At 32.5% G+C, this 121,896-nt stretch overlaps 11 protein-coding genes across 11 annotated transcripts; 3 read left to right on the forward strand and 8 right to left on the reverse strand.

The window, feature by feature from the left end:
• The first annotated feature begins 7,029 nt into the window (after positions 1-7,029).
• LOC133312384 (homeobox-leucine zipper protein ANTHOCYANINLESS 2) lies at positions 7,030-11,819 on the forward strand. The gene is made up of 9 exons (XM_061513560.1): positions 7,030-7,071; positions 7,215-7,432; positions 7,558-7,675; positions 7,769-8,458; positions 8,803-8,904; positions 8,979-9,191; positions 10,361-10,535; positions 10,626-10,993; positions 11,110-11,819. The coding sequence occupies exons 1-9, from the start codon at positions 7,039-7,041 to the stop codon at positions 11,488-11,490; spliced, it is 2,298 nt and encodes a 765-aa protein (XP_061369544.1). The 5' UTR covers positions 7,030-7,038; the 3' UTR covers positions 11,491-11,819.
• Positions 11,820-33,195: 21,376 nt separating this feature from the next.
• LOC133312373 (E3 ubiquitin-protein ligase XBAT33-like) lies at positions 33,196-38,892 on the forward strand. Its single transcript, XM_061513546.1, has 10 exons — positions 33,196-33,548; positions 33,692-33,751; positions 34,187-34,258; positions 34,474-34,658; positions 35,083-35,243; positions 35,327-35,385; positions 35,470-35,516; positions 35,602-35,745; positions 37,405-37,496; positions 37,845-38,892. The coding sequence occupies exons 1-10, from the start codon at positions 33,372-33,374 to the stop codon at positions 38,384-38,386; spliced, it is 1,539 nt and encodes a 512-aa protein (XP_061369530.1). The 5' UTR covers positions 33,196-33,371; the 3' UTR covers positions 38,387-38,892.
• Positions 38,893-50,311: 11,419 nt separating this feature from the next.
• On the reverse strand, positions 50,312-50,545 carry LOC133312401 (uncharacterized). Its single transcript, XM_061513578.1, has one exon. The coding sequence runs from the start codon at positions 50,543-50,545 to the stop codon at positions 50,312-50,314; it is 234 nt and encodes a 77-aa protein (XP_061369562.1).
• Positions 50,546-59,709: 9,164 nt separating this feature from the next.
• On the forward strand, positions 59,710-63,540 carry LOC133312394 (leucine-rich repeat receptor protein kinase EMS1). Its single transcript, XM_061513571.1, has one exon. It carries the CDS (start codon positions 59,710-59,712, stop codon positions 63,520-63,522), a length of 3,813 nt encoding a protein of 1,270 aa, XP_061369555.1. The 3' UTR covers positions 63,523-63,540.
• Positions 63,541-72,284: 8,744 nt separating this feature from the next.
• Positions 72,285-73,853, reverse strand: LOC133312399 (heat stress transcription factor B-2b-like). The gene is made up of 2 exons (XM_061513577.1): positions 73,608-73,853; positions 72,285-72,839 (listed from the first exon to the last, which is right to left on the reverse strand). Exons 1-2 carry the CDS (start codon positions 73,851-73,853, stop codon positions 72,285-72,287), a joined length of 801 nt encoding a protein of 266 aa, XP_061369561.1.
• Positions 73,854-81,040: 7,187 nt separating this feature from the next.
• Positions 81,041-82,579, reverse strand: LOC133312398 (uncharacterized). The gene has a single exon (XM_061513576.1). The coding sequence runs from the start codon at positions 82,516-82,518 to the stop codon at positions 81,157-81,159; it is 1,362 nt and encodes a 453-aa protein (XP_061369560.1). The 5' UTR covers positions 82,519-82,579; the 3' UTR covers positions 81,041-81,156.
• Positions 82,580-88,873: 6,294 nt separating this feature from the next.
• On the reverse strand, positions 88,874-90,342 carry LOC133312395 (uncharacterized). The gene is made up of 3 exons (XM_061513572.1): positions 90,030-90,342; positions 89,611-89,696; positions 88,874-88,957 (listed from the first exon to the last, which is right to left on the reverse strand). Exons 1-3 carry the CDS (start codon positions 90,259-90,261, stop codon positions 88,874-88,876), a joined length of 402 nt encoding a protein of 133 aa, XP_061369556.1. The 5' UTR covers positions 90,262-90,342.
• Positions 90,343-92,655: 2,313 nt separating this feature from the next.
• Positions 92,656-93,609, reverse strand: LOC133312388 (uncharacterized). The gene has a single exon (XM_061513566.1). It carries the CDS (start codon positions 93,488-93,490, stop codon positions 92,876-92,878), a length of 615 nt encoding a protein of 204 aa, XP_061369550.1. The 5' UTR covers positions 93,491-93,609; the 3' UTR covers positions 92,656-92,875.
• A 650-nt stretch (positions 93,610-94,259) lies between these two features.
• Positions 94,260-97,989, reverse strand: LOC133312393 (protein phosphatase inhibitor 2). Its single transcript, XM_061513570.1, is given in 6 exon segments — positions 94,260-94,523; positions 94,526-94,693; positions 95,707-95,886; positions 96,243-96,355; positions 96,523-96,594; positions 97,962-97,989. Coding segments are annotated over 5 exon segments (531 nt in total). The 5' UTR covers positions 96,528-96,594; positions 97,962-97,989; the 3' UTR covers positions 94,260-94,458.
• Positions 97,990-100,885: 2,896 nt separating this feature from the next.
• LOC133312374 (membrane steroid-binding protein 1) lies at positions 100,886-103,618 on the reverse strand. Its single transcript, XM_061513547.1, has 2 exons — positions 103,258-103,618; positions 100,886-101,581 (listed from the first exon to the last, which is right to left on the reverse strand). The coding sequence occupies exons 1-2, from the start codon at positions 103,569-103,571 to the stop codon at positions 101,230-101,232; spliced, it is 666 nt and encodes a 221-aa protein (XP_061369531.1). The 5' UTR covers positions 103,572-103,618; the 3' UTR covers positions 100,886-101,229.
• Positions 103,619-111,398: 7,780 nt separating this feature from the next.
• Positions 111,399-118,565, reverse strand: LOC133312383 (F-box/LRR-repeat protein At3g48880). The gene is made up of 3 exons (XM_061513559.1): positions 118,432-118,565; positions 112,644-113,050; positions 111,399-112,239 (listed from the first exon to the last, which is right to left on the reverse strand). The coding sequence occupies exons 2-3, from the start codon at positions 113,000-113,002 to the stop codon at positions 111,681-111,683; spliced, it is 918 nt and encodes a 305-aa protein (XP_061369543.1). The 5' UTR covers positions 113,003-113,050; positions 118,432-118,565; the 3' UTR covers positions 111,399-111,680.
• Between the last annotated feature and the right edge of the window lie 3,331 nt (positions 118,566-121,896).

Consider the following 121,896-nt stretch of genomic DNA (forward strand, 5'->3'; position numbering starts at 1 on the left):
CGATATACATTATTTAGGAATATTTGTTATACTAACCCTTTCTCAATTTTAAGTTTGTCATCATCAAAAAGAGGGAGATTGTAGATACAAGGTATGTTTTGATGATAACAAAGTGGCAACAACAAAAAGAGAAGAGCTTTGATCAAGAGCAAAAAGCATCAACCAATGTGGATATTGAAGATGTATGATATAGCCACACAAGAAGAGTGATGTCATATCAAAGTGGCAAGATCATTGGATAAAAAGCAACAAGGAATAATTAGAAAAACTTTGAATATTGAAGAATCAAAATGATGATGTGGCTGCCACGATGATACTATTGATGATTCCACGTCAGCATAGTTTTGATGATAACAAACAAGTCAAAGAAGATTGCTTGAAGGTGAAGCAACATCCAAAAGAAATCAAATCAAGAAACATGCAAGCCAAGCATCAAGTCAAGTCCAAGATCTCAAAGGTATATTTATCTCGGACTTAAGAAAATGTGTAAAGGTGTATAGTATCATAGCATTGCATAAGCTCAAGTCATACACATCATCAAATGCATAAATGAATCTTGAACTAACAAGTCAAACATGCATCTAAAGTTTTTCAAATGACTTAAGCAAAAAAAGAGAATCATGGCATTATAACAGTTACATATTCATGACCTTATACATCCGTCAAGAAAAGTCAAATCAAGTGGTTTAAAATCGTTCAAAATTGGTTTGGAAAGAGTACTTACATAAAATATACTTTTCTAGTTAATTTCCATAACCAATCATATGCTTTACAAGTCATAGAAACCATATTGAAAGAAAGGAATTTTCGAAAATGTGTAAAAAGGTCACTGCCATGAAATATCCGGATATCTGACCAAGAATATCCGGATATCAATATCCGGATATCTGATACTGAAAATCCGGATATCACATATCCGGATACGTGCGCGATGAATATCCGGATATCTACTGTTTAAACGGTTATAAACGGCTAGTTTCCCAACGGCTAGTTTTCCAACGGCTAGTTTTCCAACGATTATACAATTCGGTCATTGATCATTTACCAAGTCTTTATCACTCATTCTAGCTTGTTTTTGCTCACATATTACTCATTTTGATCATTGCATAGACTTGAGCTTATATTTGTTGTTAGGCTATACACCTACTAGTTCTTCAATTTGTAATATCTGTACTTTGAGAGTACATATCCACTCTTTATCACCTTCATCTTACTTGAATCAAAAGGGGAGTGAACCCTTGTGTTGGTCTGCGAAGAGACAGAAGTCTTGGAAAGGGGAGTGAACCCTTGTTAGTCTGCCAAGAGACAGAAGTCTTAGAAAGGGGGGTGAACCCTTGTTAGTCTGCCAAGAGACAGAAGTCTTGGGAATTTGTAAAGGTTTGTCAAGCACCCGTGAAGCTTGACTGTTAGTGAAAGATTTGATCGAGCGACTTCAGTCTGGATGTAGGTCACAATGGTAGTGACCGAACCAGGATATATCAAGTTTGCAAATCTCTCTATCCCTTATCTCTTGCATAAGCATTGATTAATCATTTGAGCATATTTAAATTCATATCTCATCAAATATTTACCTGATCTATTTTTCTGTTATTTAGTCACTACACGCTGTAAATTATTTAAATTAAATAAATTAGCTTTTCATATGTCAAAGTGTACTTGAAATGATTATTTAGAAACTAGAAGGGGGTTTTTGCGAAAATTTTGTAATACTCAATTCACCCCCCTCTTGAGTATGGAAGCCACATTCCTAACAGTTGCCTCATCATCCAAAATATCATTTTCAAAGTCACTTCCATCATCATCCATGGCTTCAAAGAGCTTAGTATCAACCATATATGGAAGTTAGATTCTAAATATCAAATGCTAAAAATTCAATAGGGAAAAGGAATAAAAAAGGCAGTTGAGCACCTCTGATAGTTCCATTGGACCACTTTGAATTGTAAAGTCAAATGCTTCATCCAAAGGAGGTGATAAAAGACCTTCTTCTTCAGCATATATTTCTTTCCAGTCATTATAATCTAAAATGCAATTAATTAAAGAAAGAAAAAGAGAGTCCATTTTGGGTCTCTACCTCTGGGTTTGATGGTTTTAGGAAATTGAATGATTGGGCTCCAAATAATATAGCAATAAGTGAGTTAGGAACATACAGAAAGTAGAAATCGTATACATTTTTGCAGATACCTAAATAATGTCTTTTTCATGATTGTAATTAAGAATAAGCATCAACAACAAGGGAGAACGAACAAAAACGCAGAAACCCACAAAGAAATTGAACGAAATGAAAATATTTACCCAGCAAGAGCACTCATTTTTCGTTCAAGATGGTCATCTTCTCTGGCATCCAGAGCTCTTTTGTTAGCTCGTCTCTGTATTTGCATGTCACAAAGGTAAAAACAAAAATCGAGTGTCAATGATGAAATCCAATGAAATCCTAAACCTTATCAAAGCTTCGAAATCAAACAAAAGATAGCATCAACAAACCTTAAACTAGAGCCAAAGCAATAGAAATCGAACAAAATATTTAAAAAAAAACCCAAACAGAATACAACACTCCTTGAAATCAAACGAAACAGCAGAAGACGAAAATATGGAAAACCCTCATATAATCAATAAGAGTAAGATTTTTACCATAATTTTAACCTTTAACCCAGTCGAATCTTTAATTTGAGGAAATCCTAGAAGAACAGGCACAGGAGGAACGTGAACAGAATGCAAAGGTAGCACAAGTTATTTTTTATTTATTTTTTTGCTGCAAACGGGCATAAACGGAATGGAAAAATAAACTTTTAATGGTCGTTTGGAAATGGTGGTTTTCCCTTTTGCAAACTACAGGAGCATATGCGATAAAAAAAATCACAGAAATATAGGTGATTTTTACATGGACATTTGTGAACTTTTCCCTTAAATAAATTATAATTCACTAGCTGAAATTGGATCAAACTTATGATAAAAAGCTGGAAGTAGAAGCTATAACCTCTTCTAGGAGTTTTTAAAAATAAACTCATTTTCTTGATTTTCTTGGTTAAAAAAAATAAATTAAGCCTGTCTTGAATGTAAATACACATTCAATCATTATGTACAGTACTGTATGAGTAATATTCCCCAATTGGTAAAATATAATTAAGTAATTCACGTACCTAATTCATGTAATTAATAGAGTAAATAACGTTTCCTAACCATTAAATGGGGATTAGCATCTTCCTCTAACAAATTAGATTATTTGAAGTTGCTGTCACGTATGCTTCAAAGTGATTAACTGCAAAAGAATATTCGTAATAAAAATGACGATTTCCCATGCCATTAAATCTCAAGGCATTTATATTTTACACACTATAAATTAAGTAAGTTATAAAGACTTTTAATTGGCATAAATGTTATAACATAAAATTAATAAGAATATTGTTTCATAAACAAAATCAACCCTAGGGTGCATTGCATATTATATTTTATGATGCCATCGGGCTATATCGTGTCTTTCAATTCAATTCATTTCATTTCATAACTCCCCCATCTTACTATGATCGGCTTACAACAATTAAATGGATGATGGGCCAGACATTTCCCATTGCCGATGGTTACAAGCTAAATATGGAATCAACTTCCACGGTGTTTTAATTAGGAAACTTCTTATGTCAAATTCTTTTTTTTTAAGCTATCTCTATAAATATTTAATAAGGCCAACATAGAAACTTGCATATAATCAACTATATATATGCTCACCAGCCTCACTGTTTAATTGGAAGGGAATAAATCTTAAATATCCGTAATACATTAAATTCTACTTTATCCAAGAGTTATTAGTCTAGTGGCGTTGTAGTTAAATCCTATAATTTTAACCAAAGGGTAATGAGTTTGATTCATCGAAGTCACAATTTCTATAACAGTAGAGAGACTCAAATCCGAAATGAGATTAATAAGACTCATTAGAGCTTTGAACATTGATAGATAATTATAAAAAATAAAAATAAAAATCCTACTCCCTATATTTGAGAAGAAAAAAATATAAGATATCCAAAGTTGCCTAACCATCACAGCAAAAGTTAAATAATAATTAATTAAAATAAATTCGGAATACAGCATGTACTTAAGTTGAAAGAAGTACATATTATCTTTAAGAAGAATAATCCGTTTACAAACTTTCATTTACAATTTTTTACAAATTACATTATGTACTTCCGAGAAGAACATAATGTAACATAGTATTCTCCCGAGAGAACATAGTGTAGTTTGTAAGCAAAAAATTTGTAAATATAACCCTCCCGTATCTTTAAATCTATTAATTAGTGTCTTGTCCACCGAGAGATTTTATTCTATTTTTATTTTATTTTGTTTTGTTATATCTTTATTAAGATAAATAAAAATGAATCGTTGTGTCTTTTCATAAATTATATAATACTATATTTAGCCATATCCACTGTAAAATTGTAGCTACTGTGGTTCTTCATGAATTATCGCTTAGTTTTTTTTTTGGATTTGAAAATACCTTCCTTCACTCAATTTCATAATATCAAATACCATTAATCATATCATTGAAAGTTTTATTATTATTTTTAAATGGAATAAAAATCCCCATGATAAGTGTCACAAGTAAAATTGGTAGATATTGACGTCATAGCTTAGTTACAATGAGTTTTTGTATAATTTTTTTATTACTGTGGATAGAGTTTAATTTATATTATTATTTAATCATGTACTAATATATTATTAAGAGACTTCGACTTTTTAGAATTATTTCCATCGTCAATTTTTTAAATGATATTGCAATATATAATCAAACAATAACATAATAAATAATTTAAAAAATTCTAAATTTAATATAAGTTAATGGTCTGCTTGTTTTAAATTGTTATTGACACAAGCACAAGAGGTGTTTTGAAAATTTGTGATAACATTAACAAGCTACACTAATTAGGAAAACAAGATGATACATCATCCATTTTGTTTCCATTTGATCCTCAAGGTTAAATGTTGTAGAAGGATTGAAACTCACATGTGTGAATTTGCATGTTTTTTCTTTCCTTTCCTTTTTGTTTTCCCTCTTATGTCCCACTCCCCTTCTTACAATGGAAATGGAAAAGTAAAAATAAAATAAAATGAGGCTAATCCAAGAATGGATAAAAAGTTGGATCTGTGTCACACACAAAATCCAATCGGTTAAATCACACAGTCACGCCGATTCATAATTTTCGGACACTCTCTGTCCCCTTCATCACCAGCCACGTTTCCCACTTTCAATCCAAACGCAACCTTAATTTTCCCAAAATGACCGTATAGTCCTCAACCATTTGACACTCTCATTGGCCGTTTTCATACAACCTCGTGTTGTTACCGTCGTATGGCACATACCTTATCACAGTCTTTTTTAAGATACAAAAGCGTGTTGTTGTAGTTGACAATAGGAATAACAGGGCCCCCGCGTGTACGACACGCGCACCATGTCGATTTAGGATTGGAGGCGGAAATCACGAACCCCTCGCTCGTAGCAGTGGATCCCACACTCTCTCTCTCTCTCTTGCTATATATTTCCTCACAATGAGAAAGATTAGAGAATGATGTGCATGAAGAAGAAGAAGCTGGCACTGGATTCGTAGCGAAAAGCGGAAAAGGATTTGTTTGTGTTAGAAAGAAAAAAAAAAAAAATATCAAGAGAGAAGAAAGTCATTGACTTTCTGATTACCTCAGTCTCAGAGTCTTAGTAAGTCAGCTCTAACATTTTTTATATTATTGTTATGGAATCAAGATATCATTTAATTTTAATTTTTTCATGATCTACTTTTGTTATATATAATATTTTATCTGTCCTTTTCTCATCAACTGATCAGAAAGAAAGGAGAGAAAGTGGGAGGAATCTGAAAAAAATAATATTAAAAGTTAATATAATGAACAGTTATAATTCTTGGGAATTAAAATGAGTTTTTTTTTTTTACCATCTTTTATATTTAATGTATCTGGTGTCTAATATATCAACCAACAGTTGGAGATTTACTTTTAATAAAGAAAAAAGTAAAAAGAAATCATAAGTTTCTTGGGTGTGGAACCCAGCAGTCCTATTTTGCTCACTGTCAAATTAAAAGGTATAGTTTTCTCCGTACCTTGGTTGGTTTGAATGCCATCTAACTTTTTCCATTTCTCTGTTTCTCACTTATATCTGTGTGGGGTGTGGAGAGAGAGAGAGAGAGAGAGAATGGCAGGGGGTGGTGTCAACCGGTTCCTTTTTGCTTAGATTTGGTACGATGCATTTGAAAAGTCAGTGTGGTGTGTGAATATGACTATGAGATACATGTGAGATAAGGTTTTGTTTTTGTTGCTTTCTTTCTTTTTATTATTTTTTATATCTTTAAGATTCTTAAGATTTGTTTTTTATTCATTTTTCCTCTTCAATGTTTTTGGAATAGACCTCTTTGGATTTTCTCCTTCCTTGGGTCTCTTTCAAAATTCTCAAAACTGACAAAAGAATCGGTCAAGTGTGAAATACAGAAAAACTCAACATTCTCCCTCTTATTTGTCACTGTTTTGTGATTTTTTTTCTGCTGCTGGGGTTCAGACATGAGAAACAGGTGTGAACCTTGGATCAAAAAGGAAGGGACTTTCTTGTCCTGTTTCTCTTTCCATATGTTTCTGGAATAGGTTTTTTTTGCTATAGAGAGAGGAAGAGGGTGTAGAGTCTTTGTGTGGGGGTGTTGACAAGGAAACAGCTTTTTGGTTATGTCTACTTTTTTTATAATAAAAAAATTAAATCTTGTCAGTTTTTAGTTCCATCTGGTTCAAAGGTCAAAAAGTTAAGAGCAAGGAATCAAAAACTCTAAAGTTCCTTGGCAAAAGTGATAGTGACGCAATTTCGGGGGAAAAAAAAAACCGAAGAATGTAAGAGTCAGAATGGAAGGAATAAAGAGTATTTGCTGCAGAAAAATTTCTGGGAGATAGGAGAGAAAGGGTCCACCCTTTTTTTCAAAACTTTTATGGGATTTTGAGGGTTTGATTAACAGCAACAGTGTGAACAGTAGTAGTGGGGGTATTACTCAACCCATTTCCAGTTCAATGCAAAGTTCATCTTCCTTTTCCTTCTCAACTGTATGTTCCATCTCCTCTTTGGTTTTTGGTCTCCATCTTTGAGCGTCTTATTTTATTGTTTGCTTCTGTATTGATATTGAATTTGATTTGTACATTTATTATTCATACTTGTCGTTGTTGTTGCTGATGAGACTATTCTACAGCAAAGAAAAATGGAGGGCCATAGTGAGATGGGTCTCATTGGGGAAAATCTCGATACTAGTTTGACGGGGAGGATGAGGGACGATGAGAATGAAAGCCGTTCTGGAAGTGACAACTTTGAAGGCTTATCTGGTGATGATCAGGATGCTGGTGATGATCAGCGGCAGAGGAAGAAAAGATACCATAGACACACTCCTTACCAAATTCAAGAGCTTGAATCGTATGGCTTTATGAAATTTTGCAACTTTTTTTTTTTTTTTTTGGCTAATTTGATTATCTGTGATTGAATGTTGTGGTGACGGTGGTTTTTCTCTTGCTTTTGCTTTTGCTCTTATTGGTTTTTAGTTTCTTTAAGGAGTGTCCTCATCCGGATGAGAAGCAAAGGTTAGATCTTAGCAACAAACTTGGCTTGGAGAATAAGCAAGTCAAGTTCTGGTTTCAGAATCGACGGACTCAAATGAAGGTGAATTTGAATGCAGTAGTATAATTGCACTTGTATGTAGTTTGTTGATGCAATTTAGATATTGTACTAATTGAATCGCTTTTCTTGAATCAGACCCAGCTGGAACGCCATGAGAATTTAATGCTTAGGCAGGAGAATGAGAAGCTCAGAGCTGAGAACACTTTGATGAAGGAAGCCATGTCAAATCCAATATGTAACAGCTGTGGCGGCCCGGCTATTCCTGGCCAAATTTCATTTGAGGAGCACCAGATTAGAATTGAAAATGCTCGACTAAAGGATGAATTGAACCGCATATGTTCCTTAACAAACAAGTTCCTTGGCAAGCCAATTTCATCATTGACCAGTCCCATGTCTCTCCCAACCTCAAATTCTGGTCTGGAACTTGGTATTGGAAGGAGTGGGGTTAGTGGTTCGAGCACTCTCGGCACTTCCTTGCCAATGGGACTTGATTTGGGAGATGGAGTCTTGGGAACCCAATCTGCAATGCCTGGGATTAGATCCCAAATGGGATTGATGGGAAGTGGAGTTCAGTTCGAGAGATCCATGCTTATAGATCTTGCATTGGCTGCTATGGAGGAACTAATAAAGAAGGCTCAGACAGATAGCCCTCTTTGGATTAAGAGTTTGGATGGCGAGAGGGAAATTATGAACCATGAGGAGTATGCAAGGTGTTTTTCTCCTTGTATTGGTCCAAAACCCACTGGTTATGTAACTGAAGCTACAAGAGAAACTGGGATAGTAATCATTAACAGTTTAGCCCTTGTGGAAACTTTGATGGATGCGGTATGATTATGATGCTCAACTTCTTTGGTTCAATGAAGTTTAACTGATTTTATTAGAAATTTTATACAGTCATTCACAACTGAAGAATCATTCTAGATACTTTTAACGTTAGATTTAGGTAGTTTAAATTGGCCAACATTTTGAGTGTTGAAACTACTAGCTTTAGTTTTTGAATTACCATTGATGTTGTTCTGGACTGCTTTCTATTCAATATTTATCATGTTGATTTTGATAGATTCTTAGATTTTGTTCTTTTGTTCCTGATGGACTGTGACAATCACTTAGTCTAGAATTCATGAGGTTTGTTTTAGTATCTTGTTTTAATTGATTATTTCTTTGAATAGAATCGATGGGCGGAGATGTTTCCATCTATGATTGCTAGAGCTATCAATCTTGATGTTATATCTAGTGGCATGGGCGGAACCAGAAATGGTGCTTTACAAGTGGTATGTTTCTTTGCTGCATGTTTGTTTCACTTTGCCTTAGTTGACTTCGAACTGATTTGGATAATGCTTTTCAGATGCATTCTGAGGTTCAATTGCTTTCACCACTGGTCCCTGTTCGTCAAGTGAGATTCCTCCGGTTTTGTAAGCAGCATGCAGAAGGCTTATGGGCTGTGGTTGATGTTTCTGTTGAGGTTGGTCATGATGCTGCTAATGCACAATCATTCATTAGCTGTAGGAGGCTTCCTTCTGGCTGTATTGTGCAGGATATGCCCAATGGTTACTCCAAGGTAAGTGCTGATCTAAGTTCTTTTAAGACTTCATTTGTTATTTTTTTATGTTATCGTTTCTTGCTTTCTTTAGAGTTCAAATGTTTTTTAAATAGTGAATCTTTTCTAGTTGAATTGTATTATAATATTCTAACTTCAAAGTGTGTGTTGCTTATTGTCTGTACTTAAATTGTCCGCTGCTACTCCTAGAGATTAGTGAATCAAGGCTTATATGGTATAGCGATAGTTTGAAACTTCATTTCTGTTTAGCATCTTTTAGTATTTAAAATTGCATAAATATTTTAAATCTTGGATTCCTCAATCTTTGTTGAATAAACAAGACAATCGGTGCTTCTATTCCTATCTCTTTTTTTATTAAATATACCATTTTTTATACAGTGTACGAGACCATAATGACCTGGATCCAGTCATCTGCTGCTATAATATAATGGAGACACGTGATGTGTTAATCCGTGCCCTTTAATATAATCAGGAAGTTTTTTTTATAAATTCTATAATCTGCTGCTAACTATTTTGAGATTCATCTCTATCATGTTGACATCTGCTTCAATTTTGACATTTCACGTAATCCTCTACAGACAGAATTCGTTGTTGGGTTATTAATTTATAATTAGCCTAGGGTTTTATGTCAACATTTTCTATGTCGTTAAGTGTGGGCTGTGTTACGTTATTCAATAACCACCCTTTCTAATTCTATCAATAGCCAACTCGAAGTTGGGTCAAGAGTTATGAAATTCCATGAGACACAGTTGTCTGGCAGGTGAGCCTGCACTGAGAAAACAGGTTATGATTATTCACTTGATTAAATGTGTCATGCCTTGTTATGTGTTTTATATTGTTAGAGAATAATATAAACCATTAAAAAGGCCTTCACCCAACACCTTAAGATTTTAGGTTGACTTGGTTCTTAAAATGGTATTAGCTTTAATTCTCACCGCCTCTCACTTTTTAGTGGAATTAAAAAAAAAAACCATTAAAAAAAGGATCCTCGCCTGTCCATGTTTCAAGCCCAAAGGACTCCTGAAAGAAGGGGTGTGTTAGAGAATAATATAAATCATTAAAAAGGCCTTCACTCAACACCAAAAAGATTTTGGATTGAATTGGTTCTTTACACATATTTCAAATAGTTAAATTCCTTTATTGACAGAGGGTAAGTTGCACTATTGTAGGTTACTTGGCTTGAGCATTGGGAGTATGATGAGAGTGTTATCCACCAACTTTATCGCCCATTGCTTAGTTCTGGTGTTGGATTTGGTGCTCATAGATGGATCGCCACCCTCCAAAGGCAGTGTGAAGGCTTGGCCATCCTAATGTCTTCTTCCATCTCAAGTGATGATCACACAGGTATATATACTTAACATTAATTGTTACTCTCTCATCACTTGTTCACTATGAATCATGTTTGTAAACTTGCCATGCATTTTGATGTTTCAGCCTTGAGCCAAGCTGGTCGGAGAAGCATGTTGAAGCTGGCACAACGCATGACCAGTAACTTTTGTTCCGGGGTCTGTGCTTCTTCAGCTCGCAAGTGGGATAGCCTTCATCTGGGGACTCTTGGTGATGACATGAGAGTGATGACTAGGAAAAATGTGGATGACCCAGGTGAGCCTCCAGGGATCTTGCTCAGTGCTGCAACTTCTGTTTGGATGCCGGTGTCACGGCAAAGGCTGTTTGATTTTCTTCGCGATGAACGGTTCAGAAGCCAGTGGGACATTTTGTCCAATGGTGAACCAATGCAAGAGATGGTCCATATTGCCAAAGGACAAGGTCATGGAAATTGTGTTTCTCTCCTTCGTGCTGGTGTAAGTGGTATTCTTAACTTTTTTTTTCTTCGTATATGTTGTTCTTTGCATATTGATTTTATTTAAGCACAACCAAAAACCAAAATTCTTTGTTTTGTGTTGTGTCATATTTGCAGGCTGTTAATGCCAATGATAGTAGCATGCTGATTCTGCAAGAAACATGGACGGATGCTTCGTGCTCGGTGGTAGTATATGCACCGGTTGATGTGCAATCCTTGAATGTGGTGATGAGTGGGGGAGATTCTGCTTATGTTGCACTCTTGCCTTCAGGTTTTGCCATTCTTCCTGATGGTCATTGCTTCGGCAGTGTTGCACCAAACAACAGTTGCAATGGTGGTGTTGGTGATGGTGACGGTGGAAGCTTGCTTACGGTTGGGTTCCAAATTCTGGTGAATAGCCTCCCAACAGCTAAGCTCACGGTGGAGTCAGTTGATACCGTGGATAACCTCATCTCATGCACCATTCAGAAGATCAAAGCTTCACTCAGAGTTGCATAACAACCATTTTGTCAAAGCAATGCAAGTTAAACTTATTTTGTGTCCTTTTCTCTTTATCCTATAATGAAAAAACAGAAAGGGTTTATATATTTGGATGTAAAGGATTTATATAGAGTAGTGGAAGAGGCTGAGACAGAAAGGGTCGCATAAGGAAAGGTTACGAGTCAAGAACGAACCGCGAAAGAGGAACTTGAGCTGCATGTACTCTTGAGTGCACATTTTTTTGCTCACGGTGGTTCGGGTATTGACTCGTTGACCAGCGAGTTAGTCTCAGGACTCTTATTTGCCTAAAAAATGTCTGTTATTTAAGCCAATTCTATACAGTTGCAAATTGAAACTATGCTTTTGGAATGCACATTTATATTATAATTTTTATAAGTATACTATAAATTGTGCCTTTTGTTTGTTTGTTTTTTTTTTTTTTTGGGTTGGGGGCAAGGGAGGATGTTTAATGTTAATTTATTTGAGATGATATTTGGTATACTTACAGAAATTAAATTTATGAGGTGGTGTTATCTCTTTTTTAGATGAATTGATTAATAAATTACAATCATGTTTCGCTTAATATTGAAGTAGTAATGGGGTTAAGGCTTCAAGCATAATGAAATAATAAATTACAAAGAATTTTGACTGGGTATACTACCAGTATTGTTAGTGAGTAATTTTACTAACATTGTCCCGAGTAGTTATTGGGCGAGGTGTTCCTCAAATCGTGACAAGTGACGACCGAATTAAAAAATTGATAATCGAAAAATCAAAAATTGAAAAAAATTGCATATTTTAATTTGGTTGGATCGATTTTCGGTTTGGTTGGTGAAAATCGATCCAATGTATTATGTATTTATTATTTTTGAAAGATTGTGACTTGCTGACTTAGAATCTTTTTATTTTGTAGACTTGAATCTTGGATGTTATTAATTGTAAACTATCTTGTTTTAGTTTTTATTAATTTATATTAACTCTACATGAGTTTTAAAACTTATTTTAATTTGAAGACTTGAATTTTTCAGTAGTTTGTAACTTTAAATGTCTTTATTATGATATAGCTAATGATTTATATGAATGAAATTTTTGAATTTTTGAAAAAAATAAAAAATTGATCCAATCTAAACCGAATAAAATTGGATTTGATTGATCGGATTTAAAAAAAATTCAAACAGAATGGATGATTAAATAATCAAATCGAAAAAATTGGATCGGATTATTTTTGCTTCAAAATCAATCCAATTTAGACCGTGAAAACCTCTTGCACAAACTCGGAAAATAGATCTATTGGGTATTCTGGTGATTGATTACTAAATAAGAAGCTTTGTTAATAATTGTACTTTTGAATATTTAAACTTCAGTAATCTCTATCAAAGATGACTTATTTAGTATTTTGCATCCAACCCTAGTTGGCTTTTATCTTTTCCCTTTCTTGTTTTTAGCACTAAAAAAAGACAAAAAAAACTGAACAACATTTTATGAATATTTGTTTGTTGTTAATGAAAAAAGTTAAGGATGAGGAGAATTTTATGTTTTAAAAAATTTGAAGTTCAAGACAAACTACTTATTTAAGGGTATATTTAAAATGGATATGGATAAAACTAAAAAAATATCACATGATCATATAGAGAATCATAATCATACAAAGGTGAATCAATAGATAATAAATGAAAAGAGAAAAAAAATATTATAACAAGTAATTATAAAATTATAATCGTTAATTTACCTTTATATGATTTATGATCTTTTCACATGATCATATCATATATTTTTTTCACTTTTCATTTAAAATTGGATTATATATTCCTTTGAAAATAAAATTATCCAGGTGAACCAAACTTGTCGGTTGAGTAAGAGAACATTACTTTCCATGATGTATTTGCATTGTCGGTTGTATTTTAATGTATGTCTGTTGGGTCAACCAGAGAGTGTACTAGTATTTATTTAAAATCAAAATCAATGAAATAAACTTTTAAAAGAAAATTATTTAATGATATGATAATTATGTCACGAATCAATACATATACATGCTAAACTCATAATGTAACGTCTTCCTTAAAATGTTAATGTAAAGCGAAACCGTGAGGACGGGATTAACGGGGTGTTTGGTTCAAGTTTTTGGAGAGGATTACCGGTAATCCTTCTTTGGTAAATGTAATTACCATGTTTGGTAGAAGGAATAAATTACGATTCCCGGATATCCAAGGATTACCGGTAATTTGATTTATAAAGAAAAGTCACTATTCAGATTACCAAAAATAATATGGTAATTCAGTATACCAATCAGAATACCAAGTAAAGGGAAAACACAACAATAAATTTTGAGACAAAAATACCTCAATACACATAAAAATCTAGACCCAATCTATCAATTACAAAAGTAAAAATAGTTTGGGGTTATTTTTGTAAAATAACCTCATATTCCAAGTCATATTTCGTTCTAAACCAAATATGGAATCAGTAATTTTTACCCAGTATTCCCGGTAATATTTTGGCGAACCAAACACATCTTTCGTAAGATTCCAAGTAAACTCAATTTCTACTGAATTCTCATTAATCATGATTTCCGATCACCAAAAAAATTTTCCTCTACCAAACACACCCTGAAGGCAATTGATTATGAGGGTGGGCGGGGGAGGGGGGGAATCGAGAATTCTTTTTAAACTAAGATATGGTGGGCCTTATTATCCATTAAAAAAAATTTGTGGCATATAATTTGATGTCTGAAAAAGAATTCTTCTATTATTTATGTAATATTTAAATGACTATAGAATAAGATAAAATGCAGCAATGTATTTTTATGTTTTGCATTAATTTTTAACAGATAAATAAATCTTTTTTTTCTGTGTAAGGCACAAGTAATACATTAATATAAATAAAGAAAGGGTAAAGTGTGTGTCATTTTAAAGTATGTAACGTTGTGTCATTTTAAGAGAGAGAAAGAGATAGATAAAAAAGGAGAGAGAATTGACAAAAAAAATTAAAGGTGTGGGTCCCACCTCTTTGTGATAGTGAAAGGATATAAGTTGTGTCATTTAAAAGGATAAACAATTTTTCCAGAAAAAGGAACTCATTAATTATTGACCGAAATGCCGAGCTCCCCGAAGAAGTAACGATCTGCGGTTATGACTCATGTGATGGGCGTCAGAGGCTTTTAAAAATGAGAGTCCGAGCAACTCCTCATTCGATAAATCATGGACAATGAGTCGAATCTAATATGGGGTTTGAATCCTATTCAAAGTCCGCTCTCTTTATAAATTAAACACTCCTTTGGTGTACAAGATAGAATAAGAGTATGATATATGATATGAGGTTGATAAACTTATATTATGTCGTGTGTTTAATGAGCACCTAATTAGCAATCTGATAAAATTATGTAGAAGAAGAAAGGAGAAAGAAGAAACAAAATATAATGCAATAAGTACAAATATATTGAATAGCCTGATAATATATTGGGTATCCAATATTGATATCCTATCCTGTTGAATCCTAACCCATCTCCCGATAAGAAATCATGTATTTTGGATAGGATAAAATGAGACAATAGGATAAACTATATAATTCCTATTGACTCACCAAATAAGAGATGAAAGTAGGATATAATAAATTATCTTATCTTATCTTTTCTATAGGTGCTCCAAATATACCCTGGGGCGTTTGGTACGCGGGATTTTGAGAGATTCCCGGGAAACTGAATTTTTTTAAATTTTAAATTTTCAGATATTATCGTAAATTGAATGCAAAAATCATACTTTTTGTTCCGGGTTAACACATCGAGTTGTACTTGCTCGTACGAGTAAAGTACTCGGAACCCGTAATAGGCGAGTAGGCATGTCAGTAACGGCTACGCGTAGTGGAGTTAGCAGTCAGTTGAGTCAGCCAGCATTTTCAGTAAGGGAGTCATAAGTGGGCCTACCACGATGTCATGATGGTATCCACCACTCCCATGACACAGGTAACCGTTCCAAAGCTACATCTATATATACATCAAGGATTAAGATAACAGGCAGACAAAGACTAGAGAGATCCATATTAATGTTCGTCCAGAACACTTTTGAAAATCAAGATTTCTGGACAAATAAAAATTTCTCCTATACCAAACGCGGTTAAATTCTATAGGTATACACTTTCTTGAACCTAACTTCTTTTATTGTTTATATACACGCACCATCCTCGTTAACTTCAAGCATTTTCTTTTGTGCACGCTATTCAACAATAATCAGGATCTCTTTCTCCTATCGAACATAAATTATATCAATTCCAATGAATGTCAATTTTATTTTAGGACCCGTTTTTTATTTTTGCTACGCAGTTACTAGTAAATAGTCTATAGAATTATTCTAGTCGGGGGGGGGGGGGGGGGGGGGGGGGGGGGGGGACAAAGATTGAATGCAATTGGATAGAAACTAAAAAGGGAAAGTTATTATAATGATAATCCAATATTTCATTTTCAGGACCGCATAACACTATCTTCGTTTTTTTTTTTTTTAATCTCTTTATTTGTTTTGTAAATATTCACATAATACACTGCCCCAGTAACATTTATATGATAGAAAGAAGCATTAATACTTCTAATTACCTCTTCACGTTTGTTTGTAACTTTTTATTGTGATTGAGGGTTTCAGAATTATAGGTCTTCTGCAACTGTGGTGATATGGGCCAAGTATTTGCTAACTGCTCCTACTTGTTGATTTGGGCCTCCAAGGCTCCAAATATACACAACATACATTCATACAAGCTGATGATATGCATATTTACAAAATGTACCATCAAAATTTAATAAATTAATTATTTCCCATCTGGTTATTTGTAAGCAGGGGTGTCAATATGGGTTGACACGACACGAATTTGACACGATACGAATACATCAACACGAACACGATACGAATTTTTATTCGTGTCAAAATCTTCAACACTGACACGACACGAATTTTTTACGGGTTGACACGACACGAATAACACGCAAAATAGGGGTCAAAACGGTAATTGACAAAAAAATTAAAAAATAGATCGAAAATAAAATAAAAATTAAAAAAATAATAATAATAATAATTAAAAAAAAATACGGGTCGACACGAACACGAATTGATAAACACGAACACGACACGAATTTTTTGCGTGTCATTTTTTCCAACACGAACACGACACGAATTTTTTTACGGGTCAACCCGAACACGAATTTTCATGTCGTGTCGCGGGTCGACCCGCGTGTCAAAACCTATATTGACACCCCTATTTATAAGGAATGAGATTGTAAGGAATCTCACGTGGAAAGTAAAGGGAGGAGGAGAATGTTTTACAAGTCCTAACCTCACTTACCTTGATTGCATTTTGGGATATCCCACTTTTGTAAAAAGGAAAAATGTAAATAATATGTGGTTGGTAACGAGACTGGTGATGGTGACCAGGGAACTGATTTAGACTTTCGTGACCTTGAAGTTCCCAAAATGGAAAAAAAAAAAAAAAAAAGTATTAGATAACATCGAGTCTACTTTTAGTGAATCTGGTTCACCTAATTTTGAAGAAAAGCATTTAGACTGACAATAAAAATGAGGGTGATGATGATTGAGATGCTGATAGTTTTATAATTTATTTATTTATTTCACTATTGTTGTAAGTTTATGTACTCATGACTCTTGTAAATTGTAATCGTTAAGTAGTATTTGGTTCGGGAGAAATTTTTTTTTATTAAGGAAATGTAATTGATAGGAAAATGGTTGGAAAGTGAGTTTGGTAGGAAAATGTAAAAAAAGTTGTTTGGTTGACCCAAATATTACCAGGGAAATTTATTTAAATATGCAAAATCTATGTTCGGGAGAAACTTTACACCAGTTTTTTCACTTCTCCAGTTATCTCAAAATACCACATCTCAAGTGGTATTCTGTAACAGTGAATTTCATCTAAACATCAACACAAAAGTCATTTTCCCATCTATCATATTTGTCTGGTATTTCTTAAAAAAATCTGAACCAAACGTGGTATTTTCCAATATCCACTTACACTTTTTCATCAATCTCAAAATAAACCTTCAACCAAACACTACCTTGTGCTTATGTTTTTGTTAAGGTGGAATTGTATCGGATCGTTCTCACCTTCATTAAAAGTTGTCATAAAAGAGAGAAGGCACCGTCACATGAGTAAATTAAACTATAAATTATAGCGCAATTAGCTAAAACAAAATTTTTAGTTGATTGACAAGCTTTAGGTAAATCCATAAGTTGGACAAACATTGTAAGTTGCTTTTGGTGGATATGTTTAATGAGTAACTGTTTTGGAGTCATACCAATTACCAATCACGCATTTTACACATTGCAATTCGATAGATTTCATTTTGAGTAGATGGCTTCACAGGTCTAAAAAATAAAAATCTGCTACACAAGACAAAGTTGAATGGTGTGAATTATTTTTCCAAGTTTAGATAATAGGATTAATGCTTTTCCAACATTATCATGTTGCTCAAACGAGCAAGCAAGTGAGCACACAATAATACTGATTAATCTTGATTTTTATCTCTTTTAATTGCCTTTACCCATCAATATTTGTAATTTATCATTTTAATCCGGAAACAATGTAAAAAGAGATCAAAATCACATCCGATCATTAAAGTTCTATAATCCTTTGTATTTATTAATTATTATTATTATATTCTTGATCATATTCATCATTATTTAATATATTTTTTATCTTAAAAATATAGTGATTTTGATATTTATCACATTGCTTTACTTGTTGAGCGACGAGACATCATGATCCTTAAATGCACTAATTAACTCTCATCTAAAACCCAGCTACCCCACGTGGTTTGCGTTATGTGAATTGATTGCTAAGATTTTATTGGTTGATCATCCTTCCTTAGAGCAATGGGGGCTACGCTGAATTTGAAGTAACATTTCTTTGTGCCTAGAGAGACTATTTGTACGTTCTGCAATCAATTGTATGACATTACAGTTGCAGTCACAAAAATTACAATTTTGCATTTACTTTTTTAAGGGTTTTATAAGAGTTATGTTGTAGAAAAAATGATTGTGTAATATTATAGAGATTCGTTTTGCGTGTCGTAGTTTTTTTTTTCTTCAAAAAGTGTGGGCCCCACAAAATATTGTGTGTGTAGAAAACTTTGTTGTGTCATGTTAAATGACAAATGAAAATCTCTACTTTTAAATGTAAGATATTACTTGCCACTTTTTAGTCATTGAATCTCACTTTTTAACAGATAATTTTTTTAAAAATTCTGAAGAATGAGAGAAAAAAAATCAGCTTTTGATATATTATCGGTAATACATAATTATATTAAATTGATAGTAAAAATGTTTGGTAGTAAGAATATTTGGTTTTTTCACCCTTTTACCTCTCATTAATTATTTAATAATTATTTTACCCCTCATTCAGAACTATCTATCAATCTGTCCCTCTTTAATCGATTAAGCCAAAAATTTAATCGATTAAATGGTCAAAATAAGCAAAAATCGTTGACTTGAAGATTTAGTCGATTAAATCTCCCTATTTAGTCGATTAAATCTCCCATACATAAAGTTGTTCTTCTGATAAAGAGGAAGATTTAATCGATTAAGTTGATGATTTAATCGATTAAAACTTCATTTGACCATTTAATCGATTAAATATTCAATTTAATCGATTAAAGAGGGACAGATTAGTAGATAATTTGCAATAAGGGACAAAATTATTATTAAATAATTAATTAAGGACAAAAAGGTAAAAAAGCTAAGAATATCCTATCCTTTATTTTTATCCTTAAAAAATGAAAATGTTTTTATTTGGCCTCTGAACAATATAATCTTTTTGTCTGCCCCCTAGTCCAATTGGGCTCCTGCTCAAACTAATTACCTGATTGAATATATTAACAAATTCCAAACGGGTGAATATGCTTTATCGTTGCGTTACGCAAGGCATGAAAATAGAATGGTCCCATTACCATTTTATCAGTTAAATAATTAGTGATTACATATCTGATTAACAAAACTGTGGACTGACGTGCTTTTTTTAATCATGGGTGAAGCACCATGAAGCTGAAAGAGAAAGATGGGAACAATATTTCAATGTTTAAGGTATAAGAACATAAGATATTTTCTTTTGTAAGAATATTTTTGGACAATTAGTGAGGGCATGAATCCAACAAGAAAACCAGAATCAACAACTTGGTATAATATCTTCAACTTCTGTCGTAATTAATTGATTATATATTAATTAAAATGATTAAGCAAAGCCCTACTCGAAAGTCAACGTTTGGTTCAATGGCAGGACCGAGATATTCAATTAGGCCATGTTGTGATTATTTTTTAGTCATGACTCAACGATATCTATCCAGTGCTTATCATCCCTGACTTGGCATTTAAATTTTATTTTTTTGAAAGTTATTGGTTGCAAGGGAAAAAATATTATAGAAAGGAAGATCAATTGTGATAAGTGCAAAGCCGTTTGAGAGAGTCCCAATTCAATTTGCTTATGGAGGTGGCTCTCTTATCTAACGAGAAGGAACCATTTTATTTTATTTTTTAAGATAAAGAATTTGTTTTTCCTTTATCCATAACCTACTTTAAATGTAATAAGCGAGTCTAATATTATGTTTCAACCCAATTCAAACTTTTAAAATATTAGGGGTCCTCCAATTTATATAGATCTTATTTAGTCTATTATTAATCAATGTAAAATTTTATCACACTTGAATATTCCAATATCAATTATTAGGTAGGCCAAGGAAGTATATAGTGGAAAATCACCATTAATGAATTAAGCTATCTGATATTATGTTTTAACTCTAAATCTTAAGACACTAAATTTATACATTCTTTTATGGGTTTTAATTTTTTCATACAGTAGAAAAAAAAATTCTTTGATAAAATAACATAATTCTTTTATACCATAAGAAAATATTTTTATTTATGTAAACTTCACTTGACCATTAATGTGACACTTTATTACACTTAAATAATGCAACGTTATCCCTTGTCTGAAATGTAACTGAGGTTTTGTCGAGTTGCTATTTAAACTATGTGTAATAATGCATCATGTAATCATGTTAGGGGTCAAATATTGAACTAAACAATAAATAAATAAAAAATTAAGGGGTGGTTACGGCCCGCCACAGTTGTCCTTATCTTCGTTTCTCTCGAAATCACCGTGAGGAAACTTTTTTGTCAGTAAAAGAAGACTTTTGGAAATATAATAAAAAAAATTGGATGAGTTATAAAAAATATTTTATAGGTCAAAATATATGCCAGAAAGTTGAGTTAATTTACTAATATTATATTTGGTTGAGTGTAAAATATTAAAGGAAATCTAAACTGAAATAATATAATTATCCACTTTTACACATCTGCTGATATATTACATAAGGACATTTTGGTCTTATTGAAAAAGGTTTTCAGTATATTGATCTGAATAATTACATGAGGAATGAGGAGTATTTATACAAGAAAAAATAGCTAAGCATGACTCAGCTATGACTCACCAAACCTAATCACAATTATAAGAATGACTCAGCTATGACTCACTAAACCTAATCACAATTAATTCTAATCAATTACAATTAATCCTAATTAATAGGAAATAAAAAACAGTCAATCCTAATTAATCTTAACTATTCCTAATTCATAGGAAATAAAAACGGAAAAATATTTGAATTTGAATTCTGATTTTCTACACTCCCCCTCAAGTTGGGAGGTAAATGTTGATCATTCTCAACTTGTCAATCAAGTCTTCAAAGGCTGACCGGTGTAGGCCCTTAGTGAGAATATCTGCAATCTGCTCTTTGGTAGGAATACACACCATACATACACTTCCATCATCTATTTTTTCTTTGATAAAGTGGCGATCAACCTCTACATGTTTTGTTCTGTCATGGTAAACTGGATTTTGAGCAATACTGTCAGCAGCCTTATTATCACAATACACTCTGACAGGTAGGGAAAAAGAGATCTTCAATTCCTCAAGGAGTCTTCTTAACCAAATTCCTTCACAAATACCATTGGCTAGAGCCCGAAATTCTGCTTCTGCACTGCTCCGGGCAACAACTGTTTGTTTCTTACTTCTCCAGGTCACAAGATTTCCGCAAATATAGGTACAATATCCTGAAGTGGATCTTCGGTCCAATGCAGAGTCAGCCCAATCTGCATCTGTATATATTTCAATCATCCTCTTGTGTCCCTTTTTAAAGAACAATCCTCGTCCAGGGGTGTTTTTGAGGTACTTCAGAATTCTATAAACTGCACTCAGGTGTTTTTCCTTAGGAGAATGCATGAATTGACTAACCATGCTAACTGCAAATGCAATATCAGGCCGAGTGTGAGATAAGTAGATCAACTTTCCCACCAATCTCTGATACTGCTCTTTGTCAACTTCTTTCCCATCTTCGATTCCCAATTTAATATTGGGTTCAACTGGAGTCTCTGCTGGCTTGCACCCAAGCATTCCTGTTTCTTGTAACAGGTCTAGAATATATTTCTTCTGAGTTAAAGAAATTCCTGCCTTACTTTGAGCAACTTCCATGCCTAGGAAATATTTGAGAGATCCAAGATCCTTCAGTTCAAACTGATTAGCTAAACATTTCTTCAAAGAGCTTATCTCCTCACAATCATTACCTGTGACAATTATGTCATCAACATAAACAATGAGAATATCAATTTTACCACCATTAGAGTGTTTTAAAAATAAAGTGTAATCAATTTGAGCTTGGAGGAATCCTCTTCCCTTAACAGCTTGAGTAAACTTCTCAAACCACTCTCTAGGAGATTGTTTAAGACCACAGAGAGACTTTTTCAACTTGCATACTGAATCATCTCCTTTTTCAAATCCAGGTGGTGGATCCATATAAACTTCTTCATGTAGATCACCATTCAAGAAAGCATTCTTTACATCTAATTGTTGCAAGGGCCAACCAAGATTTGCAGCAAGTGATAAAAGAACTCGGATAGTGTTAAGCTTGGCAACAGGGGCAAATGTCTCTTGATAGTCTATCCCATGAGTTTGAGTGAATCCCTTAGCAACCAGTCTGGCCTTATACTTGTTGATGTTATCTGCATTAAACTTTATTGTGAACACCCACTTGCAACCTATTGTTTTCTTTCCTCTGGGTAATGCTACAGACTCTCAAGTTCCATTTTTGTTGAGAGTATCCATTTCTTCAAAGACTGCATTCTTCCATTTTGGATCATCAAGTGCTTCTTGGATATTTTTTGGTATTTTTGTACTGTCTAACATAGTGTTGAAAGCACGAAAACCTGGGGACAACTTTTCATATGTGATATGATGAGAAATAGGATGAGCAGTACAAGATCTAGTACCTTTTCGAAGAGCAATAGGCACATCTAGGTTGGCTGTATCAGTGTTGCTGGAACTAAGACTCGAGTCAGAATCCTGGCAGTCTAGAGGCTCCTGAGGTGATTCTCGCCTGCTGTAAAACTTTCCCAATTTCCCGAGAGGATCTCCATTATCTGACACATTAACTCCCCCTGTCTTTTTCATAATGACTCCCCCTGTCTCCAACGGCAAAGGCAAAACAACATAATCATTTGGTTTCCAAGACTTATCTTCATCAACCCCAATAGACTCCCCCTGAAGAGAAGTCGAAGCAAAAAAAGATTGTCTCTCATCAAATGTGACATCCATAGAAACAAAGACCTTACGAAGTGAAGATGAGTAACACTTGTAGCCCTTTTGGTTAGGAGGATATCCTATGAAGACACATTTAATGGACTTAGGATCGAGCTTGGACCTTTGATGGGAAGGAACATGTACAAAAGCCAAACAACTTGGGAGGAAGGGAAGAATGAGCCGAAAAGAAGGAAAGTTGTGGGTAAGACAAGATAAAGGAGATTGAAAATTTAGGACACGAGAAGGCATCCGATTGATGAGGTATGCTGCAGTCAAGACAGCTTCCCCCCACAAATATTTAGGGACATGCATGGTAAACATAAGAGCTCGAGCAACTTCAAGGAGATGTCTATTTTTTCTTTCAGCCACCCCATTTTGTTGAGGGGTGTTAGGACAAGAACTTTGATGAAGAATACCATGCTGGCTGAGATAGTTTCCAAGAACAGAATTAAAATATTCAGTACCATTGTCAGTTTGAAGAATTTAGATAGAGGTCTGGAATTGAGTTTGAACCATAGCATGAAAGTTTTTAAAAATGGATGCAGCGTCAGACTTATCCTTTAGAAGGTATACCCAACATACCCTAGAGTGATCATCTATGAAAGTTATAAACCAACGAGCACCAGAGATATTTTTTTCACGGGCTGGACCCCATATATCACTATGAATCAAGGTAAATGGAGAAGAATCATGATGGACTCTAGGAGAATAAGAAACACGAGAATGTTTTGCAAGCTGACAAATATCACAAGAAAAAAGAACTGGGATTTTTATTGATAAATAAGCTTGGGAACAACTTCTGAAGATAAATGAAATTTGGGTGTCCTAACCGACGATGCCACAACAAAACATCATTACAATCATCAGACAAACATATCGAGTGGTTCACAAATTTTTTTCCTTCACAAGAATCTTTTTCTAAATAATAAAGTCCTTCTTCCTCTCTAGCACTGCCAATCATCAGCCCCGAGTCCTGTTCCTGGAAAACACAAGCATTGACAGAAAACTTGGCAACACAATGTAACTCAGACGTAAGTTTGCTGATAGAGATAAGGTTACAAGTAAGAGAGGGAACATGAAGGACTGAGTTCAAAGTAATGTGTTCAGAAAGTTTAATGGATCCTTTTCCAGCAATAGTAGAGAAGCTGCCATATGCTGTTCTTATTCGTGATTGTTGATAGTAAGGGGTATAAGAACAAAATAAGGTTGCATTACCTGTCATATGATCTGAAGCCCCTGAATCAAGAATCCATCGACTACTATTATCAACATGGAACGCTATACCTTGTTGAGCAACATTGCTGGATGGAAATTTACTTTCAATCAACATGGCTGCGTGTGGTAACGCGTAGGGCGGACCCTCCGTCCTTTCTCTAGCGCGTGGCTCAGCAGAATCCGATGGTCATTCTTGAAACTTGTAGATCGGCTCCTTCTGTTTCGAATGGTGCGGATTTTGGTCAGAAATGTTGCCGGAAAATTTTTCCGACGGCTGCTGAGGTGGCTGACGGCGATGGAAAGCTGGGATTTTGCCTTCTACAGTGATTGGTAGCCTTACTTTGCTCTTGGGACTTTGTAGGAAGGGAAAATAACCTTAATAATGGTTGGAGGTTGAGTTTTCCGGCGTTGTGCCGCCGGTTGACGGTGGTTGTGGTAGCTGAGTTTTCTCAGGACCAACCTGCTCTGATACTATATTTAAAAAGGTTTTCAGTATATTGATCTGAATAATTACATGAGGAATTAGGAGTATTTATACAAGAAAAAATAGCTAAGCATGACTCAGCTATGACTCACCAAACCTAATCACAATCATAAGAATGACTCAGCTATGACTCACTAAACCTAATCACAATTAATTCTAATCAATTACAATTAATCCTAATTAATAGGAAATAAAAAACAATCAATCCTAATTAATCTTAATTATTCTTAATTAATAGGAAATAAAAACGGAAAAATATTTGAATTTGAATTCTGATTTTCTACAGGTCTCAAAATATAAAAATGCGTTTTTCATTTGGTGAGAAAAAAATAATACCCTGCGTGGGATGAGTTTATTTTTTTCCCAAGTGTAGTTAAAAATGAAAATGATGGGAAAAAATATCCTAAATTTTTTACTTTTACTCGTATCAAATATGATAAAAAAAAATTTCTCACCCCATTTTTCTAGCATTTCATCCAAAAAATTTATCCCAAACACTCCCTAAAGAAAATTTAAATATTTTCATCCATAATCTATTTTGTATTTTGAATTAATTCCATAATTAATTTAAAGAGTCAAAATTTATAGAAATATTGTTTTAAATTCCATAAGCAAAAGTATAATATAATGTTTTAAATTCTCATTTACGTATTTCATTTTTTATTTCTTGTATGCTTGATTGGGGTATAATTTAATTAAATGTGATGTAATAATAATAAAGGTGAAGAAATTGAATACTTACATGCAAAAATTAAATTGATTTTTATTTTTAAATAAACTAAAATTAAATTAATAAATGTTTTTTAATTTTTTAATAAGAAACCCTTGGGACGAACACCGACGTTCGGTTCGGTCACACTACTGCCAAGCATTCCAGGAGTGACTATTTTGTCACGTTTGGACAAAAAAATTACCAGACTGTCACGTCAACAGTAAATTTTGCTAAAATATCACGCGGTATAATTCGTTACACAGTGTAGCGAATTATGCCATGTCTGAACCAAAAATTCCACATGTTAAATTTTGAGAAATTCGCTATCCTATGTAGCGAATTTCTCAAAATTTGACATGAGGTATTTTTGGTTCTGTGAATTCTGCCGTGGCATATTTCGTTACATTGTGTAGCGAATTACTTGCATGCATAATTCGCTACACTGTGTAGGGAATTATGCCGCGTGATATTTTAACAAAATTTACTATTGGCATGACAGTCTGATAATTTTTTCTCCAAACGTGACACTTTAGTCAGTGTGCAAACATTCCAAGTTCTTGAATTTTCTTTTTTCTTTTTTTTGAAACACTAGTTCTTGAATTTTTAGTCCTTAGCTTCTTCCTTTTAGACCTTTCAACTCTCCTCTTTATCCTAGTCCTTTTCCTGACTTTATTTTCTAGTACTTTCCTGAGTTGTCGTGTAATGTATTCAATGCAGTTTTTTTTTATTATTATTATATGATACTAGTTATTCTTTTTGGGCGATTTACGTCTCTAGAATATCTTTACAATTCGGGTTGAAAAAGAAATCCGCATAAATATAGAATAATATCGAATGAAATAACGTGACAATCACTCAGCCTTAATTCTAAAATTTTGATGCACCATTTTAAAGTTTCGATGCATGGATGCACCAAGGTGTTTTAACAGTTGATTAGTCACGAAATAGCTCAATGATAGGAAACAATTACATGTTATAATGTTTTAAATAACAGATATAGTTCCTAAAATTAAGGACATTGTGTTGAAATGTTTTTTTGTTTTTTGTTTTAAAAAAATAGCATTCTATGATGTTCCACCTCCGCCCAAAGAGGACCTTCGGGACTGGCATTGCCACCGTTGTAAGAGGGACAGTGGTGACTTATGAGGTGCTCTGTCTTGGGTGAATTGATGATGTGATGGAAATGGAAGAAAAGCACATGTTTTATACGAGAGCATCTTGGGCTTTTTGATCTTTTAATACTTTATTAATTAATTAATAATTATTTTGTCTCTTATTTAAAATTATCTATTAATTTATCTTTTTTTAATTGATTAATTTGAAGATTTAATCGATTAAATGGTTAAAATTGATAAAAATAATTAATTTAAAAATTTAATCGATTAAATTAAAAAAAAATCATTTGAATATAAAAGAAGAGAAGAAAAAGAGAATTGAAAGAGACCCCTGTTGTGAGTACGGACATGGAATTGCAATAATGAAAAAGTGAAAGGAAAGGGCTTTAGGAGGTGGACAAAAAATTGCAATAATGGCATTGGCGATTTACGTCTCTCAAATCTTAAAACACTTAATCGATTAAATTTTCAAATCAATTACTTTTATTAGTTTTAATTATTTAATCGATTAAATCTTCAACTTAATCGATTAAGTAGGAGTAGATTAGTAGATAATTTTGAACGAGGAATAAAATAATTATTAATTAATTAATTAATAAAAGATAAAATGATCAAAAAACCAAGGATCTTGAATATTACGATAGTATCAAGTAGTACTTCTGAGTTCTGATAATACATAGTATAAATATAAAAATGAATTTTTTCACTCTTCAGTACAAAAGCAAGTAACATGGCGTGCTCTTATTGATTTGCTGTACATATGTCGGTAGTATGTTAGATTTTTTCATTTTATACGATGGCTTTTTGTTTGGAGTAAGGGTTTAAAAATACAAGGGGCTTAAAAATAATTAATATAATTGGAGAGGTGCCTTTTAAGAATAAATGTTAAAAGAAATTGAAATAAAATTCTTCTTAGAACATTATATGACTAATAATCTCCATAAATTTCAGGTTATTTTATTTTATTTTTGAATTCAAAATCAATTAAACAGGTTTATTATGTAATTTCTGAATTGACAGAATGATTAAATGCTAATATTTTAAATTATAAAGACCTATTTAATTGATTGAACTTTAAATAATAAAGTCAGCAAGTTTTTTAAAATAAAATCACTTAAATTATTTTTATAAAACTCCGCGAAATGTGATAAACATCAAGTGTGATTATTAAATAAATTATAATGATAAACACCATTGATCCATCGTAAATATAATATAATGTCAATGGATTTGACCATCTATTTTTTTTTTCCAGAATTTTATATAAACACGATAGTTAAAAGGCCACGCGGGAGCGGCAATATTTATTATGAGTACCGACATAAAATATTATTATATAATACACGTTATTTAATTAGATTTAAAATATTATATAATGAAATATGAATTTAGATTGAAATATGAAAGTAGTAAAATAAAATTTTGCATTGCGTGCGTGCGTGCCAGGCACTCCACTCCCACCAAACTGGACCGAATTCTGTTAGCGTAGAAGAGAAGACAATATCAAACGTAGCTAAGTTGATAATAAGGAATCAGTGAATATATAGAAAAAGAGTTCGATTCCACTTTTATAAACTTTTTTTTAACATTTTTATCCTGTATTAATTAATTAATAATTTTTTATCCTTTATTCGAAATTATCTATCAATCTATCCATCTTTAATCAATTAACTTGAAGATTTAATCGATTAAATGGTTAAAACTGACAAAAAATGGTTGAATTGAAGATTTAATCGATTAAATCTTCAAGTTAATCGATTAAATCTCCAAGTAGGCAACAAAGGTCAAATCTCCCTCGTAAACAAAAGCAGATTCCATGCATATGAAGCAACTCAGCAAGTTAATAAGAGTTGATTGCTATTTGTATTTAATAAGAGCTGATTGCGTTTTGTATTTAATAGGAGCTGGTTTCATTTTGTATTTAATAGAAGTTTTTATGTAAGCCTTATATTTAATAAGAGCTGATTGCGTTTTATTAGGAGTTGCCATTTTACGAGTTGGTTACAGATTGTCACCAACTCTAATGTTGGTATGTACACTCTTACTCATTTCATTGAAATGTTGTCTATAAGCAGGATCAGAATTACAAATTACAAATAAATTTGAATTGGTGACAATCTGTACCCAACTCGTAAAATGACAACTCTTAATAAAACGCAATCAGCTCCTATTAAATACAAAACACATTCAACTCCTATTAAATACAAAACGCAATCAATCAATGCTTTCACGCTCAATTGGTATATTTACTTTTTTCATTGAAATGTTGCCCTTAAATAAGCTCAGAATTACAAATTACAAATAAATTTGAATTGTTGACAATCTATAACCAACTCGTAAAATGGCAACTCCTAATAAAATGCAACCAACTCTTATTAAATACAAAACACATTCAACTCTTATTAAATACAAAACGCAATCAGCTACTATTAAATACAAAACGCAATCAATCAATGATTTCACGTTCACTTGGTATATTTAATCGAATAAATATAAGTTTTAATCGATTAAGAGTGAGATTTAATCGATTAAGAGAGAGATTTAATCGATTAAATCTTCAAGTCAACCATTTTTGTCAATTTTGACTATTTAATCGATTAAATCTTAAAGTTAACCGATTAAAGAGAGACAGATTGGTAGATGGTTTCGGATAAGAGGCAAAATAATTATTAATTAATGAAGAGCAAAAGGGTCAAAAAGTCCACTTTTATATATCATCTTTAAATTTTTTTAAATATTTTCATCAATAATCCGTGGTGTATTTTAAATTAATTCCATAATTAATTTAAAGAATTAAGAAATTAATTTAAAAAATTAAAATTTATAAAAATATTAGGAGAAGTCAATTCGATTCAAAAAGATAATTATAATTTATTAACTTAAAAAAAAAAAAAGGCAAAGAATCTTGTCTCTGATGAATGCAGAGTGCTTTCACAGATCAAAACTTGTCAACCGTCTCAGTCAACATGGTCCCACGCATCAACGGCTTCGATCGTACCACGAGTACTTTGGCAACGCCATGTCTCGCATGAACTTTTGGTGGGCCAAGAGATCATATGTCTTTTGTGATCCGCGGAGTACCTGATCTCTTTTTTTTTTTACCAGAGACTCTGATACAAAGGTAGCATGTATGCACTCCGTCTTTAATGGAATTTTTTAATATGCTCTGAGATCATCACGATCTTTCTATTAAGAAATTGACATATGAATTTTTTTTCATCTTTTGTCTCTTCAATTTTTTCTCTCTTCAACTTTTTTTCTCTTTCTCTCACCTCTGTCTCACCAATTATTCGATGAGCCTGGAGCAGACAAAATCAGCTCGTGATTAATTCGTATTATATTATTGTTAGAAAATGATATAAATCATTAAAAAGGTCTCACTCAATAAAGTTTTATTTTAGGTTGAAATAATTTTTTACATAGTATTAGAATTTCAGTTATTACAAGATCATGAGTTTGATTTTCATCGTCTCCCACTTTCTAGTGGAATTAAAATAAAAAGTATAAAAGATAAACCAAATATTAGGCTTGTGCAATATCTACGCTTCAAGCTCAAAAAGCTCTTACGTGAGGCGATAGAAAATAATATAAATTATCAAAAAAGCACTCATCAAATACTTTAAGATTTTAGGTTAAAGTGATCTTTTACAAATATATTTTTGGATTTGACCTATATGGTGACCATCCCCCTAGAAAGCACATACACATGATTTTTAAAACAATTTGCCTATCGGACATCGATACGTTCCGACAGGGTTCGACACACGATTAATATTTTGGGACATGCAGTCAACGGTCAACGTTCAGACCCGTGTTTTCGACACGCGGTCAACACGCTATTAAAGCTCCCACACGTATCTACATTTTTTTTTTGGATCTAAATTTTATTTTATTAACTAAATAAAAAATTAATTTATAAGTCAATTTCTTCTTGTTATGAAATTTGATATAAAAAATTAACAAGATATGAAAAATTATTTTTGCTTTATATTTATGTTATGGAATTTGAATTTTTGATTCGTTATATGACTTATTATAGACTATTATATGTATTAAGTATAAATTATATTATATATATTAAAAATATTATTTAATATTAAAAATGTCCTAACAAGTCAAAATATGATACTTTTTAGGATTAACGTGTCATTTTTCGTGTCTTGTGTCGATATCAATGCAAAATAGTTATCCCCTTGAACAAATAGCTCTTTCAAGGTTATGGAATGCAATTCTAGAATCAATGCCAGTTAATGATAGATAAATAGAACAAATGCTAGTGGACAGAGATATCAACTTCATTCTAGACTCACTTAAAGAAGAAGACAAGCAGCTAATATATTGATATAATTGAATATAAATAAATATTCGGGTTAGGTTGGATCGTGACATATAGACAATTATTTTATACTACAAATTTTTTAAGATAATATATACATAGAAGTTAATTTGTGGATCAATCAATGAAAGGGTATAGTAATATCCAATAGGTACCAAAACCACATAACCAAGTAAGTAACTGACAAAGTGAATAAATTATATTACAAATATCTAGAAACACCACCAATTACTGGATGAAGGTTGTTCCAATTTAATAAGTAACTTTGAGTTCGAATTTTCAATATACAATCCTACCAAATTCAAATTAAATCAGTGAGATAATCGATGGAAGGGTGGATAAATAAAAAAAGAAAATAGAAACTACTGTCATTGCTCCAACGTCGTGACCAATAAATGAGTACCTCGTTCTTACTAAGCCAAGTCCACCCTATTATCAAAAACATAAATGAATTCCAGAGCAAAAGGAGAAAAAAGCTAAATTAATTTGCAAATTTAGATTCAAAGAAAAATAAAATGTTGCAGATGTTCCTCAACTGCATTGCATAGTTGATAACTGGAAGGAATTTGGGGGACGTTCCTCCTTGCTGAATTATCTCTTCCGGCTAAAAGAAATGTAAGAGCCTGTTTTATAACTTTTTTTATTTTTTTTAAGTTAAAATTACTTTTAAGATAAAATTTAAAAAAAGAGCTTTATAAATAAAGTTATAAACTGTTTGACGGTAAAACAAAATATTTTATTTTAAAAGTTGTTCATTAACTTAAAAATACACCATTCAAAAAAAAGCTAATATAACTTAAAAAAAATTACTTTTAGGAACTTTTGGCTTTTAACTTTTTCTATTATTCTTAAATCTTTTTATTTATTATAAGAGTTTTTTTAAAATTTTGTTTGACCTAACTTCTATTTATAAATATAAGAGAAGCTAAAACAAAAAATCTCCCAAATACGCTATAAAAATAAGAGTTTACTAATCTCATGTTACATGAGATAGTACTCTTATGTGGGTGATACAAACATGCGGGATCCACAATTTAAAAAAAAAAAAGAAAAAAGAAATAAATTGGCACAAAATTCTATAAATATATGACATGAGATAGGTATCTTATGCAGCATAATATTATCATTTTCCATAAAAATAATACGCAAAGCAAGAACTTCATAGTCATATGTAATTTTATTTTATTTTTTTGGTATAAGCATATGCAATTTTTAAATTGCTTGCCAACTGTTTTTCCAATCAACATAATATTTAAGCTTGGAGGTAAACGAGATATATGTTAATTTTTAGCTAAACAAAAATAAAAAGAATATAGATGTGCCTCTCAATGCATGCATAGTATTTACAACTTTCTACAGTTACCTGCAGATAAGTTATTTAAGTAAAGTTAATACGACATTGTTTTGTGACAGAAATTATGATATTTTTATAATTTTAATTTATTTCAAGGTTATTATAGTCTATATAATTATAATTTTTTAATCTTTCAATTCCAAAATAATGTCATTTTGAAAGTAAATATAGATAACTTAAGCAGAAATATTTTTCTGATTTATAAATCGTCCTACGAATGAAAAATTTGTTGACAACATAAATTAATTTTAAATTTATAAAAGAAGTGTTTATCCTTTTAAATGACACAACTTATATTATTTCACTCTTACAAAGAGGTGAGACTCACACCTTTACTTTTTTGTCAACTCTCTCTCCACCTTTATTTATTTATTTCTCTCTCTTAAAATGATACAATTTTACATCCTTTAAAATTATACACACTTTTTCCTTAGGGGGCGTTTGGTAGATGAATTTTTTTTTATTTGAAAATCTTGATTTTCAGAAATATGACGAAAACATTCAGTTTACGATAATATCTGAAAATTAAAATTTTTGAAAAATTCAATTTCTCAGAAATCCTACAAAATGCCTTGTACCAAATGCCGCTTCGAGAAATATTTATTTATTGATTGATTGAAGAAAAGAAGGAAAAAAAAATGAAATTAGTGGGTGTTTGGTAGAGAAAAAAAAAATTATAGGAAAATCTCGATTTTCAAAAATATGATAAAAACATTCAATTTAAATAATATTCAAAAATTAAAAATTAAAAAAAAAATCAATTTTCAAATAATCTTACGAAACGACGCGTGCCAGGTTGTGCCGGGGGAGGATACAACAATTGAAGGACAATAGTACGACTTAAGACACACACACAAACACAAACACACACTTGGAAGAAAAGAACATAAAGAGAAGGTAAAGTTAACTGTTTAGGCTTCATATATATGCGTCTACCTTTTCCCATTTCCCATCGTTGTTGAGGCAAAAACACACAATCCAGAGACAGACAAGCTTCAACCAAGAACCAACCATACCCATCGAATCGACACCTTCCACGTCACCATCTTCATATCATTGTTTGGAGAGATATGGGGAATTCGTTTGGGTGCTCTGCCTCCGGCGAGAGGCTGGTGTCGGCGGCGAGGGACGGCGACTTGGTGGAGGCGAAGATGCTTTTGAACTGCAACCCATGTCTTGCCAAGTACTCCACTTTTGGTGGCCTCAATTCCCCTCTCCATTTTGCAGCTGCCAAGGGCCATAACGAGGTTTCACAATCCACATCTACCCCTTTTTTCTTATTGTTTTCAATTTTTTTTTTATTATTTTTTTTGTATTATTGGCTATTTTTCTTCAACCTTCTTATCATCAGAGTTTATTTATTTATTTTTATCTGTTGGGTTTCCATTAGATTGTGGCATTGTTGCTTGAGAATGGAGCTGATGTTAATTCAAGAAATTATTGTGGGCAGGTACGAGTTTCATTCTCTCTCTCTCTCTCTCTCTCTTTTTCTTTTAGGTTTAAGTTTTATTATGAATATTGGTTTTGATTTGAAGAAAAACTGCATAATATGATTAAAAATAGGTGAGATGGCTATATTTAGTGGTGAAATTTTTAATATTGGAGGATTCCGTTTTGTATTTGAAATTGGAATATAGATTTTCGTTTTGGGTATGGTTTTATTCCATGATGCAAATTACTGCCTGTAAGAAAGCATGGCTAGAGTGTGCATTTTAATAAGCAATCAGATAAATGGATCTGGTATCAAATAGATGACAGCATGGTAGCATTAAGCTTTACTCAGATTTTCTTTGGATATATCCATACCCCTTTTTTTTTTTTTTTTGAAACATGTTTGTGCTGTACTAATTTGAGAATATGGTTTACTTTGATCCTTGATTTGAAGACGGCCTTGATGCAAGCTTGTAGATATGGGCATTGGAAAGTTGTACAGACACTTCTACTCTTCAGATGCAATGTGAGGCCTGTTACACTTTCTCTTTTTTCCCCTCTTTCTAGCTGTCATTTACATCTGAACTGTTTTTCAGTTTCACCATAAGTTTGTATTTAATATAGCTTGGATACCATAGGTCATCAATGGAAAATGATTACTTGGTTTCTGCACATATTTTCATTTTTACATGTTAAAATTTGAATTCAAGAATCACTAGACCATAATCTATTCAATAACAGGTTATGAGAGCAGATTATCTCAGTGGGAGGACAGCTCTTCACTTTGCAGCTGTGAATGGGCATGTAAGATGTATTAGACTTGTCGTAGCTGACTTTGTTCCAAGTGCTCCTTTTGAAGCTATACATGCTCCCACAGATGCTGGCAGGAGTGGTGGATCAAATGTGAAAGGCAAACATGAACAAAGGTACCCATTTCCTTTTCATTATGTATTTCCCAAAACAAGATATCATTGCAGTGAATTTCATATATTATGTTTTATGTTTGGCTAATAGGGTTGAATGACTGGTATACCTTTGCTGTCTGTTGTGTGCTTGAATTCAAATGTTCTTTGTATTGACTTCATCGGCTATATAGTATTTTATTTGTTACTCGCTTTAATTGTTATTAATTGTCGTACATATGCAATTATATAGTTACTTCCTACATGAATAAGTGTTAGATAAAATTATTAGTCGCAAAAGCGATGCATAATTTTATTGTGGAAATAATGACTTTAAGATTTCATTTGGTGTTCTTTGTTGTTAAGAATGTTTTAATTCCTGACTTTACTAGAGTTGTTATTCATTTATGTTATATTCTTGCAATTTATTTACTTTATTCCAGTGCAGTGCCCTTTCCAAGTTTGTAAATAAGACAGCTGATGGTGGTATCACTGCCCTTCATATGGCTGCATTAAATGGGTACTTTGATTGTATACAACTGCTACTTGATCTTCATGCAAATGTGTCTGCTGTGACGTTTCATTATGGAACGTCAATGGATTTAATAGGTATGTCTTTGTTTAATATGCTGAATATCTCTAAGGTCTTTTTCTCCCCCTTCTACATAACTAACTAATGTGATTTGATGTAGGGGCTGGAAGCACTCCGTTGCATTATGCTGCTTGTGGGGGCAATTTAAAATGCTGTCAGGCAAGAATTGCTTTGGTTTTGATGTGTGATATATACCTTTTGGTCCTTTCCGTTGAATCTGTCAATAATGTTATTCTTTTTCAGATCCTCCTTGCAAGAGGTGCGAGTCGGATGGCTTTGAATTGCAATGGGTAAGATTTTGTAAATGGTATATCAATGCAGACTTTTACTTGCTTTATAACATAATAATACAAATTTGAAAAAATTTCCCCCCAGGTGGCTTCCTCTTGATATTGCTAGGATGTGGGGGCGTCATTGGCTTGAACCATTGCTGACACCCAGTTCTGATGCCATAATACCTAGATTCCCTCATTCAAGTTACTTGTCCTTGCCTCTCATGAGTGTGCTCAACATAGCCAGGTATTTTGCAATCCACTATGTCTTTGCAAGTTGTTAGGACCATTTGCAAGGTATGGGACTTGGAGTCCCACATTGGTTGTATGAGCAACTAATCTGGGGTTTATAGGGCCTTGAGTTGGGGTGTTTAAAAAAATCAAATGATTCAAACCAATCCATGAACTGAACCAAACCAGTTCCAAAAACCGGTTTTTATAAAATGGTTTAAAAAACCAAACCAGTTTTTTAATTTTGGTTTAGGTTCGGTTATCCATTTTCACAACAGTTTCAAAATAAAAGAATGCCCTTTTTTTAAATTTAAAATACAAAATTTTTGAAAAAATGTCAATTCAAATCCTGGATTTTCGAATTGAGAGAGAACTAGGTTAATCGATAATTGAGCATGCCATGATTTTGTTAGGATCTCATATAGACCTTCCTCGCGTATGTATAAGACCGAATCCATTCGATTTTGAATTTTCAAAAGGATTACGAATCCTTTACGATAGACAATAACTCCCCCCCGAACACAGCTTACAACTTCAATGGAGAGATAAACCGGTGGCTCTTTCAATTGTGCAAGCAAGATTGGTTGGGATATCCAAAATTCATTTTTTTGGATACGAATCCTTAACCATATTCATTTTTTTAATCGTTTTTTATTTTTACTTTTTAACCCTATCTTCAATATTTTTTTAATTGTACGCACGATGCACTTAAACTCCTTGTTGTTTATATCATGTCTTGGGATCGGAGTAGCACTAGACCATTTTGTTCACCATGGGTTGAGAGTATTTTGAGTGTACTGTTAGTGCCCGCACCTAGACATTGTTGGCTACTATCGATACCATGGTGAAATACCATCCATAAAACATCCAACTTGTTTGATTGTGAGCATCATTGCCATATGGATGAATCCATGATTGATGGCATCAATAATGGGCCTTCTCATGTTTAATCAAAATAGTCTAGATATTTTTGGCAAAAAATAAATAGATAAATAATAAAGGTATTTTTTATTTTATTTCAAAAAAAAAAAGCACAACTCATCAAAAATCGGTTTTGAAGTTGTTATAAAATCGGTTTTGAACTTGATAACCGGTGTTGATTTAAAACCGGTTTTGAACCATAAACCGGTTTGAATAAATAAAAACCGGTTTGAAAAAAAAAACCGGTTCGGTTCTAAACTAAACTGTTTAAAATCGGTTCGGTTCGGTTTTTGTCAAAACCGGTTATGAACCGCTCCATGCACACCCCTAGCCTTGAACACCCCCACCATTTGAGCTAGCTTTTGGGGTGGTGCATCTCAAGCTTTAGACTCTAGATTTATTATTGAAAATGTTAAACAAGTGAAGACAGGTATAATTGATGTTACTGTGAAAGGATTTAGATTTTATAAATTGTATGACAAAAAACTCGTTGAATTTTATCTGTAGCTATCAGAAGGGAATTCTGAGGAAACTGAAATTTAAGAGTTGATGGAAGTATTTGGAAAAAAGAATTTTTGAGGGATTTTATAGTAAATGATAAAGATTGAGTCAAATAAGCTAGTTGATTCAGTTGAAATATGAACGTTCTCTCCCTTCTATTTATAAAAATATTTTGAAGCCAAATGTTGAGAAAAGGGGAAGAACACATTCATATGTTTAAAATGAGACTAAGATTGATTTAAAATAATTGCAGAGAGTATGGATTGCAATCATCTACAACCTCCTCTGACGAGATTGACTTTTGTGCTGTATGCCTGGAGAGGCCATGTTCAGTGGCTGCAGAAGGTAGTGGATTCTTTATCTTCTGAATATCTGTTTGTTTGCCTGCCTTCTGCATGTGAATATTTAATGATCTGCAGCAATTAAAAATAGGGTCCCATATCCTAAAGTAGTGATTATGTTAGGACTACTTTCCAGAACCCAAAATGTGGAGTCAGAAATATCATTCTGTAAGAGTTAAATAAGCTATCATCCCTTTTCTTTTGTGTGGCTGTGGGTTGGGTGTTCTTATCCACTTCCACACGTACTACCATTTTTCCGTAACAAATTTTCAAGATTCTGATATTAGAATTTGGAAAACTTATTGAGCTTTGCATAACAATATTAGTGATATCAATAGATTTTTACATGCAGGATGTGGGCATGAGCTTTGTGTTAGATGTGCACTCTATCTTTGCTCAACAAACAACGTTTCTTCTGAAATGATTGGCCCTCCTGGTTCTATCCCTTGCCCCCTTTGTAGACACGGAATTGTCTCTTTTGTTAAGTTACCAGGTTACCAAGCAAAAGAAAATAAATTACACGTGTCTCTTGGCCTGTGTACTCCATGCATGCTACATCCACGTGAGCTAGATCAGTCATCTCTTTCTCATACACCAGAGATTCGAAGAAACCATGTAGCTTCTGTTCCTTCAGAGATGCTCTGCCCTGTCACTTGTAGTCCATTTCCTTCTATGGCAATTCCTCTATGTACCTGCAATGATGGTCCATGTCCTTCATTTGAACCCCGAGAAGTAGAAAGACAAGATGAATCACCTCATCACTCACAGGCATCAACAATGGATCACGATAAAGTTGAAGGGCCAAGACTAGATAAAACAACCTGCTCAAGCATGTTTTGGGGTAGAAGAAGTTGCAGCAGGGAGAACCAATGCAATTCAGAAATAAATGCTTGACTCTTCTGGTGCTTCTAAGACCCTTTTTATGTTGTGGATGCTGGATACATTTTAGATCAACAGAGCAGACCACAGTTGTCATAAAAACCAGCCTCAAATATTGGAACTCAATGGATATATCAATAAGAGAAAAAGCTGCTCCGTATATCTGTTTTGCTGCACAGGCTGTATACTAGTTGATAAATATACTCAGGCGTTTCAGCAACACAACCACCACCTGGATGCCCTCCTGTGATATTTATAGAGCGTGTGTGAAATTAGTTTCGGTTCCATGAGATTGTTATTGTGATTTATAGTTATTGGATTTCATTTTATCAAAGAAAAGAATACCTTATGCTTTTTATAGCATACGCATCAGATTAGGAGCATCTGTATATTATACTTGTCATTATCTCTCATCTACGTTAACATTGTGCTGCAGAAATACTGTTTTACAAAATCGTGCTTGTTTAGCCTTGCATGTAAAGTGTTTGTTCTTGACAGATTTGTTTCTGTAAAGGGCATATTTATGGTAATTATTGTTAACACCAAGGTAATTCAACTAGTTTTAGTTTAAATTCTTGCTTTTAGCTTACGTTGTAAACAAGTTCTAACAACAAAAAAATAGATTTTGCTACCAATGAGTTAATAGCTTATGTGACATGACATCCATCATATGGTCTTAAGTCTAAAATTATAGAGTTTTTTTATGCAATATTTTTTTTTTTGGAAATATTTGTTGCAATGTCTTTCAAAACCGGTTTGTCCCAAGTGTAAAAATTTATGGCAGGAAGACATCGAGACTTTACTGCAAAAAGCATTCAATGGATTAGACAATGTACTTTGCTTCTTTTTTTTCCCCTTATTTTTTGAAATTCGAAATGATGATTATAAAATTAATAGAGTACAGACAAAATCACAATAAAAATGCTTAGTCATAATTTGTAAATCTAATCAATCATGAATAGGAACAATTTATTTTGTCGAACCATATGCCGATTTGTCAGTTATGTTAAACTTTGAGGGATATACAACTTAGGTAGAAGCCAGAAAAGTGGACATTATAATATGAGAATGCTTACAGTGAGTGAAGGAGTTCTCTGCAGAAGAAAAATAAAAATAAAAATACTAATGTTATATTCTGTAAGCATCACTGTTGGGGAAAACCAAGAAAGGCAAGAATTAACAAACTTTTTTGTAAGAGTTTATCTCCTTGAGACTGGACTATGATCAATTTACATCTGTAATTATTTCCAAATATATATGTCACAACTCACAAGACAACCTTTATATATCTACTTGAATAAATAAATAGGCGTGACATTCATTTCATTTTCTTTGGATCCTTTTTATTTTGAAAACTAAATCGCTATATGTATCATGAAGGTTTATATAAAATGTTTTGTTGAATAGACAAGTTTAATGAATGGGAAATATCATATCATAATATTAACACATCATGAACTTACTTAAATCCATACCACTAAATAGCGTTGATTAATCATTTTCATTGGTTATATTTGGTCACTGTTTTCTTTTCAATACATGTAGTCTTTTTTTATAGGACGAATTAACCTAGCTTAGGTAGTTCAAAAGAGAGAAGGAAGGGGGGAAAGAAAGAGAAAGAACGAGAAGAGAGATAATGTAACTGTAATAGTTTTTTTTTTTTTTTTTATTGTGTTTAGAAGAGAGAGAAGAAGATAAGTGATGTGGATGAACTAACAAAGATGGGGACGTGGGAGTTTGTTTTGGTTTAATTTTGTATTGTTTAGAACTGTATATTCAAATCTAATCTAACGGTTAAAGATAATAATAAGGATAGAAAGATTAGAGTGACAGGGAATATAACAGGCTCCAAAATAAAATAAAATAAAATACACATGTGCCTCTCAATCAGTAGTATTTATAAATAGCATAAAAAGGAAAATTTGTTGACAATAGAAATTAAGTTTCAATTTTATAAAAGAAATGCTTCAAGAAATATTTGTTTATATACTATTTTTTTATTACTTGCTGTTATGTGTTGGGACTTGGGAAGAAGGATCTATCAAAGGAGGAGTAAACTTTCGGTACGTCCTGAATAAATGAGGAAAGTTTTTGGAATGTAAAAAGAAAAGTAAGGGTTAAAATAATTTTTTTTTATTCATTTTAATAAACAGATGTACCGAGTTTGATACATCCGTAGTGTTAAAAAATTTATCTATCGAATAAATCTTTAATGCTTCAGATGCACCGAATATTCAGTGCATTTACCTATTCATTTTGTGACATGTGGATAAAAATATCACATCATCTACTATTTTAAAATGATGTGAGATTTTGTGTCCACATGTCACAAAATAAATGGACAGATGCATCAAATTCAATACATTTGATACACTAAAAATTTATTCCTAGCTTAGATACACACAACACAAGGGTGTGTTGGGCCTATGAACACCTTATTTTAAAAAAAAAATATTATTTTTCTTTTTAATAAAAAAAGAAGAGAAAGGTACTCACTATTTCAATACTGTTTTTAAAAACCAGTTTTAATTTTCAGAATAAAAAAATAATCTTTTAATTATGTCTGTTTTGTAAAAATAGTTTGAGTAAAGTAATTTTTGGATTCTCAACAAATATTACCGGACCAATTTAATCTCTTAAAAAAGATTAAATCAACTAATGGTACCTCTGAAATTCAGAGAGATCGCAATTTCGACTAACTGGGTCTATTTTGAATTTCAGAGAAACCCTAAGTCGACTTTTTCAAAGGGATTAAAATGAGCCCCGTGAATTTTGTTGAGGACCCAAAATGTATTTTCTCAAATTTTTTTAAAAAATTATAACTATTTTTTTGTTTTTAGAATCAAATTTAAAAAGAGATGTATGAGTTGTTTTTGTTTTGTGTTTTGATTTTTAAATTTCAAAAAAAAAAAACATAAACACATATTTTCATAACTATTCTAATAAACAGTTTTATGAAAAAAAAAGGTTCAGAATACAGTCAAATAGACACATTAAAAGTCGAAACACAACAAAAATAATTCATTCATGTTTTTTAAATTTGATTCTAAATATAAAAATAATAATTACAATTTTAATTTTAATTTTTTTTTTTTACAAAATAAACCTTATCAAACGAGTTTTATTTATTTTAAAACCAAAAAATTATTTTTAAAAATAGTATTCAAACAGGAACAAATGTTGAAGCCCAAAAAATTGATTCAGCCTACATTTACCAAGCCCGACCTGTAACCCGTGAATTTACCCCATGGATTGACCCGCTAAGCAACATAATCTCAAACCCTAATTTTATCTCTTTAGCCGCACTACCAACAAAGTAAAGCTGCCTCTTCACGCAAACACCACACCATCACAGACGCAAATGTGTACAACTGCTATAAGATTTTGATGCAAATGTGTCTGCCGTGACGTTTCATTATGGAACATCAATGGATTTAATAGGCATGTCTTTTGTTTAACGTGAAATACTTTTCTTATGGTGTAACTTCATGTTATAGAAATAAAATTATAAAGAAGAGAGAGAAAAAAAGAGTGATGGAACTCAATTCTTTTTTGTGTGTAGAAAAGTTATTTATCCTATGTAAAATGAGATAAAAATAACTCTTGTTTAATACGCTATATCTCTAAGGTAGTTGTCCCACCTTCAACATAACTAACTAATGTGATTTGATGTAGGGGTTGGAGGAACTCTGTCGCATTATGCTATTTGTGGGGAGGAAAATTTGGTGTTCCTTCTTTGGAAATGTCGAAAACATATTTTTACTTTGCTTATTTCTTTCATTTATATTTTTATTTATATCCCATATTTTTTAAAGGGGGAACCACTCATTTTTCGTGGTATTGGATCACTGAATTTTTTTATTTTTTTTTCTGAGGAGGCAATTTAAAATGCTGCGAGACAAGAATTGTTTTAATTTTGATATTTGATATACCTTCTTGTCCTTCTTTGAATCTGACTAACGTTGTTTTTGTTAGATTCTCAAGAGGTGCGAGTTGGATGATTTTTTTTAATTTATTCTGATTCTAGTATTTTCGGATTTATATTGGTTGAGACTCTTCTTATATATTTTTTAATTTTCTAGACTTGAATTCGATTGCGATAGCTTTACTGCTTTAGTTGCAACGGTTAAGGTGTTGTAAATGGTAATTTGTGAACTTTTACTTACTTTATAGTATAAGAGATATTATATTATATCTAAGATTTCACATAATAATCATTTGAAATTTTTGTATCTATTTTGTAATTAATTTAACTAAAAAATTTAAGTTGTTAGATAAGGTTATAATAATGATTTTTATATATTTTTAATACACCTTCTCACTAGAAAGTTTATTGGACTTGAAAAGTGGATGGTGCATTAGATTTAGTCTAACTGTGTTACGAAATTTCACAAAGAAAATGAAGAACAGCGAGATCGAACTTGTGACCTCGTGATCACTGAAGCTCTGCAATCATCTAAAGAACAAATTTAACTCAAAAGTTTAAATTGTTAGATGAAGTTATATTAATTATTTTTATATATCTCTAACATATCTCTTTTTTTATTAATAATAATTGGATCTCACTTATTTAATACAAGTAAAAAGAGGTATAGTTACAAAAATTTCACATCATATCATGTGAATTTTTAATATGAATTGATCCATTTCCATTATACTTATCTTTTTTCATGACTATTTAATTTATTTATTTTTCTTTAATATTATTAGATACCTTCATTCTTTCTCTCTTCTCTGTAACATCATAATCTCAAGATCCAAGAACAAAATGATGAGGTATCTAACAGTTAAAAAAAAAAAAAAAGTAAAGTAAGCATAAAAAATATCTTATTACATTTAACATAATAATACAAATTTAAAATCACGTTATCCATATGGGGATGGCCACTTAATTTATTTTTTTAATGAAGTGCTCTTTGTCCTAACACCAACGCCTGACTTGGCGTTAGTTTTAAACACGCTTCTTAAGGAATTAATCCTATTAACTAGTAAGCAATCATTATTCATTAGCATCTCGCTTTCACTTTTTCTCCTAGGTTATGCTTTCTTGGCAAGATAACGTTTTTTTTCCCATTCCTTTCCATTTTTTTTTTGTCTTGCCTTGGTTTTAGCACAACGCAATTAGGGTTCATTTCTAAATTATGAAAAATGCTAAATATTTTCGTCGACCAAAAAAATTTATCACATTGTTTATTTCTATTTTTATAGTTTAATCAATTATGATTATATTTTAAATTATTTTTCAAATATTCTCATAATACAAGTTACAGTTAATTTTTTTTCTTATTGTCTAATTTAAAATTAAATAACTTAAAATGTTACAATATTATATTGAAAACTACAATTGTAGAAGAATAGCTTCTCAAGAAAAATAAAATAAAAAATATTTCCTGTGTGTATAGTTGATCCAATTCAAATTCGGCAGTTATCTAAATATTATTAATACAATTTATTAAAAAAATATTATTAATACAAACAAACTTTTATAGTATTTGATGAAAGAAAATGTAGAAGTAATATATTGTTTATATAATTTAAAGGACACACACTCTTCCCGATTTAAAACACTATATTAACAATGTTTGGCAGCAAGTAAAGAAAGCTTTTATAACGCGGCAGTTAATAATAATAAAGTTGATGTATTGATGAACAAATGATGAAATGATGATTGCATTGTAGGTTGATGATTATTGATGCTTATGTGGGAGATGGCGAAAATAATGATAGTGGTAGGCGGCAGTAAAATTATAACCAAACAATTTGATAATGGAAAAGTATAGGTATCATAACTCATAACAAATGCGAGGTGCGGTGGCATTCAATTTTCCACAATGGTGCTGCATAGCTTCTAGTTGGGGTGGCTGTAGAAGTGGACAAAAACAGGACCACCCAACTTGGTGTTTTTTTTTTTTATTATTATTAAAAAGAGAAAAAAAAATTATCCACATTTTTTTTTATATTTTTCTTCAAATTCTAACAAAAAAATTCTTTTTAATAATAGTGATCGAGCTCCAATTTCAATGGTTTCGATGCATTGAAGTTTTTCTCGTAGAAATGCCATAGTCAAAACGACTATTACTAGGGATACTGCTTAAACCTTGATTTTACTAATTATTTCAAGAAATGCTATTACATAATTAATAATTATGATTAAAAAAGTTCACAAGTTATGTTGCTACAGAAAAGCCTCGGCTAATTATTATGTACTTTTTAACTGAATTCGGGTCTAACAAAAATATTCACATATATGAGAATATGTTGATTAAACTTTGACCAATGATGTTTTCGCATTAAAATTTAAGAAAAATATCTATCCTTTTAAATGATATAAGCTTATATCATTTTAGATTCTAACCGTTGATTTCCGTCCATCAACGATTATAATCTATTGGACCAAATTTAATGGGCCACATTTATTATTAATTAATTAATAATTTTAATCTAATAAATTATAATCGTTGATGGACGAAAATAAACGGTTAGGATCTAAAAGGATATAAGCTTATATCTTTTAAAATGACAGATATTATTCCCTTAAAAATTTTATATTTTATTTTTTTAAGTAAAGAAAATGTGTATTGAAATATAAAAATATTCACCTCTTACCTCGCATTATTAAATCTTATCACTCTGCCAAACATTGCTAGTTTTTATAATGATTTTTGTGTGTGTATATGGTTACTCTTTAAACTTTAAATTTATGGTCTGTTTTACTTAAACATTACAATAATTGGAAAAAAGAAAATATTGCACTAGCCTAGCAAAATACTAATATTCCTTCCACCATAGAATCAGCAGATTTGATTATTTTTGAACAGTAAGCAAAATTGAAGGATGCCCTACTGACCATATTTTAATAAGCACATGTCTACTTGGCCGTAGCTGTGACCAGCAGCACCAGCACCAAGTGGTGGTACAGATGTAACATATCTGAATGTACCTGTTAGGTGTCAGAAAATCACACTGGCAATTGATTTCGAATTCCAGAAAATGGTAGCAATTGATTTCGGATTACAGAAAATGGTTTTGGTAGAAAAGCAGAAACAAACACGATAAAGATTCCAATTCAACTGCCAGAACTTATTAAAGGGCCCCAACACATTACTGCATAATACTAGTGCATATGATCTTATTTACAATTCGTACTCCAATACCAACGTTTTTAGTACACTGCTTCCACCAATTCTCATCAGTATCACTCGAGTACTCTGCATCTAAGTCTAACTATCTTATCCATTATTATGAAGGACGATGAAGACTCTGCACTTCAAACAAACGGAACCTACTAAACAAAAAACAAACTTAAAACATCTTAAAGCCATTGTAAATAAGAAAATGTGACATTGCTGCCAACTTAATTACAAGGGAAATTGTTTTATCTGATAATTATCTTATGTCATAGAAAAATAAAAAAATATGCTTGTAATTTTATTTTTTTTGATTTGTAGACTTCACATATCTTGTTAATCTAGGGGGGAAATTTGTTTTATGTCAAATGAGAAAAGCATTACCAAGATTACCGGTAATCCTTCTTTGGTAAATGTAATTACCACGTTTGGTAGAAGGAATAAATTACGATTCCCGGATATCCAAGGATTACCGATAATTTGATTTATAAAGAAAAGTCACTATTCAGATTACCAAAAATAATATGGTAATTCGGAATACCAATCAGAATACCAAGTAAAGAGAAAGCACAACAATAAATTTTGAGACAAAAATACCCCAATACACATAAAAATCTAGACCCAATCTATCAATTACAAAAGTAAAAATAGTTTGGGGTTATTTTTGTAAAATAACCTCATATTCCAAGTCATATTTCGTTTTAAACCAAATATGGAATCAGTAATTTTTACCCAATATTCCTGGTAATATTTTGACGAACCAAACACCTCTTTCGTAAGATTCCAAGTAAACTCAATTTCTACTGTATTCCCATTAGTCATGATTCCCAGTCACCAAAAAATTTATCTTGTACCAAACACACCCTAATTATAATTCACAAATTAGAATCCGTGCAAGTAGGAATTCATATTTTGAGTACATCAAATACCCATCAAATCAACTGAACAAAAGAAAAAATAGAATAAGAATCTCTCCTTTTTTTTTTCTTTCCTTGCAAATAAAGCAGATAAAGTAGCAGTCAGAATCAGGGACTTAATTTGGCTTCACCTTGTTTTGGTCACGCAAGGTCATATCACAATCTTTGTCAATAGTTCATTTTTGGAATAATTTTTTTGCTGTTAAAAAATCATCAGTGATCAAACTAGGGAAATAATTTTTCCCAGTTTTGAGGCCCTATTTAAGCGTACACGCTTCCATGAATACCATGACTCACTCTCAATCCCCATAAAATCCTAATAATAACCCATCACCAAACAGACTCTACCCCATTATTGACAGTGCCTTTATTTTGTTTATTTGCTACTTTAACTTTAGCAACACAATCTGACGAATGCAAATACCACTCACTACATGTGCGCAGCACAGAGTAGTGACGCTATGAGTTATAAGTGGTTGGTTGGTGCTCATGGTTATATTGGGGGGGCCTGGCTGACCCCTGCATGCTTCTTCTTCTTCTTTTTTCTTGCCTTGGCAGTGATAGAACTCTGCTTCTTTCTTTTTCCCTAGAAAATTACCCACTAATGGGAATTCTCTTTTGGCCAATAGCTAGGTAATTAAGAACAGGTATTCTAAACGGCATCCACATAAATTGCTCATGCAAAGTTCATAACCTTGTTGGCTAGTTTTGAGTGCAGGTCCTTGCGTTATCAATATGACTCAATTACGAGTTTGTGTGGGTAGGTCACGGGCAAGTTGAATTTAAGTACTTTAACTCCTAAAACCAAGTCCTGCAAGAATTAGTGAACAAATAGTTTGTTAGTGGCTACTTTTTTGTGGGTGAGTGAGTGTTATATGTGTTTTGAAACCCAACGTGTTAGTTACATGGGTTTAATATTTTGCCATAAGATATTGTGACTACTTTTTTTTTATGTTTATTTTACTTACTCATTTTTAATATCGTTAGATCAAAATCTCAATTAATCTTCATATTTGCTCTACCTCTCTTTAAGATTATGATTTAATGGTGTTGAAAAGGATTAATAGAGTAGACATAAAAAAGATAGATATAATATCTTATCCCTAATATTTTTATTTTTGGTTTACAATTTTCTTTTTTTGCAACACTTACTAAAATGAGTGGATTCCACAAACTTTTATATAAATGTGATAGAAAAAATTTGCACTACAAAAGCATAAATATTTTTTCATATATATATATATATAGAAGGTTATATTTACAAACTCTTACAAACTACACTATGTCTGACGGGTCATATACTAATCAAGAGTGTATGACCAGTCAGACTTATTGTAATTTTAATTTGTAAAAAAAAATTATAAACGGATCCTAATGGGAAATGATCCGTTTATAAATTTTTGCAAATTACACTATATATTTCCGGAAGTACATAGTGTAACCTAGTGTACTGCCAGAAGTACACAGTGTAGTTTGTAAGCAAAAAGTTTATAAATATAACTCTACATATATACTATTTATGTAAGCATATTTCAAAGAGTTCATTCAAATGACAAAATATAAAATGAGTTTAATATTTATACTTTTGTTGGAAAAAAAATTCTCTGCTACACTCACATAAAAATGATTGGTTCCACAAATCTTTTCTCCCTCTTCTCTATACAATTGGATCCACTCACTTTTATACGAGTCTGACAGAAAAAAAAAAATTCTGCAACAAAAAAAAAAAAAAAAAATTCCGATATAAAAGATAAAACTAAATAACAACTACAAGAGTTTCAATTTTGTATTCACTCTCAGTTATCTGCTACACTTTTTTGCACAAGATAGCATACCGAATATGCACTGAAATTAATTTGTAGAAAATAATTGCACACATTTATCACAGAAGACGTTATTTTGAATACTGAGAAAAAAATGTTAATAATACATTATTTGACATATTTTTTTATTATAAAGTGACTTTACGTGAATCTCATTAAATAATTTGGGTTCATTTTCTATTTAATAGAAGCTATATGAAATTCACCTCTAATAATAGAGTGTGACAAAAAGAATGTGTTGTTAACGCTCTTCTACAGAGACCATCGGTGTGATTGAGGATTTTTCTGAGTCAATGATCAACACTACCATTATGATGAGCATGAAGATCTTAACTTAAAAATATGAATTGGATAAAGATTTTGATTAATATTGAGATTGTAATATAACCCACTGTTATCAATTAATTAAACAACACGAACGGAAGTTGGAAATATCTTATCGGTGAAATTCTTTTAGGAAAGACATTACACATAGAGAGTATTTTTCAAATCTTTTCTCGAACAGGAAAAACCCAGGTAAAATTAACGAGTGAGATTATTAATGAACAAAATATATATATATACATTTGTTCGATAGAGACATAACGTAACAACATATCATTTTCAGTGGATCCATCTATAGGGATATAAGTAAGTTAGGTGGTCAGGCGCCTACGGCCTAATTTATCTTGGCCTAATTTGGTCTGTTTGTTTTAAAAGTATTATATATTTGGGCTCATTAAAAATAGGTCACGTACCTAATTTAAAGGTCTACCCTCTAAGCTTTCAGGATTTGCCATGTATTTTTTGATGAGTTTTTGACCACTATATCCTTTTTTTAATAATTAATTATCAAATTGACTCTATTTATAAACTATTTCAAAAATTTAACCTCTCCAGAAAACATAACATCAATCTGCCCCTGTTTGACCGTTGACCATGAAGCCTACCCGGGTACACCCCTACCTACCCGGGTAAATTTTAAAATTTTTTACCTACCCGGGTACACCCCTCCCTACCCGGATATATTTCTTGAATCTGGAAAATGTTTGAATTATTTACCCTCCCTACCCTGTTTAATATATTATTTTTAAACTTTTCTAACTCTCATTATTCTAGTCTAATTTTTTTTACCCATTCCAACCGTCTTTCCTCTTCACTGGCTTCTAGATGAACCAAAAAAGTTAATGAAAATTTGAATTTTTTTTATTAAAGCTTCAATTGCGTTGCTGAATAATTGATGGAAAAAGTAATTGTCTTTTTAAATGACATAACTTATATTATTTCACTCTCACAAAGAAATAGGATCCACACTTTTATTTTTTTTGTCCACTCTCTCTTCTCCTTTATCTATCTCTTTCTCTCACTTAAAATAATATAATTTTACATCTTTTAAAATGACACACACTTTCTTCATAATTTATTGTCTTTACCTTTTGACTTTTGTTAACACCATGATTTTCCTTTTTGTTGTGCGAGGTTATGTTACGTGAATATGTTTCTTTGTTTTGAAATTTAATTAGGGTGTGTTTGGAACAGTGACTATTTTGTCACTGTTGGTCCTTAATTTTACAAAAATAGGGCCACGTTTGTCCTTCCGTTAGTTGGCATCTTACGGCCCAACTAACGGAGCACACGTGGAACGTTAGTTTGCTGAGTCACCGTTAAGTATGTCACGTGGAAGTAATACGACGCCGTTTTGCACATGTCTTATGTCTTCTTGGAGTTTTGGACAACTGACTCTAGCATCGAAGGCCCTATTTGGTCCCTGAAATTTATTGAGGTCCTATTTGATCCTTAACACTAAAAAAATGGACATGAACACATAAGTTGCAAGGCATATTGCAGCAAACCACCAACAACAAACCTTTCAAACCACTGTTGGAGCAATCCACTAGCCCCTATTTTAAATGTATGATAACATCTTAGTGGAACCTCAATGCTTCTAGAACTTTGTAATCTATCAATCAACTTCATTCATTGATAAGTCAATTAATAGAGAAGATTCGCAACGAGGTTGAAGTTCATTCATTAACTCAATTTACATATTATACACACAAAAGAGTTTACTAGTTCCATGTCATTCCATTCAAGTTATCCACTGAACAGTTTCACTATAATAGTGATCATATTGAGAAGTATAAGGGGAAGTCTCAAGAATTGACAGGCATATATGACTCTTATCACTTGCCCATTAAGCGAATTCCTCTTAGGTCCTGTCATTTCTGCTATTGTCCATCCTCTTGGAGCAAGGAAGCGCTCTTCATTCAATATTGCCAATGCATTTGCAAAGAGCAAAAAAGCTTTTAGCAAAGTCCAGAAACTCATCTTCTGCCGGAAATAAAAAAGGGTGTAATCTTAGTACCCAGAGAAAAGCTTCACAATCAGTTAAAGAAATTTAAACATCAATAGGCATTGAAAATCGTCATGCACATCCTAAATATAAACATCTCACAAGCAAATCCAAAGGACAATGCTTTAGTTCCTTGGGATATAGATCAATAAAGCCAAAATCAAACTTATCAAAGTAGTGCAATGCATCTCATATTTGCCTATGCTGACTAGAATCAGCTAGATGGATATGCAAATGCAAATTAGTATAACATTCTACACAGAATTGACAATTGCATGTAAAATTTTGGAGAAAATACAAAGAGATGATGTCAAGATGTTCCTTCCCTTTACAATCCTATATGAACCTCAAATATGAGATGCAATGCATCTCATATTTCGCCTATCCTGACTAGGTTCAACTAGATGGGAATGCAAACACAAACAAGTGATAACAGACTACAGTTCTTTACAAACAATTGATTGTAAAATATTATAGAAAATACAAGGACATCCATAAATACTCCTATCTCAAAACCAACCTTCAAAGACTATTCTCTTTAGTAAATAACTTGCTAACCTATACTCATTGTACAAAGAACCCAGAAAAGTTTGATCAAATGCAAGCTGTTATTCTTGGGTTTCACAACTATCCCATCTGTTTGGAGCAACAAATTATAGTGGCTTTAACAATATCCATTCTTTACAAACAAACCACACTATGAGATGGCCAAAAGAAGAAGGAAAAAGGGGACGGGGGTAGGGGTTTACACTTTCAGATTATTACCTCAAATCACAAACAGAACAACAAAATTTCATATGCACAAACACATGCAAATTAACCTAAAACACCAAATCATGGAGAACAGTATGAACCCCAGACAACAGAACTCCAAGCTAGATGGGAAGTTGCAAGGCATTGAAGGTGATTGATAGATTACACTACTTCAACAGTACTTATCAATGAAGTCAATTAACAGAGAAGATTCGCAATGAATGAAGTTGTTTGATAGCTTACAAAGTTCTAGAAGCATTGAGGTTCCACTAAGTTGCTATCATACATTTAAAATAGGGCCATTGGATTGCTGCAACGGTGGTTTGAAAGGTTGGTGGTTTGCTGCAATATGCCTTAACACTTCTGTGTTCATATCCATTTTTTTAGTGTTAAGGACCAAATAGAGCCTCGATAAATTTGTCAGTGACCAAATAGGGCCTTCGATGCTAGGGTTAGCTGTCCAAAACTCCAAGAAGACAAAAGGCATGTGCAAAACGGTGTCGTATTACTACCACACGCTGGCATACTTAACGGTGACTTGACAAACTAACGTTCCACGTGTGTTCCGTTAGTTGAGCCATTAGATGCCAACTAATGGAAGGATAAACGTGACCCTATTTTTGTAAAATTAAGGACCAGAATGAGCCTTTCTTATTGTTGGGGACTAAAAAGGACTTCGTGAAAATTGTCAGGACGAAAAAGGGTATTTACTCTATTTATTATAAGAAGCACATTATAATTTATTTATTTGCATTGAAGACTTCAATTAAAAATTTAAAATGGCATGATCTGGATATCTAAAACAAGAATGCAGAAAGCGCACTCCTATGCATAGATAGTAAATTGAAAGTGAAAATAAGACAACTCCAAAATTGAAGTCTAGAAAACAGAAAAGCTGATCCAGATTTCTGCATTTGATGAGAATTGTACGTCATATGTCGTTTGTAAGTGTTTATGATTAAGAGAAAGATTCAACACTACCGTTAATATCATTTTAATTAAACTGGGAAATTAATCAAAACATTTGTTTGAGAGTAACTTGTAGGAGATTAAAGACACAAGTTCGATCAATTGAGTAATGGGTGGACTATGGCAGCTTCCTACCAAAATCAAATCAACGCAGCAATAGTGACAAGCACAAAGTTCACATAACCTGAATTTGGTCCCGGACTTTTATACTATATAAAAAACCTTTTCAACCAATAACTTAAGCTAAAATGTCATATTAATAATTTTATATTATATTTTGTTGCATTAAACTTGTGTGGAAAGTGGGGGCAGTATAGTTAAATTGAAGGCAGAGTTGAGATGGGAAGACAAGGAAAATGGATACAAAGAAAAGTGAATAGGGATAGTGATGGATCAAGGAGGCCAGGTTGGGAGGAGTATGCATTGGTGATGGGAATGTTGTAAGCTTGACAATACAAGAAACTATTTAGGTTCTGAATATATTGGATTGATAGCGATAGTTATTTCAAATGTTTCTATCACTTCCTCTGTTGGCTGAGTTGCCACAATCAGCATTCAGGACCACCTCTTACTGAGTTGTTATTATTGTAAGTTTGTTACTACTAAGGTTTGGAGTTTGGCCCATGGGCGTGGTGCTCCAAGCGTTGGAACTGTAATTTTTTGAAGATTGGGAACACTAGCCATGGGGTGAAGAGTACATAACTATTTTGCATTACTGAGTAAATTGCATACCTAAAGTTACAACACAAGCTACGGCAGAATATTTGAAAGACACGAGACTTCAGTTGGAAAATATACAAACCTTAATTAACAGTATTCTTTATGCAAAATAAATAAATCGTACTAACCCTTATTTGTATCCAAAAAGAAAAAACAAAAAGTGGTTGAATTGTGTACTATGTTGGCTCACAAGTAAATGGTGAGTTACGGAAAAAGGTTGAAGCAATATTGCTTTATGCTGCGGCAGATGCAGCAGCTGATACTTTTGGTGGTTAAGGGACCACACAGGCATGGGCTGGTACAGCACATGATCTTCTTGATGTGGTACGGTTCAGCAATGAGTGTAGTGTAGATTAAACTTTTTCGATATTTTTTTTTGTGTCTGTCTGAAATCAATTCATCATGACAAATTAAGGATATATACCCAAAAGGACGTTATTAGTCACCCTACTCATTACGACTCTAGTCTAACCGATTATCCGCTGTCCTTCAAAAATCAAACCCAGTTATGATGGGTCAACTAACATAATAAGTTGAATTGTCACAAGTTTTTAAAGTAAATACAAAGATTTAAAATGAAATAAAATCGCCTATTCATATTCAACTAGTCTATAGTTCAATTGGTACCCATTGATGTTAATATTGTTGACAATTAAAAAAATCATCAAATAAAAGTATACTTCGAGTTATCATTTTTTACTCAAATATAGATGAAATTATTTCATACCATGAATTCTTAATTGATTTTTTTTTTCATATACATTGTTAGCTTGAAAAACAATAGATAAAATATTGAAATATTATATAGCCTTGATTTTTCAAAAGTAAATAAATAAATAAAACACTAAACGTGATAAAAATAAATCACAAATTTTAAATGAAAAGGGTATGGAAAATAATTGATCCCATCAGTAAATTTCGAATCATATATTGTTGTCCATATATAAAAAAAAGTCATAGAAAATAATTTCTTATTTGTTTATTACCAGTCACAAATATTCACCTTCTTTTAGCAATCGACCAAAACATATCGTCTACATTAATCAACCATGTATTAATTAATAGGTTAAGTACATATCGTTTAACTTCAAATCAAAGTAATGAACAATGTACCAATTAGAGTAAGACGTTTTGTATTTTTTTTAAGGAAAATATTACTCTTCTTTTACAGAAGGTAATTTATCTCATTTTCTCTCACTTCGATTTTCGCACCCCACTTTTTTCTTGTAATGGTGGGACCCACCTATTTTCTCTCTACAATATAAGATAACTATCTTATGTAAAAAGAGATTAATAAAACCCTTTTTTTTAAATGCATGGAGATGGAGCCTTTGATACACGGCCCTTTATAATACTTTGTTTTCTTTGAAAAACTCAATGATTTAATCACACACACGTATATGTATATATATATATATATAGGTGCAGATTATATTTACAAACTTTTTTGTTTACAAACTCTTATAAACTACACTAAGTACGACTGGTCATACTTTAATCATGCAATGTACGACCGGTCGTACTTAGTGTAATTTGCAAAAAAAAACTGTAAATGGATCCTATCCTATATATATATTAAGGGGTTTACATTTCTGCAGCCGTTGTACGTGCAGCAATCAAATACTTGCAATATATATACTCGAAAGCATTAAATGCGGAGAATTATAACCATGGTAGTTAAAATCGGGATTTTACTTAAAATCGAAAGGAGGATAAAAAATCGTAAATCATAAAATCCTAACGTAACAAAAATCGTAAAAAATCGTAAAAGCGTTTGGAATTTTGATGAAATGGTTTTGATTGAAAAAAAATCGTAAAATCGCAAATTTAAATCGAGATTTTAACTACCATGATCATAACCATACAAAGAATAAAAACATTAAATGTGAGGAATCATAATCATACCTATGTCGTTGCTTTGTACGTAAAGCGGCTGCAGAAATGATTTTATCATATATTAACAATGGAAAAGTATTTGTCATTTTAAATGACATAAAGATATATCATTTTAAGAGAGATAGACACAAGAAAATATTTTTTATTTAAAATTTAAATTAAAAAAAATCACTCATTTTTTTCCCATTATTTCTATTCTTTATATCTCTCTCTTAAGATAACATATCTTATGTCATTTTAAAATGACAAACATCAAAATCCTATTAACAATCACCAAAATGTGTATAAAGAGAGAGAAACAAACACTCTACCAAAATGTAGTGTGAAATACTGATACTAAATTAACTGCATAAGCATAAAATAATTATGAACAAATCGGATCTACTGTAAAGTTTGAAAACTTTCCAAACCACATCTTCCAATGGTCTCGGGTAGAGGTGTTAATGGACCGAGCCGAGCTTTGTTCTTAAAAGACTAAGCATGTGTTTAAATGTGTCAACCTGACCAAGTCTGTTACCTGTTATAAATATAATTATTGGCCTGGGGCCTGGTTATTTACAAAAAAGTAAAGCCTGACTATCCTGTTTTAAAAGAATAAGACAATAAAAATTAATCCAAACATAATATATAATCAACAATACTAGTAATTCCATAAATAATAAATTCAAAGTATATTCAAACAACATAATATAGAACAAAATCATTCAAAAATTCTGTTTAACCAATAAAATAAGATGAAATGGATTGAGGAGAAAGAGATGACTATTACAAGTAGTATAAAAAATATAAAAATAAAATAAAAAAATACACTAGGCCGGTCTGAGAGGCTCTAAGACCGAGCTTTTGAATTGGAGCCTGAGACTTTTTTATTAAACGAGCTTTTATACAAGTTCAAGCCTGATGCCAACAACCAATTTTAGACATGTAAGCTCAGGCCTTCACGAGCCGAGCCAAAGGTCCCTGACTCGTTTAGCACCCAGTGTCGTGTATCTTTTTCCAAGATTTCTACTGACATCACTCCCGAGTGATCAATCGTAAAAAATTAATCTAAAAAATTAATATAAAAAATTTATTTACAACATTAAAAATTCAAAAATAAGTTGAAAGTATGCATTGCCAATGCCAATAATAGAGCAAGGATTGCTTAATATACTGTCTAATTGTAAGAGTCGTGGTCAACCGATAGCTAGGGCCTAGGGGTCAATAGTGGATAATGGTGAGTGAGGAAAGGACGGGAAAAAAGGGTGTTCTGTAAGTCGTAATTTATATTTATTTTAATTCAAAATAATTTATAAATCAAAATTAACTAAAAAATCAAATCATATTATATTTATTTAAAAAAAATGGAAAAAATATAAAATATAAAAGCTTTAGGAACAAATTTTTTTTACAGTACTCTCATCCCATCTATTTTTTCATACATTTCCTGGTTAAAAATAAATGAGTAAATAATTTTTTTAGTCCCTAATAAAAATACGGTCTCCACTTTAGTCCTTTATAAAAATAAATTAGTCATTTAGTCCCTAACAAATTCAAAGTGAACTCATTTAGTTGAAATCGTGGTCCCTCACAAATTCAAAAACGACCTATATTAGTTCCTCAAAAGAACTAAAATGAGTTCACCTTGAATTTATTAGGGACTAACTAATTTATTTTTGTAAAAGACTAAAGTGGAGACCATATTTTTTGTTAGGGATCAAAAATGGTCTTTACTCAAAAAAAAAAAAAAACACCAATATTGATACAATAATATATAAGAGAAAAAAAATACTATTTAAACACAAGTGTTTGAGTTTGATTGACAGTAATACATACCAGCGTAGCATGGAAAATGCGCTTGAAGGAAGGAGCCTTAAATAAAGGGCAAGAATGGAAGAAAAAAATGGTAGCAATTGAAATTTGCAGGGTTCAAAATATTCCCAATCTTGACATGCTTGCGGGGAAGAGACAGCTCAGCCTGACACAACACTATTTGGTTTGATGCCCCAATCACTCTCATGTCATAGGTCACTCATCCAGGTCCCTTCAAATCACTTGCCCTACACAAAAAGTCAATTGATTTCATAATGACGAAAACAACCCCCACCCTACCCCAAACCCAAACGCTTGCAATTGCAACGCAGCCTTAAATGCAGCCCAAACCATGGAATTATGTTATATTGATACAATATAACATAAGAAAAAATTATCCCTTAAAATATACTTATTGATTTTTTTAATTCAACACCTAACACGCTAACGTTATGCATTTTACATCTTCACATGTCATAATTTATGTGATCTATAACAACACTTAGTAGGTAGAACAAATTAAAAACTTTCCAATTGTAGTTGAACTGTTGCTCACATTTCCTTTATTAGATAAGATGGTGTAGATGATAGTAAACTGATACTATATACTCAAACAAAATAATGATACAATTGGGATAAAATTTGTTAACATTTAGAAACACTAATTGGATATGTCGAAATATTAATAATAAAAATACTGACTCATTTTAATACAAATTATAAGAAAATTTCAACTATTAAGTATATTCTATAACGTTATTCAATAATAAAATATGGATTCATAATGTTAAAGTATTTCCATTCGAATAATTAAAAAACATATTTCTAAACATAAATGAATCCTTTACAATAGAAGAATGAGACTAATTTGCTGATATTATACATATCACACACAAAAAGAAAGTAATAAATAATCTTATGATAAACAATTTTCATATATTCAAATCTATAAATAGTTTAACAATTAGGAATTATCAGTAAATTATATATATACATATTGCTCTGATCAGGACCAAGTAAAATATTAATGTCCGTATGTTTTAGGCAAAATGCAGTAAATAAATAATCATAAGGAAAACGATATGAGGAAAATGAAAACCTTATGAAAGCACAATCAACACAAAGATAAAAAAAATATCGATTTATAAATTAATGGCATAATTTTGAAGTATTCGTTTGAAAGGGGGGGAGGGGAAATGCAAAAGGAATGAAAATGCGATTTTTTTTAAAAGTAAACTGGTAAGTAATTTTATATTTTTTCCCCAAAGAATGTTGACCACATCTTGATAAACTAATCCGTTTTAAATTCCGACCTTCCACGTTTATAATATATTAATTGATTTTTTTTTGGTAAAAACATTAATTGAAATTAAATGACCTTAAGTTATTAGTTGAAATTAGATAACCTAAAGTGGGGCCAATGAAGAGTAATGCTTGCTATTCCCAGAAAAATTATATATCATAATATAAGATCTAAACTTGTATATATGAAATTAAGATATATTTTTTTAGAATGATTTTTCATAATTTAGTACTTTTTCAAAAAAATGATACCCAATACTTTTATTTTTTTAAAAAAATAAACTGAAAATATTTAAATTAATTATGCATATTTTTTTATAATTTTAAACATTAATTATTTCTCTTTTTATCGTATATTTTTAAAATATTTTATATGAATTAATTATATATTTTTTTAATAAATTTTGACATTATTATATTTACTTAAATTTAAAAATACTTATATAATGTACAGATACTTATTATTTATATTGTATCGGCACATTTGCGTTTCTAGTAATTTATTGTTTTACTGTTAAATCCCTCATAATAAATCATTATTCTTTTTAGTTGATGGAAGCTAAATTATTTTATTTTTTAACAACGACGAATACAAAAAAAAAAAAAGGATCTATAAATAATATAATGCAAGTTAAACAACTTTATGAAAAACAATTTAAAGTAAGTCATAAAAAAAGAGAAAAACAAATTAAAGGAAACTGAGTGACATGCCATGCAGAGGTGGAAGCAAACAAAAAGAGTGTACAACACTTTTCTCCCTTTGATGCCAAAGCAGTGAAGATTAAAGAAAGCTTACAATAATTTATTAAAGAAAAGCTCCAATCCTTGTGGACTTTCTATGACGAATCTAACTACAGCCGTGCAATGTGCAAATCCCACAAGCCTACCTAATCCTACAGTTTATTCTAAATCACTCATGAAATAAAGGGAGGGAGGGAGGGTGTGGAAGAGCATAACAAACCGAAGAAAAGAGAGACAAACTTCCTCAATTTAATGAACAAAAGATGGACAAAATCCGTGTTTTCTGAATTAGCTTAGCCAATAGGTTTACTAGGTTCAAAATTATAATCTAAGAATGGAGGTTACATTTGAAAATTGATACTTTGCGAGGAGTTATTGGTGACTAAGATCCATTCTCACGAGGATAATAATATATGAACAATGATTGCATGAGATTTAAAAAAGCAATAAATCTTTAAACTCAGTCTGATATTGTCTTAAAAAAAGGAAAATTATAGACTGTAGCTTAGTTGGCACTATAATCTTTTCCTGGACTGTTTTATCTGTATACCCATATAAAATTGGACTAATTGTGAAACGATAACCGATTGAAATATTTATAAAAAATAAAGAATAAATAAATTATAATAAAAATATTAGCAGAGGAAGGTTTAATTTGACTCTGCTTATGGAGTTATGGTCGTTTCTTTGAAAGCAAGGGTGTATTTGCCGTTAAGAAGGTTGAAATCACGTGAGATGTGTGTTGCTCTCTGACACATAACTTCTTCTTTTAGCACACTGTACCTTCTCACTCTCTCACACACAAAATGCTTCATGGCAATGGCTTTGGTGCTCCTCCTCCTTCTATTATCTTCCATCTTTAAGCCTCTTCAGTGGCATTTGCATGCACTAACACCTTCTCCAAATTCCTCTAGATAGAACAACACCTCTCTTCTTATTCTTCTCTCTCTCTCTCTTACACTCTCCCATGGCTGTTCCCTTCAACCTTGTACTCTCCTACTTTGTCGTGTTCCATTTCTTGTGCGCCATTGCAGACTACAGTGGACAAAACCCAGAAAAAATTTCCCTCCTTTCCTTCAAAAATGGTCTCCAAAACCCTCACGTTTTGGCTTCGTGGCACCCCTCAACCCCGCACTGCAACTGGGTTGGCGTCACTTGCCAACTCGGCCGAGTCACCTCGCTCTCTCTTCCATCTCGCTACCTCAGAGGCACACTCTCTTCGTCCCTTTTCTCACTCTCGTCCCTCACTGTCCTCAACCTCGATGACAACCAGTTTTCCGGCGAAATCTCCGGCGAACTCGCTGAGTTGGTTCAGCTAGAAACTCTCAGACTCGGTTCCAACTCGTTCGCCGGGAAAATTCCACCGGAGCTGAGCCTCTTGACAAAACTGCGCACCCTCGACCTCTCAGGCAATGCCCTCACCGGAGAATTACCGGGAAGCATCGGAAACCTGACCAGGCTGCAGTTCCTGGACCTCAGCAACAACCTTCTCTCAGGTTATCTTCCGAAAACTCTCTTCACCGGAACTCTTTCTTTGATTTCTGTTGATATCTCGAACAACTCGTTTTCCGGTGCACTGCCACCGGGAATCGGGAACTGGAGGAACCTCACTGCCCTTTACGTGGGGATTAACAAGTTGTCGGGTACATTGCCTAAGGAAATTGGGGAGCTTTCGAAGCTTGAAGTCTTGTATTCACCTTCCTGTTTCATTGAAGGTCCATTGCCCGAGGAAATGGCAAAGCTCAAGTCGTTGACCAAACTTGACCTTTCTTACAACCCCTTGAGGTGTTCAATCCCAAAGTTCATTGGGAAGTTGCTGAATTTGAAAATCTTAAACCTTGTCTTTGCTCAGCTTAATGGGTCTGTGCCAGCTGAGCTGGGAAAGTGTAGAAACCTGAGGTCTGTGATGCTTTCTTTCAATTCACTTTCTGGGTCACTGCCCGAGGAGCTTTCTGAGCTCCCCATAATAACTTTTTCAGCTGAGAAGAATCAGCTCAATGGGCCTTTGCCTTCTTGGCTAGGAAAGTGGACCAGTATTGATTCTCTATTGCTTTCTGGCAACCACTTTTCTGGGGCAATTCCACCTGAGCTTGGGAATTGCTCAGTCATGGAGCACCTTAGTTTGAGCAGCAACTTGTTGACGGGTCCCATACCTGAGGAGCTTTGTAATGCTGCCTCACTTTTGGAGATTGATCTTGATGACAACTTTCTTTCTGGTACAATTGAGAAAGCATTTGTCGAATGTAAGAACCTTACCGAGTTGGTTTTGATGAACAATCAGATTGTTGGTTCTATACCACAGTACCTTTCAGAGCTTCCCTTGATGGTGCTGGACCTAGACTCCAACAATTTTAGTGGAAAAATACCTTCCAGTCTGTGGAATTCATCAACCATGATGGAATTCTCTGCTGCTAATAACCTTTTGGAGGGTTCTCTTCCTGCGGAGATTGGGAATGCAGTTATTCTAGAGAGGCTAGTTCTTAGCAATAATCTACTGACAGGTTCTATACCTAAGGAAATTGGAAGTCTCACAAGTCTTTCAGTTATTAATCTGAATGGAAATATGCTTGAAGGGAATATTCCAACTGAACTTGGTGACTGCCTTTCCCTTACTACATTGGACCTTGGAAACAATCAACTCAATGGGTCTATTCCTGAGAAACTGGTGGACCTAAGCCAATTACAATGCCTGGTTCTTTCTCACAATAATCTGTCTGGGTCTATTCCTGCCAAGCAATCTTCATATTTTCGACAACGTACCATCCCTGATTTGAGCTTTGTTCAACACCTTGGTGTATTTGATCTTTCTCACAATAGATTGTCTGGCACCATACCTCATGAATTGGGGAATTGTGTAGTGGTTGTGGATCTATTAGTCAGCAACAACATGCTTTCTGGGAGCATTCCAGGATCACTCTCACGCTTGACAAATCTTACAACTTTGGATTTGTCTGGCAACTTGTTGTCAGGTTCCATTCCACCAGAACTTGGAGATGCCCTCAAACTCCAGGGTTTATATCTGGCACAGAATCAACTCTCGGGTACCATCCCTGGAAGTTTTGGAAACTTGAGTAATTTGGTGAAGCTGAATTTGACAGGAAATAAGCTGTCTGGTCCAATTCCAATTAGTTTTGGGAACATGAAGGAGTTGACACACTTGGATTTGAGCTGTAACGAGCTCAGTGGCGAGCTTCCACCCTCTCTGTCAGGCGTGCAAAGCCTAGTTGGTCTTTACGTGCAGAAGAACAGGCTTTCTGGCCAAGTAGGGGAGCTCTTCTCAAACTCCATGACATGGAGGATTGAGACAATGAATTTAAGTGATAATTGTTTCAATGGGAACTTGCCACGATCTTTGGGGAATCTTTCGTCCTTGACAAATCTGGATCTTCATCGAAATATGTTGACCGGAGAGATTCCTTTAGACCTTGGGAATCTAATGCAACTGGAGTATTTTGATGTTTCAGGTAATAAGCTATCTGGAAAGATTCCAGAGAAGTTATGCAGCCTAGTTAATCTGAATTACCTAGACTTGTCTCAAAACAGATTGGAGGGGCCTATACCCAGAAGTGGTATTTGCCAGAACCTATCGAGAGTTAGATTTGTGGGGAACATAAATCTTTGTGGCCAGATGTTGGGTATCAAGTGTCAGGTCAAAAGCATTGGTAGATATTCATTGTGTAATGTATTGCGGCTTGCTGAAATTGCCATTCCAGTCATATTAATAACTCTAAGCATTGCTTTTGTTCTACATAGATGGATTAGCAGGAAGCAAAATGATCCTGAGGAATTTGAGGAGCGTAAACTCAACAGTTATCTGGATCAAAATCTTTATTTCTTGAGCAGTAGCAGATCAAAGGAACCTTTGAGTATCAATATAGCAATGTTTGAGCAGCCTCTTATGAAATTAACTTTGGTTGATATCCTTGAAGCTACTGACAACTTCAGCAAGACAAATATAATTGGAGATGGAGGTTTTGGAACTGTGTACAAGGCCACTTTACCTAACGGAAAAACAGTTGCTGTGAAGAAGCTTAGTGAAGCTAAAACGCAGGGTCATCGTGAGTTCATGGCTGAAATGGAAACCTTGGGCAAGGTGAAGCATCAAAATCTTGTTGCATTGCTGGGATATTGCTCAATTGGTGAGGAGAAACTCCTTGTTTACGAATATATGGTAAATGGGAGCTTAGATCTTTGGTTGAGAAATAGGACTGGAGCCCTTGAAATCCTTGACTGGAACAAACGTTACAAAATTGCAACTGGTGCAGCTCGAGGATTAGCTTTCCTTCATCATGGTTTCATACCCCACATCATTCACAGGGATGTTAAGGCTAGTAACATTTTACTCAATGAAGATTTTGAACCGAAAGTTGCAGACTTCGGACTGGCAAGACTGATCAGTGCCTGTGAGACTCATATCACCACCGATATTGCTGGAACATTTGGTTACATCCCACCAGAGTATGGACAGAGTGGGAGGTCCACAACAAGAGGAGATGTTTATAGTTTTGGTGTCATCTTACTTGAACTGGTGACTGGAAAAGAGCCAACTGGACCAGATTTTAAAGAGATTGAAGGTGGGAACTTGGTTGGATGGGTTAGTCAGAAGATCAAGAAGGGGCAGGCTGCTGATGTTCTTGATCCAACAGTTCTTGACGCAGATTCAAAGCAGATGATGCTTCAAATGCTGCAGATTGCTTGTGTATGCCTTTCTGATAATCCTGCAAACAGGCCTACCATGCTGCAAGTACACAAATTCTTGAAGGGGATGAAAGGAGAGTAGTTGAATAGAGTAAGTCATTAGGAGCTGATATGGTATTTACAATAATAATTAACTGCAAACTTTCCTAACAGAAGCTCGAGTTGAGTAACTTAGTCGTATATGTAGACTCTGGTTATTAATATATATAAAAGCTCTTATTTTCCAAATAATTTATGTGTTGACAGGATTGCTGATTGAACTCATGTATAATCTGGGGAATATGTTTTTTACACAAATGAGGAAGCTAGTGAAATTTAAGGATATGAGCTTGGTAATAACTACATTGAAAGAATAGTAAAATTCAGCAACGTGATAAAGTCATATGCATCAGATGTAGAAATGTTATCAAATTCTTTTTAAGTTCTACTTACCAAGTACACTGATGATGGCATTGTTCTTAAGTTGTTTTAAGGAAGAGTTTGGGTTAAGATTGGATAACAAATATCCCATCCCTATTGCCCCAAATGTAACACTAAGTTATTTTCCTTAGAACTTCACTAAAAAACGTGAATTAACCATTGCTACCCGTCAATTTATATCATATCCTGTCAAGAACTTCTCCAAATAAAACATGTGCCTTCTGTTATAAATGAAATTTTTATCCATTTATATGAGGAGATAGGATATTGTAACTAATTAGTTAGTGTTACTACCAATATTACTACCAATCAATTTCACTGTTAGATCAATTATGTTGATCCAACAATTATATTTATTTTCATCTTTGTATGGTTATGATCCCTATATTTAATATGAAAGTATTAAATATGGGAAATTATAACTATACAAAAGTAAAAATAAATATAACTGTTAGATCAACATAATCGATCTAACGGTGAAATTGATCAGTAATAACACTAATTGGTTGTTACAATATCTTTTCCATTATATCATATCTCAGTACTATTTGTTTCATTTCAAACACTAGATAAAACAACATTATCGTATTAGGCTAATTATCTAATGCATATGAGATATGATATAAATTTATTACGCCCTGCAACGCCCATAGCATGTCTAACTCTTATCATAATCTCTTAAGCAATCCTTTCTTTTCATATTGTCCATTAAAAGAGCCCTAAAAATTATAATAGAACATACCCACTAACGTTGGATAACCATTCAGTTCGATTGCAAAACTATAAGGCCGGGCACTGACGGGTGATAGTTGAGTTACACAACCATGATCCATACTTCTCAAAAATCATTTCAACCCAAAATTTCAAAGTTGGGTTAGAACCTTTTAATGGTTTATATTATTCTCTTGTATATCTCTTCACGCAAAAGTCTTTTGAACTTGAAATGTGGATATTACATAAGCTCAATTTTTGATTTATCATATGCTTATTTTAATTCCACTATAAAGTGGGGAGCGACAATGATCAAATTCGTGACCTTATAGTCAAGGAAGGTCAAATATAATGTAAATAATCATCTCAATCCAAAATCTTAAGATGTTTGGTGATAACTTTTTTAATGATTTATATTATTCTCTAACACTCCTTGAATATTTAGAAACAGTATAATAAGTGATTTTATTTTTTCTCTTAAAATATTAAAAATTTATTCTTAAATTTGTTTTTTCAATCATAAGCCCATTTTATCTGGATACGATTAACAACAAAATTGAAATATAATGTAATAGATTCAATATGAGTAATACGAGCATAAAACCAGCTGATAAAATTATAAGTAGGATAATTATACCGGGGTTAGAGAAGTTAATATATTTATGAGATCTATTTATCTCATGTTGTTTAGATAATTATCTCATGTAACAGAGATAAAATAGTAGAATTTATCATTTTTTTTAAAAGAAAAAAAACAGTGAACTCTATTATAATTATCTCATGCAATATAACATAATTATTTTCCTATATTTATGTGAAAATATATATTCCGTGGAGTCAAAAATTATAATCCAAAAAGAAACGGGTGAGAAAGAAAAGTATTACTCGCCACAGCCCACATACACCTAGGGATTGAAAAATCAATAAAAAGGCACCACTAGGGTTAGCCTAGTGGTGTGGGGCATGTGTAGTGTAGATGTGTGTAGGTGTGTTTGATTCCCATATATCTTAAAGAAAAAAAAGAAAGAAGGAGAATTGGAAATTTGGGCTCTCATATCGTATTGACATATATTAGTGGGTGGATGGCTTAAGAAATTTTGCACCAACCTCATTTTATTTATTTAAGATTTTCAGTCACTAATAAATAATAATGACAAGAAATGTGACTTTGCAAGTAGTTTTTCCCATTAAAAAAAAGTACCAACTCTAAATGCACTGTATATGCAAGAGTTATTATAGTGTAAGGTTCATTCAATAAATGCAGCTGCCGTAAAGCTCGATAGTTGATAGTAGGGATTAGTCACTAGTGGTGGGAAAAGGAAGAGTACCATCATCCAAGAGAGAAACCTGTGAACGTCAATGAAAATTATGTCCTCGCTTTGTGCAAATATTTACCACTTGTAGAACGTGTGCTTTTGAAAAAAGTGCCTTCCGCTCAATGGAAATTTCAATAGACGCGACCCAGCATGTGGTGTTTTATATTATAATAGTCTTCTACTAAAATTTGCTAAACCAAGAGAGTTCCACTCACTTCTAAGTTCTATCATGCTTTTGTAATTAAGACTGAAAGTGCTTCAGAATTAACTCGTAATAACCACTTTGGTTTGATTTTGGTTCCACATCGACTTAATGACTTAAAAGTTTTAATTAGTTTATGTGATTAACGTTTCTCTGGTCACGGAATAAAACATTTTCCCCTTAGTTTATATATCAATTGAGTTTGAAATTTATACAAATTCCATTTATTAATTTGTAAGTAAATTAATATTTAAATAGATATATACTTTAAATATTAATAATAATAATAATAGAAATACTTTAATTTAGTATATATTGACATTTAGTTGCATTTGTTTCGAATTAAAAAGATTTTCAATAAAAATATGTATTTTTTAATGATATTTAAATAAGTTCTTAATATGGCTATAAATAAAAAGTTCTTAATAAAAAGAAATTTCCATACAAGATAATACAAACAAACTTAAAAAAATAGATTTAATATTTTTCATATTGTAGGAGATGAAATTATCTCTTATATACATGAAAGTATATAGATTTCATTTTTTTTTTCTCTCTTTCTTCACATGACCCCCTATGGACCGTACATACCATTATGTGTGTTTAGAAAATAATTTTATCTAGTACAACTTGATAAACATCAAATCCTAAAAAATATATTATGAAAACACTTTTAAAAATGTTTATGTTAGTTTGAATATATTGATCAGGCTAAGGTTCTTTAGAAGCCAAAAAAACTAGAATACAACTGATGTAGGTGTGACCGGCCAATAAAAGTGCACCACACCAGCTACCTTTGTACTATAGAGAGAAAAAAGTGACTTTTATAATTTATACTACTAGTAGCACATAATGTAAATTACAAAACTCGAAATCAATTCAGCACGACTGTAGTAGTGAAAGTGCGCTCCTTTAGAAGGATCAAACCCTTAATATTCTTAGAAAGGTCATGTTATATTCTAAAAGTGAGACTGATGTTATCTCATTACACTCACTCCCCTGCAAACTCAACCCATGCACCGAGTGGAGATGCTTTCCTCACACCTAGTGGACAAACAATTATGACTCTATTTTTCATTTATCATTTGATAATCTTCTCTACGTGTAAATATATTTCATTCCTACGGAGGAATACCTTCTGAACATCTATTCTCTACTAGAACACACTTTATCTATTGATTCTCTATCTAGATCTAAGATCCACTGGCGATAACTTTTCGGTTGAGTTTAAGTCTATTTATTTGTCTTACTAGATTACTATTACATTGATATACTACAACCCTTACGGAACACAAACCCAAATATCACACACAAATAGTTCACTTCCAAACCTTGGCTGCTTGTACCATACAAGGGTGTCTGTAGTGGCAGATTCAGAAAAAAAAATTTATGTTTACACATTTAGTAACAGGGTCCTCGAATTTTTTTTTGTAAAGAAAGTTTAAATTAACGCTTGAATCTGCTCATAATCTAGTTGCTTCCATAACAAATGATGAAGAAATTATGGAATAGATACGTGACAGGGGTGAAAGAATAAGTTTTCTCTCTACTCAATTTGTCTTGCTACGTTGTTTTAATCATATCTGTATGTTGCTAATTAATATAAGAATAAATATCTTTTTTGGTCCCTAACAAAAAATCCGGTTCTCACTTTAGTCTATTATAGAAAAAATAGTTACCTGGTCCCTATGAAATTTAAAGTGAACCCATTTTAGTCTTTTTGAGGGAATAATGTAGGTCTTTTTTGAATTTGTGAAGGACTACAATTTTAACTAAATTAATCCATTTTAAATTTCTTAGGAACCTCCTCGAGACTAATTTTTGGTAAGGGATTAAAGTAAGAACTATATTTTTTGTTAGGAACTTAAAATGATATTTACTCTTAATATAAATATTGAACTAAAAGACATATAAAGACCTATATGGCTAAAAAAAAAAAAAAACTAAAATTCAAAATTCAAAATTTTATATCTGCACTTGCGACATATATACCCACCTAAGTCCGCGAGTGGTGTGTGAATGGTATTTCTGCCTTATTGGAATGTACCCAAAGTTATTTTCCGATGGGGGTGTTGAGTTTCACCCCTGTGAAACTGCAAATCCTTCCTTGAGAAACTCATTAACATTATTTTAAAAGTTAAGAATTTTGGATGGATGAAATCATGTCACGTGGCACAATGTGTGAGTTTCCTATGGGATTCCCGTGGAACTTGAAGCAAAAAATTAAAAAAATTAATGAGTTCCCCAAAGGAAACATGTAAAACTCATTAGAAAAATTTAAATAAATATAAAAGCAATTCTATGGGATTCACTTCGCGGAACTAAACACCACGAGATAAAATATCTTTGGGGGCATACCAAATTTATAAAATACACATATAATTGCCCCAAATTGTTAAATAGCCTCCAAACCCTTTCCCACAAAATTTCAACGTATTCCTCTCCTTAATCATTGAACCTCGATACCCAAATTTAGTTTAGCACTTTTTAAAATTGTCATAAAAATAAAATAAAAAAATAAATTGGATGCGATCCTTTTACATGATGGCCATTTAATATTTGATAATGCGTTGTTATGAATTATCTTCCTCTAAAAAATTTGGGACAAACGAAGAAGAAAAATAAATTTTCTTTCAGAAAAATATTTATTCTTTTAAAGGACATAAATTATATCATTTTAATTAAAACTAATGTGTTTTATAAGGAAAGAAATGGTTATGCAATAAAAATTATGGTAAGAGAGTCAAATTGTTGATAAATTTTTTTTGATTTAAATATTAAATAAAATATGATAGTTTTAATTCTATACTTTTATTTTTTCTATTTTCTTTTCTAGCCCAAATATTTAAAAAAAAATGAATAAGATGGGAAAATGACCATTTTGTCACATATTAGTAAAAAATTTATCGAAATATCCCGCACTAATAAAAATTTATCAAAATGCCAACCTAACTCGTTACAACACGTAGCGAGTTAGGTCCACACATGACAACTTTTTTGAGGCCACGTAACTTGTTGCACAGTGTAGCGAGTTTGGCCAATCAACGCATCAGTCTACGTGATACTTTTCTGACAAAAAGTCGCTACAAGTTCCAAAGAGTTTAGGAGAGAGAAATTTTAAAGGAAATTTATTACTTTACATCAATATTTATTACTTTATTTTAAGTTTCTTTCTCTTCCTTTATTTTTTAGCACATAATCATATTTTCTCTCTCTTTCTCTTTTCTCTCTCTCGGCTATTAAATACAATTAATAATTACTTAATTTTCCTAGATCTGAACGAAAATATAGGTTTCCTAAAATCTTTAAGGAGTGTATCTATTTTTGAAAATTTATATCTGATTTTCTCTTTTCTCTCCCTTGCCATTATTAATTTTTGATAAAATTTATTACCGATAAAAATATTTAAAAAAGTGTCAAATACATATAATATAAAATATGAAAATAACAAATGCATTCACCATAAAAAGTATTGAAGATGATGTTGAATCAAGAAATTGCCAACGAAAAAGTTCAGTGGGCGAATAACGTACAGTAACAAAAAATCATTACTTAAAAAAAAATTAATATCGATGAAAATAAAAAAAAAATACTAAACTAATTGATTTTGTATTTGGACACAAAAAAGATGCTATGTTTGCAAACAAAATTCATTACTTGTTGCAGCGAATTTGCATGTATGACATTTTAAAAAAAAATTACTGTTCGCATGACATTTGTGCAAAAAAAAAATTAGATTTGTGGAACTTTGGTTTTTTCTCACTATGTTTGTGAGCTCATATCTCTCTTTAATGGAGGTGGTGGAGCTGGCTAGATAGTATCATGTCACTCTTCACACCTGGCCAGCATATTATCGTCTATCCTTCTCTGTTGCAAAGAGAGATATGTGTAGTCTACGTGATACTTTTCTGACAAAAAGTCGCTGCAAGTTCCAAAGAGTTTACGAGAGAGAAATTTTAAAGGAAATTTATTACTTTACATCAATATTTATTACTTTATTTTAAGTTTCTTTCTCTTCTTTTATTTTATAGCAGATAATTATATTTTCTCTCTCTCTTGGCTATTAAATACAATTAATAATTACTTAATTTTCCTAACAAATGCATTCACCATAAAATTATTGAAGATAATGTTGAATCAAGAAATTGTCAGCGTAAAAGTTTAGTGGGCGAATAGCGTACAGTAACAAAAAATCATTACTTAAAAAAAAATTAATTATCGATGAAAATAAAAAAAATACTAAACTAATTAATTTTGTATTTGGACACAAAAAAGATGCTATCTTTGCAAACAAAATTCATTACTTGTTGCAGCGAATTTGCATGTATGAGATTTTAATTTTTTTTTTACTGTTCGCATCACATTTATGCAAAACAAAAATAGATTTGTGGAACTTTGGTTTTTATTCACTATGTTTGTGAGCTCGTATCTCTCTTTAATGGAGGTGGTGGAGCTTGCTAGATAGAATCAGGTCACTCTTCACGCCTGGCCAGCATGTTATCGTCTATCCTTGCTCTGTTCTTTCTTTTCCTACCGCTAGAGTTCTCCATTTTTACTCCCACTATTTTCATTTTCTTTTCTTCACAAAAATAAATTTTGAAATTAACTATTGTCTTGCATAAGGGTGTTCGCGGTCTGAATTGAATTGATTTTGAAAGTAAAAATAATCTGATCCAATCTCATCGATTTAATCATGAAATCATCTATTGGGTTTGAATTTTTTTTCAAATCCAATCCAATCCAATTTATTTTTGGATTGGTTTTCGATTTTTTGAAAAGCCTAAGATTTGTATGATAATTATTGTGCTAATGACATATCTTTTGTATGCATCGGCTTTGTAAAGTTTGTATGATGATTATTACGCAATCTAGAAGCATTGTACAACAAAAAGTTAAATTTTCATCTTTTACTTCCAACAAAAATTTTATAATATGGTTGCTTGAGATACAAAGTAACCCAAATTTTCATCCTATAGAATAGTTGTTGTATAACAATAACTTATGTAATAAAAATATATTATGTATCTTACCAAAAAAAGAAGAAGCATAACTTAGATCAAGCACAATCCACTTTCTCCAACATGATGAGTTAATGGGTCGGATTTGGAATTTTGCTATATGGCTTTTAGGCTATGATTGGGAAAATGTCCAAGTAGGTAGATGGTAAGGTTGGAGAATCATTGGATCGGTTTTTACCAACCGATTCAACACAATTAAATTTTGCGGATTTTTTTTTCAGTTTTTAATTTTTCATTTTTTGGTTAGTTCGGTTTTTAATTTTTCGGTTCGGTTACCGCGGTTTGGATTGATTGATGAACACCCTTAGTCTTGCACATGTGTTGTTGCAACTTTAACATACAGAAATTCAATTAAATAAAATTTCAACAAAACTGATTTGAAAATCGAGAAAGCTAAACAAATCAATGTTTTCTACCTTGATTTTATATACTCATTTTGTAAAGAAGGAAGGAATTTTTTTTTGGTAAGTGGAATAAAGTAAATATTTTAAATATTTACAAACTCCATAAATGCTTTAGAAAAGTGACATTTTCGTTAATTTCCAAGAAAAGTAAGTAACTATTAAGTATATCTAATAGCTAAGAGAGAGAGAAGAGAAAATCTCTCCAGCAAATTGTTATAAAGTGTGATTATGAAAGAGAGAAAATGTGATTATGTGATATAAGATAAAGAAAGAGAAAGAAATTTAAAACAAAGTAATAAATATTGATGTAAAGAGATAAATTTTTTAAAAAATTTATCTCTCCTAAACACGCTAGAACCGATGTGTTATGTGGCCTCAGTAAAAATTGCCACATACCTAACTCGCTAAATGACAAAACGGTTGTTGTCCCAAATAAGATACGTCGCAGCAACACTCATTATAAATTTGTTCCTTTAGCTGGCAAGGGGCAAGAAAACAAATTCTAGCACTACTGTCACCTAGCGAAGCCCAAAAAAATGAAATGAAAGATAAAAAATTAAAGAGCACAAAAGGGAACGAGAAATTGTTTTCTTCTAAGAAACTTATGAGAAAACTGTCCGAAACGGTTAACGACGCACTTGACACTTTTGCACGTGTGTCTCCGTGCGTACGGACTAGATACTCTACGCCGCCCCTAATTTAACCTAACATGTCCCTGACTTGCATTAACGAACGTCATTATACTCCGGCGTTCCCCCATTTTCGCCGTGACTCTAATCTAACGGCTCTGATTTCACTTTCGCATGGCCCGGCTGATGCAGTCTTAACACCGTGTCATCCTCTCTTGCTCGCTTCGGGTTCATTTCCTCCACCACCATTGCCGCTTCATCCTCGCCGGAGCAACGCCTCATCGGCATCAAATGAAGTGTTTCCGCCTCTGTGTAACCATCTTCCCTACCTTGCGAACCGCCGTCAATGTTTGCGTGATTCAAAATGAGATTGAATATATTTCTGTAGAGCGATCTCATCTCTTCTAATTCCTTGTTTAACTTAAAGTTCTCTTTTCTCAGCCTCTCGCTCTCTTCCAATAGCTCCGCCCGCGCTCTCGATGATGACGAGTTCGAAGAAATCACTTGCTCCTCCTCCCCTGAGTTCGACGGCGACAAGATCGGAACCGCAACGGTCGCAGTTACTGCGGCATTCAAAGGCGCCGGCGGCGATGCTGAGAGGATATTCCCTCGCTGAATTTCACAGAGAAGTAGTTTCTTGCCTCTTCGGAAACACTCGTTCGAGAATTCCCACCGATCAGGTGCAACTTTTCTGAATCCCTACAAATCAAGAAAAATTAACACAAAATCAAAAAATAAAGAAAAGAAATTCGGGAAAAGTACCATTTTGAAGTTTTTGGACAAAAGAATTGCCCGGTTGATTGGATAATTTTTTCTAAAGTAATGCAGTCAAACATGTCGCCTATGCTGACGGGACTAGTCCCGTCACTGATACTGACGGGACTCGCGCCACGTCAGCGCCACGTAGACAATCCAATTACCGTAAATCTTCGGAAGACCATAACTGACTCGGGTATTCAAATCAGATGATTTTTTTTTTTATTTCACATAACTTTTCGAGATCTACGCAATGATACCTCGTTTGACATATTTTATCTCCCACAAACATAGTTTGAATTTGTAACAATTGTATCACAATCACAAGAGTGTTTATCCATAAGACTATGTTTGTGGGAGATAAAATATATCAAATGAGGTGTCATGGCGTAGATCTTGAAAAGTTATGTGAAATCAAAAAAAAACATTTGATTTAGATACCTGAGTTACAAGTTATGGTCTTCCGAAAATTTACGGTAATTGGACTGCTTACGTGGCGCTAACGTGACACGAGTCCCGTCAGTATCAGTGACGGGACTAATTCCGTCAGCCTAGGCGCATGTTTGACTGCATTACTTTGAAAAAACTTATGCAATCAGCTTTAACCGGATAATTCTTTTGTCCAAAAACTTTAAAATGGTGCTTTAGCCAAGAAATTCATATATAGAGAAAATCAGAAAAAGCTGCCATTATATATGTGACAAGAATTACGTAAGAGTTGAGTTGGCGAACAAAGCTGGAGAACTTGTTATGCCTGAAATATTTGGGAAGCAAATCCGTGGCGAAAACGGTAGGTTTCCATACGATGAAGGATGATCCAGCATCGTTCCAGGAAATCACATCGTCGATATTGTGATCGTCAACGAGCTGGTATGTCTTGCTGACAAACGGCGTCGGAATGGATCTCTGAGACTCACAGGCCGTGGAATCGCCGTTGTGTTCCATTGGTGGAGTCATGGAGTAATTAATAATAGCCGACGAATTGTTTTTTAATGGTGATAGTTCTAGAAGGTTCACATGGAAATTATAAGGGAAGGGAATGGAATGGAAGAAAGAAAAAGAAAAGAGAGATGGAAGAAAAGAATGGAAAATAAATTGAAAGAAAAGAAGAAAGAAGCTACTACGTTACCTCTTTTTTCTCGCGAAACTTCCTTCTCTTTGTGAGGATTGTAACGACTCTTTACCCAATTGAGTAGTAACTTATGTTAGTGCATAAACTTATACACTTCCATTTTAGGGGGGAAAAAGTAGGGTAGTATCAAAATTTGTCTACACGTATTGCAAAGTATGAAGCTTGAAAAATGAAAAATTTATAGTCCTTGTGATCAAAAGTTTCACAAAAATATTACTTTTTTTTGGAGTTACCCAACCCTAATTACCTCTTTGAGGCGAGTTGGCTCCCTCCGGTATCCCCACGAGCTTCGACTCTTTGAGCCGGCCATGGGACTAATCCGGAGTGCGGGGGAGCAGTGGTGGCTAAAGGTTCAGCCCCCTCCCCAAGAATGCATTCAGCAGGAATCGAACACATGTCCAACCCCACTAACTCAGCGCCAAATTACCAACTGAGCTGCACCCATTGGGTACAAAAATATTACTTTACAATAAGAGAAGAGTATTTGTCATTTTAAGAGAGAGATAGACATAAATAAATGTTTTTTATTTAAAATTTAAATTAAAAAAATCACTCACTTTCTTCTTCGATGATTTTTATTTTTGTGTTTATCTCTCTTCTAAAATGACAAACACTTGTTATCAAAAAAAATAAAAAAATGACAAACACTAAACCCTTTAAATAAGATTTTAATGTTTCTACCATAAATAATTTTTTTTTTTGGTAAATAAATTATTTATATTCAATTTCAAAACGTTATTTTTTTGTGTTAAAAAATTAAAATAAGAAAATATATTATAATTCTGAAATAAATTATAATTATAAAAATATCTCTATTTTTGTTAGCTTAATATAAATATAAAAGAAATGAAACCTTAAAATAATTGCATAAATATATTATGAATTATATAATTTGGATTAGTGGTAGAACAAGAAGACGAAATTAAGGACGTTATTCTTTTACTTTTCAAAATCAATTATTGATATTATCTTTGAACAGTCATGTTTGACACAAGATTTGTTTGTTGAGTTTTCTCCGAGGAAATATAAGTCTCCGAGGATTATGTTTGGTTGGGGAGAAATTTTTTTAAGGTGGGCAGTTGTCTTCACTGGGAAAGACGTTGGAAAGTTAGTTTAGTAGGAAAGTGTAAAAAAAATTGTTTGATAGCGCAAAATATTACTAGAAAAATTGGGTTAAATATATTGATATGTATTTGGTTGAAAATAAAATTGTGATGGGAAAAATAATGCAAAAGACGAAATTAACCTTTTTATAAAATTATACATTTTCTAACATGTAAAGTTCTTTTTCTAACTATTTCGACTCTCTGTGGCCTCGGTAAGCTGAAGTGCATGATTGTTTGGTTTGGTGAGATGAATTGGGATCTTGGTGTGAAGGTTCGAATGGGTTGGTGAGGTGAACTGGGATCTTGACCGGTGAAAGATGGAGGAACGACGGTGTGAGTGGTTTTGGCATCGGTTAGATCAGCCATGGCGGAGGTTTCCCGCGACGGGGGAGTGGAGGCGACTGTGGAAACTCCACCGTCATTTACGGTGTCGGGATCATTCAAGGAAGGAAGTTAGAGGTGCGAAAATGTGGTTCGATCTGGCGAGTTCGTGACTTGATTTTTGCTTTGGATTGTTGATTGTGGTGTGTCTCTGCGTGTTTTGCAGATAAGGACAGAGAACTTTAACTTCTCCCCAGCAAAACCAACACGACGATGGTTGGTTTCCCAACAGGGGGCTGAAGACGGAGGGGTATATTTGTCATACCATTTTCAACCTTTTTCACTTATCCGATACCCTCAACCAATACCACATGTTGAAACAGCTTCTTCAATAGTGTCGATATCAAATTTTTACACTTCTTCTTGGATTGCAGGGGAAACCTGTTTGCTGGGAAAACTTTCCAAAAAACTTCAACCAAACGTGGTTGGGTTAGATTCCCACATACACTTTTCCACCAAAATTTTAACTTCTCCCCAACCAAACACTTCCCAAGGGAAATATAATTCTTATACTATAGGAGACAATGGGTTCTTCCGATGTGGGCCCACTTCAAATTTTTTTTTCTATACAATGAGACTGACGGTGTTTATGTCTCCGCAACAATAGAAAATTATAATTTTAAATTATTTCAAGAAATATAAAAATATGAAATATTTGAAAGATGTTTTTTTGGTTAGAGTTAATCAAACCCTAATTATTTCTTTGAGGCAAGTTAGCTCCCTCTGATATTTTCATAAGCTTCGACTCTTTTAGCCTGTCATGAGACTAATCTGGAGTGTTGTGACTAATCTAGATTACAGGCAGTTACTTAACTTTCTTACTACCAACTAAATTACCTCCAAAATATAAAAGGAGTAAACTTGTAAATAATTGAATTAGAATTTGAAATAATAAAAAAGATTTAAACATGATGAAACTGATTTTACTTTTATAACCAAATTCAAATAGATAAGAAGAATATATTTAGAGTTTGAAAAATGGAAAAAGATAAGAAGATTATATTTAGAATTTGAAAATTAGAGACAGAATAAATTTAGATATGATACTATTTATTTATTTTTTAATCAATCTCAAATATATTTAATATCCATCTAAATATTAATATCGATACATAAAAAATAAAATTAATTATTGTTATTGTCAAACAATGAGAAGAATGACAAACAAGCAATAAGAAGTATATATTGTTATTGTCGTTTACCTTGCTCGTTTTTCACACCTCACAAATAGTACACTAGTCACTACAACAAAATTAAAACTGACATTCACATTTTTTTGAAGATTCAATTTTAATTTACTGTAAGCGTAATTTTTTTTACACTTTTATTTAGTTATATATTATCAAATTAATAACAACACTTAACGATCAAATATTATTTAAAAATTGTAACTACTTAATAATATATTAATAGATGAATATCAAATTTAAGCATTTCTTTTGAAGAAATATTTATGTAGCATTCATTTTGAATATGTTAAAAATGTGTATTCAATGCTGTACATATATGTTTTTGTTATAGCATAAATATATTCAGTGGTAAATTTTTATCTAAAAACAGACAAAACAAAGTTGTGTGTGTATGTATGTAAAAGGCGGAATATGTTTGTCAAACATATATATTTTAAAGAGACGAGATACTTTTATATTGGTGTCAAAAATTTTAGTTTTACACTTCATCTAAATAGTTAATTTTTATCAATCTAATAACATTAAATTATTAAGAATTAATAATTAATTAATAAATATAATCTTATAAATTATTGTCATCAGATAGATGGGATGTGAAACTTTAAAAATTTCACACAAATATCAAAGAATCACGTCCCTTTATAATATGTATGTTTGACAAACATATTCTGCCTTAAGAAAGAAAAAGATATAAAAGATATTGTGGTTGTAGAAAGATTTCAAAGAAATTTAAAAAAAAAATATCCAAAAAAAAAAAACATATTACGTATGTTACACTAGATCTTAAAGAGATATAATATCTATTCAGTCATCGATTTAAGCTTTTAGGTGAAAAATTTTTTACATTAAAGAAATATAATATAAAACAATTAAATACTCATTACTTAATAACTTGAGCTGTTGGATTTTACGTGGTATCAGAGGTGACCACGAGATCATAAATTTGATCATCGTTACCCTCTATTTTCTAGTGAAATAGAACATAAAAAAAAATTAAATTAAATTATCCAATAAACCCATCTGTTACCATCTCTAACTGTTGAGTTGAATTAGTTAGTTTACGTTAGCATTGAGCTTTTTAATTCAGCAAGACTTTTAATCTTTACCAAGATCTGTACTACCGTTTTCCAGAATTCTTCTGTAAACATAATATGCCATCAACCTGACTGTATTAAAATAATATAAATTGACACATTACTTAATTTTATCAAATGAATATTATATTTACGAGTATATTAATGATACAAGGATACTTTATTAACTTAGCAAACCCTAGTTAAGTACACCATGTTCGTAAAATAATTTTTCCGGTTTTACTTCATACAAGTATTGCACCACTAATTACAGTAATCACGTAGAATGTCCCAGATACCATAGTAAAGGCCAAGAGTAGGTAAAAAAAGAGGAGGAGGAGGAAAATTGCATTTTATTCCTTCTAACAGGACTTTTTTTTTTTTTTTAGACTGTTCACTGTATCTTATTTTTTGACAATAACCAAAATTTATTACCACTGCTTAACTTAACAAAATTTGTCACAAAATAACCGTGTCAAGAAAAAAAAAAAAGGGGAAGAAAATGCATAAAGGGAACCCTTGATAGATTTCTCAACCAAAGAATTTCAATCTACATTCCACAAATAACAGAGATGAGCTTTTAAACTTTCTCTGTTCAGTATGAACAAGCTCATATGCATAATGGGATAGTTAAACAAAGATTAAAAAGTTCTATGCATATTTATTGCAGAATTTATTTATCTATTTTTGAAACGATGAATATTTATTGTCAATACTAACAGATGCCTACATAAAATGAGTAGGAATCTGAGACTAACCATTAAGGTTCAGATTTCATACCTCTTATAGACATTTGCAAGTACCAATTTCCATATAAGAGTGAAATCAGTGCACATGATGTGTATTAGGAAGAATAATACAAATGCTATCCCCGAAGCAATTAAAACCATTGCCAAAACATAAGTTTCAGCCTCATCATAAAGGTAGTTCATACTCTACAATGTAGAAACTAACTTAGGCATAAAGGAACTAAAAATCCAAAAGATAAAAACATTTTGGACTCATGGTTCTGGACCATCTTGTTTGCAAATGACAATATATATGTCTAGAAAAATGGGTCAATCTAAACTTCAATATGTATCCACCCCATCTTGTATACTCCTAACTACCAAGCACCAGTCAACCACAATATTCAGACTCCGCAAATTATCAATTGCTGAGATTTCCCTACTGTCCAGACACACATACACATGCTCTATAGAAATATATTTAGTTATTAGCAACATAGTGCACAAATATCAGTGACTAGTCTTAAAACATGCCTACTCTTTCTTCCTTTTAGGAATAGAGTAACAACTTTTATAGTCAGATGACATTAATGAACAGGAGAATTCATATTTTAACATCTATCAAACTCAGGAGCATATTTTCAGTACTTTTCCTGAAATGGAAAAAAAGAGGATATGGAAAATATGCTCGTTTGGAAAATATTTTCGGTACATCTGATGTACCGAAAATATTTTCCAAACTCAGGCATGAGTGTCAGACATTTAACCGAAAAAGATCAATAACCGCAGAGGTCATCATTTCAAAGACTAATATATTAGTAAAATAGCACATTGCTAGACTTATTTAAAGACACTAGTTTATGCACTGCACCAAAATATAAATCAGTTTGTAAAGAACCACACCTAAAATGAAGCAAGGTGGTGCATAAAAGTTGCAGGGAAATACAACTAAGATAGTACTTAAAAGACAACTTTAAAAGAATTATATCAAGATTTTCCCGTTTCTTTTGAGTGTCACAGTCTTGCACCAGAATACCAGATGTCATCTTAATGTAACTTAAACTAATACTAAGGCTGTATAATTAAACACAAAGCATTATATGAAGCAATGTACAAATACAAATAAAACCTGCGTGTGTTAATTCAATAAAGCATACGAGTGCTGTAAAAAAAAAGAGGGAAACAGAAAAAGAAGTTCTCGTTCAGTATGAAAAAATAAGCTAATCTAGATCTGGTTAAACACCACAAACTTGCACACAGCATTATTTTGTGAGACACAACAAATGTTTAAGTGCAACAATGCCACTATCCTAACATCTGGAATGGGCCAAACATGATGCAACATACTGAAGCTCAAACTATGAGTAAAATATTGCTGAAAGGCTTATTCTTGCATTCCTCAAAGCAACCCAGAGGAGAAGTTAAGTCTAAAACAAAAAGTGCCACTTTATTTGTAACTTTTCCTGAAAACAGCTTTTGTGTGAAATAACACTACTTTATATGAAAATAGTTCTCTGATGCCTTGAAATCACATGCAAGCATATACTTTGCAAAATATATAATCCCATAACAAGTGAAGACAACCTCTCAACCATAGTTCTAAACAATCAGTATCCAATACACAATACAACATCAGTGCGTCGTGATTAGCTTAGTATGCATACACAAAGAATCAACTGGTATCATTTTTAGATCATGAAACACTCAATCACAACAGGAGTGTTACTATTTTATTACCAGAAATTGATGCTTATACATCATTTCAGTTTCATACCCTGATGCACAGGTGTTATGCAGGGACAATAAAGCACTTCATGCCGTAGCTTCTTGACATAGTTTGCAGATGTAAAGAAGCTCTTATTGGGAGAGAAAAAAAAGCTATAGCAACATCCAGCCAAGTTACATTTCTAGTCGAAGTACAAAACAATTATGAGTATTGCAAAGTTAAGACCCTGAAAATGTTTACGTTTCTAGTCTACATTTACACACTGTACATTCTCAGAGCAGAGAATGATGGGCCATTAAATTTAAACCAAGACATAATTGTTGGAAATATTTAAGTGAGTAGAGATGAAATCCCACATTAGTTAGACATAGGGCAAGTGCGGATCATATAAGAGCAAGAGACACATAGACCTACAACCTCAAGGTTTATCATTTGGCCAATTGGTAGATATATTCTTTGCAAAGGGTTTTGTGCTCCCCCATTACCATTCCAACAATAATAGTAGTTTATTTCTGCATTTATTTAACACAGTTCTAAAACTAAAAATTACGTCACATAAACTTTACATGTTCATAATTATACTTAAATGCACCATAAATAATCTATGAACTTATCAAGCATGCACCAAATTAACAAACTACTATGTATGTAAGTTTGCAGGATATTTCGGAGGGAATGTGAAATATATAACTTTGGCCTTTCTATAGTCAGTTTACAGTATGTCCAATAACTTAGTCAACAGCAACAAGCAACTCAGTTATATTTGAAAATCTGCCGTTACCTAAAGAATCACAATGCATCAACTAACCTTCAAAACTTACGCTATAAGTCCAACACTCCTCTCAAAATTCCACAAAAGTATTCAACTTACAATAAAAGACTCACTGAAAGGCCGAATAGAATCGTCCTCAAGAAAACAAAAGCTCAAGAAACATATAAAATACAATGGCGATGTAGCATAAGGAACACCGAAGAGAATATTGCCCACAGAAAGGTTACCCACCAAGCCAAAAACAAAGCAACTTCCTCGAAGAAAGCAGAGCTAGGCAGTAAATTACTTAACAATTCGAAATTTCCAAAGGACAGACCATCAATCTGAGATAAGCCAAGAAAGAGAAGTACCAGCACAGGAGGGGCAAGAAATTGCAAAACCACAAGGCACAAGTAGTGATTATGCAGAAACATCTTAGCCCTACTATAATCCAAGTCAGGAACCTTGCTAGCATGAAGCCTTTGGTACCAAGACAACAAAGCTTCATTCAGATACATTTGCAGGTTTGGCCTTAACGCCATAATATGCAACAAACTTGACCCCAACAAGCACCAGCGCCTAAAGCTACTAAAATCAGATGGCAGGAGCCCCATATTCCCAACCAATTTCTCTGCATTACCAAATCCACTCGTTGTTGCACTAGCTCCCTCGCTGTTATTGTAGTTTTTGTTTACAAAAATTTCAGCCAACGATGTAATCCACAGAGAAGCCACAAACATAACAAAGATTTGATTTGCATAAAGGATCAAGCGGGTAAACCATCCACACGTTATCATTGACAAATTGCAACGAAGCTGATCGGTTCCAAGCCAAAAGGAACGTGCACTTCTTGCAGCAGGAATAAACAGAAAACCCGCAAGACAACCCATCAATGCAGCAATGAAAACCCTCCAAAACCCATCAATTGGAACAACAAAATGGAAGTCCAAAACGGAGGAAGCACCTTCAGGAACAAGCAAAAGCCCTAAGAAAAGCCCCAAAGCCCCAAAAACAACACTCAATTGCTTCTCCGACCTCCTGGACGCCGATCTCTCAAACGTGACCCTAGCAAGCACCACCCCCCACGTATAAAGACTCGAAATTGATAGCAGAACCGGAACAAAAACCCCATTTGCGAAGAACCCATGATTCTGGGAAGAATCCAAGAAATTGTGAAGCAAGATCGAAGAAAGGGCAAGAAAGGAGAGGGTGAAAGCGAGGGAATAGTGATTGACAAAGAGACGAGATTGAAGGTGGCCGTGGTCGAGTCTGAGCCTGAAGATCTGAGCATTGTTTTCATCGAAATCGACCTTGTCCTTTGACTTGTTCCTCTTCTTTAGGTCGAGGTTGGAACCGGGGCGGCGAATGGCAGCTCTTACGCCATTGTTTTGGGATTGGGAATCAGGGTGAACGTAGGTTTGAATACCGTAGAGGAAGAGGATGGGGATTTTGAAGAAGGTCAAGATGAATGCGAGGATGAGAATTAGTGATGTGTGGAGTAATGGGTTCTTGTACAACACCACCAACTCGAGCATTGTGGGTTGCTCTTGTCTTCTTGTCGAATTCACTCTTGTTAAGGTTAATGGTGTTCCTTCTTTTCTGTTCGACAGATGATGGAGTTTGTTTGATGCTTCCGCTATTACAATCTATCTAACGTCGATACCGACTCGGAAAACGAGACACAATACTCCAATCCTTAATTTTAAAAAATGTTAGATTTCGACAAGTTAAGACACGTTTTGTATTAAATATTATTTTAAATTTATATAATGTATATTATATTTAATACTCAATAATTTAATAAAAAATGAAGTTAAACTTATAATATCCATCAATTTTGTAAAGAAACATAAGATATCTCAAATATTTATATTAAACTCAATAAAATGATAATAGTAATCCAACGAATTTAGAGTGTCGGGAAGTGTCGGAGTATCGGAAAGTGTCGGACACGACAGGTCAGGGTTTTTGAAGTGTCGGTGCTTCATAGATTACAAGTATTAATGTCAATGTACTACTTGCTCCCTGTTTAGTGTTCATAGTGGATTCGTTAATGAAATTTTTATTTAATATGATGTTAATTAAAAAAATGTACATTAATATATAATCATTTGATAATACATTTTTATAATTATTCAATAATAATAATTTATTAAAATTAAATTATTCAACAATTGAGTTTACAACATTAATCGAGTGTAAAAGTAATCATGTGGTCAGGTTATTTGATCACAACCACTTATTTAAAAATCATACATTTTTCTCTTTTTTATCTCATCATAATAAGTGGTTGTGATCAAATAACATGATCACGTGACTACTTTTACACATGATAGGATCCAAATCCAAAAAAAAAAAATACTCTATTACTTCACCCACATTAATTAGTCTAGTTTAAATATAAATATATATATATATATATATATATATAGGTTCGCTTTTTCTACGGTCAATGTAGATAACTCATCTACATTGAGCCCAGAACGACGTCATTTTGAGACGGAAATCAAGATATTTTTGTAATTATAATTTATTTCAGAGTTATAGTTTTTTTCATTATAATTTTTTATTTCTTCAACCAAAACGACATCATTTTATGAGCGAATATAGATAAATTATCTACATTCACTTTAGAAACATTAAAGCCAATATATATATATATATAAATAAATATAAAGTCAGGATCATTTTACACCGATGCAAGTTACACTTCAATCTTGATCATTGTTTCTATCTATATCTAACGGTTATGATTTATCAAATATTTGAATCGTTGGATGCAAGCAAATCAATTATCAGTATTTGGTGTAAAACTTCTTATTCTTACGTCGATGTAAGAATATCTTGTCTCATATATATGTATATGGGAAAAATATTTATCGACAATGAGATAAAATTATCTCCTACAGCCCAAAAACGATTTGAGATTTAGGATTAAAAATAAAGGATATTTTTGAAATTATACATTCCCACGCGAATCATGAATTCTACTAAAATACTTTTTATTTTCATTCTTTAACCCCTAAACGACGTCGTATTAAAGTTGCAGATATAAATTTATTTCTTGTGACAGGAGAAACGTTAATCATTATCTAACGATTATACTTTATTGAGTTATATTAATTAATTATTAATTTTAAACAAATAGACGAAAATCAACTGCTGAGATGAGAATAAGACTTCTAAGTTTTCTACTGCAGTCCAAAGATCTCTCAGCACACACACACACACACACAGATATATATATATTTTGGTGTGGGTAAGTATATTTGTTAAAGGACTTGTTTTTTTCTGCATTTACTACAGATAAATTATCTGCAGTAAGTCTAATACAACGTCGTTTTGGGACGAAAATCATGGTATTTTTGTAATTTCAATTTATTTCAGGATTATTATAATTTTTATAATTATAGTTTTTTAATATTTCAATCCCAAAACGACGTCGTTTTGGGAGTAAATGCAGAAATATTCTTCTGTTTATTAAATTAGATGTTGTTGAGTTTGAGCTTTATTTTGTACTTAGCTAACAATTAATGTCATTCTAATGCACATGAAACCAACGGGTTTCCACTTATAGAGCATTAATATTAAACTTTTTTTTAAGTTAGATCCATTAAATTGTTGTTATCATATTCTTGTAATAACGTGATGATATATTATCAAATAATAATAATTTTTTTTTTTGCACATTCACTATATGTAAAAACTAAAATTTTCTTTTAAAGGGTAAATTTGAAAATCATTGAGTCTACCCAAAAAAATAAAAAAAATAAAAATCATTGGAAAGGGTAGGAACTTATAAACTTGAAAAGTAAGAAAATAATAAGTTTATAGAGTTTCAAATGGTTCGAGTTATAGTGATATGCACCGATTTTGCTAGATCCAAAGTTGGACTTAGAAGACAATTTGGGCTTAGGTACCCCAAAATACCTGGGAGTTTGGGCTTATCCTGACCAAATTGTTTCTTAGGGGAAATATTTCGCTTACTATCCTTTTTCATCCCATTTGTCAAAATCAAACTTGTATATGACCGATTTACTTGCTATTTGCTGAGAAAATAAGCCCAAAAACTTTAGGTATTGGGGCATACTTTCCTAAGATATTAAGTAAATTTTGGTTGGAAGATTTCAAATCTTGTTCTTTTTTTTTCTCCCCTTCAATTTTTTTTAAAATCTACTTTTAGCATGACAGGGGTAATTGACAACTAGGAATTTAATAAGGAATTGTGGTTTGGTAGAATTGGATAAAGAGCTTAGCTTGTCCATCATAAAGGGAAGAACTTGAGTGGCCTCCAAATTAAGCCATTGAAAGTTGAAACCTATAAATAGCCCCTAGGAAGAGAGCTCAAGAAATTAAGAAAGGAAGATGCAAGGAGTAAGTGTAACATACTTAGGAGTTAGGACTGATTTCTGTATCTTGACTTCATTTTCATATGTTTCAAATTTGTTCTCTCTTTTTCTTTATCCTTCTTCTACCTTCACTTTTCGGCATTTCCCCCGATTCGATCGCTGCTTCTTGTTCACCTGATTTGAAGGAGCAAAGAAAAGTAGTTCATCTCATGACGCATATGATTTTCCCTTTTTCCTTAAAGAAGAGAGCGGAATTTTTCATTGTGCTTTGGGGTACTCCCCTTTTTTTCAAAATGGAAAAAATTGGTTCCATTTAAATTTCTTCAATTTTTTTTTATATTTCCCTCTTAATTCATTTTCTTTTCTATTTTTAGAAGAGAGTATAGTGTTTTAAGAGCACAAAACAAGTGCCGGAAGAGAGCCCTTTCTCTTTCTCTCTCTCTCTCTCTCTATATATATATATATATATATATATATATATATATATATATTCTCTTGTAGTAGGTAAAAAAATTAATCTCTAGCAGAGACAATTTTTAGGTGGAACCCGTGACTTCAAAAAAAGAAAAAGGGAGAGACACTCTGTTACCGATGAGTGTGCAGTAGAATTGTTTTCCTTTCTGTCGCCGGAGATTAACATTTCCCATATATATATATATAGGGTTTTAATAACACTGGCAGTAACTGCAAAAATATATATTTCCATATATATATATATATATATATATATATATGAGGCATGATCCTTTGACACCGGTGTCAAATTTGAAATTTGACTCCTCATCTGAGAACTGTTAGATCAAAAAAGATCAAGGACTCTGACTTGTGAGCATGTGACACCATTGATCTTTTTTGATCTAACGGCTCTCAGATGAGGTGTCAAATTTCAAATTTGACACCGGTGTCAAAGGATATTGCTATATATATATATATTCCAATTTCACTATTTCCAATACTTGAATATGTGTATGTTTATGTAAGTTGTTCGAAGGCATGCTTAGGTAATAATTTATTATCTCATTTCTTTTTTTTTTCTTTTCAATAAAAATCCAATTCTAACTTTTATGTTTGATGTTATACAAATAATCATTGTTGTTAAAATCTTGATTTATCACTACGATTTTATGTTTTATGATTTTTTTTTACCAAAACGATTTTATTAATATTTCAAACGCTTTTACGCTTTTATAATTTTTTTACATTACGATTTTACATTTTACGCTTTTTTAATTCCTTTCGATTTTACTTAAGATCTCGATTTTAACAACCTTGCAAATAACATTTTTGTATAGACAAGGACTTAGTTTATACTCATTGTTGTAACATCAAATTTATATATAAATTGATAGTATTACATAAAAACTTGTTTGTATAAATAGACATAAAATTCTACATATGTTTGGGTTTTTCCTTGAATAGTCTATTTAATATTATTCTTGTTATTTATAAATTAAAAAAATACACCAAACTCTTTATTTATACACGTTAATAACATATGCAATTCGTACACAAAAGGTGCAAGATCACATAAACAAATATTTTAAATGCTTGTGATGTTACTTTAGATAGTTGCTGTAAACACCTTATCTTGATCGGTTTGATTTAAAAAGAAAGAGAGAGAAAAAGAACAAAAAAGGAAGAAAAAGAAAAAGAAATGAAGAAAAAAATGTTTTTCAAAGTCCCACATTAAAAAAGAAATGAATAAACTTAACCTAATGTCATTTCATAGTTTCTAAGGCCCACATTAAAGAAATTATAAGTTATGCTATTTCATCCACCCCTTCTCTGATATGAAGAACTTACCCTTTTGTTTTCAATCCACTGAACTTATAACATAAGGGCGGCTTATCGCTATACATAAAGCATATGTTGACTTTGTGAAAAGTTCGAGGGGTATTGAGGTGGGGTCTTTGTGAGTTGTCTTTGAGCACGTGTGTGCCTTTGTATATTAAATTTTTGTTATTAATTTTTATTTTTTCGATCAGTTAGAAATTTATTATTTTATTTATTTTTTAGTAAAAAATAAAAATGAAATGACTACTTGGAGATGACTAGTTAACCATTAGGGATGTGTCAAAGTAAAAAAAAAAAATTGTCAAGGGATATGATTTTTGTTTTTTATATCTACTCTACTCGTTCCTGTTCAATATTATTAAATAAGAATTTCAACTGAACTTTATTATTTTTTTATCTTCTCGTGATTTTGATATAATTGTGTTAAAAATGAATAGGTAAAATAAGTATGAAAAAATGTAGCCATATTTTTCTATCTCTCAAAATATAGTTTTTATAATTTCATTTTGACTTTATAAATAATTATTTTATTCAATTTTTTTAAGTTTTGACAAATACTTTTAAAATTCATTAATAATTTATACAATTAATATAAATTACCGTTTTTTTGCATTAAATTAAATTTTCATCTTTCTAAATAATCAGATGTATAATGTACCATCCTTATAATATTAAACTCACATAAATTCAACAAACTTCACATATACTATTCATACAATTCATTTTTTACCCACTACTGACTACTGAATGTGAAAAATCAATCCCCCATACTTGAATGGTACCAAAATGTAATCGAAGTAATAATGTGATGATTTATTTGCACAATGTTTTTTCAGGGTACATTATTATTTATTTTTAAATAAGGACTGAGTTAATTCCCACATGAAATGAAGACGCAGTATATAAATACAACATATTACCTATATTAAGAAAATAATGAAATGATTTCAGTAATCAAAACAGATTTTCTACGATGTATAAAGAATAGAATATAAATTCATCGAATGTGTAAGAAAAGGGTTAACATCAAGGAGCAGAGATGTGAAGTTGGCAATGGGCAAACTCGCATGGAATTTTCCAAATGAAAAGAGAGTGCATACTGTGGATTACTGAATTGGAATTGAAAGGATTAACACACCAACAACCTCTATCATAATGACGTGCTATATATTGATATCAATATCTTCTAATGCATTAATTGATATCAATTATTGAATGTAATATCATATCATATATATGCAACTACGAAAATATCACAAAAAAATTACTTTATTTGGTCTTCTATTATTCCCATGCCACCACTGCCATGGAAATAGAATCTTGGAAAGATCTTACCTAGCTAGAACTTGCATAAAATAAAATATCTTCCATATATATCTCTAAACCTTGCTTTATTTTACAATTTCAAGAAACAAAGAAAACGTACGCAGCACCGTAATGCCAAAACAGCTTAGCTAGCGGTAGCAGTAGTAACGTGGAGTACAAAATTAACATATACGTCCTTAATATCTTATCGAAATAATACTTTATTCAAATTTCTTGTTCTTATTGTACACATACATATGCAAGCAACTTTAAAAAACTGAGAGAGGCGGAGAAAGAATTGCTAAAATAACCTACAAATGAAAAAATTAAAAATTAAAATTAAATATAAAAAAACCCTGAATTTTCCTTCTTCTTCTTTTTTTTTGGGGGGGGGGTAAACAGCCCTGAATTTTTGCTTTGCTTGCAGGTGGGAGGAGGTACCCTAAACATTACTTCTCTGTTCGTTATCATCTTCTCCAAAAACACAAGTAGCACCTTCTCTTCCATTTTCTACTTGTGGGACAACCTGTAAGAACATATGAAAATCACCCATTACTCCCAATACACATATATAAATGTTTCAATATATTAACTTAGAAAGCGATTTTAGGATAACATAATTTATTTAATAAAAGGACATGCAACTGTTTTAAGATCATACAATATTAAACGACACGAAATAATTTGTTTATATTATATATTATGAAAGGGTAAATATTTTAAAGGGACAAATATAATAAAGATATCACGCAAACAAATTAACCCATCTAATTACAATCAAAATGTTGAAACCAAAAAGCTTTTTCATTATGTCCTTTTTTCAGTATAAATAAACAATCTATTATTATTATTATTAATTTTATCCGATTTTCCCCCAGACATAGTTACGCAAAACAACTTTTGTAAGAAAGAAAAAAAAAAAAATCTGTTTTGGGAGAAAAAGAATATTTTATAAACATGCACTGCTTGAAGAAGCTAAAACCCCACGCACCAAAATATCTTGCTTGTGTTAAGTACTCCAATAATTGAATTTATAAAGCCAAAAAAAGTTGAAGAGCAAACAAAGCGTAAACATATAAAACATAGTATATAAAAGCCCCCACATTACTGTGGGTCATGATAAAGGCTTTTGCTCTTGTCCATGACCGTCCGATCACGATCCAACGGTAACAGACACACCTGCTCCGATGATGAATTATGCAGTTGATATGATCTCCTCCTCGTCCTTCTGCTCCCCATTCTGACTCTAATTGGACCCATTGAATCTGTCACATGAAAAAATCAGAAAAAATTGAACCCCAAATGTAAGAAGATATTTGTGAATTGTCACAATATTTTTATGAACAAATAGTGTAAAGATAAGATAAATAAAAAAAATCAAGTGCTTTATGGACAAATATCTAAGAGGTATATTCGATATTTTTTTAACGAATAACGACGTCCCTTTCCTTTAGGTGTAAGTTGTAATCTTACACCCTCTGCAAACGCATTAAATCACAAATGTGCACCCAAACGCTGCCTTATTATTATTCTAACCAACGCCAACAATTAAAACTAAAAAAAAAAAAAAAAAAGATATTTTTTGGGGGGAGAGGTACCTGAGGGTGCATGTTTCTTGGTTCTGCGGCGTGGTATGGAATCCAAGGTGGAATCGGAGGTGTCGGGTATATGGCGGTCGAGGCGGAGATGGTGGTTCAAGCCATAACGACCATAACGGTGGAGCATTGTTGTGACGAAGGAGGCTTCCATGCTGTTGAGGAAGTGCACGTGCTTCTCGTCCGTCCAAACCGGCGTCGTTTGGCTCTCAGCCACGTGCACCGTAGATTCCATTGAGCGTAAGAACAAGAAGGGGTTGGGTTTGGTTTGGTGTAAGGGAAAGGGAAGATAGAAAAAGAGGTGTGATGTGTTGTGTGAGAGTGAGTGAGTGAGGGGAAATTAATATCTGAATACAGTTAGTTATACTCGCTTTCTTAGCTGCCCATCTGCGTTTTTTCTCAAAACCAAACCAAAATATCTTGATACTTTTTTCTTTTTCTTTTTTTATCATGTATTGTACGGATATTAGTATACACACGGTCACGGTGTCACGGCTATAAGAAATAAAAATTAAAAAGAATCAAATGAAAATATAGTTATACACGGGTGCGAGAAAGGAATCTTATAATTAGCGTGCGGTTCAAATTCTAGAGTCATTTACTTTGTTGAAAATTTTAATTAACAAATATCTATTCTCCAAAACTACATGGACAATTCTAGATATTAAGCTTTGATTAGTAAAGTCATTAAGTCAGTTTGAAACATTATACGAAAAAACAAAAATTAGAACATAGTAAGGTACTATATATGAACATCAAACATTGATAACAACTCCGAAATAAACAATCACAATATCTTTCCCTCAGATATATTTAATTCAATAATAGTTGTCATCTTGTTTAACATTAGTCTAATCAATTATTGAGTATTCATTGGAAACAACCAAAATCAGCTCTTACATTATTACTAGTTATTTTGTTTGTTTTATTTTTTATATTTACAATTATGAGTTTATTTTTATTTATAAACTAATATTTCGTATATGTTTAAATGATTCTTTTTTACATATTTTTTAAATCAAAGTATTTACTCTTTATTTACATAAAAAAAAATACAGAGTAAATTAATCTAGTATTTATTATTAGTGTTATCAATTGCTTTAAGGCAATTTTAGGATTTCTAGTAATATTCGTCGAGAGAGATTAATGGTCAGAAAACGAAGGAGAGATATTTAGGGGATTAAAAGAGAAAAGGACAGCGTAGCAAAGAAAAGAAAAGAAAAGTCATACCAGAATCGAAAAATAATAGACATAATAAAGAAAGGATTTAATATTTTTAACGTTACGTCTACGTAAAAGTATATGAATTTTATGTTTTTTTTTTTCGTATTACTTTATTTGAGTTTCACATAATTTTGTGCGTGTATAAAATATAATTTTATCTTCTAATATAGATATTAAACCCGTAAAGAAGACAAAGAACCTGAGAAAGATTATGAATAGTAAGAAATGACCAGGTACGGTTATCGACGTTTGCCTGCTAGTTTTTGTAGGCGAGATATGAAAATAATCATTAAAAATTGTTTAAATATAATAATCAAATTTTTTGTATAAATATAATAATTATTAAAAATTGTTTATATGTATTTTTTTCATACACAATTCTCCTTTTATAAAAAATACCTATCATGACTATTAAAAAACAATTTACATACGTACAGAATATCAAAGAAGGAATGTACGACATATTTTGAGAAACATGAGAAACTCTTGTATTCCAGCAGATCTTACTTATACATTTGAATATAATCATTAAATAATCAAATTAATTTGTAAAATAATTTGAAATAATCAAGTATTTGTCATACGTTGATGTGATATAGTGACACTCCTAATTGTATATTGATACCCTTTATCAACTATTATTAATTATAAATTCTTAAATACATCCAATTAAAAGTGAATAAACTTGACTTCAAAAAAAAAAGTCATTAAAGTATTTAATGAAATTAAAATAAAAAATAAAAATGAATTACCAAGTGTAGGATGCTGATGAGGTGGGGCTTGCCATAAATGGCTTTGATCCTTGCCAGAGGAACCAACACAGAATCAGTTGAGATTTCAGCATAAAGCTACAGATTTTTTAGTCATATAAATAGTTCATGTTGCAATTTCGTCTTCCATTACGAAATTTCCCTTACAATATTTTCCTAATTTGAAAGCTTATCACGTTACCATACTTCACAATTTGGAACATTTAAAACACAACTTTAATGGACAAAGTTACAAGTTTACGACACTCAACGATTGTGGTTACAACCAACAAGTAACTTTTCATTCTAGGATATTACGTTTGCTTAAAGAAAGCAATTCCTCTTAATTTGTTCCCGTCATCATTGGCACTTTCTCATGCCATCATTACTAAAGCTTCCTATCCTGATAATCTCCCATGGACCCTTTTATTATTAAACAATCCAAAAACTGATAATGAACTCATTTCGTTGGAAGTTAGTTTATTTGATAAATAATAAAACAAGAAGCTCTTTGCACTCTTAAACAATTAATTAAAAATTAGGAAAAATATTTGACATAGAATTATATTATTTTAAATAAGAAAAAGACACAATCTAATATATTTTTTTAAAAAAAAATAAATTTTAAAATTAACATATTTTATCCTTGAACACTATTATGTTTTTTTGGTGAATTTCTCCTTAACAATATTAGCCAAACACTAAGCAGAATCATACTCCACATGAAATTTAGAAAGGTTTAAACAGTTACATAACTTACATCCCCGTACATATTTTCAACTACAGAATTTGTGTAAATAGCATAATTTTCCAACAACAATAATACATGGTGATCCCATCACACAACAAAAAACAAGATGAACGGCTGATACCATTTCATTCGAGATTTGTGTGGCGAGATCGAACGGCTTCAGGGCTCTCACCCAGGGCCTCACCCAACTTGTGAACAACCATCTCAAACAGAACAAACAGTGCCCCTTCGTACAAACTTCCCATCGGAAGCAACGGCCGAGATTTCTCATCACCTGCGTCCGCATCATCCGCCATGGTCTGCGCCGCCACGTAGGCCACCGCGCTAGCGTGCTTCATGCAAGACCCCTTATCGGGCTGGGCCGTCAGGAGCACCACCCTTCCGCCGTGGGAACGCGCCACCGCGCATATGGCGTCGACGGTGGAGAAGCCGCCGGGACCGGCAGAGGCAACGAGGAGGTCGCCAGCGGCGATGGGGGGAGTGGTCATGTCGAAGACGAGGTGGGCCGATAGGCCCAGGTGAGCGAGGCGCATGCAGAGGGCCTTGAGCATGAGGCCTTCTCGGCCCACGCCGTAAAGGAAAACGCGGCCGTTTTGAGAGGCAACGGTAGCGAGTTCGGTGACTAATAGGTTCAGTGGGGGCGGGTATGGATGGGTGGGCTTTGAGAATATGGAAGCTATTTGGGTGCAGATTTGTGTGGCCATTGAAGCCACTTCTTCGCAATTAGAATTAGACGCCATCACTCTTCTTCACTCATCACACTTCACAACCTGCTAATGGACTTTTGGCTCTTTTATGTGCATTTTTTTTTTTCTTTTGAGGGTTTTTGTTAAGGGTTATATTCTATCCAAGTTTGATGGCCAGAAATTTTTGAAATTTCTTTTCTGCTGCAATTTATCATCTTTTTTTATTTGATTGATCCTAGGTTGCAGAACTATAATTACTAGGATAAACGCATGGATAATTTGGTCACTTTAAAACTTAAGAAAATTGCAGTCACATACATAAAGTGTTAAATTTAAAATATTTCAATACAGTAAAAATATTAAATTAATAGTTTTATGATAATGATATATAACATTTTATTCCACAGAAAAGGTAACGGTGGCATAATTGCACCACATCATAAAATAACTCCATACACCGGTAACTCGGTTCAGTTACCCTTACTTACCCCAAAACATGTGTGAAGCTTGGTGCTACCGCTGCATCATACGATGATCCAAAAAAATAAAAAAATAAAAAAATTTAGATGAAAATAACGATAAATGTGAGTGTTTAACTAAGAAGAAAACTTTTCCTTTTTGTAAAAAGGATGTACTAAAAAAGTTTCCGCGCAATGCCTACACGAGCGAGCCAAGATTGGTGATTACCTCCCACACCCGAAGATAAAATGAAATGTCAGCAAGCAAAATCAATATCCATATAAGCATCAAACCTTATTTACCTAAAAGCCACGAGTGAAGTGCTACTTGTAAGAAACTATCCCTCAAAAAAAATTGTCACCGGAATATTTCATTGCTTGCCAAACAGAATCTCATTTGGCAGATTACAAGAGCATGGATCATGCATAGACTTATGAACATACCCGGTGTAAAGAGAAAAGCTATTCACACACATGACAAAACGAATACAGTGAATCATTCTGTTATTTTCTGTCCACAAAATACAAAGAAGTTTTATTTGTTGATTAGCATATAAGAAACATTTAGTTGGAGTTGGAGGCATTGAATGGAAGACTTTTTTTCCCCACTATGTCAATCTCCTTCACCTATCACTCGCTGGAGAAGATGAGTCACATTTGTTATCCTCCTTAGCAAGCTCAGTATTATTATCCTCCTCGTTTTCATCCTCTAGAAGAGAAGGCTTCTGTCGCAGCTCTTTGACTTTAAGGAATTCATCATAGTGAGCCCTTCTGTGCTCTTTAAAACTCAAACTTCTATCTGTTTCAGAATCCAATAATATTCCCAACCCAGAAAAAAAAAATCAGGTTGGAATAAAATAAGTGATCTACCAATGCAATAAATTACTCCACACTCATGATATACCCCAGAATGGAGAATGAGATAAAATGCCCACAAAAAGTTCTAGTTGAGGGTCAAAGATGCATGTTCTGTAATGGCATTCAGAGACAGAACCAACTTGTTTAATATTTACTAAACTCGCAGTACTATACAAGCATTTCTTTCGCAGTCTTGCACAACATGTTTAGATCAATTCATTGTTGATAACTAGATGTCCCGATACATATAATTCTTGGTTTAGCAATGCCCTGAAATTGGAGAGTATCAACTAGCAACTTGCTATGCTTGTTGCTTGTTAGAGAATAATAAAAACTATTAAAAAGTTCTCACCCACCAGCTTAAACTTTTGAGTTAAATTGGTTCTTTATATGGTATTAGAGTTTGGTTGTCACGGGTTCGATCCTCACCATCCCCCACTTTCTCTTGCGGAATTTCTTAGTACAGGTAGGTGGGTTTGTGCATTGTCCACCCTCCAAGCCCAGTGAACTCTCGTGTAAGGGGGCGTATTAGAGAATAATATAAACCATTGAAAAAGCCCTCACCCACCAGCTTAAGCTTTTGGGTTGAATTGATTCTTTACATTGCGTATACTAAACACAAGCAGAAGACACAACTAAGCACAAGCAGAAGACCGTGCGACACCAACTGCATCCATTATTTTTTCACCATGTCTGTCAGAACCCTTGATTTCATTAATGTTCATACTGGATTCTCATGTTAAATATAATATCAAAATTAAATAGCTTGACTTCATCTTAATCCTTCCATGTTGCAAGTAATTTACACCAATTAAGGTAATAATATGATAAATTATCAAAAGAATTAGATTATTTGGATCAAAATTGATGAAAATATGAGCAGTAATGGTCGCAATAAAAAAGATAAAAGGTAGCCATCTTTGTTAAAAACACCAAATGAGGATCTAATATTACCTTCATCATCTTGTTCCGTTGCTTCTGCCTCATCCTCGGATGATGTCCAGCCATCAGATTGCTTAGTTCCTTTTCTGCTACAAGAGGCCGCATTACTAAAATCAGTCCGCTCAGCATTTACTGATTGATTTTCACCATCAATACATTCATCAAAACTTCCTTGTACAGGGGATGGAGAACCTAAAAGATTAGGTTATTCAGATGACAAGTAGCAGCACATAAAGTGATTGAGCTAAAGAGAAGGCTTGAGAATAAAACTACCAACAAGGATCTTCAACAAACTCCATAAACGTAGAGTTACATTAAAGTAGATTTTTACATTTAGAAACCAAACCAAGTGGAAGACAAACTGAAGTTTAGAATTTGATACCCACTACAAGAAGAATAAATGCAACGTTACAGTTCAAGGTAGCAAAATATCTCTTTTCCCCCGCTAATATTATTTCTATAGAATGCCATATCCATGCAAACATACTTATTCTGATGCAAGAAAGTTTACAAGGAAATATGCAGTTTAACTGATGATCTTTACATACTGTCATCATCAATCATAGGATGATACGGTGTCTTAGGCTCAGTAATTTTTTGCCTCACAGGTTTGTTTGCCTCAATTTCTCCAATATTAGCCTCATCCCATCTTACACGTTCCCTGAAATGCAAAAACAAATGAAAGATTCATAATAATAATATTATTTCTCAGTTTAGCTCATTATGATGTAGAATATACAATAATCTGGACCATTCAATTTTCAGTTAAATTTAAATAATTTTCTTTTCCCAAATTATTTAAATAATAAAGCAGATTGCTAGTATTACTTCATTCTCGTAGATGAATGGGCTCTTCGAACACCAAAAGTATGCAAAGCTATCCCCGAGTGGCTTGGTCAACTGGAAAAACATAACAAGTTTATGTGGCAAGTCCTAGAACTTCGAAAAACAGAAATTATGAAAGAAAAAAAAGAAACGAAAAGAAAGAGAAAAAAAGAAGTAAAGAGTACGCAAAATCAATGATGAAACAACATCCCAAAAAAGTTAAAGAATGCGGAAGCAATTAAAAACATACGTGAAGTTGATGAAGCAACAAGAGGAAAACACAAGAAAACCAGGCATTCCAAAAAAAATAAAAATAATAGCCAGCCTTATCAACCAACAAAGATATATATATATATATATATTGTACATAGTAACATTGATAAATACTTAATAGAAGGAGGTAGTGCGAATGCATATCAAGACAAACCATTTATAAGATAAAGAATACACTTCCAGTTAACATTAAAAAGAAATACAACTACAAGGAAAATAGAGTGGCAAATTGCTTCATGTAAAGACTGAAGCAGAAAGGTAAAAAAGCCATGAGAGATCTGTTGAAAGCTATTACTACAACCAAGTAATAATGCATTCATTTCTTCAACTACTGCTTCCAATGAGCAATAAGGTTTTAATGTAACAGCCATAATAATAAAAGAAGATGCACCTATGAGAATTTAACACCTCTGTCTGATCTTAAAGCTCATCTATACTCATCTACCTAACCATATGAACCTTAAACTCCACATTACCATCAAAACATTCATATCTAACAGATTCTTCCAAATACGTGAAACACAGTTGGAAATCTTTAAAAATTAACAGATTTCACCACCATTACATTAGCAATGGGAAGGCATTACATCATATTCCATGCTAGGGGGAATGGGTTGACGAAATACTACCATTAAAAGAGCAATTTCATTACACGGTTAGAAATGCAAAATATCTGAATCGAACATCAAAATTTAAAGCCCAATCTGGGCGAAGAATAAACTACTAAAACCGTTCAAGCTTATCAAACAATGCTATTTCCATTAACAGGACACAGAAAGATAAATCCAAAACCATGATTCCAGTGAACTTCATAACCAAATAGCAAATGTAAGATTTCATTCTAGAAACAGTACTTTTTTAAAAACCGATTAACGCATTTGATTGTATATAGAGTCCTCTTGACACAAAACGGAGGTGTAGGTTAAGGCATAAAGCAAAAGAAAAATAGAGATCCGTGGCGACAAAACCTTTGAAAAATTTGACAATCAAATTGAAATCATGAATGTAAGGCAGCCACCATCTAAAACGAAAAAAAAAAGAAGCAGAAACAGACGTTCTATTTTTTCTTACATTTTCTCGGGAAACAAACACCCAGAGGAATTGGAAATTTTAAAAAGGAAGTGAAGAAAACATGAGAGAGAGAGAGAGAGAGAGAGAGAGACTTGAACCTAGAAAATGAATTGCTGTGTTTAGCTTGGAGCGGCTGCAAGTTGCAAACGCTAATAAAAGTATAAAACCGTTGAACCAAAAAACTAGAAAATAAAAAATGGAAAAAATGTTTCTCCATGAGATACGGCTATTTCGTGTACCCACGAGGTGGCGTTGGACTGTTGGATTAAAAAAAATTTATTTTTATAATTTTCTTTATTGGGAAAATTATATTTATAATTTTTTTATAAATTATATTATATCTTACGGGTAAGATACTTTCGAGTAAAGTCTTACCAATAAGATATAGTGTAGTAGTATTTCCAAAAAAAAAAAAAGATATAGTGTAGTATTAAAATTTGTAAAAAAAAAAAAAAAATTGTCAAAATAACCCTATCCTTTTCGTTATGTAATTTTATTAAACTCTCTTTTTTTTTAAATCCCAAATTGATGTCATTATGTTCCAAAAAAAATGTTAATCCCACAAAAAAAAATGTGGTTAAAAAAAATTATCTTATATAACTTCAAAATAATATAATTTTGTAAATTACAAAAAAAATAATTTAAGATATTTTAATAAAATTTACGATACAAGATAAAAGTAAAAATTTTAAAAAATTCGATATTTTTTTTCAAACACAAAATAATATTGTTTTGAGATTGCAGAAAAAATCTCTTATTACATAAAAAAATTTCCCTGTAAAATAATAAAGAATCAATAAGGTTGATTCTCAATTCAACGTCAATATCACCTTTAGCCCAAGTTAATTGGTTGATGAGCAATTTTGATTACTAAATAATTTATGTAGTAATTAAACCTCTTAGTTTTTTAATTAAAGAATCAAGTTTATTCGGAAGTCTATTGTCCAATTACTAGGAAAAATTCCTTCTCAAGTTTATTGATCAATAACTAAAAAAAATTAGTAACATGAGCAATTATATATATTCGTGGCATGACAGTTTATTGAGTTAAGATCATAATAAATTCCTAATGACTTTAATATGTTTAAATTCTTCAATATAAATATACTAAACATAAAATTAAGTATTTAAATATACTAAACTCAGAATAGATTAAATCATGTTACCAACTTCTTATAGTAATTGGATGATACATTAACGAAGGCTCTGATTTTTTCAATTAGAAAAAAATTGAAGCTTTAGTTGTAGCAAAATTGTTGAAGGAACAAAATCACATATTAACCATAACAAAGACCAAAATTACAATTAATCCAATAAAAGAACTAAAGGACTATCCTAAATTGAACGACTAGAATATGAATTTGCAGTATCCAATTTTGTATTATTCGGATATTTCCTGTGCGTAGCCAAAATCTAAGAGAGGGAAGGTTCAGAATTTTACATGAAGAACGAAGAAAACTATCATGAGAATCATCTTGCAGCACATTATTACGAAATAAATTTGACTTTTCAAATACTTACGGTCATAGTGAAATTTCCTTATTAATAAAGGACATATCATTAAAGTAACATACATAGCGCTTTCATTTTCTCGTGTTGTTTAAAAATTGAATTCTTAAATTGTGATTTAATTTATGGTAGATCCCATATTTATTAAAAAAAATTATATATAAATTGAAGGGTTACAACATCAGTGTTTTTCCCATATACATAAGCTACAAATTCACGTTGGATCCAATTAGATCAAATCGATACTAACAGAGCACTTGATTTCAAATTTAATAGGAAAAATACATACATATCTTGAACTGCCTTCTTGCTCTCAGATAACCTCTCTAAAGTATGATGTAGGATATTGTAACAATCAATTAGTATTTTTATCAATGTTATTACCAATCAATTTCATCATTGGATCGATTATATTGATCCAACGGTTATATTTATTTTTATTTTTGTATGGGTATGATTTCTCATATTGCATTAAATATGAAAAATCATAATCATACAAAGGTGAAAATAAATATAAAGTATTAAATATTAAAAATTATAATCATACAAAGATAAAAATAAATATAACCGTTAGATCAACATAATCGATCTAACGGTGATTGTTATAATATCCTTCCCATAATTTATTTATTTTACAGGCTTAATTATATTTATATTCCGTTATTTTGGTCAATTGCGATCTTATTCTGCAATTTTTTTTTATTTTTTGCAGTAATTAAATCTCTTAATATTTCTAAAAGAATAAAATAGGATCCTCCGTAAATTTGTAGTTCAATTACTAACGTACGTAAGTTGCATGATCAATAATTTACGTATGTTACATAATACTTTACAAAATAAAAAAACTCAATAGACTTAACGACTTTAATCTATTTAAATATATAATTTAATAATAACTAAAAACGCCATTTTATATTTAATCTATTTATAGCTTTAGATTCCAATAGATTAAAGACCAATAAATTCATTAAGATATCAATTTAGTAAAATATCACTCTCAAGTCTCAACACACTTACACTATCTATTCCCGTGTTACACACAAACTTTTCGCTCAGGCACATGGCATACTTAACACTAAGTACAACAAATAGAACGGAACAAAAATACAATTAAGCATTTTTTTTAAATTACATCGCCCGTATTAGCACCCAACAGAAATACATCTACACACCGTATAATTTGATAAGATTTTCTCACTCTCTCTGGCTTTTATGTAGAGTTAAAAAATTTAGCCAGCTTGTTTGGCTGTATATGAGGTTTCTGTAGAGAATTGAAAGAAAAATTTTCTTATTCCCAAAAGTTATTTGTTCGAAAGTTAGCAGTAAAAGCAATCAAGTAAATGCTATCAGGCACTAAGAAAGCAACATCACAACGTCCACTATCAATTGCTTGCCTTAACACACTTCGGATCAGATGAAAATTTTCAATCAAAACTTTTCCGAGAACAGAAAGCCACGGCATTTGAAAGGTACAAGCTAAAGCAATGCATAATTCATCAAGAATTGTTCAAAAGACTGATCCTTCATTTATTATTGGCACAGAGAATGCATTATTCATCAAGGATTATACAAAAGATCACTACTCAGCAGTCAGCCCAACATATGATCCCAAAAGTCGTTGGTCTGTTGCCGTTAAGTAATATACATCTTATGGAATACAAAAGGAAGATGTAACTATAATTTACCACTAACAATTCATTATTTATCAGGCTTAATGTTCAAGCAGAGCCACAACGCAAAAGGGGTGGTCTAAACTAACAACGAAAACTTGCCTGACATTTACTCAGCCTTCTCAGCGATTCCTATAAGTTTTTTCCCATCATTTTTTGCAAAAGCGTATGTGAGAAAACCAGACCGTTACTCTTTATCTGCACCAACATTTGAAGGGGTTTCATCACTTTTAACGGCTGCAGTTTCTGATCGGTCATCTTCAGTAGGCTTAGCAGCATCAACATCACGGGGAGCTGATTCTGATGGTTCACCGGTGGATTCTGCTTCAGTTATTGGAACTGTTTTTTTGACAGTTCCAACCTTGACATACTTCTCTGAAAATTTATATTCCCAGTCCTGTAAGGCCTCAAGTTCAAATGGGCCAAGACCAGAAATATCCCCAGTCAGATCTTTCTCTTCAAAAGACATCTTTGCTAAAGCTCTGCTAGCATCCTTGCCAGCAAATAGAGCATAAGGTCCACCGGGTCCATAAAACATCCTGGAAGAACACATTTACAGTGATAAAGATAAGAAACATTATGGGCACTCTATCAAGTTAAACATAAAAAACAAAAACGAAAAACATAAGCACATATATACAAAATTCATTCTTGCATAATAGAGAAAGCAACTGTGTTATCAAGCAAAGTCATATATCACTTCAGTTTATTGGATATTGGCATTTAAAAGTATATAATATACACTCTTAAAGAAGGCCAAGGTTCATATTTTACATTGTACCAAGTTCAATACCTAAAGATTTGAAAGTTGAAACTGGAGGTGATCTAAGGTAGCCAGCGCAGACCAAGCAAACAACATTACAATTTACAACACAAACAAATGAAACTTCTTGTAATCAAAATTAAATGAAACACCACCGAAACAAAAGATGCAAATCTGCTTATTATGTTGAAATGACAGTGCTACAAACAGTAAGTCAGGAGTAAGGATTTTGTATCTACACAAAAATAAGATGCTCTTGATAACCTTTCATAGCCATATACGATGTATACTGTAAAAAAATTGTATGCAAATCTTAGCTTATAAGACAGCTTGATTATGGTCTTCTGGATAATAAATGGGATTCTCCAAGACAACAGGACTGATTCAGATATGACCCCAAAACTTACTTCAGGCTAAATATGCACAATAATCCAATATTTACACAGACTAGAGACTAAGAGAAAATTACATTTACAAAGGAAGAAAATGACTGATACATTAGTCGGATCCTCAAAATAGCATCCAACAGTATAAAAAACTTTAGCCCATTAAAAATAAGGATTATTTGAGTACTATATTTTGTTGACTTTGAGATGCATCGAAACTGTAGTTGAAATAGCTGGAATGTGCACACTGCACAGAAACACACATGAAAAAAAGGAGTGAAGCAAGGAAAAAGCGACAATCTTTCAGCTAAGAAAAGGCTACTTCTAGCTAAGGGTCAACTAGATGGAGAAGGCAAAGGGTGAGAATGTAAAAAGCTTCAAATAAAAACCATAGGCATGACAAAAACATGAGATGAAAAAAGAATGAACTCTTTTTCACTCTTTGCCACAACAACTTTAGTTCAAAATCATATCAACTCTGTCGTCTACTTTCCACTTTTCTAGCTACTCAGGAGTGTGACTGAGAAGATGGAAAATGGAGCGTTGAAAACTGAAAAAGAACTTAAAGACAACATAGTTTAAAACAAGTCCCGTGTTCAACCTTTCAATCCCCACCTTTCCATTTTCTACTCAAACCACCGACTTAATAATATGAAAAGCATATCCTCTTTTCATCACATGACACAGGAGCAACAAAAAGAGCCATACTAAGGTGCCAAACACGGAAAACAAAAGAAATACTGACACTTACATCAGTAAAAGAAACTCAACATAAAAACTTTCAAATAGAGTCGGCATCCCCCAAAAAAAAAAGGCACCAGAAAAAAAATCACAAAAACATAAGCGTGAAATAAACCGAAAATTAAAAGAGAGAAGGATAAAATACACCAAAAACAAAAACATAATAAGAGTAACCTCAAAAATTCCAACTTGGAAATGGACATCGATTCAACATAAAATAAAATAAAAAAACCCAAAACCCAAAATAAGCGTTGACTACAAAAAAAAAAACCCAGAAAGGATCCAGTTCACAATTAAGGGTGGGTTGTGTAGTGTTATATTATACCTGCTCTGAGAGACATCATAGATCTGACCCTTGATGGCCATCAGCAACGGCTTTTCGAGATCGGAGCCGTCGTATGCCTTGAGCTCCTCCTCCGTGATCTCCCCGAGCTGAACCGGTGGGCGCAGAGGCGGCATCTGCTCCTCCTCCAGGTGGCGGTTTTGGTGTTGGCGGTGGTCAGGGGGAGACCCAAACAGACCCGAAACGACGTAGTAAACGGCCAAGAGAAGCGCCACCACTGTGAAGAACGTCGCCGGAGCTAGGCCGGTGTAGGCCACGATGGCCTCCTTTAGGGTCTCCCACAGTTGTAGAGCCATTACTGTGTGTTAGAGAGAGAAACGAAGAAGAAAGAGAAAGTGAAGCGGCTATGAACAAAATCAACTGAGGATTAGGTTATTTTTGTTGTTTATATATAATAAAGAAAATATTATATTTATAAATTTTTTGTTTATAGTTTTTTATAAATACACTGTCAGTTATCTTTTAATTAAAAATATATATGATGATACCTAATATAATTTGTAAAAAAAGTTATAAATACATCATTTTTCGTATTATATTATTATTATTAATAATCAACTCAGAATCTTCAGGGGTTTGGTCTGGACGCTGGACAGTTTCGTCGTTTATGTATCTAACCCCAACTATTTATTTCATCAAATTAATAGAATTAATTAATTCATTAAAATTTTGCTGACAGTTATTGAGGACGAAAATAAGATTATAAATAACGCGCCATAGCTTTCGGCAAAATGACCGTATTAATAAGAATTTTGAAATGTATTTTCAACTCAAAGTACTTTTGAGATGTTTACCAAGTCAAACGTGTCAAAAAAGTTGACGAGAGCAGTCCCGTAAATTTATCTAATGTGACTGCATGCCATGTAGGATCAATTGCACATGTATCGTCAATAGGAGTGACGCGTCCCAGTCCCGCCACCCTAGCTGACGCAATCTGTTGCTGCAGAGCCACATGGCACTGCTCTCGTCATTTCACCTGAGGAGGCTGATTGGGTTCAAATACTACACTCATACTATTTTCAATCCCATGAGTACTGTTTAATCAATTAAAACACTAGAAACCTAAGTGATAAGTACAACTATACTATTTTTCAATTCCAATTTCTATTTAATCAATTACACTAACAATTCATTGTTGTTACTGAATTTTCTATCTGGTACATATATGGCATTGTTAAATTAAAGATGGGTACTAATAATTTACACATCAATTACAATTACTAATTACATTAATTATTGTTTAACAAAAAAATTTAGATTAGTTATTAATTGCTTTAGGGATTTAATAAAATGATTATTAATTAATTAATACACTACTAACAATTACTATTTAATTATTTATTCGTTAATTAATTTTTTAACTTACTACGTTTTTTCTTATGTTGTTATTTGTTATGATTAAATCAGTAATCCTAAAATAATTAAAAAAACTACTGATTATTTATTATGATTAAATCAGTAATTATAAATTAATCAAAACAATAATTACAATTTTAATAATTATGATTTTAATAATTGCTAATTATAGTTATTATAAATATTATAAATATATTGTAACACAAGTACACAATTAAAATTAATCTTTATTAATTTCCCTTATTAATAATTACTAATATTACTAATTAACCCATTTATAATAATTATAATTACCAATTATTAAAATCCTAGTAGTTGTTTTAATTATTTTAGGATTACTGATTTAATCATAACAAATAACAACGTACGAAAAGACGTTGTAAGTTAAAAAATTAATTAATGAATAAATAATTAAATAGTAATTGTTAGTAGTGTATTAATTAATTAATAATCATTTTATTAAATCCCTATAGCAATTAATAACTAATCTAAATTTTTTTGTTAAACAATAATTAATGTAATTAGTAATTGTAATTGATGTGTAAATTATTAGTACCCATCTTTAATTTAACAATGCCATATATGTACCAGATAGAAAATTCAGTAACAACAATGAAAATTGTTGTTAGTGTAATTGATTAAATAGAAATTGGAATTGAAAAATAGTACGGTTGTACTTATCACAAGATTTCTAGTGTTTTAATTGATTAAATAGTATTCATGGGATTGAAAATAGTATGACTGTACTATTTGAACCCAACCAGCCTCGTCGGGTGAGACGGCGAGACCAGTGCCATGTGGCTCCGCAGCAACAGATTGCGTCAGCTAGGGTGGCGGGACTGGGACGCGTCACTCCTTTTGATGATACATGTGCAATTAATCCTACATGGTATGCAGTCACGTTGGATAGATTTACGAGACTGCTCTCGTCAACTTTTTCGACGCGTTTGACTGCTCTACTTTGGTAAAACATCTCAAAAGTGCTTTGAGTTGAAAATACATTTCCAAATTCTTCTTAATACGATCGTTTTACCCATAGCTTTCCGTGCGACACAGGAAATGTGAGTCACTATAAAGATTGTCCATAAAATAATATTCAGCAAAAATTTAGGAAATAAGTTTTTATGGTGTATGTATAAACATCATTGAATCTTGTTGTGCAATAATTGATGTGGTCATGAAACTGTTACCATATATTCACACTTAACTCGTTAGGTGTTGTAGCAAATTAGGTGATATGATATTTTAGAAAGAAAAAAAAATATTCTGTGGCATTTAAATAATTTTTTACAAATAATATGATATTTTAATCATTGTCCCTGCGAAGTAGGACACAACTATCGAGTTATTGTATGTTATGTTTCAATAAGTTAATCTACCTAGATAACAGGCTTACAATAATTGAAGGCATCAACACATTGTTTGAAAGTCCAGAAAACCCTGTCGAACACCTTCCGAGATTGATCCAGCCGGTTGTCAACAAAATGATTGTTTAAATCCAACTTATAGGTAGCCGCGGGCGAAAATTGTAACATATAATCCAACCATATTTGCAGAAAAGCGTATGATTCATCCCAGTTCCCATAAATTTTGACATTTGTCTTTTGTTTTGTCTTCCATACCTTCCTATATGTATATGAAACCCATGATTTGTTGCTATCCGTTCTTGGATTAGTGATATTTTAACACTGGGCTCTTCCCTTATCGTCTCTGCAAGTCATAAAATAATTCTTTATTATTAAATTTGTTCAAAAATATTTATAAAAAAATGCGGACATTTGACATACCTAGGATCATTGAACAAATGAAGTTAGAGTTCAGCTGTTCGTGATCTTGGGAAAGAGTATGGTTTACACAGTTATGTTGGTTAACCCATATGTCGATAATACACTCAGTGCCACCTTTTTTACGCGTGCCCGCACTCTCCAAGGACAATCATCGTTGTGATTTTCACATACCATGATCAATCTTTTTGTATCACTTTTAGCTACAACAGTTGTGTGATACTCCACCATACAAAATTATTTTATAGCCATCTACACATCGTGCTTGTTATCAAAAACTTTGTCTTTATACAGCTTTTGACCCATTTGCCAGTTAGGTACTTGCGCTCCATCCATTGTCGTCAACTCCTGATCTTGATGTGCCTAATTGATAGTCGTATAGTGACTTATTTGAGACCAAAATGGAACACTCTCGTCTTTTGTATCGCACATATCTGCCACAATCGATTAACATTACTAGTCAAATATAATATTCAATTATTTTTCATGAATTTCGATTACTAACATGCCACTAGCGGGTCGTGCCCTCTAACAATGCCTAATGAAGGAATCAGATGACACATGGCATGGGACGAACATGAATCGAAATCTTCTTCCACATCGGTGTTCGATGAGTCACTTTCGAGAATAACCGCTTCATCCTTCCGGTCGTCCGAGCTATATGTACAGCATGTTGGAGCATACTCATCTCGGGTAGGATGCAATTAAGGTGACATTGGTATCGGTGATGAGGGTGACATATATCTATCTTCAAGATTCACCAATGACTCTCTATTCATGTCGATCGACTATATGGAATGGACAGAGTGTTGACGCTGGACTGTCCATAGGAGTCTACTTCCACATACAAGATAATAAATATGGAGTCTGGATACAGTCAAAATGCATCTACTACTAAGGCGATATCTTCATCCACAACAATCTCCACCAGAACCCAACTTTCTTTACCCGAAGCACATCGAGCAGTCAAGCGAGACAGAGATTGACCACGTTGTAATATCAATTTCTTGTATATTGTCTTCTTCTGTTCATTAAAGCTACATTGCGGGTTCATGCGAAATATTTTTGTATCTTCTTCAAAGACTTGCCCATTAGGATCAAAATATTCCTTCCCATTGTAATAAACTAAGACAATTAATGAATCATTGCCATCACTCATTTTGAAAAAATTTGGATGTAAAAAAAAGAACAAAAATGCAACTTCGGATGACTATTTATTGAACATTGTGAGAAATGGGATGTAAAAAAAAAAGACAACAAAAACATTAACTGAACATAAATGAAATGTAACCACAGAAGAGAAACGACACTCCAACGACGGAAGAGGTTAATTTATTGAACTTAAAATGCTAGACTGTTGGGCAACTTTGGCACGTGTGAAAAATGTTCCACGTAGGCCACTTTACTACCCAGCAAGTATGGCCACGTGTCAAAAAGCTTACACAAGCAACAAACTAGGTGTGTCGTGTGTCTGAAATGCACCAAGTTCGCTGAGTGTCCAAGCGAACTATGTGCCACATGGCACCACCCAGAAAAAAGTACCTTGGTATCTGTGGACAAGTTCGGTTGAGTAATATACACCATTTAATATATTTAATATATAATTATTAAGTTAAGAGAATTATTTCAAAAATCACATCAGGTTACTATTTAGATAGCACCATTTAAAATATTTATTATATAATTAAGTATAAAATATAAATTTATATGTATATATCCGGTTCATGCGGTTCAACCAGTGACCCACCGGTTGAATCATTGACCCAGTGACCCGGTACCTCGACCGGATCAATGACCGGTCCAGTTCTAATAACATTGCCAAAAAGACTGAGTCCATGTGCTCACAATGGTTTTCTGACAATTGGGTTTGGAAGCGTAACATCCTTGCCATAATAAATAATAGGATATCTCTATTGAAATTCAAAAGCATACTTTAATATATTAAAAAATCATTATATTATTGTATTCTGACTCTTTTAGTCTTTTGTAACTATTACAATATATAATTTTTGTTGCATTTTTATAATACTCTTTCAATTTAATTTTTTTACAAAGATTAAAATTTATCAAATATTTTTAATTTAAAAACATAATTGTATTTATATTTTTTATCTTATTAATCTCTCGTTTATTTGTAATCATTAATCTCTCATTTTATTTATGAAAAATATAAACGAAATGAAGTTAAAAAAGATACTAATATTTTTAAAATTTATTAGAATAACTCGTAAAATTAGTTTTATAACAAAAATAGTATTATTAGAATAATAAGGGAGTGTGCACTATGAGCACAAAAATTAGCATGCGTTTTTGTGAGGTGAGGTGAGGCAGTGACGCTTTCAAACTCAATTGTCAGAAAATTATTATGAGCACACTAAAGAGTAGAGTCACAAAAAGACCCAATATTGCAAAAGTACAAACCACTCATCACCCCCCACACGCAAACAACCCCTATTCTCTCTCTAGGTTAATATTTTTTATATAGATATTTTAAATTTGCGACGACGTTTGAAATCATTTTAGACATAGTTCGCTATATACTCTGGCGAACTTGTCCACATTAACAACTATTTTTTTCGGACAATTGCACATAATTCACTGTGTGCAGTAGCGAACTTCTCCATGCTATCACTTGTTCTGACAATACTCAGAGCAGATTGATATTTTTTACCACCTAGGTGGCCACCACAAAAATGCCACATCAGCAAACCAAGTTTGCTAGGCACTGTAAGAAATAAGTTTTAGAGAAATTTACAACATCTCTTAACAATATATTAGGAATAATTTTGTTTCCTAATTTTATTTTAGAGAAAAGTTCAAAATATCCCCTCTGTTTACTCTTTTATAATTTACCTTCCTATAGTCTTTTTTCTTATCACTTATTCTATGATTTTTTTTTTCCATTCAAGTTCATCTATAACACCATAAAAATTTAAATTAATTTATCTATTTTACCCCATTTCAAAGTGTCCTTTACAATTCTGGAACTGTTCTTCGGTGACAAGCGCATCCCTCCAGGCTCCAAGTCATGTAACAGCTCTCTCTATGTGCTTTTATTTATCCTTTGTTTCGCTAACTAATTAACCGTTTTTGTTGTGAAGAGAAGAGCAGATCACAGTAACATATATATGAGGATGCAGCTAAACTATAGATAGGATTAAAAGGCGAAAATAGCATATCACAGCTAGCACAATTGTGTTGGGCACTTTTCCCATCCTTCGTAATGGCTATATGCTACACAACTTCAACCATGAATAATAGTACATTTTTTCTCTCTATTTATTCTATCTATTGGGCAGTTCTAACTTACCCTAAAAAATGTTCTTTCAGCTCAATGCACTTGTTTTAATGAAGTTTTTTTGTTTTTTTTGTTTTTTTTTTTAATAAGGTTTTAACTAAAAGCAACATATACTTTTAAGGCCTACTTTTAACAGAAGTGACAGTGCTTAATCAAAATTTTGCCTAAGCCAAAATCACAATGGTTGTTCTACCACAATTTGGCTTCAGCTTTATAAATGGATAGAGCAAGTAACATAAGGAGTTAAACAATCATAAATGGGTCACTGTTTCTAAATGTAATCTGAGTTGAAGGCATGGCTGTAACTGACACTTTCAGGGGCGAAATGGAAAAATTAATTGAAATTTTAAAAATGTTAAAAATGGATTTGAATAAAAAAACCACATAGGATAAGTGATAAGAAAAAAATTACACGGGTGATAAATGATAAAAAATATATTCTCATATAACTTCTTTTTTTAAAAAAATCTAAAACTTTTTTTTTTCAAAAAATACAATATTTAGATAATAATTTAGTAAAAAGTTCGGAAACATTTCGGTAGATTATTATTGTCTATACATACGCCATTTGACTATTTTATTTCTCATTTCATTTCCAAAGGAGTGTGCAAAGAGTAAATTACACAATATTGGACATCTTAACAGTTTTGTAGTCCGGTTATCTTTTCTAAGGAATCCCAATTGGTCTGAAAACATTTGAAAGGTTATCTTCGTAAAATTAAAAAATGAGATAGAAAATTGCATTCCCACAATCTTTTACAATCATGGGAAATGTCAAATTTCTCCCATTAAAATAGAATGTTTGATTGTGAAAATAAATTTTATAATGACACAAAGTGTGAGCTCAAACTCTTACGAAGCAAAAACGATTATGAAAACAGATAAGGACCACCTCCTCCAGTTATTTAAACCAGTTACTTACTGAAATTAATAATGTGAGAATCATGTTGAGGTGGCAGGTGGGTGTGCATTTCATCAAAATAAATCATTCGTGAGATTATATGAGAGAATTTCAGTCTTTTTATATAATCACCACAAAATTTTTAACTTTATATTTTAAACTCTCTTTTTCAAACTTCAAATTAAAAGTAATTTTTAACTTAAAAAAATACAAAAAATACCAAACAGACTCTTAATGGAATATGGACTAAATAAGGTCATACTTAATATTGACCTAACTAACTATAATATGAGCATCAGGGAAAATATATAAAAAAACTAAAAAATTCCTAGAGTTATGATCCCAAAACCTCAAATCATATAACAGTTTTATCTTGAGTCTTGACCCCGTCCAGAGAGAAATTGGTAATAAATATCGCTAGAACCACTGAGAAAAGTTTCACGTACGAAAATCCAACCCCCGCACACTATTGATTTCATTTTGAACTCGTATATATACTCACTCATTGTTTTTAGAGTTATATTTATCTCATTTTACCTTAGATAAAAAACTTTTCTACATAAACAAAAAAAGATTGAATCTCATCACTTTTTTCTCTCTCTCCTCTTATTTGTGAATCCTACTTGTAATTTTATTTCTACAATATAATATTTTCATACAACATAAGAAAAATAATTCTCTTGTTTTTTACTATAAAAGGGGTAAACGCTTGGTAGTTGATAGCATCGGCTACTTGTAATTTCAAGACTAAAAATTGCCCAAAAACTGATCTCCTTATACTCTATAGAGAACAAAACTGTTGTCTTATCATATTTCCATAACCGAAAACACTGTGTCTTCAAAATGAAACCAACTACATTTGGAGCAGAAAACATAAATTATTCCTATGTACAGTTACAAGATTTGACTATCTCCTTCTAAAGGACACGACAACATTCATTTGTAATAATTCAACTTTGTTTATTTGGATCTACAATTAAGGTAGCAGAATAGCATAACAGCAGAAAACGTTGCATAAAGAAGCGGCAACAACTAGATCACACTACCAGGTCAACTTTTGTCTAATTTAAAGTGCGAGAGACCTCACCTCATCTGTTTTCCAAAGCCCTTCCTCGTACTTGTACCACCTAACTAGCCCTTCATCAGTTCTTGTTCGCTGGCACATGATGCACGAGTCATCCATGCATGTGAGAAATTGGCGTAACCGAGAAGCCTTCTCACGAATAGTCTGATCAATTTCTGTCATCATTCTTTTATGTTGAGGAGGTGGAACGGCTTCCATCAGAATGCAATGTGATATGTTGAGCACTTCTAAATTTTGTAAGCTGTCTAGGATGACAATGAGGGTATCCCTATATAGTACTGAGCATCGAAGGCTCAAAACTCTCAGATTTGGAAGAAACGCAGCAAGAGACGAAGCAAAGTACACGTCACATGGCCCCATAATCTTGAGTTCACGGAAGTTGTTGCAGTTAGTTGAGATTTCCTCCAAAAGATATGGCGGGTTTGCTATACTAGGCATTGTAAGGGACTCTAACTCTTTCCAGCCGCGGATGGCCTTGCACATTCCTGTCTTCTTAATTCTATTCCAAGCTGGCAGAACGAGTCGTCTGACATGTGGGCACCTGCAACAAGGGACATGATTAGCTATTCAGGCAAACCACCACATATGCAATCTCCATTTTCAACGGAAAGTTAATAACTGACAATGTTTGACCCCCTTCTCTTCTCAAAATGGAAATACAACTAAACAATGCTGCAAATTTAGTTAGCACTTTATAATTTTCAGATATTTTCCAGCACTCTAGGGAAAGAATAAACAAAGAAACCTCACAAAAGCTAGTCCGAATAAAGTTATTGCTCCAATATCAAGCAACGTGTTCGTATATGTTAGTATCAAAGGGAAAGATGATCAACATATCATAAACCTTAAGAAGGTTACAAGTATTCATTCCTCATATAAACCCTAGAGTATAATGACTTCATATGGTTTAGACATAGATATATTGCTTTTAAAAGTTGAAATTACCTTTCAGCAGTGTATGTCAACTGTTCATCACTTACGTACAAGTTGAAATGGAAGATCAATGTCACTATACTCTGCCTGCTGAGACTCAATGAAATCTTCAATAAGCGGGTTAAAGTCCTATCAGATCGTCCATCAACATAAACAAATGGCTCTAATGGAATCTTGATGAAATTAGATCTTAACATTGACAAATCGAGTGTCCTCCAAAGAAGTGGATCACAGCAAGCCATGCGCCATGAACTACAGACATGAGCAATGCCGGAGGTTAACTGAAAGATATCAAACAATTGAAAAATCTTCACCAAAATATCTATGTCCAGATCCTCCCATCTCCTTATGTTCGCGTTGCCATCTTCCATTATGCCGGTTTTCCAAAATTCTTACTGAATTTCAGTGCAAAGAAACACCTACAGAAACCAAATTTAAAACCAATAATAAGTTTAAGCCATTAAATTGAAAAACTAAAAGCAATACATAAAAAGAAGAATAACCTTCCAAGATAAACTAAGGGTTACAGCAATTATAAACAACAACAAATTGCCACATCTTCCATCAATTTTTTATTTTATTTTATTTTTTGGTCTTTTTAAGTTTGAGTCTTTGGTCTTAAGTCTTTTATCTTCAGTTTATGAAACTTAATATATTTTTGGGTTTTCATCTTGTTGGGTGTCAAACTGTAGACCGGCCACTACCTAGCCAGGTTCTAGCTGAAAAAAATAACTTGTGTGTGTGTGTGTGTGTGTGTGTATATATATATATATATTTTAAAGAAAGTAAGATATAACATCAACATCAACAATACCTTTAATCCAAATTAATTTGTGTCGGTGGTAGATGAACCCAATGGTAGATACGAGGAGATTAACAAAAATAAAAAATAACATTAAAAAAATAAAAAATAATAATAATAATAATAAATAACAATAGAATAAAATAAATAAATAAATAAAAATAAATAAACAAAAATAAAAATTGGGGAAGGGGGAAATAAGATAAAAGACAAGAAGGGAAAAAGAAAGATAGGGGGAATTAAAGAGGAAAAGGACTAAAAAGGGATCATCTGAAATATGGAATATAAAGAATAGTTTTTTTTTTCAAGCCCTACCATAGCGGGTTGATGTATCATTACCCTGATGATATAACATAATAAAGGTTTCCTCTCTCTCACACAATAAGTAGAGTAAACAATAAGAATAATAAAAGAACACAAAGATACAATTGAACAACCATACAAGCATCTTTTTCATATTGCATACGGCTCTACTATGGTATGGGAGATTTTGAGAATAATTGGTCTTTGAAGAGAACAGTACGATGAAAGTTGTGTTCAAGGGAGGGGGGTGGGGAGGAGACGAGGAGTTATTGTCTATCGTCAGCCTCTATGGTAGACTTAGTCGGGGCTTGAAAGGAGGTGGTCCTGTAGCGGATGTCAACAGTTCAAGTCCGCTTATCTCCAACTAGTGAACTTAGCCGATACAAAGCTATATGATAGCACCCTACATGTCTTGCTTTTACTATTATATCGAGAGTTACTCCACTTATTGCTTGACGTAAAACAAATAGTGGATTTGTTTCTGTCTTTTGTTGAAACTTTTTCATATCTCTGATAGATAATTTGATAAGCCAATGATTTTTTTCCGTGTTTCAGAATACAGTTAACCAACATGTTAACTAATCGATTACGATAAATTGGATCAAATTTTGCAAGGTACAGAATGTATCATCAAATATTCAATATGATTCCACAAAATCTAGTTTCATTCAAGTAATGGATTCTAGCCATTTGAAAAGATTTTGTGATCAAACCAGGGATCATTTTGATTCCATTAGGAATGAGGATTCAAAATATCACCCATTGATCAATCAAAGAGACAACTAAAATAAATATCGATTCTTTGTTCGGTTGTTAGACATTCAAGTGTGGTTGATAAGTAATTAAGTCCATATAAGTGAAAAGATCCATAAATCTAAAGCATTAAAATTTTGGGTTAAGATATGGTGTTTGAACTCATTTATTGGTTTGTATTTCCTTTCCAAATTATCCCATTAACAATTAAGAAAGGTGTAAATTTCAATCCATAAGAGTTAAGAATCACATTGAGCATAAGGCTTTGGCTCTTCATTCGCAAAATTGAAGATTTCAGCTCACAAATGTCTTGTTATAATCCAATTCTTAAGAATCATATTTCATATCACTAGTTTAGAATAAGACAATTCTTTGCCATTCAACAAATTAATGGGAGTAATATTATTTGTCGGCAAGCCTATCAGGAGTTGTAAGGTTACTACTTTGTGACCGGAAGGTCAAAGGTTCAAATTTAGGAAACAACCTCTTCGCAAAAATGGCAAGGATAAGGCATGCGTAATCGATCCTTACCCCTACTCTCGCAGAGTCTGGAAACCTTGTGCCCCGGAATTTGCCCTTTTAATGGGTGTAATAATATTTCCTTAAACATGACATTTATAACATGGATCTGAATTATCTATACAAGGAATAATGGAAAGATTTTAGACATACTATGTAATACAGATTTTGAACAATGGCCAGCTTGGAAGGGTTCAAAAACAATGTTGTAACATCGAGAATTAACAAAAGCTTCACTAGGAGTAAGGATGAAGAGACCATGATCTTGTTTAGCTGATCCAATCATCGTCAAGGTATTGCTCTGCAAAATAGAACATTCAAGTGAGTGATAGACAACATGGCAATCTGAATCACGAATCAGTTTCGCAACTGATATCAGGTTGACGTGGAAGTTAGAAACAAAAAAAATAGAACATTCAAGTGAGTGAAAGACAACATGGCAATCTGAATCATGAATCAGTTTCGCAACTGATATAAGGTTGACGTGGAAGTTAGAAACAAAGAGGACATTATATAATGTAAGAGAGGAGGATAGCTGAATGTTTCCTGTGTGAGTGGCAAAAACTTGACTACCATCTGGTAGTTTTATTGAAATGGGACTGATCTTTCGAAGAAAGGTAAACAAGAAATTCTGATGACTTATGTGATCATTTGCACCGCTGTCAAGAATCCATTGAGAAGGTGAATTACCTGGACTCAGAGAAACCGTATTAACCTGAAGCAGATTTGACGGATGTGTGGTCTCATATCCGGGATCATGTAATAGCCCAAGTAAACGATGATATTGCTCTTTTTAAAGTGAAACACTTCACTATCGTTTTCATCTTCAACACCTTCCTTTTCTGGATCAAGAGTAAATGGATCAAGAATGTCATGGGAGGCCATATTTGCTTTTCTGGGCATCTTGGTTTTATACCCAGGAGGGTACCCATGCTTTTCGAAACACGTTTCGACTTAATGATTAGATTTTTCGCAACGAGTACACAGTTTTCCTGCATTCGTCCTTCCTTGTCCAAAGCTTGTACGACCTCTTCCCCTTGGTGCAACATCGCCATGAAAAGAAGATTGTTCATGAGTATTCAAGAAGATTTTAAAGCCATAATTCACTTCTAAAGTGAATTGCCTTTCTTGTTGAGTAACAATAGAAAAGGTTTGATTGATATTTGGTAACGGATCCATGAGCATTATTTGAGACCTCACATGAGAGAACTACTTATTTAAACCTCTCAGAAAACGAATTACATGATTTTTCCCATGACTAGTACATGCAGGTGTTTGCATCACAAATCCACAGGCACATGTTGGGTTGCACTTGCACTTGCGCAATGGCTGCAAATTCTCTAATTCATCCCACAAGGTCTTTAACTTTGTAAAATATTGAGAAACAATACTTTCACACATACGAAACAAATCTTCTTGTAGGTTTGCAATGCGAAAGACATCAAATTTAGAGAATCGTTCAAGAAGGAATTTCCATACTTCCAAGGCTTGATCCATCCACACAATGGATTGAACAATTGAATTTGCTATGGAATGATGGAGCCAAAAAAGCACCATAGTATTGCAACGATCCCAACCAGGGAACCATGGATCAGCTTCTTGTGGAGGATGATGGAGCCATCAATGAAACTGAGTTTGTTTTCGATCGCAATGCCATCTTCATGGCTCTAGTCTAGGAATGGTAATTATTTCCATCAAACATGGGTATCACGAGAACCAATGCAGGGTTTTCAATGTGGTATAGGTAGTATTGACTAGACAGATTTGACAATAATTCGGGTAAAGAGGTGACCTATGGTTTGTTGAAGCCATTCTCAAAGATATATCAGAGAGGGAAGTCCTGAGAAGAAAAATGCAAGAAGGAAGCAAATGGATCTCGCAATTAGATGAATTATCAGCAATGTATACTAGAGCTCAAGATGAGCTCTGATACCATCTTACTGGAAGAGAAAGTTGTTATTCAATATTATGAGAACTTACATGAATACACACGTAGGTAAAAGGAGAAACAGAAAAACGATCTTAAAGTAACTAACAGAAGTAAAAGCTATTTCCACATAAATGCAAAAGGTTCCGCGCATATGGCAATATGAGTATGGATAATAGCAATATATTGTGATAGTCACTGCCATTTAATAAATTGACTGTACTAACTATCAGCAGATTAATGTTTAGATTAGTATTGCAACGATTCCAACCGGGGAACCAAGAAACAGCCTCTTTGCAATTATGCAAGGATAAGGTTGCGTACAAGGATTACTTCCACCCCACACTCACTAGTCGAGTTTCACGGGGAGTGGTTTTTATAAAGGGGGCGAACTGGAGCAGTGGTAAAGTTGTTCCTTCATGACTGAAAGGTCATGGGTTCGAATCCAGGAAACAGTCTCTTTTGCAATTATGCAAGGGTAAGGCTGCGTATACGGATTACCTCCACCCCACACTTGCTAGTCGGGTTTAACGAGGAGTATTTTTTTTTCATGGGTATTTAAAAAAAGAGAGAGAGAGAGAGAGAGAAGAAATAGAAAGTGAAATAAACAATTTTACACTCATATATATCAAAAACCACCGCAGATATAACAATGGCCGGTGGTTATTGAACTCAATCACTCTCGCCAGAAAGCAAGTCATGATTTCCATGTTTGTCATAAAATAACCATTAATCCTTCAGTTCAGATAGATTTTTTATTAGAAAATCTCATCATAATCATTGTCATCATTCATCCACAAGTCCGAATCACAGGGGCCAGCAACAAAAGCATTAAACAGCAAAGAGAAGACATAGGAAACAAAGAGAGTTACTCGCTAAATGGGCGATGGATTTCATGCCAAAAAAGAGAGTAAATTTGATTAGGAGTCCACACCACACTCATGCAAAATCAAGACTTGATAATTGGAAATGAAAATTGGATGTCAAATGCGTGGGAAATGAAGAATTAATCGACTGAACAAAATCGTTGAACAACCCCCCCCCCCCCCCCCCCCCCGGCAACAACCACAAAAAGAAAAAGAAAAAGAAATTGGTACCCCTTTCGATTAAACTCCCAAGTCCAATTACTCATGCTTCACTGAGTCACTTAGGTCAATAATCAGGGACCTAATCATTTCCATGACCTTTCCCTGCACATAGATCTCCAATATGACAAATCTAAAACAATTAAACAAGTCCAGACACAGTCCCAATCACCACCATCTTGATTAACCAAATTTCAGAAACCCAACCCAGGTATCAAAAAGCACAGAAAACAACATTCTAAAACTCAATAAATTCTGGGTAGGTCATTTCAGACGAAGATCTAATCTTTCGCGACCCCAATTTTCCATCTTTTCTACACACGCAAACGAATCCAGATATACAAACACGTGGTGAATGTGCGTTGTGATGGTTCAGTGTAGAGTACAGACAAAAAGAGAGAAGAGACAGACCTTCAGACAACACAAGCAGAAGTGTGCGGCAATGGTTTGAAGATGTTGTTAAGTAGCAGAGTTGATGATGAAGGGGAGCAAAAGTTTTGAGGTGTCCATGGTTTGGTTCTTTTCCTCTCTCTTTTATTTTCCCTTTAAATACAGAAACATGGAAGTGAGGCAGAGAGAGAGAATGGTTAAATGGAGATGCGGATTCCAAGGGTCCCTTTGAAATTACGAAAAGGGGCTTAGGAGGTTAGGGTTATGAAAAATGAAAATATATCTTCTGTCCAAATTGGTAGTAAATGTTTTTGATGTTGACTTCTCAAGTACTCACATCAACGTTAGTACGTAACGCCAGCCTTGGCTACATGTTTCTCTACCTACTTACCTGTAACCCATGCCCATGTTCACACTCCAATTTTAAAAAATAAAATAAAATAATATTATTATTGCATAAAATAAAATAAACAAAAATATATGTACACCATATATGGATTTGTGGGTTTGATTTTTGGAAAAAAATATTTTCATATTACATTAAATAAGTTTTTTTTTCTACGTAACCTTCGATAATTGTATCACATTTTTTTAGGTGGTAAAACCTACAAATTTATTTATATCACATAAGATAACTTATCTCCTTTAACATAAGATTAATAAAACGCTTGATTTTTTTCCGTTTTGATATAGGTTACTTTATGGTATTCTTTAAAGAAACAAAAGTGAAAGTTATTAAATAAAAAATAAAACATTATTACATTGGAAATATAAAGATATTTAATGTTTGCTTTTGAGTAATTAAAGATATTAAATAAATGATATTAAATGTTTTTAATTGATACTTTTTAAGACATTTATTTGCAAAATTTGAATTTATTTGATTATTAAAGATACGTGTGTTATTTATTTTTATTTTATTTTAGGATACAAGTGATACGGATAGAATTGAACACATAACTTAATACAAATTATTCAAATCCATAGCCACTAAATTTGGTTGTGATGTTAATATCTAAAAGTGCACAATGTTAATGTGAGACTGTTTTCTCAAAATTATTAGAGGAGTACTGTAGTTTTAATTTATGTCTTTAATGTCAAACAAAAAAAAATCTGTTTTTTAATTGTATTAAGTGTAAATGATTTTGCATTAATTTCCAAGATTATGTATGTTCATATTTGATTTCTTAAGTAGTTATTGTCACGTTGATTTTGATGAATTTGGAATAGAGCAATATTTTCATTTAAATTTTTATAAAAGGTCATTTATTGATGTCAAAATATTATGTTGCTAGTGCAGTACCCGTGCGATGCATGGAGAAAAAATATCAAAATTTCTGTCAGCGTCTGCCGCTCGTTAATCACTAATAGCAAGAATCGTGTAAGTATTTTGTGCTATTTTTGGAGGTGAAAAAGTTACAACACTCCCATTGAACTTTGTAAATATCTACCACAAGTAAAACTCTGCAATTAAGAACATCAATTATTATGCAAATAAAAAATAGTTATGTACTCTATAATTGATTATTTTCATATACATCAATGGATGCAGCAGCAAAAGTGATGAGATACAGATTGTCCTACCAAAGAGAAATTATCAAAAAATGAGGAAAAGTTCTTGTGCTCAATTCTATCCAAAACAATTATTACCAGTTGTGGATGCGCTCAATCAACAATAAGATATGTTCATATACAGCAATGCATACAACAACAACAGTGATGAGATGAATATTGTCTTACCAAATAGAAATGATCAAAAAATGAACAAAAGTTCTTGCAACCAATGCTATATAGCACAATGAACAGCACCCTACAAAGGCAAAAGAAAAAAAAGACATGAGAAAAACACAAATACGCTGGAAAAAAAATAGCTATGAAAAATGTAGAAAATAAATGTTCTCCTCTATATTAGTCTTCAATACTTTTCATTGATTCAACAATACTACAAAATAAAATAAATTAAGACACACAAAGACAAAAATTAAATTTTCTACCTAACATGAAGAAAATAATCAGTCTAAATAAATATGTAAATCAAAAAATATATCAACACCCTTGTATAATAATAAAAAAAGTATATCAATATTTTTTTTTAATTGAGAGTCAAACAATAGTAATCATTGGAGAGACAAATTAAGCATATACCAAGTATCTGCTTTACTCCAATTCTGCAGAACCAAAACAACTAAATTAATCTCTAAAATACTTCCTTGTAGACAATGTTAAATGTGCTATTTGTAACATTCACATCGTCAGCAAGTATTAAAATTTTCAATCCCGGTTTGCTCTTTACCCTTGATAAAGCAACATATAATTGCTCATGAATGAAGACAGGCTTAGGGAGATAAACACCAACACGAGAAAGTGATTGTCCTTGACTTTTATTGATAGTCATTGCATATGAAACGATAAGGAGAAATTGTCTTCTTTGAAAATTTACAGGGAACACATGGTGTAACATCCCTTGCTACAAACATTTATAAGGAATATTACATGATTTCTACGTAACCTTCGATAATTGTATCATATTTTTTTTAGGTGGTAGAACCTACAAATTTATTTATATCACATAAGATAACTTATCTCCTTTAACATAAGATTAATAAAACGCTTGATTTTTTTCCGTTTTGATATAGGCTACTTTATGGTATTCTTTAAAGAAACAAAAGTGAAAGTTATTAAATAAAAAATAAAACATTTATTACATTGGAAATATAAAGATATTTAATGTTTGCTTTTGAGTAATTAAAGATATTAAATGTTTTTAATTGATACTTTTTAAGACATTTATTTGCAAAATTTTAATTTATTTGATGATTAAAGATACGTGTGATATTTATTTTTATTTTATTTTAAGATACAGGTGATACGGATAGAATTAACACATCACTTAATACAAATTATTCAAATCCATAGCCACTTGGTTGTGATGTTAATATCTAAAAGTGCACAATGTTAATGTGAGACTGTTTTCTCAAAATTATTAGAGGACTACTGTAGTTTTAATTTATGTCTTTAATGTAAAACAAAAAAAATCTGCTTTTTAATTGTATTAAGTGTAAATGATTTTGCATTAATTTCTAAGATTATGTATGTTCATATTTGATTTCTTAAGTAGTTATTGTCACATTGATTTTGATGAATTTGGAATAGAGCAATATTTTCATTTAAATTTTTATAAAAGGTCATTTATTGATGTCAAAATATTATGTTGCTAGTGCAGTACCCGTGCGATGCACGGAGAAAAAATATCAAAATTTTTGTCAGCGTCTGCCGCTCGTTAATCACTAATAGCAAGAATCGTGTAAGTATTTTGTGCTATTTTGGGAGGTGAAAAAGTTACAACACTCCCATTGAACTTTGTAAATATCTACCACAAGTAAAACTCTGCAATTAAGAACATCAATTATTATGCAAATAAAAAATAGTTATGTACTCTATAATTGATTATTTTCATATACATCAATGTATGCAGCAGCAAAAGTG

The sequence above is a fragment of the Gastrolobium bilobum genome, unplaced genomic scaffold (genome assembly GCF_033153095.1).
Source record: "Gastrolobium bilobum isolate Gb01-03AN ecotype WA unplaced genomic scaffold, APGP_CSIRO_Gbil_v1 utg5148, whole genome shotgun sequence".
Classification (NCBI taxonomy): Eukaryota; Viridiplantae; Streptophyta; class Magnoliopsida; order Fabales; family Fabaceae; genus Gastrolobium; species Gastrolobium bilobum.

Bases quoted from the DNA above. Each gene is read 5' to 3' on its own strand.
- LOC133312384 (XM_061513560.1), top strand. From the start codon at position 7,039: ATGCAAAGTTCATCTTCCTTTTCCTTCTCAACT. The intron at 9,192-10,360 runs GTAAGTGCTGAT...GCACTATTGTAG, and splicing joins TGCCCAATGGTTACTCCAAG to GTTACTTGGCTTGAGCATTG. The intron at 10,536-10,625 runs GTATATATACTT...TTGATGTTTCAG, and splicing joins CTCAAGTGATGATCACACAG to CCTTGAGCCAAGCTGGTCGG.
- LOC133312395 (XM_061513572.1), bottom strand. From the start codon at position 90,261: ATGGAATCTACGGTGCACGTGGCTGAGAGCCAAACGACGCCGGTTTGG. The intron at 89,697-90,029 runs GTACCTCTCCCC...TTCATGTGACAG, and splicing joins CAAGAAACATGCACCCTCAG to ATTCAATGGGTCCAATTAGA. The intron at 88,958-89,610 runs GTGTGTCTGTTA...ATGTTCTTACAG, and splicing joins ATAATTCATCATCGGAGCAG to GTTGTCCCACAAGTAGAAAA.
- LOC133312373 (XM_061513546.1), top strand. From the start codon at position 33,372: ATGGGGAATTCGTTTGGGTGCTCTGCCTCCGGCGAGAGGCTGGTGTCG. The intron at 34,259-34,473 runs GTGAGGCCTGTT...ATTCAATAACAG, and splicing joins TTCTACTCTTCAGATGCAAT to GTTATGAGAGCAGATTATCT. The intron at 35,244-35,326 runs GTATGTCTTTGT...GATTTGATGTAG, and splicing joins AACGTCAATGGATTTAATAG to GGGCTGGAAGCACTCCGTTG.
- LOC133312401 (XM_061513578.1), bottom strand. From the start codon at position 50,545: ATGAGTTTCTGGACTTTGCTAAAAGCTTTTTTGCTCTTTGCAAATGCA.
- LOC133312394 (XM_061513571.1), top strand. From the start codon at position 59,710: ATGGCTGTTCCCTTCAACCTTGTACTCTCCTACTTTGTCGTGTTCCAT.
- LOC133312383 (XM_061513559.1), bottom strand. From the start codon at position 113,002: ATGGAAGATGGCAACGCGAACATAAGGAGATGGGAGGATCTGGACATA. The intron at 112,240-112,643 runs GTAATTTCAACT...CCCTTGTTGCAG, and splicing joins TTGACATACACTGCTGAAAG to GTGCCCACATGTCAGACGAC.
- LOC133312398 (XM_061513576.1), bottom strand. From the start codon at position 82,518: ATGCTCGAGTTGGTGGTGTTGTACAAGAACCCATTACTCCACACATCA.
- LOC133312399 (XM_061513577.1), bottom strand. From the start codon at position 73,853: ATGACTCCACCAATGGAACACAACGGCGATTCCACGGCCTGTGAGTCT. The intron at 72,840-73,607 runs GTAATTCTTGTC...CTTGATTTGTAG, and splicing joins TTCGCCAACTCAACTCTTAC to GGATTCAGAAAAGTTGCACC.
- LOC133312388 (XM_061513566.1), bottom strand. From the start codon at position 93,490: ATGGCGTCTAATTCTAATTGCGAAGAAGTGGCTTCAATGGCCACACAA.
- LOC133312374 (XM_061513547.1), bottom strand. From the start codon at position 103,571: ATGGCTCTACAACTGTGGGAGACCCTAAAGGAGGCCATCGTGGCCTAC. The intron at 101,582-103,257 runs GTATAATATAAC...GTGTTCTTCCAG, and splicing joins TATGATGTCTCTCAGAGCAG to GATGTTTTATGGACCCGGTG.